We start from the raw sequence: 121,896 nt of genomic DNA, 5'->3' as shown, positions 1-121,896 counted from the left end.
GTTTTATACTAAGTGTGGACGACTTATAATCGTTGTGGGTTTAATTAGTACTGGACCCAGGAAGCTCCTGGACTCTCCCACAGACGCATGCAGGAGAAACTTGCAGACCTTTGTATAGCCTTAATTTCTGCTGACACAAACTAAACAAGCAGCAATTAAACTTAAGTTGTAAGTTTAATGCTGCGCAAACCTATAGAGATGAAGATGCAGTACGAAGTAATGCCAAACTAAATATTACTTTATGCATCTGTTTCCTACCATGAGTTTTTACAGACATTACAGAAATGGAAAAGAAGGAGAATGATTATACTTATAAAGAAGTGCTGTAGTGATCAAAACCACTGGGTATGAGGGGCCACAGGCCTCCTAATAATTATAATTAATAACCATATAACCTCCACAATAATACATTTTGATAATCAATATTTGGTAATAAAATGTGATGAAAACATTAGTTTTACTGAAATAATAAATGCTACTGTAAATAATCTTTACTTGTAGCATTTATTTACAGTATAACAGTATTACTGATATTGATAAAAGCATTTTGACTCAAATATTTTTGTTGCTCCCTTCTTCTAAAAACACAGGAGCTCTTTGTGTTTAGTACATACTTTAACCTGTTATTGTATAAAAACCATGCTAACATTCAGCGTTCAGTAGCCACACAACTGTGTAGACTTTTGACTAAAGCAACTACCAAATTCTGCTATGGGGATTTAGTAGTGCATTAGCTAACCATGATTCAGATGATTTTTTTTTAGCTGTGCTAGATTAAACATAGACATTTAAAGCTTGTAAAAGTCATTCCATATCTTTTATCTGAAGCTTGTAACACACATATATATTTGAGCTTGAATGTATTTCATAGAATGTCAGTTTTACAGTGACTCTTTCAGTCAAAAAGTACTGACATAGAGCTGCCGCCTCTGTTTTCCATTCCTAACAACTAACTTGCAAACCTGCTTAGACTATCCACACTCAGTGATGTATCTCGAAACTCCAGAAGTGACTTTGCTCCTAATGAAATTATAAATCAAAGCCTGATTGGTTGGTTCCTCTGTCACTTTCTGATTATGTTGGTAGTTAATCTAACATGTAAGGCCTTCAGTCCAGCCCCTAACCAATGGGAGAGCTTGCTTGGTTGTATCTACCTGATACCACAGAGAGAACCATCCTGATTGGACAAATTTCTGTTGGGTGTTTAATGCTTTAGTTACCAACCAAAGGTTTACAATGAAATATATAAGTATGAGTTTACAAGTACAATGATTATATTAAACAAAAATAAAACAGACATGTATGTTATTATGAGTGGAAAGTTCCACAACCTTTTAATAAAAGTGATATATATATATATATATATATATATATATATATATATATATATATATATATATATATATATATATGTTAGTATTTGTTTTTGTTTTTCTCCAATTTTCTCCCCAATTTAGTCATCTCCAATTCCACCCACTAGTCAGGACTCCCCAAACACACGATACCACCAGCGCTAGGAGGCCAAAGGTTAGCACAGGCTTCCTCCGAGTCTTATGAAGCTTCACCACATCTTTTTGAACTGCCGCTCACGCAACTTCATTGGACAGCTGAACACGCTTGGAGGAGAACGCTAACCGCCAGGTCTGTTACGTCAGCTAACAGACGCCTGCGCTGACTAGCATCACGCTGAGTGATGAGGGGGAGACTGGGAGCCATCTGATCCACCCAGAGAGCGAGGCCAATTGTGCTGTCTTGGACTCCCAGCCACGGATGGCTGCAAATAAAAGTGATATTTAGATATAATAGAAATAAACAAGCTCTTATGCAGTTCTGAGTGGTAAAAACTTTTAAAATCTTTTAATTATTTATGCATAATTTTACTATCAAATCCAGTTAAAATGATTGACCATAGTGAGTTATGTGTTGCATACACATTTTATTCACTAGCAGCTCATCTGCAGCAAAATTTTGACACATTTCTGTGCAGCACTCTAAGAATATCAAACAGAAATTCGGTCATTTAGCCAGTTAGTGTCCCAGATACACTTATGAGTATGTGATGCGTACAGTGAAGAAGCCCAGCAGACGACACAGGCTCTTTATATTCACAGATAAAGGCAGAGGATCAGACAGTATGTGCTGGATAACTGAATCTGTGTCAGAGAGATGTGTCTGTATGTGTTATATCCAGTGATTCATTGCTGATAGTGGGCTTTGTGGTGACTCATCATGTGTTATTTTTACCCATAGTAACATTATTTCAGTTTTTATCTTTGTTTGCCAGCAGCGGCGCAGAGCCCTGTATTATTATATATAAATGTATTCATTATCTTTGTCCCTGTTACACACACATCTCTTTACTATACGAAACAGAGAGAGATACAGTATGTATGCTTATCTAGCAGTTAAGGGGCTTCCAGTCTGATGCACCTGACTGATCCATTAAAAAGGGAGAGACTGCTGGAGCTGATTAGTACTGTAGTACTGAAAGAGACATTGGCTCACTCACCATTCACTCCTGGACATTTCTCAGCGTTCTAGTTAATAACCCAAGGTGATCATTTAAGAGCTCACTAACTCAAACTGTGGACTCATCAGCACATTCATCACTGCAGTGCTTTAATACGCATTCACTGCACCAACACTGCCCCCTTCTGGAGCAGAAGAGCACTCACAGCAGAGCTGTGCTCTTTAGTGGCTGCCCATAGAGTGCTTATGAACTGGATATTCATTTATTACAGAAGAGTGTTTTTTGTCTGCTTTCTGTACTTTTTAATTCTTCTTTCTTTCTTTCTTTCTTTCTTTCTTTATACAATCCCATTTCCAAAAATGTAAATAAAAACAAAATAGTACAACATACAACAAGACAACATACCAAATGTTGAAATTTTATTGTTTTTTGCCCATTTTGAATTTAATGCCGACAACACGTTCCAAAAAAGTTGGGATGGGGCAACAAAAGGCTGGTAAAGTTGTGTAATGCTAAAAAAAACACCTGGTGGTTGATATGCAACAGGTCAGTAACATGACTGGGCATAAAAAGCATCTTAGAGAGGCAGAGTCTTTCAGAAGTAAGGATGAGGAGGGGTTCACCACTCTGTGAAAGACTACACCATTAAATAGCGCAACAATTCAAGAGTATTGTTTCTCAACATAAAATAGCAAAGGACTTTTGTTTTTCATCACCTACAGTATATAATACCTCTCTGTATGTAAGGGACAAAGCCAAAAAACAGTTTTTGCTGGCCGTGATCTTTGGGCCCTCAGACGACACTGCATTATAAACAGACATGATTCTGAGCTCATTTAAAATGGACTGAGGTGAAGTGGAAAAGTGTCCTGTGGTCCGACGAATCAACATTTGAAATTCTTTTTGGAAATCATGGACACTGTGTCCTCCGGGCTAAAGACCACTCAGCTTGTTATCAGTGCACAGTTCAAAAGCCAGTATTCATGATGGTATAGGGGGGCATTAGTGCACATGGCATGGGTGACGTGCACATCTGTGAAGGCACCATTAATGCTGAATGTTATATACATGTTTTGGCAAAATATGCTGCCTTCCAGATGACGTCTTTTTCAGGGAAGGCCTTGATTATTTCAGCAAGACGATGTAAAACCACATTCTGCATGTATTACAGCAGCATTGCTCCGTATTAAAAGAGTCTGGGTGCTAAACTGACCTGCCTGCAGCCCAGACCTGTCACCACTGAAAACATTTGGCACAATTTTAAATGAAAATATGACAAATGAGCCCTGAACTATTGAGCAGCTGAAATCCTGTATCAAACAAGAATGAGAAAACATTTCACTTTCTAAACTACAGCAGTGTCTCCTCAGTTCCCAAACGCTTACAGAGTGTTGTTAAAGAAGAGGTGATGAAACACAGTGGTAAACAGGTCCCCGTCCAAACTTTTTTGGAATGTGTTGTTGGCATCAAATTCAAAATGGGCATATATTTAAAAAAAATACAATTTCTCAGTTTCAACACTGGATATGTTGTCTTTGTACTATTTTCTTTTTAAAATATGGTTTGCATGATTTGCATATCATTGCATTCTATTTTTATTTACATTCTGCACAGCGTCCCAACTTTTTTGGAAATGGGATTGAATTTCTTCTTTTTTTTCTTCTCTTTTTGGTAAATTAAGTTAGTCTGCTTCACAGTCATTTTGGGTTTGTTTGTTATTGTTTTTGTTTGTTATTGTTATTATTTGTTATTGTTTGCGCTTGCATGCTGGACAATATATATTCATGTATCTCTGAAATTTGCTGTGTGTTCTTTGAGAGTGTGTTCTTTGAAAGGCACATACCACCCCCATTGTGCAAGGCCTGAGGTGAGACTAGGTCTTAAACTTTTCAGAACTCTGTTTAGCCCTGACAGACTGTGTCTGGACAGACTGAAACACAAACAAAATGTAAAGGTAGGTTAAATTTAGTGCTGAAGACTGTCACCATGCTAAAAGTGATCTTATGAGTGGTATGTTGTTAGTGAAAGTTCCAGTTTTGATGGTCCTACCTACATCTAAGTGAGCCCACAGTCAGGTAGGATGAACACTGTTTGTTTCATTTGCTCTACTGATAATAGGAAGATCTGTAGTGTTTGTATGTGGTCCTAATGACTGCACACCTTTACTTCTTTCATGATGCTTCATAGATATTCTATGCTGATTTGTTATTATTTAATGATTCAAATACAACAAATTATTCTATCAGTAATTACCAATTAACTATGTACTCTGTTTGTAACCACTTTTATGTAACTAATCACTCTATTATCACTCTATCTAAATACCTTATATGTAACTGCTAGAATTCAACAAATAACTATAAAACCACACACAACAGGTGGCAATTGTGGGCTGGACAACCAGCCTTAGCGAACCAGCCTTGTGACTGGAAGGTAACCGGTTCAATCTCCTGAGCCGACAGTACGTGACAAGTGCCCTTGAGTAAGGCACCTAACCCCCAACTGCTCCCCGGGAGACATGGATAGGGCTGCCCACCATTCCGGGCAAGTGCCCCCTAGTGTATGTGTTCACTAGTGTGTATGTGGTGTTTCACTGCACAGATGGGGATGGGGAGCAAAATGTGGAGGTGAAATTTCCCCCCGTTGTGGGACTAATAAGGGTCACTTAAATTTAACACATTCTCCATCAATCTGAAAAATCATTATACCACACAGAGCATATAAATGGTTCTTTGAGTGTTTATGGTTCTAAACAGAACCACTGTCTTCACTAAAGAACCCTTGAAGAATCATCTTTTTAAGAGTGTAGCACTACATTTGCCTACCTATGTAACATGATGTAAACTTTACAGCACCTAATAGGACAAAAAAGATAAAAGCATCACACAAATGTCCTAAATGTCAATGTGAAAGGAGGAAATTTGGTGTGACTCAAAGAATTTTGACAAACTGTACTTTTTAGGACAACAAACATTCTTCTGTGAGCTCAACTAAATATTTGCCAGTTAATGTAATAATTTATAGAATTTGAGAAAAATCACTGCTTTCAGCTTTTTATTATGTTTTGTCACACATGCAATTAATGCAAGGAAAAAAATCTAGAAATGTTTTAAATGTTGGTTTCACACTCCCTGCTTCAAACATACTTTGTACTGTGTTTATTATTGCTGGGTAATTGGTTGTAAACTCACCATGGACTTCTATTAAACTATTTGCTCTGCTCTTTAAATGGCAAACTCCTCCCAGAAAGAGGTGGACCTCAGTAACAATGACCTGCAGGATTCAGGAGTGGAGCTACTTTCTGCTGGACTGAAGAATTTACTCTGTAAACTGAAGATACTCAGGTAAACTATTTATGAATTCATTTCTGATTGGAAAGAGTTAAAAGTTAAAAGACATAATAAATTGTATAACAGAGATACTAACAATGAGATACCAAGATATTAACACAGGGCCTCATTCACCAACTGTTTAAGAAGAAATTTACTCTTAAAACCCACTTACACAGTTTTTACAAAGATTCTATCATTCACCAATGTTTTCTTGTTTGAGATTTTTCATTCAGGTGCCTGAGACAGTCACGTTCAGGCACCTGATTTAAGGTGGAATGGAAAAATTCGAACAAGAAGCTGGTGAATAGGTTTGAAAGACATGAAAAGAGATGAGGAGGTTGCTGTTTCTGCATGACAGGTGGGTAGCATTAACTTATTTTTGCTGTTTCACAGAACCAACAGATCAGTATTGTTTTGTCCTGTTTGCTAATGTTTGTGATAGATAATTCCAACTCTCTAGCTTCGCAGCAGTAATTGCTAACCCAATGCCTAGCTAACGTTAGTTACATTATTTGCTCGCTCTAATGTTATATCATGGTATTTATTCGTACAACATTTGTGAAGAGTCTCATGGCCATGAAGATCTAAAAAAAAGCTATTTTTCTAGCCCAGTGTCATTTGCCTTGGAACACTGAAGAGAGACTTTTTTTTTTGTTTAGTTTAGTTTTGTTTAGCTGTTTAGTTAAAATGTCAACAATTGTTCTCCAGAATCACTTACTATGCCTTTAACTGTATTATATGTGTATTATATATAAAAATAATTCTGTATGATGATACGTATGATTACAGCATGTATGCACAATAAGTTATTTCCCATGAAAATAACTTAAAGCAGTGCAATTTCATTCTGGATAAAATAATAAAATTTGTGAAACAGTAACACAGTGACCTCACAGCATAATTCGCAATGCGTCTTCTCACATACGTATGTGATACTGAGAGTTTAATCAGGGTCATTCTTCACAGCTCATGTCTCTGTCTAGTCATTGGGTTTGCTGTCATTGTTCTCCCAACAATATGCCATTCAGAAAATGCTGCTAATTTATGGCTGGTTTTAAAAGGCAGAAGAAAATTCACTGACACTAGCTGCTCAAACTTAAATAAAGCAGAATATGTATTCAGCCACATGTCCAAAAAACTCCCCTGTGTGATCTTCCCATGTTTTGTAAGTTCTCTCTCAAATGCATATGTATGAGGGAGAGAAGAACGCTTTGTAATGCAAATTGTTCATAAATAGCACATTTAGGCTTAAGTGCTTGTTCTGTGCAGAGTCTTTGAGCAGAGCAAGCCAGACTTGTGCCTGTAACTGGTGCAAAATGCTCTGTACATCTGACCTGCATATTTCCATTTTGTACTGCAATGCAGCTGTCACTTTCTCTATGTAAATACCATCTGTCTCTCTTTTTCCTTCCTTTCAGCAGATTATCTGGTTGTATAGTTACAGATGAAAGCTGCTCTTCTCTGGCATCTCTGAAATCAAACCCTCCCACCTGAGAGAACAGGATCTGACCTATAATGACCCAGGAGAGTCTGGAGTGAAGCTGCTGTCTGATCGATTAGTGGGTCCATACTGCACACTGGGGAAACTACAGTGAGTTATTGACTTATAGACTCTATACACACACGTTCCAATCCAGGACTGGTTTGTGTGTCTGTGTGTGTGTGTGTGTGTGTGTGTGTGTGTGTGTGTGTCATGCTCATAATGTCATCTTCCCCATGTTTATTTCTGATTAGACTCACTGGCACATTTTAATATTATGCTGTAATATGTTTGTAATGTTTTACTGTAGATATGTTTGGCTTTATGGTGAATTGTTGTTATTCTATGTGGTAAAGTTTTCCTTTAGGTTTTTTAATGACAACTTTTAATTGACAGTGAGGTAAACACAGTAAAGGAAGTCTGTACAATTATTGGTCCAATGGCAAAGCAGATTCACTTTACTTTTATCTTATGCTTTGAAGGCTAGCTCAATTTTATTCTATTGTTTTATTTATTTACTTATTTTAAAGAACAAAATAAGATACATTCCAGTCTAGAGTTGCATGATATGGACATAAAATGTCATGTTGAATAAAGTTGTCAATATGACAATATGAGAAGTGATTGTGATTATGGTTAATATGGCATACAAGTGCAGAATATGCCTTAATGTGAGTGCACAAAATGACCAGGTTGTGCCTGAAATTAACATTTGCTTTGCTAAAACTGCAGCTTTTCATGCAAACGACATGCAGCCCCGCCCACTAAGGCTGAAAAGATGCAGTTAAATGTGATGAAGTTTGAGACAAAAGAGAAGCTTAAATTACAGTTATGAAGAGATAGTGGTCTAATTAAATACAGTTATTTCCCACCAAATCTACTTCTATTCCATCAATTATATGCATATTTTGCACACAGTCTTCACACATACATCTGGTGGCTGTCTCACAAATTTTGTGTGATCGTGCAATCAGTGACCTGAGAGACTTTCTTTTGCTATAGTTTTGTATAATCCATTATAGTTTGAGTTCAACTGCATTTTTCTAGCTAATAAATAAAGGTTAGATCTGGGGTGATACTGTATTTACTAGTCACAAATACAGTTTTTCTTTTGTTTTGCTCATTTTTATATTGCCGTTTGTTTTAGTAGAGCTTGTGAGATCTGCACCACCAATTGGAGTTCCAGAGAAAGATCTATGTCCAAAATAGAATTCATAAGATTTGATTAAATATGTGATGAATATATATATATATATATATATATATATATATATATATATATATATATATATGGAGAGAGAGAGAGACTGAGAGAGATAGATAGATAGAAAACCTTGTATCTCCATTTTTTCGTTTTTCCGTTTTTGACATAATTTAAAAATGCCCATTGCCCTTTACATTGTGTGTGAATAGAAAAAGAAAATTTAAAAAAATAAAAATTTCTTGCTCAGACATGAAAAACAGATTTAATTAATGAAGTCAGTGTGCCAGTTTATTAACATTAAGGTATTTTTTAAATAATTTGACAAAAATAAAAATGTCTCAGGTTGTGCCCAGCATTCTGTGAGTCACAAGCTGCTTCTTTGTTCTGTTCCCAATCAAAACAAATGTCACATTTATGACCTGCGGGGAAAAAATCTTGGTCTATCACTTTAGTGAAATGAGCACCTGATCCCGACAGAAAAAAAGTCACACAAACCTGCCACAAGCTGTTCAAATTTGATCAAGCTTTAGTAAATCAAGTGAAATTTGTAATCAGCCATATCTCCACCTCTTTTACACCACCATCCGATGTTTTGCGCAGCTCTCCCTCAAATGTATGTGCATGAGGGAGACAAGGGCCTTCTGCTTGTGTTTAGGCTCATGCAGCAGTTTCGTACGTAACACACTGGCATAATGTGTCGAAACCACGTCTGAAACTAATGCAAAAAGGCTTAGTACATTAGGCCCTGTGTCTCTGACTGGGTGCGCAGCAAATACAGACTCTTTGACTTTTTTGCTGTGTAATATAACCTCTCTTTTAAGCAAATACCCAAAACTACAACATTACTAAAGCCAGTACTCTGCGATGTGAAAAAAAGCTACCCATGACACGACTTCATGCTGATTTTTGTGCCTTACAACCCTGTAGTCAGTATTCTCTGAAAAATGTTTTACATATAGGCATAAAAAATCAAAGAAATATATATGCTCTGCATGCAGGAGACCTTGCTGATAGACCACTGTTCCAATATTAGACATGAGGATTAGACCTAAATGCTACTAATTATGTCATTTGTGCACTGTACATAAATAATTTAATTTGCCCTTAATGATGTGTCCTAGAAAAGTCATATCATTATGATGATGAAAAAATATATATGCATGTGTGTTTGTCAATATATATAATATAGGAGCACTTTGTAGTTCTACAGTTACAGACTGTAGTCCATCTGTTTCTCTGAATACTTTGTCGCCCTGTTCTTCAGTGGTCAGGACCCCCACAGGACCCTCACAGAGCAGGTGCTATTTGGGTGGTGGATCATTCTCAGCACTGCAGTAACACTGACGTGGTGGTGGTGTGTTAGTGTGTGTTGCACTGGTCTGAGTGGATCAGACATAGCAGTGCTGCTGGAGTTTTTAAACACCTCAGTGTTGCTGCTGTACTGAGAAGCAAAAACATCCAGCCGACAGCGTCCTGTGGGCAGCGTCCTGTGACCACTGATGAAGGACCAGAGGATGACCAAAACAAACTGTGCAGCAGCAGATGAGCTATCGTCTCTGACTTTACATCTACAAGGTGGACTGACAAGGTAGGAGTGTCTAATAGAGTGGACAGTGAATGGACACAGTGTTTTTTAGAAACTTCAGCAGCACTGCTGTGTCTGATCCACTCGTACCAGCACAACACATCCTAACACACCACCACCACATCAGTGTCACCTGATAGCTCCACCCAAATAGTACCTGCTCTGTGAGGGTCCATGGGGGTCCTGACCACTGAAGAACAGGGTAAAAGGGGGCTAACAAAGTATCAGAGAAACAGATGGACTACAGTCTGTAACTGTAGAACTACAAAGTGCACCTATATAGTAAGTGGAGCTGATAAAATGGACAATGAGTGTAGAAACGAGGAGATAGACTTGATAAACTGGCTGGTCAGTATACATACACTCACCGAGCACCTCATTAGGAACGCTACACCAATACTGGGTAGTGCCTCCCAAAACATCTCTCAAAACAGCTTAAATTATCCATGGCATGGATTTCACAAGATGTTGGAGACATTCCTTTGATGCTGTTGGCACCAAATTCTGACCCTACCATCTGTGTGCCACAGCAGACAGTGAGATCCATCAGACCATACTATGTTTTTACAGTCTTCAGTTGTCCAGTGTTGGTGAGCCTCTGCGCACTACAGGGTCAGCTTTCTGTTCTCGGCTGACAGAAGTGGAACCTGACGTGGTCTTCTGCTGTTGTAACCCATCCGCCTCAGTTGTGCATTCTGAGATGCTTTTCTGCTCAGCACAATCGTACAGAGTGGTTATCTCAAGTCAAGTCAAGTGGCTTTTATTGTCATTTCATCTATGTACAAGTACACAGTGTAGTGAAATTATGTTCCTGCAGGACCAACACGGTGCAACAAGGAACAAAATAAGACAGTACAGACAAAGTGCAAACGTGCAGACGTGAGTGTGCAAACATTAAACTAGAAACAATACAATAAATACGCTAAATAAAACAGACATTAGACACAGTAAACAGACAGGACAGTGCAGCGCCGACACAGCACTCATTTCTGAGCATGAGGTCATGAGGATAAGGTGCAGAGATATTTAACATGCTATGATCTCTGAGTTTACGCAGTCAGATTATAACATACATGAGCACATCCGCTACTGAGGTAGAAATACACAGTACTTCAGTAGAATACAGTATTAGCAGCAGATGTTCCACATAGTGCAAGTAGAGCATAAAACAGAGGTGTGTGAGTGTAAAGTATGTGTGTAAGGGGGTTTTCAGTTCAGTCCATGTGAGTTACTGTAGCCTTTTTGTCATACTACAGTCAAAATCACTGAGATCGCATATCATACCACCACACTTACCAATTACCATTCAGAAAAATCAAATTCAGTCTGCTGAATTGAATATTATTCACTCGGTTCCATTTGCATGTATCTGAATGTGAGACAGAAATGCAGAGACTGCAGAAATGCTTAGGGGAAAACAGTTTTCCATTGAATGAATATATAAATTGTGTGTTTCTTATTTAGGGCGGAGCATGGAGGGGAGATCAGGATGGAACCAGGACACACACCATTACCCAGACTTCCATTCATTTCCTGGAGACCAAACCTTAACCAGAACTATTAATAGCCTAACCCTAACCTTAACCTTACCCTCACCTTAAAATTGAAAGATTTACGTTGTGGGGACCAGCTTGTGGTCTATCTATAGGTATATCTCTCTCTGTCTGGAGGGAACAGGAAAGTAGAGTTTGTAGGTGAGAGGCAGACACATCCAGATCATCCACAGAGATTTGACGCCTCATTCACTGAGCCCCTCCATGCAGGGTTTAGGCTTTCGGTTTAGGGCTCATTCGGTGTGTGGGGTTTGTATGAGGTGGAATAAATTCTGTGCAATGTTTGAGCTTTGGTCCAATAACCGCTGAGTATGTGTGTGTGAGTATAAGATCCTACAGGGAAAAATGAGCCTTTACCTCCTTACCCTGTGTGCACACTGCCAGCATCAAAAATACTAAGAACAGCTGGAATCATTGGTTTTGTACTGCTTTACACATCACTGTTCCTTTAAAAATTATTTGCAAGGCCACATTGCCAGTAAACTTACTGCCTGTCGATGTTTGACGCAAAACATTGCCAGCAGAGTGCACACAGGGTGAGCCAACAATAGTAACAGGTTACTAGTGATGTGGCTACCATGCTACCAATGGTACAGAGCTAATATTAGTAGGTGCCACATTTATTTACGCTATGGCTGTCTGGTAAAAGTCACATTCAAGGCCATTCCCTGCCTGGGTATTGACTTCTCCTATAGCTAGCTTGACAGGTGTCACATATTTGAAATCACTATGTATATAAACTTAAAAGGACTGATGAGTGCAACCACCAAAGAGTGCAATAGGAAAAAAGTAAAGACATTAATTAAGTCCTCTAAAAGCTCTCAGAGCTTAGTAACTTTTGTGTTAGCCGGGATAATAATTTCTGCCACCATATAATCATGAACATTTTGGACAAGGGAGTTTCTTCTCGCTAACTCAGTAGCTCTAATGACAACTAATGAAGAATGACATTTCTGTTCAATATATACAAGTTAAATTGACGAATCACAACAAAGACCAAACACAAACAGTCTGGGATTTCTTCCCTAAAACTTTCTACTTGCATTTCATATCCAATTCCAACATGTTTACTCAAAGAAATGTTACCATTACCTTGTATCTCCATTTGTGTGTTTTTTTTCTTACATAATTTGTAAAGAAATATGTGAAGATCTAACAGTGAATGGATCAAAAGAAATAGTCCAAAATGTATTTTTTTCACATTAACATCCATTATAGGTTAACCCTCTGGGGTCTGAGGGCATTTTCTCAGTTTGTGCATAGTTCCTAAATTCTTCTTTGTAGGCTCTTTATATAACATGATACTCATATCAAATTGCTCCGTTATCTTCATCGCTAGTTTCCAAATTGGACTGAATGAAGAATGAAGGGTTTCCGGCGTGATGGTCAGTCCTTAGTGATTTCCTGAGTGTCCATTGGTCAGTTTCACACAGAATGTAGACGGACTCACCAATCCACCAGTTCCACACGGTGAGAGGCAGATGACGTGTATCTCAGCCCCTCTTCATAGGCTCATAACTCCGGATGTGAGTCTCGTATGATCTCGTGATAAGATGGAATGGAAAGGGCGACTCTACAGATTCAGGAAGTGTTTGAACTGGATTTCTGAGCTGGATCATCACAAAGATACAGACACAGATACAGAGACATTGAATTTCATGTGCGGGTGAGCTCATGGACCCCAGAAGGTTAAATTGATGAATGACAATAAAGACCACTTGACTTGACACAAACAGATTGCCATTTTGTCCTTAAAACCTTCTCCTTGCATACTAGATCCAATTCCAATAAGTTTACTCAATGAAATGTTGCCAGAAATAATTGCTGCTGCTGAAACAAAACCTCAAATTTCAATTTTTTTTTTGTTTTTTTTTAAGTAATTTGTAAACACAGCTGCCCTTTATATTGTGTGAAAATATCACAGTTAATGCACCAAAAAAATGGTCCAAAAAATCTTTTTACATCAGCTTCCATTATCAGTGAAGGAACTCGAAAAGTTTTAAATTAGCAGTAACTAAACTTTTGATCAAGAATCCTAAGCTTGATCCCTGTGAGCTATCAAATTATGGACCTGTCTCAAATCATCATCTGCACGTATGAAAGCAAAATATGGTGTCCCAAAAGTTGTTTTTACTTTGACCTCTGCTCTACTGGTATAGGAAAAAACAGCAGCTAGAAAATTTCAAAGATCTTCAGAGCCTTTTTTGGAGGGGGATTACATATAGTAGCAGAAAATGAAGAGAAGGTGTTCACAATCAGTTATTGATTGCTGTGTCTGTCTTGATCACACCCCACTTGCTACAAGTGTCCTTCTCAACGTCTAGGGTCTCATAAAACTTCACAGGGAATTCAGAGTGAAGTCACGCATGCATACAAAAATAGGGAAATGATGTACACAAAAATAAATAGGTTTATAAAAATTTGACTAGACACACCTGCAAGCTGTTTCCTCTTTATGAACCCCACTTATCTTGAAAAAGTGCCCACATGAATTCTGCCTACAATAATCAATAAATGGCAGGTGTGAATAATGTCATGAATCCATGTGGTGTGTGTCTCATTGTTTGTATCATGACAAAGTGGAAAGCAAAAAGAGTATCAAAACCAATGTTAAATGCCCATGACTTCAACCCCTCAGATGGCACTGCATTGAAAACCAACATGCTTCGGTAATAATTATAAACACATGGGTTTGGGAAACGTCTGTCAGTAAACACCATCTGTAGTTGCATCCACAAATGCAGGTTAAGACTGTACTCTGCACAGTGGAAGTCATATATCATCAACCTCCAGAAACGCTGCCGACTTCTCTGGGCTCAAGCTGATCTGAAATGGACTGATGCTCAGTGGAAACATGTATTGTGGTCTGACGAGTCAACCTTTCAGATTGTTTATGGAAATTATGGATGCTGTGTTCTCCAGCCCAAAGAACAAAAGGACCATCCAGATTGTTACAATCCTAAAGTTCTAAATCCAACATCTATCATGGTACTAAATTTCACTGTATTGAATGATGGTACAAAATATAAACACAGCATGTTACAAAGACAGAAAATAAATGGTAAGAATCCAGTAAAACCACAGTAACAGTCGCTGTTTTTACAGCCCAGATTTAGTTTAGTTTATTGATAATAAACAGGCACATACTGTATAAGACTCATCCTCAACTATTTTACCTAAAGTAATTACACAGTCCTGTTGAGTTTGTACCACATACTTACCTGTTTGGCATTTCAGTGTAATTTAGCTAGATTGTCTTGGAACCTACTATCATGTTACTCAAAAATAATTAACTAGTACTTTGAAGCTTATAACACATACTTACCTGGTTAATACCTAAAACTCAAGGGTAACTCCACCAATGCTTTTCAAAATTCCTGCTTAATTAAATGGTTAAGATGTAATCAGAGTCATTCAGAGTGGTTCAGAGTGGTTTGGTGTGAAACGCTCTGCTCTAGAGAAACTTGCCGAGTCAGAACTGTTCACAGTGGTCGTGATAGGAACCAGACGTCCACCTCTAAAAGCTCCCTTACAGAAAGTTCTACATGAAATGGTTATGAATTCACTGCCTGATGACTGAGACACTGTTTTATGGTAGTTGGAGTAAGAAAGCACAAAAATAAATGCTCAAAAGATGTTTTAATATTTAATTAAGTTGTTGAAATACTTTAATGAATTCACTGTTTCACTGTGTTCAAACAAAAAAAGCAATTTTTGTGTTCATCAAAAAGTAACTCTGTAGTATTTCAAAACGATTAATATTTAATGTTGTTTAGTATTATTACAGGGATTGTGCAAGCATTAGAAATTCCTGCAGGTATAGTCCAGATACACCTGCAGGAATTTCTAAATCTTGCAGTTCCTGCAGGATACCTTCATGATGGTTTAAATTCCTACAGGAATTTTTTGTAAGGATGGGCGCTGTGAGGCAAAATAGTCCCCAAAGAAAACTTATCATTTCAGATTTTCCACTATTTTCCATCATCAACATTCCATATAAACTCAGAAGACTCGTGTAGGTTCACTGGTGGTTCTGGATAGTAAATAAAATGTCTATATTTGTGTTGTAGTCATGGCAACCCCTGGTTCCTATCACCACCACTGTAAAGCTTTGCATCTTAAATAGTGAATATTCCACGGATTTTTTTCAAAATCCCTCCATAACTCAGTGTGTAAGATGTAATCAGAGTGATTCAGAGTGGTTTGGTGTGAAATGGTTCAGATGTCTTTACAGTGGTGCTGATAGGAACTAGGGGTCGCCATGACTACAACACAAATATAGACATTTTATTTACTATCCAGAACCACCAGTGAACCTATACGAGTCTTCTGAGTTTATATAGAATGTTGATGATGGAAAATAGTGGAAAACCTTCTTTGGGGACTATTTTGCCTTAGAACACCCTGCATGTCTCCCTCCACCATGAATGGATTGAAATAAATGTATTAAAATGCGTTTCAGACCTCAGGCAGTGAATTCACAAGGAGCTTTTAGAGGCGTTAAACTCCTCAGACGAGCAGTTTTATTGATAAACGCCGCTGAAACTGTGTTATTGTATTCGGGACAAACCGCGATGGCGGGAAAGATTCCTATTGGCCCCGCACGAGGCCCCGCCTCGCGCTCCTTGCCCTTTCACCACGCGCAGTGGATTTTCCCGCGAAGACTGGTCAGTCTGCAGAGCTGCTCTGATCCGCGCTCGGATGGAGACTCTCCGCGCTTAATTACAGCCGAAAAAAGCTTTATTTCTCAGAGTCATGGCGAAACAAAGCTCCATCTTCAACTTCTTCACCAAGTCTCCGCCTCCCGTCGCCAAGGCCAAGTCTAATCCGTCTCCGGCCGAGGCAGATTTGCCGTCTTCGGTCTCCAAATCCAACACGTCCCCGAAGGAGGAGGCTAAACACGCAGCCCAGAACAACGGCAAAAAGACTGCCACTAAACCCGACAAGACCTCGGCTAAAGCGGGCCATGCCAGGCTGTTCGGGGAAAAGGCCGTGGCTCCTAAACAGAGGTACCGTTACTCTCAGGGCTGAAGGCTTGTTTACAGCCGAGTTGGCCGAACAGCCCGAGTGTAGCTCCCCTACGCTAAGCTAACTGTTGTGAGTGAGTTAGGCAGCTAGTTTTGTTTTGATTCGAGTGTCTGTATAACTTCCTACCTCCCGCCCATATTTAGCCGCTTAGCTCTGTGTTTGTTTAATACGCTTGAAAAGTCGAAGCTAAAGTCCGTTTCTCATTCGCCAGCTTAATGTTGCGAATTTTCCCGTTCCACCTTAAATAGTGCTGCAGTTAGAATGTAATTTTCCCGTTCCACCTTAAATAGTGCTGCAGTTAGAATGTAATTTTCCCGTTCCACCTTAAATAGTGCTGCAGTTAGAATGTAGGTGTATTTAAGGTGGAACGGGAAAATTGGCACCAATAAGCTGGCGAATGAGAAACGGACTTCAGCTTCGACTTAAAGTGAGCCGAAGTGTTAAAAATGCACAAACATTAAGGCTGCGTCCAAAAACATATATAAATATACAAATACATACAAATGTACCAGCTATACGTTATGTACTGTACTTATACATACACATCTAACGGTGGTTCACTAATGTTGACATAATGTACTGTGGTATTCTGTGGTTTTGGACGGAGATCTTAGAAGTTCTCGCCATTTTGTGAGTTGTCCTGGCGGGAGTTGAGCACATGGAAGGGGAGGGATGCTGTGGATCGTCTTACACTGGGACTTTTATTATGTACGCGACCCATTTAGAGGCTCTGCATGACTCTTAGGCTGGCCTAGATGTGAAAGTGAAGGTTTAGGTTGTGGGGATGACCCTGAGGAAAGACTGTTTGTATATAAGACACCTTGTGCTGTGTTTATTTATAACAATATAAGAATTTTCTCATTATTTTCTAATGGGATGAAAAAAGATATTTGATTGGTTAAAGCACCCTTGATACCTACTGACTTAATGTTACTAAAACTACATTTCCCAGCAGTCCACAGTCTAGACTGTCTCATACAATCGCTTGTGGTGGGGGAAAAAATAAAATAATATCCAGAATTTGAGTCTGCCCCCTACTGAAACCCCTGCTGTCTTTTGGAGCATATTTAATCTTCTAAGTTAATATTTAAGCTGTAATACTTTGTAAACTTTCCGAACATGTTTAGTGATTTGAAAAATCACAACAAACACACAAAAGATGCACAGACACAAATTTGAGCCATTTTTTTGTGAATGCTTCAAAAATCCAATAATGGGCTCTAATGCTAATTATAGTGTGTGTGTGTGTGTGTGTGTATACACACATACACTCTACTATAATCAGTGAGCCCATATTTTCAATTGTGTTCATTGTAAAAAACCTGGTCAACTCATCAGGTCATTTTTAGCATCTTTATGAGCTGCATCAGGTATTTTGTGGAAGAGAATTGAGGAGACAAATTGACAGCAGGGTGTTATAGCATGAGTTTATAGCATTTAGATATTATATCTATACCCTGTAAATGCTATAGCCTAAATTCATGCTACAGTTTAAAACTTTTCAGTTTAAATATGGGATTGTGCAATGTTGTGTTATAGACTCACTAATATCAGATAAAAACATAATATTTAATAAGAACGGAGTGGTGTTGCCTGAAAAAGTGCTCACAGTCAGTGTCTCTATCTTCTTTCAGCTCTTCATTCCCTTTTCATGCCGGTGATCTGGTGTGGGCGAAGCTAGAAGGACACCCGTGGTGGCCCTGTATGGTCGTGCCCCATCCCCTGAACGGACAGCAGATGAGGGGCAAAGGTCGAGATCAGAGAACGCATGTACATTTCTTCGATGAGCCGCCAACAAGAGGCTGGGTGAGGACACAGTACATTCGGGAATACAAAGGTGAGCTGAGTTATTTCAGGTTCCATGTTTGAGACTAAAGTACAGTTTTACAGTCTTAACATGTGCTTTTTGGGTGTAACTCGCAGGTTCAGACAGCGCTGATGCCAAAACAGGTGGTATGTTCTTCAGCGGCAAACCTGTGATCCGCAGAGCGATGGAACTGGCTGACCAGGTGCTGCAGGACAGTGCTGAGCAGAGACTGAAGATGCCGGTCTGCAAGGACGCCTCAGATGAGGAAGAGGAGAATGAGGAAGAGATGGAGGTAAGGAGCAATGGATAAAGATAAACTGGGAGCTGATGACAGAAAATGAGTTATTGAGCAAATTTGAACTGTTCCATTGATGGCTGAATGGTTATTTGTAATGTAATTTTATGCATCTTTAAAGCTTGTTAGGTTAAGTGGTGACATATTACTGCTATTCCAGCAGAGCAGTCACATGCTTCAGTGAGCATATTAACGCAAAAATCCCTGATAAAGAATATGAGATTCTGATATGCAGCGTTTTTTCTTCTTTTTACCCCTACCGCTTGTTTTCAAGTGTTACTCTAACCCCTTGGTACTGAGTTATAAGGGGTAGTGGTTAAAATCTTGCCCTACGAAATGGGACCCTCAAAATTAAAACAACTCCATTAACAGCTACCAGCGCTGCTCTGTAGGCGACCCTGCCAGTCTGCAGTGACAGCAGAGGTGGGTAAAGTTCAGCTCCTCACTGCTGGGCTTTGGTTACATTTAGGGCATCATATGACTTCAAAGAGGGGGGCAATTATTTATTATCACCCACCCCTAATTCTTCAGTTCCAATTCACCAGCTTCTTGTTTGAGTTTTCCCGTTCCACCTTAAATGGTGCAGCAGTTACATTCTGGTGCTTCAGGCGTCAGAACTGCTGGACTATTTAAGGTGGAACGGGGAAGTTAGCTAGCTAGCTACCAAGACATTAGCATGCTATTAGGGATTTTTTTTTTTTTTTATGCTGGTTATGAAGAAAAAGACCATAATACACTGAAACGACATTAAGATAAAACAGTGGTTATCGTAATTTTTTACAGAAAATTCTCACATTTGTGTGTTTCTTTGGTCTCTTGTTCTCCACCTTGCCGGTTTTTCTTTTTTTCTCATATCGCTCTGTTTGGAGTCTCTGAAAAACCTCAGTTTGGAGGGTCATGTAGCCCCAACACTTCGCCCTACCCCTCTATCTCAACAAGAATCAGGACACACTACCCCTAGACGTGAACATGCAAAACAGAGAGCTAAGGGCTAAGTAGTAGGGGCAAAAGGATCATTGATCCACCATTGATCCACCACCCAAATAGTACCTGCTCTGTGAAGGTCCATGGGGGTCCTGACCACTGAAGAACAGGGTAAAAGGGGGCTAACAAAGTATGCAGAGAAACAGATGGACTACAGACTGTAACTGTAGAACTACAAAGTGCACCTATATAGTAAGTGGAGCTGATAAAATGGACAATGAGTGTAGAAACAAGGAGGTGGTAATAACGTTATGCCTGATCGGTGCATAATCTGTAGGTTGTTTAATCGATGCATCAGTCAGTTTTAACGATTCATGTATAGACATTGGTTACAGGTTAATGTGCTTTATTAAATGTTTAACAAGAACTACAATCCATGGAAAGGATAGTCAGCCTTCAAGTTTCTGACTAAGAATACAGCTCTTGTTTACATGCTGTCAGGAGTAAAATCATCAGAACCGACCATGAATACGCAAACATACTTACAGCGTTGGCGTTTTTGGCAAATTGTAGCAGCCCTACAGCCGAATGTTACTGTCTATCAAATCAATCTTCTGTCATAGTTTTATATTGCGCAGGTTTGCCTTTTATTTTGTTTTGTGTGAAACATTACGTTTACTATAGGTTGAAAAGTCAACATTGTCAGATGAAGAGATGTCAGAAGAAGAGCCTGAGAAGGTGAAGCCAAGCAGACGTTCATCACGTACCACAGCAGAGAACAGCCAGAAGCCTAAACGCCGGCGCATTGTGGTGGCGTCTGACAGTGATGGCTCGGATGAGGAGTTCAAGCCTGATCAGGCAGGAGGCAGCAGTGACGAGGAGGATGAAGATGGCGTCAGCAGTGGAGTAGAGGAGGAGGAAGAAGATAGCACACCTGAATCTGAACCAGACAGCCCTGTGAAACCTGTGAAACCTGCAAAACGGAAACGCGTGTCAGAGAAGCCTGCCAAAGCAAAGAACAACAAACCTGCACCCTCGGAGATCCCCAAAAAAGCTCCCGCGAGCCTTCCGTCTGTTGTAGCCGACACAAAGTCACGCCTGTCTGCATTCTCTGCTCCAGACAGCTTTGAGAGTCAGGGAAGTGGTGGGGCAGGAGGCGGGGAAGGGCATGGAGTGTGGGACCATGAAAAACTGGACTGGTTGCAGGATGGCAAGAGGAAGGATGCTCGGAGGAGGCGTCAGTCTGATGAGGACTACGATCCCACCACCCTATATGTGCCAGAGGACTTTCTTAACAGGGCTACGCCTGGCATGCGCCGTTGGTGGCAGCTTAAGTCAGAGATGTTTGATGCTGTTCTTTTCTATAAGGTGGGCAAATTCTATGAGCTCTACCACATGGATGCTGTGATCGGCGTCAACGAGTTGGGGCTTACCTTCATGAAAGGCACTTGGGCGCATTCCGGATTCCCTGAGATAGGCTTTAGCCGTTTCTCTGATGTGCTTGTGCAAAAAGGTTACAAGGTGGCCCGCGTGGAACAGACTGAGACCCCTGAAATGATGGAAGCGAGATGTAAGACGATGGCGCGTCCCACCAAATTTGACAAAGTTGTTCGTCGAGAGGTTTGCAGAGTGATTACGAGGGGCACGCAGACGTACAGCGTGCTTGATGGTGCCCCTTCTGAGGCCCAAAGCAAGTACCTGCTGTCTGTGAAAGAGAAAAATGAGGAGGAAAGTGCAGGCCATGGCCACATCTATGGGGTCTGCTTCATTGACACCTCGGTGGGTCGCTTTTATGTTGGTCAGTTCCAAGATGACCGCCACTGTTCCCGTCTACGTACTCTGGTCGCACATTACGCCCCAGCCCAGGTGCTGTTTGAGAAAGGCAACTTGTCAGCTGAGACACGGAAGATCTTCAAGGCTGCTGTGTCCTCAGTTATGCAGGAGGGTCTCAATGCTGGTTCACAATTCTGGGATGCTCAAAAGACCTTGAAGACTTTGGCAGAAGAAGACTACTTCAAAGAAAGCCAGGAAACAGGTGGCAACGTAGGGGAATCGGCTCTTCCGAGTGCTCTAAAAACAATGACTTCTGAGAGCGACTCACTGGGTCTCACTCCTAAAGAGGGTTATGAACTTGCTCTGTCCGCGCTGGGCGGTTGCATATTCTATCTTAAAAAGTGTCTGGTGGACCAGGAGCTCCTTTCCATGGCCAATTTTGAAGAGTACATTCCAGTGGACGTAGAAATGGAGCAGTCGGAGAGTGCGTCAAGTTTCTTCGCCCAGACTCGCCAACGCATGGTTCTGGATGGAGTGACTCTTACCAACCTTGAGATCCTTCAGAATGGTTCTACTGGAGGCCTGGAAGGTACTCTGCTTGAGCGCTTGGATACCTGCTGTACTCCATTTGGCAAAAGGCTTCTAAAACAATGGGTCTGTGCCCCTCTCTGTAATCCCACTTCCATTAATGATAGATTAAACGCCCTTGAAGACCTAATGGGTGCTCCAGCGCAAGCCACTGAATCTACAGAACTCCTGAAGAAGCTTCCAGATCTTGAAAGGCTCCTCAGCAAGATCCACAGCATGGGTACTCCTTTGAAAGGTCAAGACCATCCAGACAGCAGAGCCGTTCTGTATGAGGAGATCGTCTATAGCAAACGCAAGATTGCTGACTTTCTTTCTGCGCTAGAGGGGTTCAAGGCCATGCGGGAAATAGTGTCCCTCATGGAGTCAGTTTCAGACGGATTTCAGTCTGAACTGCTGAAGCAGGTGGTGGTTTTGAAGACAAAGAGTGAGAACGGGCTGTTTCCTGACCTGACACCGGAGCTGAATCGCTGGGACACTGCTTTTGACCATCAAAAAGCTCGTACCACAGGAGTGATCACGCCCAAGGCGGGCTTTGACCCAGAGTACGATCAAGCCCTGAGTGGAATCAAGGACTGCGAGAGAGGTTTGCAAGACTACTTGGATCGACAGAAGAAAAGACTCGGCTGCAAAACTCTCTCCTACTGGGGAACTGGAAGAAATCGCTATCAGATGGAAGTTCCAGACAGTGTTTCTGAGAGGAACATTCCAGAGGAGTATGAGGTGAGGTCCACAAAGAAGGGCTGGAAGAGATACTCAACAAAAGAGATTGAGCGTTTGTTCTCAGAGATGCAGAGCTGGGAGGAAAAGAGGGATGCAGCGTTGAAAGACTGCATGAGGAGGCTGTTCTACAACTTCGATAAAAACTACAGAGACTGGCAGACTGCCGTGGAGTGCATGGCTGTGCTTGGTAAGAAAGTTATTAGGCTTCGTTCACCAATATCTTCGTGAGTTTATTCTTAAATGTGTTCTCGAGAAAAGTCCTAAGAAAAAGTCTCTGTCAGATTCATGACGCGTTCTTAAAGTGTAGAACTGTTCTCACCTTAGTGCTCTTGAGTGTGTGTAGATTCTGTTCTCACCTAAGAACAAATCCCACATAAGAGAACATTAGTGAGTCAGAATCTTTGTGAAAACTATAAGTGGGTTGTAAGAAAAAATTTCTTCCTAAGAACGGTTGGTGAATGAGGGCCATTGTTATTATAGTTATTTAGTCACGTGATTATAGATCCAATCAACTTTTTAATCCAATTTTGCCAATCTTAAGAGCAGACCTCGTTACGAGACAGTATAGCTGTGACGTGATGACCAGCTAATTTAGAACTGGACTTATGGCCTGTTGATGCCTATTACATGCTGACTGAGATGACCTCGCATCCTTTTGTAAATCTGAAATGAATGAACTAACATGGATGATGCATTTGGTTCATTCAGTATATCTCTTAAAATTCTTAAGGTATTAATTTGGTCAAACTCTTTATACCAGTGAGCCACAAATCAGCTCAGATAACGTTAGACCATGTAGCTGAATGGCTGAGTCTGGGATGTTTCTTTAATCCCTAAACTTCTGCTGTGTAGTTACAGTCTGAGCTAACGTTAGTTTGGTTTTTCTCAAGGGACGTTAGAGAGAGATGTAGAAGTCTCTTGGGTTTCATATGGACAACAGCTTGCCTGGTTCCATCTGCTACAAATAGCGTAAAAGACTTAATATTTACCAAATTTTAAACTGTCATAGATATAAGCAAAAGTCCACCACTGAAACGTGAAGAAATTTGTATGCGATCAATATTTAGCACCTTTTGTTTATGTGGCAGCTTGTGCGTACGCTTATATGCATTTACCTATGCGTCACTCAGTTATGAGTGAAGTGAAGGGATGTTTCAGAATAACAAGCCACTGTTGACGTACAAAAATAGATCAAAAATAGTTTAATTGGAAAAAACCTGAATGCGCCACGCTGTGAATGTTATGGCTCCTAACATACTCCTAAAATTAGTAAATCTAATTGTTTGCTGAATAATTTGTTTTGTAAGAATTTAGTTTATATGTATGGGTTAGTGGTAAAGCTATTCTTGACTCAAGAACCAAGAACCTTCCAGGTACTTATGGTAGTAATTGTTTGTCTATATTGTTGCAGATGTGTTGCTGAGCTTGTCCCGGTACAGTCAGAGTGGGGATGGGCCGATGGCAAGACCGGAGATAGTTCTCCCGAGTAGTAGCCCTCAGTCTTCACCTTTTCTGGACCTCAGAGGGTCCCGGCACCCTTGCGTCACCAAGACGTTCTTTGGTGACGACTTCATCCCCAATGACATCTTTATTGGTTGTCCTGGCACTGAGGAAGAGGAGAGTGAAGATGGCCAGAAAGCACAGGCCTCATGTGTGCTTGTTACTGGGCCAAACATGGGAGGCAAATCTACACTAATGAGACAGGTGGGTACCAGCTGTGTCTTCATCTAAACAACACTGAGGAGCAGACAGTTTTCATGACGAGTGTAGTCGCGGTTCGTTTGTGTAGACTGTGTTACATATTCAGAGCAAAATGCACAGAGTGCCTTCACCAGTTGTTTTCACCTAGGAAGGATGTGGGTTTGGCTCATCTGTATGTAAATATAACTTTCAAAGCTTGTTTGTTTGTTTTTGGTTTTTTTTTCAGAACCCCAAGTTCCAAAACACCTGCAGTTCAGTTCTGTATTCTTCAGCTCGTTGATATACACATGCAGTTGCATGCAAAAGTTTGAACACCCCTCATCAAATGATGTTTTGTTGATTTTCTAAGTGAAACAAGTTAAATCCTCTACAGAGAAAACACTTCTGTGCGTTTTAGTGCACAATTGTTTACTAAATTCATTATATTGGAAGAAACATAAAATGCAGCTTGTGCAATTCTGTAAAATTTTAAATGCAGCAAATGAATAGAAATTGTTACATAATTAAGTTTCTCTATAAAGAATGTGTTAAATTGTTTTCACTTAGAAAATCAAAGCAATTTCACAAGGGCTGTTCAGACTTTTGCAGGCGACTACATGTGTATATAACATTCAGATATATGTATGTTTATATACAGATGCATGGTGTGATTGCAGCCCACTGTTTTTTTCCATGACGTGACTGTACAGCTCTGTGTGTGTGTTTTGACCGCAGTGTGGCCTGGTGGTGATCTTGGCTCAGCTAGGCTGTTATGTACCTGCTGAAAGCCTGCAGCTCACTCCTGTGGACAGAGTCTTTACTCGTCTTGGTGCCTCAGATCGCATCATGTCCGGTGAGTCTCCTCAGTGGGATAGAAGAGCTACTGCTGTCAGGTTTTTGCATTTACTTTACCATTGAAGAGAGTTAATTTCCTGGAGATGACTGTAGATCAGGGGAATCTTCCTGTCCTGTCTTAATTATTAGGTTAGGATGTAGTCTGGTGTGTGTGTGTGTGTATATATAATATATATATGTATGTATGTATGTATATGTATGTGTGTGTGTGTGTGTGTGTGTATATATATATATATGTATATATATATATATATATATATATATATATATATATATGTATATGTGTGTGTGTGTAATGTATTTGTATACATATAAACATACCATTTATTAAGCAACTGATGACAAACAGCTGCAAACATGCAATCGAAATAACGTAAACAAATTTTTGTCATGCTTGGCTGGACAGCTACGTTTGTGAAAATGAACACAACCGAATCCAGTTTATGCTGTAATGTTGTGGAGGTTAATCATTTATTATTTATTTGTTTGTTTGGAGGTTATCATTCTGTTTTCAGTAGAGCATCGCTCTTAAAAAAAATGTTTAATGTTTCTTTAGTAAAGAAAAGGGTTCTGTGTAGTGCCCAAAAGGGTTCTTCTGTTGTTACAAGCTTAACATTGTAACAATAGAAGAATCCTTTGTGGTGCTATATAGAAACATTTTCAAAAAGGTTCTATATAGAACCATCTACATCACATTCTCCATCAACCTGAAAAGCCATTTCATGATGCAGAGAACCCTTTAATCATGCAGAGAGTTCTTTGAGTGTTCATGGATCTATATAGAACCATTTTCTTAGAAGAGTAGAACTGATTTCCTTTAGATTTTGTCATTTGAAAACATTCTGCCCTTTGGTTTTTTTTTCCCTTCTTGTGAAAAGCTTTTCTCCTCTTATATGTACTTTAGGTGAGAGCACGTTCTTTGTGGAGCTCAGCGAGACGGCCAGTATCCTCCTTCATGGGACCAACCACTCACTCGTCCTCCTGGATGAACTGGGTAACGTTCACATTGTGACCTCTAACGTTATACTGCAATATTTAGATTACAAGAGGAATTAATTTCTCTTCAGATAGTCTCATTCACTCCAAAAGAAGGAGAGAAAAAGATCTGAGCATCACTTCATGACTTTGGCTCCAGGCAGGGGTACGGCCACCTACGACGGCACAGCCATAGCTAGTGCAGTGGTGAAGGAGCTGTCAGAGAGGATCCGCTGCCGGACCCTGTTCTCCACGCACTACCACTCACTGGTGGAGGACCACGCCCAGGACTCGGCTGTCAAACTCGGCCATATGGTGAGTTATTCATCGTCTGACAGTATTTCAGCGCTCAAGACTGCGACTAAAATGGTTGCATTTGTGACCACAATTATTAATTTGCATGTGATAAAATAAACTCGCCAGTGGCGCCAGGCAGCAACTTCGGATTATTATTATTTCCATGGGTAATTTTCTTTTGTTTTGTTTTGTTTTGTTTTTATGCTTTTTAAAAAATTTTTCATCTTAAAACGTAACTGATAGGCGGACACATTCATGTGACGCTATAGCCTCTCAAAAATCGCCTGCATGCTTCATGCTTTCAACCAGAGTGGCAAAATGTGACGAAGCAGATGAGCCGAGCTGGGCTTTTTGCAGTGAACGTCGGCGTGTAGAAAATGGCGAAGTGAAAAATATCAGATTTTTTCACACAAACTACGTCTCTGTCAGGCCTTTTGAGGTCATCTGCTCAACCCCGGTGTGACTCAGGACCAGTAAACCAGTGAAAGATGCACCCGTAGCACTTCATGCAGACGTACAACCAGAGAAAGATTTCAGAACTTCTTGGCTTTAGGAATTTGCATGTCTCAGATATGATAACATAAAGCAGACTATAATGCAAATTCTGTTCGAAAGCAGGCAAAGACACAGCTGGAAAAACGGATTTCTTAACAGGAACGAGTCATTTCAAAAACGAGACTGTGAAAAAAACATGGCGAGAATCGGATGCATAAAAATGCACGCAATGTCATTATCGCAAAGAGCTCCAACGGAAACTCCCTCAGCCCGCGCCGCGTCTCATACGTGCGAAAAATTCAAAGAGCTTAAAATTAATTCAACACAACCTACATGAAAGCACCTGAAGAACTACCCCTCACCAAAGTGACCTCCTAAATCTTGTGAATGGGAAAAAAAACAGACGTCTGTCTGTTTCAGGCACAGTGGAAGGCAGAGATGCTTTAATCACAGAACCGGCCTGAGGTGTGTGGACAAGCTTTATTTTTTGTGTATAATTATTGTTTGGCACTGAAAAAAAGCTGTTGGTGCCTGATTTTTTTTTCTCCTTTTACTTAAGCTGTCTTTTTCTGGAGCCCTGTATTTATGTAGATGAGGGGCAGAAATTAAGAAAAACACGTGAGGTTCTCCAGGTTAACTAAGAAAACTCTTTCACCTTTTGCCCTGCAACTATTATTATAGTCCTCTGATGATGTCATGACTCTGTGTTCATCATCATCCCCGTATCAGGAACTCCTTTAAAGATTTTCTTTTTTAGAAAAGTAAAGAAACGTGCTGTGTATTAAATGAACAATACCTGCTACTGAAATAGAGAGGTGGAGATGCAGCGATAAGGGTGGGAGTTACATAATAATAATAATAATAATAATAATAACAACAAATTTGGCCTTAACTTACATAAAGACTTCTGTTAATGACACTTAAAGTATTCATTTTGTTATATTTTTAAAAAAATGCTACTGCATCTGCCGCAGAGCCATAGATCTATCTCCCCTATAAATGTTTCAGGCCGAAACAAGTGTTGAAGATTATGATATATATACATATGAAGTTTAAATATTTTAACACACGTTGAGGTGGAAAAAGAACAGCGTATTCAAAGCATTCATGATATTACTTGTTCATTTCCGGTGTCAGTGTGTGAGAGCACTTAAGGGGCAATGAATATCAAACTGTAAATATAAACAGATATCTAAGTCTAGTTGGTCTGTGTTTACACTTGACCTCAGAGGAAATACTGAATAAGTGGGTGTCTGCAAACTGCCTAGACTAAAAATTATTTCCAGAGGTGATTCTCCACTGACACAGAAACGTAGGCCAGTATTCGGTTTAATCCATGTCCAGGAGACACACACCTAGTTTATATGCAAAGCTCCTAGTGTGTCTATGTATAAAAAACACTCTATAACTGAATGAATGAAAGAAACAAACGGTCAGGCATGCTGAGCAGTTTATCTTGGGTCTCTGATTTTCCTGAGAGACACTTTACTGAGAAGACAAAAACACAGTAGGATTTGGATCACCTGGCTGGTTGAAACCCCTTTTAAGATTGCGTTTTAATGTGACCTGCTCAGGCCTGCATGGTGGAGAACGAGTGCGAGGACCCCAGCCAGGAGACCATCACCTTCCTCTACAAGTTCATCAGTGGAGCTTGTCCCAAGAGCTATGGCTTCAACGCCGCCCGCCTGGCCAGTATCCCAGAGGACGTCATCCAGTCCGGTCATCGCAAAGCCCGCGAGTTTGAGAGGAGCACCGTGGCCCTGCGGATCTTCAGGTAGGGAAAATTTTTTTACACTCATAATGAAATGAAAAGTTGGGTTCTGCTATTGTTACGATGTCAAACCTGTCTACAGTAGAGGAACCCATTTTGCTGCTGTATAGAACCATGTACAGCACATTCTCCATCAGTCTGAAGAACCATTTCACCATGCAAAGAACCCTTTACACTTGCAAAAAGATTGTGTTCATGGTTCTCTATAGAATCATTGTCTTTACTAAAGAACCCTTGAAGAACCATCTTTTTTTTTAAGAGTGTTATAGAAGTTACTTATTTTATTTACATTCGTTTGGCTCAAGTCGACAAATGAGTCAGACTCGCATTATGCTTGTTACAGTACAAAGTGACTGAACAAAAAATGGTGATCAGGCAGTTGGGTAATTGTGAAAGGCCTAGGCGTAGTCACCCACTACCAGTGCCTCCCCTTCAGGTACGCACGTTACAGGTTCTGCAATTAGCACTTCTAACACTGCTTGTCTCAAACATGAGCTCATGCAATACTAATCCGGTGTGCATGTCAGAATTCTCTGTTGCTGGTTGTGTATTTAAACAGCAGGGGGTGCTACTGAGTGATCGTATCAGTGCAACACTGATAAATACTGTTGGTGTATTACAGATGTGTAAAATCCCAGCCTGACATTTTCTTCCAGTTCAAGCTCGTGGTAACAAAGTAAAGCTCCGTATCTGCAGGTTCAGGTGTTCAGTTTAGCAGTACCAGTACCAGTACCATAATCTTGACTCTCAGCACTTCATCTCTCTGGATTTGACATCGTCGCTGTTTGTCGTGTTGTGAGTGACGCAAAAGACACTTTGAAATCTGATTTGAGCTTCCAGAGCGTCCAGACTGAGACACATTTCAAACCAGCTCCAAATGTGGTTTAAATCTGTCTCTTTTTGCTGTTCAGACTATCAGTATAAATCTGGATACGATCTAGCTATGACGAATCAGATTTGGGCTGGCAGTTTGGACATCTGAAATCTGATCCATCTAATCATGAACTTCTGAGGAAGGTGATTAGCTGGAGCAGGTGTGACAGATTGTTGTTGAAACTAGACACTGCAGGAAGGGAGCTCTCCACGACCGGGGTTGGAGACCACTGCTCTAAAGTATGTGTCACGGGTCATTGCCTCATTAAATACACCTGATTCAGCTCATCAGCTAATTAGCAAGGCCATGAACTGAATCCAGAGCGTTAGATGAGGGTAGATGATCTCCACAGCACTTTGGCCCAGAAGGTCCCCTGTTTGACTTTCTAAAGTGTCCACATATCTTTTCATGGTCATTCTGGTCTATTTTGTTTGATCTATCAGAGCATTCATTATTATTTTTTTCTCTCTCTAGGAAACTCTGTTCCTTTGCCGAGGATCCCGCAGCTACCAGCATACAGTTTGCTAAGCTGGTTCAGACGCTCGGCAACCTGTAAGAGAAATGAGTTACTCTCCCCATGAGTTCTGTTCTACTGCAACACATTTTCACTGCTGACATGATCTAATAAAGTTTATTTTTAAAAATGAACACTTTTCCTCTTTGACTAGGAAATTAAACCTTTGATTAATTACTACCATCTACGTAATGGTTATTGAGTACTCCACAATATATTAAGTCTAGATGTCATGGAACATGCATACAATTCAGGCTGTATAAGAACCCACAGTCACCAAATACAGTTGGATGAGAAAGCCAAAAAGAAAAGAACAGCTGTATAGATACTTCTGAGCTTCGACACAGCAAGAAGCCGCTTTACATTTTCTCCAGCAACGTTCTCATTCCCTTTCGCCCGGGACGCTCAGAGAGAAGGCGACACGCAGTGATTTCACGAGACTGCTACTCTAGACGTTCCTCCAGCGGCTACTGGACGAGGAAACGTCAACAGCTCTAAGCGGAAGAAGGTCAATCTCAGGACTAGCCAGAGGAGGATCCTACAGACTTTTAAAAGAATTTAAAAAAAAAAACAAAAGAGGGGTAAAATTTTAAACATTCTAAGATCTACAAAGCATACAAACATCACTCCAGTCTCGTGAAAACACTCGCTCTAGCATTTAAACCAATTTTTTTACCATTTAAAATAAGACATTGCTGGAGAATAGTTAGTGTTTTTCATTTCTCTCTTTTCCTGATAAATCTCTTTCACAGAAAGAACATACATCCTGCAACATGAGTACAATTACAGTAAGTCTAAAAGGTATAACAACCCCTGAAATTAATATTTAATAAAATAAAATAAGAACACATTCAAGTACATTTAAGATTTTTGCTTGAAAATACAAAACTATGAGAAACATGAGAAAGGATTCAAATCAAATACCAATATTGTGTTTAAAAAAAAAAAAAAAATAAAATAAAAACTGCTGAAGTGCTGGGTAACTTATCCCCCATACATACACAATAGCGTGGCAATGGTTTCCTGGAGACAGGCGCTTAGGAAATAGTGAGAGCTTCCAGACGCTTTTCTGTCTTTTTCTCTCTTATGGCTCAAAGTTTTTTCTCCCTCCAGAGTCTGCGGCCACTTTTCCTCCTGTAGAGGGCGCCGTCTGTCTCAGGCCATTCGCAGGTTCTCTGCTGCGCCGTCCCAGCACCTGAAAGCGTTATTACCGTCCGTCTCTTTTCAACCGGTTGCATGAAAAGAAAGCAGGGGAAGCGCTATATCCACAGCAGAATGTTCTCTTTTTCTTTTAAATACAAAAGTCCTCATAACTTGCATTATGAAAGCTGAATTTTCTCCCATTTTTAAAGTGTTTGCTTTCATTTTTTCTTAAGTTGAAATTGAATTATTTCTAGAGTAATATCAGCACTGCACCGAGGCTGTAGAGTCTGTGGAGGTCGGCGAGACGTGCTCTGCCTCAGTTGTGCTGCAGCGTGTTGGACTCTATAGGAGGGGCGGAGTCGTACAGCGTGTCCGTGTCGTGCGTCGGCTCGCCGGCTAGCGTGCAGGGGTTCGACAACGTCCCGGCGCCGCAGTCGCAGAAAAACCTGCAGAGTAAAGAGACGGAAAATGGTAGCTTTAGAGGTCTGCGCTGACCGTCTGGATCTGCTAGAGAGAGTTTAAAGCTCTGCTGCTGGTTTTTAAAGCTCTAAATGACCTTAAAGCTCCTGACCGTCTGTTTATGATCTCAGATCTGCAGATTCTGACCTTCTGAACTCCTTCAGTAAAACACAGAAAACGTGGAGAGACTCTTTCAGTTATTCTGCTTCTAAACTGTGGAGCTCAGTTCAGCTTTTATTAGCCAGTCGAGCTCAGAGCTCACTTTTAATAAACATCTGAAAACACAGCTCTAACTTACAATAAAATTTCATAATTTGATCTGACATTGCTTTATGATTTTAATTTTAGTACTTGATTTCTTCTATTACTGTTAAGCTTCACCTGTCTATAATGCACTTTGTGCTGCCATCAATATAAAAACTGCTCTATAAATAAAGTTGTATTATTATTATTATTATTATTATTATTAAGTCACTTTGGAGCATTTCTATTGATCCAATCATTATGAAATCTTCATACAATGTAAAAAAATAGCTGCTGCACTCAAATGATGCAGAAAAACAGACTGAAGAAAAATGGAGATGCATATTTTTCTTTAGACAGCAATAAAATCCTAATGTAAGAAATTAGGATGCAAACTGATCAGCTCCCCTCTAGCTCGCCAGAACGCTTCCCAGTTTTAAACCGTGAAAAAGCACTTCAGGTCTCATCCTGGCTAGTTTTGGAAGTTTCAAACACAACAAATTAAATTCTCACCTTTTTCCTCCTATTTGTGCTTTGTTACAGAAATATCTACATTTCCTACATAGTTTTTGTCAAATTTTAAAATCTTTACCGTCTCGCATGCCTACTTGTCAAATCAAATGCATTAACCGGCTTAGCTTTAAGCAGGTGGTGCAGCGTGACTTGGGTTTAAAGAGGAGTCTGTGATTAATCGTTCAACATCAGAGACACGACGCATCCAAACATCAATTATAAACAGATTATTCTGGTTTAGCTGCGCTTGAAGCCGTTAAAAAATACCTGATGCAGACACTCTAACGTGGCCGATTTAATGCACCGAGATATTAAAAAGTGCCCCTTGTATGAAGCGTGGAACGCAGTACTGATAGGTGGAACCAGGCATGAATGTGTGTATGAAGTACACAGCCTGAAACCTTATTAAATCCTACGCAAGAACCCGGTTCTGTTTAAACAGAAGGGCTGACGACTACATTTGTGATTAAATGAACAAAAGTTGATGAAAGGACTGGAATATACATTGAGCTTGTGAAAGTTCCATATTCTAACGTTCTGAGGTTCTATTTACAGTCATTACTGGCCCAAGTTCAACAAACACGAGTAGGTTAGCGTTAGCTTTAGCTCAGTAGCTCTCCAAAGCTGTCTTTAGTCGCGTGGTCGTCTGTCTGTTGGTTTGCAGACGTTTGCTTCTGATGAGATGCATCGTTTGTTTTGTTTTTTTTGCTGTGCTTCAGTTTTTAACTGTCTGCGTTCAGACTGCAGGCAAATCGGATTTCCTTCTGAAATCAGATCTTTTGAGTCGACTGTACACTGTTTTTTGTAAGTGATCAGATCTGAGTTGTGTCCAGACATCACCAGTCTATGGCGATTGCATGGGTTGCCGTGGTAACGACGTAGGCATCAGTAACTACGTAGCTATGCTGGTGATGCGTATTTCAAACGCGGATGCGGGAGAGATGTAGAAGCATCATCTCGCCCTCCAAACTCTTTAGAAAAGAGACTCTGAAATCCGATTTGAGCGTCCAGAGCATCCAGACTGAGACGCATCTGTAAAAATTTGACTGGAGTCGCATTTCAAACCACCTCCAAATGTGGTTTGGATCCGATTTGCCAAAAATCAGATTTGGACTGGCAGTCTGAACTCACCAACCTTCCTCCTGAAGATCGTCAGTTCTGATCTGCTTCTAACAGGCTCCCACCACACTCAACCAACACCTGATTCAGCCATTCAAGGACTTCACAAGTTGTTCATTAGCTGAGGCAGCTGTGGCAGATTATGGTTGGAACTAGTCTTAGCAGGAACACAGACCTCTAGGACCAGGGTCAGTGGTTCCCAGCCTGGCCCCCCACAGACGGTCCACATTTTTGCTTCAACCCAACTTGCCTCAACCCAACTTGCCTCAAAAAGGGATGAAGGTTAAATGTGGGCCATCTGGGGGTCCTGAGGACTGGGTTGGTGACCACTGACCGAGAGCAACCCTCCTCCTGGACATCTACCTTGCTGCAGAGTTTAGTTCCAACACTAATACATCAGATCCAGCCAATCAAGAACTTGTGACGAAGTTAATGAGCTGGAGCAGGTGCGGCAGATTGTAGTTGGAACTAAACTCAGGAGGAAGGTGGAGCTCCATGAGCAGGACTAGAGACCACTGATCTAGAGGAACCACTTGCCTGTTGCGCCCTCGTGTGTACATTTCAAAAACACTGCTCATTATAAATGAAATAAGAGTAAATTTGTGTTTTTTTTAAAACTGATAACTTTAGTAATGGTTAAACATTTACATCCCTGGTCAGAACAGACATGAAATGGCAGTAAAGTAGTTCTAACACGGCGCACAGCAGAAGATACTGACCTATCGTGTCTAATAAACTCTACGTCGTGTCCTTGATGACACTTCTTGATGCAGTTCACACAGATTGCGTTGCGGTCTGTGGTGTTACAGGTGTGACATCTGCACAGAGAGGAGAAAAGGCCATGAAATTAGTTTGACTTTATAATCAGAAGCACATCAGAAACAGCAGGCGAGGTGAGGAGGCGGATTACCTGTAAAAATCGTGCATTGGATAACTGGTGTAACTGGAAATCTTGTACAGGCACTGACCTCGGCTCACGGCCTTCTCAATGGCATCCTGATTGTTCATTATTTTGTTGTCTGCAGAGAGGATTTAAAGACGGATCAGTATTTCAAATTATTCACACTGCCAACAACCAGGAGCCGCATTACAGAGACATCCTGACTGAAATACGTTTATTCACCATGACGACTTCAGTACAGACTGAGTTTAGTTCAGTAGCTGTTCCAGAATAACAGCTCCTGACTTCATAATCTCATCATGAACTCCAGATAAGAAAACAGCATCACACAAACATCCTAACTAGACTAAACCTCCTAAATCCTGTCCTAACTTTAGGATGAACCCCAACAGGGTCCTGAAGGGAATGTGGTGAGATATTTTTCTAACTCCATGGCTAAATAAATACACATTATACATACATACTTACATACATACATACATACATATACATACATGCATATATATCTCAGCCACAGCAGACGTGTTCCCTCCCACCCCCCTCATTACCTGTATGCGCAAATGTCAATGAAAACCTGCCAAATAAAATATTACAGCGATGGAGCTGAACATGTGGCCATTTATCAGGAGAAATAATGTTAGCGATGCTGGCTGAAGTCTTGCATTATGTGCGCACTCCTATTCTTAATCTTGATTTCTTCTTAATTTAATCTTAATCTGTATTCATTTTTTTATTTCAAGAGTAGCTCTCTAACATTCTTCTGATTGCTTGTAGTTCAGGTTTTCCTTACTTGCTAAGACGCTACAAGATGAAATAACTACTAAATTAGGATTTGCTTCTGTGATTTGAATTTGAGAAAACATTCTGATTTTTCCCAATTTTCTCCATAATTTAGTCATATCCAATTCCAACTACTAGTTAGGACCCCCCCAATCACACGGTACCACCAGCGCTAGGAGGGCAAAGCACCACTGCATCTTTTCAAACTGCAGCTAACGGAACATCATTGGACAGCTGAACACGCCTGGAGGAGAACACTAACTGCTGGTTCCGTTACATTAGCTAACAGACGCCTGCTCTGGCTAACGTCACGCTGAGTGATATGGGGGGAGACAGGGGGCCGTCCTGCCCACCCAGAGAGATCGAGGACAACTGTGCTCTGTCGGACTCCGGGCCACGGCTCTCATCTAACTCTCAGCTCGACTTTAGTTAAATTGAAGTTTCTGTGACGCGGCTGCTGGTCGGCTCATCGGGGAGGTTCTCAATCTTACCTTTCATCGTTACGTTGACTCCAGACGCAAGAAACAGCCCACCGAAGCGGTTGTTAAAAATCTGATTGCCCTCTAAGGTGGCAGTTGCGTGGTTTGTGATCTCGATACCTGTTAGACACACAGGAGTGATCAGTCAGAGCTGTGTTTACTCTGAGCTCATACACAGTTAAAATAACGAGTCCTACACACACCTGCAGCAAAGCCGTCGAATATCCTGTTCTTCCGCAGCACAGGGTGGCTGTTCGTACTGATGAGGACTCCAGCCTGAGCGTTCCTGAAGATGTCGTTCTCCTCCAGCAGCCCTGAGGAGTCAAAGACATCAGTCAGTAAAGCCACCGCATTACAGGCTTACCTGAACAACAGTCGCAATCTGGTGATACCATAATGCGACTGCACGTGGGGAAGCGCTCGTCAGCCAAAAACATTATCCGAGTAACTTAAATATTCTTAATTATGGCTTCAAAAGAACAAGTTAAAGGGCCCATATCCTACATTTTTCATTCTCATTCATTTTCTCTCTTGGGAACAAATTTACAGCACTTTTATGTTTTATGTACCAAAAACATTCATCATTCATGTCTACATGATCACTTTCAAACCTCTCTTTAATTCTCAGAATAAAACAGGCTGTTTTTGCTACTGCACCTTTAACACCGATATATGTAAATGAGCTCTGTTCTGATTGGTTGTGCTTCAGTTCAGACAGGCCGGGCCGAAACACTCCTTATAATATCAGCGAGAATGAGCGGAGCCAAACTGCTGTCGGCCGAACACGTGGATATCTGTAAATCAGTTCATGTATGTGTGGGCTGGAGAGCAAAAAGTTAGTTGAAACTTTAGCAGCGTTTATGTACTACATTGAACTCTTGAAATAATCAAATTAAAATAAATTTAAAATTATATATTTTTTAAAAAATTAGTAGTATTAACTTTTACAAGACATGAGCCCTTTAAAGATTTCTCCCCTATATTCAAGGATGAAATGTTTAATATCAAATCTGAAGTTATTTTAATTACTTGTCCTTAACTAGTACTCGTTCTGGCTGTATGTAAGAGTGGAGAGTTAAATATTTCAGCTCATCTTCGTCTAAGAGATGCCACCTATGATATTAACCGTTTATTAAGCTAGTGAGACACAGAAACGACACTACAGCGAGTTCACTAAAGAGCTCCAACCTCGTCCTCCGTTAAATATGCAGATCCCTCCGTCTCTCCCATCGTGGATTTTATTCCTGCGGAGTGTCGGGTTGCTGTCCGTCTTGATCCAAACTCCCGCCATGGCGTTGTCGAAGATCTCGTTGTCTTCTATGAAGCCCAAACCTGACAACACGTTAAGACGCACAATCACATCAACTGATAATTTCCTTTGTTCTCACTGATGCTGAAATGAATGACAACCAAAAGGCTTCATCTGTTTACCTGTCTATGTATTTATCCGCCACTTACTACAGAAACAGGCTTAGCACTCATTTAGCTCAGTATTCAATCAGAGGGCTTGTGAGAGGTTCTTTACCAGAGTTGTAAACAAGGATTCCACCGTTCTGCCCACCCCAGATCTTGTTCCGTCTGATTTTTGGGTTGCTTCCGGTCCTGCAGAGTGAAATGATCAAAGGCCACAAACAATATAAATATTCAAAAGCATATCAGCCTGAAAGAAGCTGAGCCAACACTGTTATCATGTGGGGTATATAATCATTAGGGGCAGGAAAAAAAAAGTCACTACAGTATAATATTGCACTATTTTGACACACATCAAATTCTTATTGTTTAATTTTTATTATTTTAGTATGTATTAAGGCCACTGCTAGACTAACAGATCACACAACTCTATCTTAATCCACTAGATGGCACCATTTCAGTCTGGTGAAACTACTCAAACTGTTTTTTGGGCTTTTTTCAATGGTTTGCAGGCACATGCAACGCTGCAATCACAAAACTGAGCGTATCAAATGTTTAAATCTGGGAAAAAAATCCAAAATATCATTTTAGATTCCCACTCCTAATAATCAATCACGCTGTCCGTGAGAACTGACCTGATCTGAACTCCAGAGTACATGTGGTTGTAGATGTCGTTGTCCTCCAGCACGCCATGTCCATTATCATAAAAATAAACACCAACCTGCGAACAAAATGAGGACGCAGACATTAAGATGAAGTGACCCTTATTAGTCCCACAACAGGGAAATTCCACCTCCGCATTTTGACCCATCTGTGCAGTGAAACACCCAATACACTAGTGAACACACACACTAGGGGGCAGCACACTTGTCTGGAGCGGTAGGCAGCCCTATCCACAGCGCCCGTGGAGCAGTTGGGGGTTAGGTTCCTTGTTTAAGGGCACTTCAGTCACGTACTGTCGGCTGAGGGGATCAAACAGGCGACCTTCAGGTCACAAGGCTGGTTCCCTGACCTCCAGCCCACGACTGCCCCATGACATGATGTTCCAGACATGATGCTGGGGCCCCGTGGCGATAATGTAGACATAAAGAGATACAGATATACATGTGCTAATGACATAAATGCCATTTTGACTACAAACTGCTGAAAACTACACACTTACAAAGATGTCCCTTCAAGGGTTCTTTGGTTCTGTATAGAAACATGAACACTCATAGAACTCTTTGCATGTTTAAAGGGTTCTTCGCATTATAAAAATGTTCTTCAGTTTGATGGAGAATGTGCTGTAGATGATGCTATATGGAACCTGTATTAAAAAGGGTTCTATAGGGCACCAGAAAGGGTTCTTCTATTGTAACAAGCTTGACATCTTAACAATAGAAGAACCCTTTTTGGTGCTATGTAGAACCATTTCCAAAAAGGTTCTATACAAAACCATCTACAACACATTCATCAACAATCTGAAGAACTCTTTGTGATGCAAAGAACCCTTTTACCATGCAAATGATTCTTATGAGTGTTCATGGTTCTCTATAGAACCATTTTCTTTACTAAAGAACCCTTGAAGAACCATCTTTAAGTGTGTACACAAGCTTTACTACTGCCACCTGCTGTTTAAAGTGGTAATTCAGAAAAAGAATAATTAAATATCAGGTTCCAGATTTCTCTGGATGCCCCAAAGCCACTGTATGGACGTATTAAATTCCATCAGCAGCCCCTGATTTAACATGAAGTATTGATTAGATAAAGTATCTGGTGATGATTAGAATTAAGTAACCTTCCTCGAGGAGGGCAGGAAATGACAATAAACACACCGACACATAAAATCACTGCTACTTGTATCACTATTGTTTGTGTTTACTGTAATATCAGTGTTTTTCACTGCCCAGTTAAATAGGTTTTTGAATTTAATTTTAAACTGAATCATTTCTGGAATACTGATTTCTAAACTGGGTCATGGCAGTAAAGTAAAATCTATTTTTGTGCTTTTTCTTAGACAGATTAACTGATTTTGAGAGGAAAGCTGGAGGTTTGTATTAGTCCTGCTGTTGGCTATGCATTTCTTCCTTTAAGGCAGTGCAGTGTTTATTTGATTAGTATGAGCAAAATACCTTTAGATGACCATCTTCAATTAAAAATGACTCTTAAAATAAAAACTTAATATCGTATTACAGACTTGATGTTTTGGACTTTGTGTTTATGCCCACCGCTCTTCTTAAACAGGTCTAAATGAGATGTACTGCTGTAGGTGTGGAGGTAAGGTAGCTGTACCTGCTTGCCGCTGTGGATTCTGTTCCGGCGCAGGACTGGCGTGCTGCCTGTGGTCACCCAAACTCCGGCCAGCGTGTTGCTGTAGACTTCGTTCTCCTCGATCACGCCCTGGCCTTTCTCATGCTGCCATACAGACACAAATACAGGGGCTTCAGATGAAGGAGGTCTACACAGACCTATACTCTGCTACCTGACCAGGTCTGATTTTCAATGTCTGACACTGAACTTGGTTTTTACGAGCGAATAACGTATTTTGAACGACTCAGAAATAAAGGAGCTGCTGGACGATCGTGTTGATACACCACATCCTGTTTAACAAGATCTTAATGGCCGATATGAACACTGCGTTCCTGCTGAGTGAAGAAAATGGTGCTATATAGAACCATGAACACTCAAACAACCCTTTTCATGATTAAATGGTTCTTTGCATGGTGAAATGGTTCTTCAGACTGATGGAAAATGTGCTATAGATGATTCTATATAGATCCTTTTTGAAATGGTTCTACATAGCACCAAAAAGCGTTCAAGAATCACGTTTTTTGCATGAGTGAAGTGATGGTACAGCAGTTAAATCTGTTCTCAGTAGATTAGTTTGATAATTCCATTAATTTCTTAATTGTTCTGCTCTGAATCTCCTGCTGAATGAATCCACGAAGGCAGGTTTAACGGACTATCACTCTATATCAGCCGAGTCAGTTTTTAATGAATTACAACCAAGCTACAGAAAAACAAGACAAACAAACAAAAAACAAAAGATTTACAGGGTGGATCATTAAAGGATAAACTGTACAAAGGTAACGCCCTAATGAAGCCGGCAGTCTGACACCTGCACTAATGTAACACTGATGATCTACACCGATCAGACATAACATTCTGACCACCTCCTTGTTTCTATGCTCATTGTCCATTTTATCAGCTCCACTTACTATATAGGTGCACTTTGTAGTTCTACAGTTACAGACTGTAGTCCATCTGTTTCTCTGATACTTTGTTAGCCCCCTTTTACCCTGTTCTTCAGTGGTCCGGACCCCCATGGACCCTCACAGAGCAGGTACTATTTGGGTGGTGGATCATTCTCAGCACTGCATTAACACTGACGTGGTGGTGATGTGTTAGTGTGTGCTGTGCTGGTCTGAGTGGATCAGACACAGCAGTGCTGCTGGAGTTTTTAAACACCTCAGTGTCACTGCTGGACTGAGAATAGTCCACCAACCAAAAATATCCAGCCAACAGCGTCCTGTGGGCAGCGTCCTGTGACCACTGATGAAGGACTAGAGGATGACCAACACAAACTGTGCAGCAGCAGATGAGCTATCGTCTCTGACTTTACATCTACAAGGTGGACCGACAAGGTAGGAGTGTCTAATAGAGTGGACAGTGAGTGGACACAGTGTTTAAAAACTCCAGCAGCACTGCTGTGTCTGATCCACTCAGACCAGCACAGCACACACTAACACATCACCACCACGTCAGTGTTAATGCAGTGCTGAGAATGATCCACCACCCAAATAGTACCTGCTCTGTGAGGGTCCATGGGGGTCCGGACCACTGAAGAACAGGGTAAAAGGGGGCTAACAAAGTATCAGAGAAACAGATGGACTACAGTCTGTAACTGTAGAACTACAAAGTGACCCTATATAGTAAGTGGAGCTGATAAAATGGACAGTGAGTGTAGAAACAAGGAGGTGGTCAGAATGTTACGCCTGATCGGTTTGTATTCCGGGACTAAAAAAGATTTGTTTTCAGATACAATCAACTACAAAACATTTTTTGATTGACTGTCAACCCTTTTCACTCACCACATAAATGCCCCCGTGCTGTCCATCATGGATTTTGTTGTGCCGGACAATCGGGCAGCTGTTGGTCCGGATCTGAATTCCGGCCAAGGCGTTACCATAGATATCGTTTCCTTCTATGAGACCTCGACCATCACCAAATATGTAAACACCACCTTGGTTGCCATTGAAGATTGCGTTACCCCTGCAAACAGACAAGAAAGGCTATAATTATAGATCCACAAAGCAACGAAGATCAAAACCATGTGCCTGAATGGCTGCCTGACAGGAGCTGTTCTACTCAACCAGTGAATACATATAAAAGCCCAGAGCTGCATCAGCAACTCAAGATCTAACTAGGAACATAGACAAAAAAATCTGTGACCGATCCAGATGTTAAAGGGCCTAAAAATACCAATAACTGGTTTTATAACCATATTTGCATATGCAAAAAACACCACAGGTCAAACAACGTTTTGTTGACTTCTTTAAGTGAAAATGAGCCAAAACATCTTAAAACCTTGAAAAGAACTTAAATATGGCAAAGCTAAAATTTGAAAAGCTAAAATTTGAGAAAGTTTTATAATTTAAAAACAGCCAAAGGAAATCGGTAGGTTTTCATGTTGGACGAGTAACGGAGCTGCCACAGCTAACGGGTAACACTGGACGCTGATGGAGACTCGCCATTTTTCCTCTGCAAGGCCACTTTTTTTATCCTAATCTAAGTTTTTAATTTGATTATTATAAACTATCCTAATTTAATTTTCTCTTTAAAATATATTGTTTTAATCATGTTTTAATTATGTTTTTAATGTTTTTTCTATTCGCATTTACTTTTTTTTAAAACAAGTTTGACTATTTTCTCATTTGTAAAGCACTTTGAATGACAGCAGTGTTTGAAGGTGCTCTATAAATAAACTTGCCTTCTACACGGTCTTTTCTCCTCAGTGGGCGACGCACCAACAGGTTAGTTTGTCAGAAATATATTTCACTGACAAATATATTTCTCAATTACGAGCAAAACTAAATGCTAAAAATAAAACTTGAGCCTGTACAGCATATTGTTCCTCTTTCTGGGATAAATCGCAACAAATACCCAAACAGTAATTTCTGTCTTCCAGTACCGGAACCATGAACAGTTAAGAGAACTGGAGCACCTGTAAACATCCCTAATGTCAACACAGTTTACTGACAGAGGTGATCAACCCAGGACACACATGATGGTTAGAAGAAGCACTGATGATTTACCCTTTAATACCCCACATTCCACACATAGGTTAGACACTACACCCTTAAAAAAAATGGTTCTTGAAGGGTTCTTTAGTAGAGAAAAGGGTCCTACACAGAACCATGAACACTCAAATGATTCTTTGCATCGTGAAATGGTTCTTCAGACAGATGGAGAATGTGCTGTAAATGGTTTTATATAGAATCTTTTTGAAAAAGGTTCTATATAGCACCAAAAACCCTTTTATAGAACCATATGCAGTAGATTCTCCATCAATCTGAAGAACAATGTCACGATGCAAAGAACCCTTTAATCATGCAAAAGCTTCTTTGAGTGTCCATGGTTCTATTCAGAACCAATTTGTTCACTACAAGACCCTTGAAGAACCATGTTTAAGAGTGTATGTGAGGGTCCTTATTCACTAATCGTTCTTATGAAGAAATTCCTTCTTAAACCCACTTACGCAGTTCTGACGACGACTCTGACTCACCAGTGTTCTCTTATGTGGGATTTGTTCTCAGGTAAGAACAGAATCTACACACACTCAAGAGCACAAAGGTGAGAACGGTTCTGCGCTTTAAGAACACGTCATGAATCTGACGTAGACTTTTTCTTAGGACCTTTCTCAAGTCACAGTTAAGAACGGACTGAAGGCTCACCTAATTGTGGGGTCACTGTTTGAGGTAATCCACACGCCGGCGAAGTTGTTTGCATAGATCTTGTTCTCAATGAACTGCCCTCTGCCCTTTTCATGCACATAGATGCCCCCCGTCTGGCCATGGTGGATCTCGCAGCGCACCACTGTCGGGTTTGCGTACGCCTTCACCTCGAAGCCTGCTATCCGGTTCCTATGGATGTTGCAGCTTTCGAAGTAGCCCTGTAGGGGCAAGCAGAGAGTAGCATACAGCAAAAACACAGCAGAGGAACTTCACATTTCTCCTAAAATAACTCCTAAACCTTCAGGCTCACGGTTAAGGACACCGGCATGGTTGGGGTGGGGGAGGGGAAGAATCATCATAAATTTACATGTTTTAAAAGGAGGCGTATTCTGAGCTCCGGTTTAATCCCCTTATGTAATCTGAGCAGTGACGGCCCTCCTGCATTCAATGGATTAGAGCTGAAAACGCCAACGTTTCACTTCTCAGCATGACGCAGTAACTTCCCCGAGTTATTCTGCTCGGGCTGCAGGTTCAGAAAGGGATCACGCTGTGGTTACGCAGAATGTCGTAGTTACCATGCCGTGGTCGAAGGTGAAGACTCCCACATCTCTGCCATGGTGGATGTGATTTCGTCTGATTATGGGGTTTCCATGATTCTTCACCCAGATCCCAGCTAGAGCATTATTGGAGATCTCATTGTCCTCATAAATGCCCTAGAAGAGGAGAAAATAAGAGTGAGTTAATGAAAGCCAGCAATGCCATTCTCCAGGAACTGTCCCAATACACTGTTTTTTAGTTTTAGGTCTGATAAACATTATATCCACAATTTCTATCCCATCTATGCTGGTGGGAATAAACCATGTAAGGCTCCTCAGAACAAAACAGATAAATATAAATAAGGTTTACAAGCTTTTATATAAAAGTTTCACTGCACATTCAAAAACAAGAGCTGACCCAAACAGGAACCAATGCCACTTACGGTTCTAGTTTCCCATTTGCTTGAGGGAGGACTGGAAGCGCCATAATAATCCTGACTAATAATTTGTATTTTTGGTCAATTTTGTGCTGTGGATTAGCATTTCAGTCAAAGATGACAGATGAATTCAAGCATTATTAAAAACTATTCGAATAATACCTCTCCCCAAAAATTGAGCGCATATATGGAAATATACCTTCCTGTGTAGCAAGGCTGATCAATATTTTATATACACACACACACACACACACGTCATGATACATTTACAATACATTATGCTTTTCTGAACATATGGTGTATTTCGTACTTCTAGAAACTGATCAAATGCATGTTTGCTTATAAAGAGAGCAAAATTGCACCAGTTTAACTGGATTTAGTGAGAAATACTGAATACCAATCACTCAGCATTGTCAGCACTGCAGTAACACTGACGTGGTGGTGGTGTGTTAGTGTGTGTTGCGCTGGTCTGAGTGGATCAGACACAGCAGTGCTGCTGGAGTTTTTAGACACCTCAGTGTCTCTGCTGGACTGAGAATAGTCCACCAACCAAAAATATCCAGACAACAGCGTCCTGTGGGCAACGTCCTGTGACCACTGATGAAGGACTAGAGGATGACCAACACAAACTGTGCAGCAGCAGATGAGCTATCGTCTCTGACTTTACATCTACAAGGTGGACCGACAAGGTACATCAGCACTGCTGTGTCTGATCCACTCGTACCAGCACAACACACACTAACACACCACCACCATGTCAGTGTTACTGTATATGTGTAGATCTCCAGCAGGAGGCTGGTGACCACTGATCTAAGGTCTTTAAGATACAGACAGACTTCATCATCTGTGGGCTGAATCGATGGATATTTGTAAACATGCTGGTTCTTGTGACAACACAGAAACAATGGGCTGTGTTTGCAGCTTAGTTTCCATATATGGACTGGATGTACTGGAGAGTGAATGGTACGTTTTGGAGCTTTTAACACAGACGACATCATGATTTATTACAAGAAATTTCAATGATATGGGATCTTTAAAACAAGTGAAAATGTCCTGATTCATATCATAACTACTCACAAAATCATAACCTGAAGAGTGACACTCAGTGCTTTCTAAGACAAGTAATCTTCTCACAGTAATAAATAAGGTCCACTTCTTTAATAAGAGATCATTTAAATTGCCAAGATCTCTTTTTTGTGATGTAGACTGGAGATACCATGTTACCTGTGCGTGGTCAGTGATGTAGAGGCCTACGTTCTCACAGTCGCTGATGTTACAGTTTTTGATGGTGGGACACGCCCCCTGACCGCTCACGCATACTGCCGAACCCACTGCAGAACCAGAGAACAGAGTTAGTGCCAAATGCATCAAGATCCAAAAAACAGATGCATTAAAACACTGGAATCCAGAGATGTAGGTCTTTGTGTTGACCTGTGCATGTGCTGCGGATGATGCAGTGGTCGATGATGGGGCTGCAGTTGACCGTGATCTCTAGACAGTGGTGTGCGTTATGATGCTGAGCTGATTTATCATCAGGGTTGAACTGCAAGGAAAGAAAACCACAGTCAGGTCATTCAACATGAAAAGCCTCTCATTTCTTTCACTTTATGGTTCTTAATTCTCGCAGTATTTAATTCAAGGCAGCTCAAATGAAGGGAATCATACCTTTATTGTCATATAGCCGACATAAGCGTCTTCTGACCCCTCCATGAACACGAACGTTGAATCTCTAGTGTTCTCGATGATTACTTTGTCTGCTACTTTCCCTGGTGCTGGGAGAATTACTCAGATTAGAACGGGTTACAATGTCAATCATTCCCCAGAGGGTAAACATACAGTCATATGCATTAGTTTGTGCACTGCTGGTCAAATTACATGTTTTAAGTGAAAAGTTCTCTTCAGAGAACAAAGGTATGCACATTTTAAAGCTGCACTCTATGTTTTGGGGATTTGGAGCCCTCTCTGGTGGAAATGTGTAATTGCATGGTGCATGCAGAAGAACATTTTGTAAGGTGGGTTGGCTTCGGACCCCGTCCACGAGCGGATGAACTTAATGACTGAAAGAGAATTCTAAGAGAACTCAGTCTAAACTTGGTGAAGGAGCGTCTCTGAGGATGTGAGTGCATTATCTACTATAGTCATCATATCTTCATCAGTATGATGCTGATTTTGAGATCATTTGAGGCTGAAACACAGAGCCAGACCTTCTAACGTCTGTGTGTGACGTTAATATGTAAAGATGTATGACGTGGTGTGAAAAGCTCAACACCTCTGAGTTTTAAATGATGATTTCAGGTTTTACAGGGCGACTCACAGCAGTGCACGCTCATCATAATTTAGACTGTTTATTTTCTCCTCATTCAGTAATGATGCTTCTTTCAGTTTTAACAACAAATCTTACACAGCGCAGCTTTAATGCAAAATTACTGTTTAAGTGCTGAATTTAACAGGGAGGAAAAAGGTGCAAAATTTAGGGCACATTTTATGTTTCATTTTCTTTCAGCAGAGAAAGACAATTAGAACTGGCATATAATTTTGTTCCCTGTGCTAAAGGTAAATTTGAACACTTTTCAAACTGTCTGCAAAATTCAATCAATGAGATGTAAACAGTCATTCAGAATGGTCTGGTGTGAAATGGTTGATTCTAGAGACTCAGATTTCATTATAGTGGTGGTAACAGGAACCAGGGGTTGCGATATTTACCATGTGAATACAGCTGTTTTATTTGCTATTTATGTTCCAAAATGACCTGTAAACGTCCACATTAATTTTTAGATGTAATTGTAATTAGACGTAATTGTAATTGGGTCCTTGTAATGCCTTGTATGGATCTCTCGGTCATTTATATACTTTCAATAATACACTTTAGGCCAAAGCCTTCTCACAATTATTATAAAACAGTGTCTCAGTCATCAGGCAGTGAATTCATAACCATTTCATGTAGGAACTTTCTGTGAGGGAGCTTTTAGAGGTGGACGTCTGGTTCCTATCACCACCACTGTGAACAGTTCTGACTCGGTAAGTTTGTCTAGAACGGAGCGTTTCACACCAAACCACTCTGAATGACTAACATCTTAAGGATTTAACTATGCAGAAGCTTTGAAAAATGGGAGGAATTCTACTTTAACACAATGTCTATTTCCATGCAAAGATTTTTGCCAATCCGATTGAAAACATTTTGATTACAGATGAAGACTGAAGTGTTTATATTCTCATTCTGCTCAACATTCTGATGGAAACTCTCCGTTTACATGCTCACTACAAATAATCAGATCCAAAATGACGCGCATTCGTAGAGAACCGCTTAGTGTAGACGTTACCATGACAACCAGCATCACGTGTGTCCAGTCAGAGTGAGATGAGCAGCAGTGAGCAGTGCTTGTGTTTTTAATTGCTTTAAAATGATGTCAGACTCAGGAAAACGTCCTTCACATGTCCTTATTAAAGAAGGCCGAGAGGAAGACGTCGTGTTCTGAGACACATAAGCTGGACGTCCGTCCCACCGCCGTCTTTTAAAGACCAGAGCATAAACTTCGTCTCCTCTGCAGACCAGTTTCTGCTCCGCCATGTTGAATGGTATAAACTTTCACTATGACGCGACGAACATGATCAGAACGGACATAAACTTTCCGATAGGGAATGTAATCAGATACAGGCGTTTACACGGATATTATTCTTCTATTTAACAGATTATTTACAGGATTACCCACCTCGATCAATCAGGCAGAAACTGTATTCCGAATGGCCTCAATCGGACTAGACCATTCTGACTGAGGTGTTTACATGGACGTAATCTATTCTGATTGAGCTATTAGTCGGATTATTAACGGATTATTAGGCTGCATGTAAACGTGGCTAACGTGTAATTTGACCACGGGTAGCCAAACATTCGTACACATCTGTGTGTCAACACATACATACCTGCACCAATCATCGTGATCGGCGACTCTATGTAGATCCACTCGTCTGTGTAGATGCCTGAGTGGACAAATATCAGCCCATCAAAGTGAGCCTCCTGGACTCCTCCTAAGGCGTCCTCAATGGTGTCGTAATACTTAGGAAGGAGGAGAGAAGAAGAAGAGGTGGGTTAAACATCCAAGCAATCAAAAATATAAACAGACCTCAGAGGGTAAGATGACTCAGAGTCTTCACAAATGAATTCTGGAGCTTACCAGCATGTTCTCTCTCCCTTTGTATCTGGCAGGGTTACTGTAAAAGTGTTCTGCAAAGCCTGGCTTCACATGCGCTCCCTTATACTGAAAGACATGCAAATCACACTTCAGTTAGCTCCCGTCTTACAAGGAGACGCTGGCAGACACAGAGGAAACCCTGACCTGACCTGAATAACCAACTACAACTCGTTTAAAAGGCACTCGTGAAGACTCACTGTGTCTTTTAAAGACATCAGAGCCGTATTACAGAAACATCCTGTCTTTAGTCCTAAATTAAGATCCGACAGATCAAGATAAGATTTTTAATTTAGATCTTAAATTTAGGACGCATATCTTCCAGGATCTTTAGTTAGGAAATCTTAAAATACATGATCGAAGTCAATATGTCTGTTACCTAGCAACTGGCAATATGCGCACAGCAGAAGCGTAAACAAGTATTCAAAAGTAATGTTAAAAATGTTACATAGTTAGCCAGACAGCTGCTGTTACTGATGTAAAAAAGGTCAAACTAAATTAAAGGGTGATAAACTGTAAGTTGTGAATACTGTGAGAGCGCCCCCTGCTGTTTATCAGAGCGTCACCGCTCCCCAGTTTCAGTCTCCATTTCCCAAACGCTTTAGCCGAGCGCGCTAACGTTACTCCTCCTAATAAACAGTATATAATATATATATATATATATTAAAAACAAAAAAACACAAAACAGCAAAAAACAAAAAGCATATGTTTCTCCCTGTTCTCCTCTACATTATGTGATTTACCAAATTCTCAAACTAAATGCAAAACAAAGCAAAACAGGTTCCTCACATTCAGGACTCTCTTGGGGAAAACAGAGACAAATAAAAAAAAAAAAAGCAAAGTCCAATCTGATAAGTGTGACTACCAGCTGCTGAAAGCTCTCCTTCCAGGGGTTGGGCTGCTCATACTCCTCTGGGTTGATCTGGTAGAACTTCCCTGACTCAGGGTGCATCATGGGACGGGTGTACTCAAAAACCTCCATGTAGAGTCTTTTCCTGTTGAACAAACATTTTAAAAAAGGGACATTTTTATTGAGCTAACAATTTTATCAATTATCCACCAAATTTATGTGGCTGTACACAATTTAAAACCCTTTTTGCATGCTGCCAAATACATGTGGGGTCCTGGATTAATTTCCCTTTTTAGAGACGTTTCTCAGACTTTGTTTCCGTCTGGATCGGCCACATCAGTGTTTTTCTCCCTCCTCCCCTGAGAAAATCACAGGCTGAATCACCTTCTGCTATCCATCCCACTCAGCTTTGCTCTGATCATTTTAGTCATTGTTTATTCTCTGCTTGTCGGCGCTCTTCCATTCACATTTCCGCTCATGTAATTGTATATGGTTCATTAAAAAATGTTTACACTTGTGTTAAACATGGTCAGATTAGTTTCTGACCAACTCCGAATGTGGTGTGAGTGATATGATCGTAGACAGATCAAAATGCGTCCTGGGTGTGTTTACATCAGGCATTCAAGTGAAATCCGAATGAGTTGATCACCAAAAATGCATGTTAATGTAAAGTGTAAACAGGCCAATAAGGCAAAAAAATGGATTTGTGCCTCTTCAGCCTGGCAATGTGAACGCAGCCTTTCAGCCTCACGAAATTGTCTTAAAAAAAGAGTTTTTTTTTTTTCTTAACTTTGTTCTTAAGAAAAGTTGGGAGAAACTGTTGTTCTTCAAATAACTTCTTAAGAATTATTTTCTTTTTTTTAACTATTTTCTTAATAATTCAGAGAACAAGTGCAATTTTGAAAATATGTTCTAAGCATTTTCTAAGTGTTAATATTGAAGCAGAGAGCTGATCAATGATTGATCATGGTGACAAAGCTTGTTCTGCTGGTTAGTTTGTTCATGATGCATGTAGTTCATTCATATGACGTTATTGATTAGGACGTGCGCCTGAGGGTGCCATGAGGGTTGTTTCAGGACTTAGCCTCACATTAATGACAGATCTGAATCACTTACTCATGACTTGGTCATTAACTCGATTTAAAATGATGGAATCTGAGCGAAAAATCGGAACTGAGCAGGTTTTTGGAATGATTCTCGTGAGCCATGCTGCTACATTCAGAACCACAGAGCAGGAAACCCGTCTCACCACAGGATGGGATCATTGGCCAGTTCACTGAAGCGTTTGCACACACAGGCGGCTCGACACAGATCCTGCTCCAGCAGGTACGAGAAAATCTTCAGCACTACCTCATCTGGGAGCTTCACCTGCAGGTACTGCTCTGCTGGAGCAGCTGAAGGAGAAAAACAGAGTGGTTTTCTTATCAGATCCTAACAGGCTGCATTCATCATCCTCTGCTTTTATTATGCACACTGAAAGAACGAGGCCTCTGTCAACACTGAGGCGGCGTTTCCTTTACCTGGCAGGTCCTGCGATTTCCCTGACACTCTAGCACGCTTGGCCCGATGACCAAAGTTTTCCGTTGTTGACGTGGAAGCCCCCTACCAGAGCAAAACACCAAAAAACAGTGCAACAGTGTGAGATACTGTGGACTTTTCAGTGGCCATCTCATCAAACGGACTTATCCTAGATTCTTCTCACGTTCTACGACCCTGCATGTTTATTCTCTTCACTTACTACATTCATTTTATGTTTCTAAAATAGAGTTCTCATTATCCCTCATATTACACAGGCTTCTTTTTGTTACTGTGCCTTTAACAATGACATATGTAAATGAGATGTGTTCTCATTGGCTGCCTCATTCAAAAAGCAGTGCTGGCTGAAACTCCTTATAACAGGGGCGCACAACTCCAGTCCTGGAGGGCCAGTGTCCAGCACAGTCTGGTGATTTACCTGCTTTAACACACCTGATTACACTTATCTGTTGATGGCCAGGTTAAGTGGGTGTGTTTGAGTAGGGGAAACCTCCAAACTGTGCTCAACAGCGGCCCTCCAAGACCGGAGTTGCGCACCCCTGCCTTACAATTTCAGTAAGAATGGGCGGAGCTAAACAGAAGTAGGCTGAACGTAAACGTTTTTTTTTGTGACAGTTAAGTTTCCATATTTATGGACTGTGTGGACTGGAGAGTGAACAGTAACAGTGTTTACTTACTACATCAAAGTCTTTTACAATTTTATGCCAAAAACAGTGAAGTTGTTTTTCCATAATATGAGCCTTTTAATGAGCACATCACAGAACCATCAGTCGATGAAGTCAAGACAAAGTGAGCAGATATTCTCCAAGCAAATAAAACCAACATGATCTGACAATGAAAACTGAACAGTAAGGATAAACACACCTTGTCAGTTTTCTACTCGAACACTAATAATGCAAATACTTGCCTCCATATTTGTCTTTGCTGGACAGGCGGTTCTCTTGGGCAAAAGGGACTTTCTACGAAGTTGGTATGGACTGTTCTGAGCTCCTGGACCAGATTCTTCAGCGACCATGTCTGCAGCCACCTCCTCATCTGGGGGAAAATAAGAAAGGTCATTTATAGCATTTATAGACTTCATTACAAGCAACAACTCAGCGTGCACTGGTCTCAACTGGAACCAGTTCTAAAGTGGAATCGCACGCATCCCAAGTTATAAATTGCTTATTTCAGTGTGGAAAACTTAAAAGGCCCAAAGCACGGCTTCATTTCACAAAGAAAGATGACACCAGTGCTGCTTTGCGGTGTCTGTAAAATGATCATTTCAAGTAAGAGTGGAAACACTAGGAATATGCCGAAATCCGAAATTCCAGGAATGTTGTATATTTGACACACAGAGCGCCACTGCTTCCCAACCGAGCATGCTGGTACCGAGGGTGAATGTCCTGTTATAATACAGGGTGATTCAAACAGATTAATCCGATTTTAAAATGATTTATTTCTCTTGTAAATCATTACAGAACAATCTGTCTCATCACTCAAACCACTTCAGGAGGTGGACTGAGACACATTTGAGCCACGTTATAGCAGCGTAAACACATCCGTCTCTCCAAGACACATTCAACACCCAAAGCCCCTCCCAATACAACTGAAACGCCTCCCGGTAAAATATTACACCTTCAGTCAAGTCTTGCAGATACACTCAGAATTTAGGTGATGTCTGTTCATAAAATAACACAGTAACAACAGCGCATTTTCATTTTTGGTCCACTTTCCATTCCATTCACTCAAAAAAGAAGCAGCATCTGATGAAAAGAACACTGTGCCAACTGTTTGTGTGGAAGCGTCACAGGAAACACTGCACAGGTAGATGGAAAAATGAACTCCACTAAATTCCGGAAGCAAATGTGACAGTCAATCAAGAAACTAAGGCTGAAAAGAGGCTGGCTTTCAGAACAGGACCATGACCCGAAACATCATGGAACCACCATGAGCTACTTTCAGCAACGCAAGCTGAAGCTTCTGGAACGGCCAGATCTGTGGACAGATCTTAAACATGGCTTAGTTTCCAAAAAGCATTAATGTTAAGGTCATCTTAACTGGTAGAGAGAGCGTTCAGTGTGATGCTCGCTCACCCATTTAAGAATAATCTCTGTTAAGATGCTTTCAGCAAATCCAGCCCAGAACTAGAAGCGTTCTGGAGGGAAGAGTGGGGGAAATTAAATCTGAACAGAAAGACTCCTAGCTGGCTACTGAAAGTGTTTGCAAGCTGTAATAAGGGCCAAAGTGGGAGTACTAAGCACGCAAGGAAGTTACTGCACATGCTACAATTATTGTTAGTTATTTTTTCCCCCATTTTTTTTCAGTTAATCAAATATTTACTCACTGAGCGCTTCACTAAGTCCACCTCCCCATATCTACACTCATTGTCCACTTTATCAGCTCCACTGACCATAGTTTCACTTTGTAGTTCTACAGTTACAGACTGTAGTCCATCTGTTTCTCTGATACTTTGTTAGCCCCCTTTTACCCTGTTCTTCAGTGGTCAGGACCCCCATGGACCCTCACAGAGCAGGTACTATTTGGGTGGTGGGTCATTCTCAGCACTGTAGTAACACTGACGTGGTGGTGGTGTGTTAGTGTGTGTTGCGCTGGTGCGAGTGGATCAGACACAGCAGTGCTGCTGGAGTGCTCTTATATGGTAAGTGGAGCTGATGAAATGGACAATGAGTGTAGAAACGGACATCAACTTTTATTTTTTACTTGGAAAACTTAAAGGGTGTCCTTTAAATGGAATTTAATCAGTTTAAAATGAACAGAACTACAACTACACACAAACATAAATGTATATATTTCCATGCACAAAGAGGTCATTTGTCCAGGGCTGCCTTAATGTTTGCACATAACTCTACCATATTCAATATACCTTTAAAAATAATTATGTGCGATAATTTTACTCCAGCCCCACACGCATTTGACGACACTACATATACTTTACAGCACCAGTAGCTTTGAAGGGTCCAGGGAAAACACCGTAGTGGACACTCAACTCAAAAACATTTACAGAGGGGTAAAAGTGCTCCAAAGACTTCTGGCTGACATGTCAAACCCATCCTGGATAGTGTGTTAATAAAGTGCCAGGAGGTGCCCTATTTAGCCTGCAAACAACTTTAAATAAAACACTGGAGCGCCGCAACAGAAGACGCTGACCTAGATTAAGATATACGTACTAACGCCGTTCCGTGCGGCACTAACAGATGCGTAAAGAAGCAGCTGACCTGCCCTTGATCCCCTCAGCAGCTGCAGTGAACGGAGCAGGTGATGAGCCTCACGGGACCTGCGGGAATGGAGGTTCAGAGGCCAGTCGCGACACTCGTCCACCCTTCAGGACCCCTGGAGAATCAGCCACGCGGCATCGCTTTGACAACAGCCATGTTACCAGACACCCGACTTGAGGCAGCCTGAACACATGCTGATCTCCTCCTACTACAAACCTCTGAGGGCAAATGGGAGCTCCACAAACAGTGAAGCCCCAAAGCAAGCTAAAATTTTAGTCAGGGGGAGACTGACCGGTGCCCCCGGCCACAACGATTAACATTCGGGCCAGTAAAAACGCAGAGCCGGTGGTCCGAGAGCCCTCCTGCCTTCAGGGTTTGTTTATTTTTCTCTACAAACCCCCACAATTATTACATAATCACCTAATCATAATCACCTGACATGGTCGCAATTATTTAAGCTGGCCGCAGTCATCTTCCACAGTCGTTAAGATTTCACAATCACTCGTAAAAAAAGACGGTTCCTTAACAAAGGGAACCACGAGTTCTATACAGAACAATTTCATGCTTAAAATGGTTCTTTGCACGGCAAAATGGTTCTTCAGATTGATGGAGAAAGTGCTGTATACGGTTTTCCTTTTGAAAATGGTTCCCCAAAAAGGGTTCTTATACTGTTATAATGTCAAGAACCCATTTTGTTGCTATATAGAACCATAAAATAGCTCTATGTAGAAGTCAAGTTCTAAACTGAACCATTCCCGTTACTAAAGAACCCTTTAAGAACCATCTTAAGTGTGATCACGTTGTGCTGCAACAAACAAAATAAATAAAACGCATTCATCAAAAGAAAGCAGCGCATGCACTCACGGAGAGATGATGAGAAAACGAGGCTGAATGTGTTTTTTTGCGTATATTTGCACAACTATTGTTGAAGAACGTGTAGCTCTGCTCAACTCTACGCATGATCGTGTGTAACTGTAGATGTATGTGAGTGGAGACTGACGGTACAGCCAGTGTAAGTCATTATGTAAACAGAGCTAACGAGTAAGGTGGCTAAGCAGCCAGTTTGGCCACTTTAGGCTTCTATTCTAATAGCTGCAAACCGTGAACAAGAAAAGTCCACTAAACCCTAAACCTCAATTATATATGACAATTAACCGTTCATGTTCATGACATCACTCCCCCGAGATAATCACACTCGCAAATACTCACAATTAATGACAAGCCAACTACAACCCCGTTCACACCTGGTCACTTTATGAGTATCAGGATTATCTTTATAAGGCCGAGACAAACACAAGTGTAAACTCACCCGTTTAAAACAGACACAAATCTCATCACTCAAACCACGTCAGGAGGTGGACTGAGACGCATTTGAGCCACATATTACAGCAGCGTAAACACATCCGTCTCTCCAAGACACATTCAACACCCGAAATGCCTCCCGGCGCAACCGAAACCCCCCTTCCGGCACAGCCAAAATGCCTCCCAGTGCAGCCAAAACGCCTCCTGGCACAACCCAAACCCCTCCCCATACAGTGAGTCACTGGTCTCGTGACCCGTGTCTGTGAGGAGGTTAATCAGGGTGGACGCTCCTGGCCGAGGACTAAACTAAATGCTTAACATCAACACAGACAGACATGACTGTACAAAACACACTGCAGACGAAGAGGCTGAACGGATAAACAGCTGCTAATTGGTCGCCGCATAACGAGCTGATTTGCATATTCCGTCCCACAGCAATCAGATTTCAGTCCGACTAACTGGAGACGCATTAGACTACCAAGTGTAAATACATGAGGCTAAAATCCTATCAGGGTACGATCCAGATACTGGACACAGGAAGTGACCAGGTGTAAACGGGGTCAACTTTTCACCCTGTTCACAACTGTCTGGATGGACACAGAACTAATTTCATTAAATCAGAATTAACTGAAACTCACCAACTGTAATGCTGTAGTCCAGCGCGACAGCTAACAGGACGATAACTGAACAGCGTTCTGGAACTCCACACATCTGCCTGAAGGCCAGTGTGACGGCTGGGTTTGAAATCTGGTTTTACTGCCAGCATCCAAACCGACCTGGATAGTGATGGTGATCACACTCTTAAAAAGATGGTTCTTAGAGGGATCATTAGTAAAGGCAACTGTTCTATTTAGAACCAAGAGTTCGACACAGAACCATTTCATGCCTGTATGGTTCTCTGAATGGTGAAACGGTTCTTTAGACTAATGGAGAATGTGCTGTATGTGGTTCATATTCTCCCAAAAAAGGATCCCCTCTTAGAAATCAGAGATCAAGATAATCCAGAATCCCAAAAGGGTTCTACTGGGGCTGGGCGATATGACAATATCTATCATTATTGTGATAAATGATGTCACAGTTCAATACTATATTCTGTTCTGAAAATGTCGTGTTTATCATCAGAACTTGTAGACAAATTAGTCCTGTTTAACTGGGTTTAGTGAGAAATACTGAATAAAAAAAAATTATTAGATTCTGATATTATTAAATGCACACTCTTAAAAAAGACGGTTCTTTAGTAAAGAAAATGGCTCTACATAGAACTATAAATACTCAAAGGGTTCTTTACATCGTGAAAGGGTTCTCCGCATTGTGAAAGGGTCCTTCGCACCGTGGAAGCGTCCTTCAGATTGATGGAGAACGTGCTGTAGATGGTTTGATATGGAACCTTTTTTAAAAGGGTTCTATACAGCACCAAAAACGGTTCTGCTATTGTGACAATAAGCTTGTGACAATAGAAGACCTCTGTGGTTCTATACAGAATCATTTCATTACTAAAGAACCCTTAAAGAACCTTTTTTTTTTTTAATGTAGGCTCTTTTTTCTCTGATCAAATGTCTGATATTGCGTATTGTTAAGTTATTGAAGTATCATGTTATATTTTTGCCCAACCCTACGTTCTTCTATTATCACAGGTGTTCAATGTTCTATACAGAACCACTTCCTTTCCTAAAGAACCCTTGATGAGCTCTCTTTTAGAGTACAGTCTACCCCGTATGCCTCCTACACAGCCTGAATCCCTCACACCGCCTATTCTTATGCCTTTTACTACAGACGAGCTGTTCATTCCGCTGTTAACTGGAGGAGGATTTGATTAGCGAGCGGCGAGTTTACCTTCAAAGGAGTGGGCGTCCATTCTGCTCACGATCCTCAGCGACTGGGCGCCGGCCGCAGCTGGGAGAGCCGGCGTGCGCAGCCCTGTTGCTCTGGCAGCACGGTGGCTCTCCAGGGCTACTCGGTACAGTAACCACTACAAACACACGGTGTCTGATCAACTACCGCAACACAACAGCATCTCCATGTGCCTGTTAAACACAGGAGCCGCTGAAGAAGAGCACACGGACACCACGGACACCACGGACTCAAAACAATACCGCTTCAAGTTACTGCTACTGCTGTGATCCAGAAATTACGATGAAATCGTTTGACTCTTGCTTCAGCGTTCCACAAAACACTCGGATAATGAAAACTAGTGACGCACTAGGGACCAATTCTGGCACATAATCGCAGTATCGGTGGGGAAACTGACACCAAGCAATCCCTGACAGTAGATAGAACTTAACAACAGGTCGCGCTGTGGGACGACAAGCAGCAGTAAAAACACTCAGGGCAGAATCTGTAACGGCAGTTTTGGGTGGTAAGAAGACGCTGACGGAGTCGCTTACCTGAACGGCTGAGCTGCTTTCAGTATCACTCGTCTGCCGCTGTGAGGACACTTACAGTCTTAGTTCATGTTACTGAGAGCCAAAGGAACTGCTGGACTCTTTAGCCTCGATTTAGTCTTTAGCATAGCAGCCCGCTAGCCGGACCTGTGTGTCCACTAGCCCCACCTAGGGGTGGGATAAAAAAAAATCGATTCTTAGATGCATCGCAATACGGATGTGGACGATTCTGAATCGATTCACAAATACAAAAAATTTCTCAATTTTAATTGATATCGTAACGTTGACGGAACGCAAAAGGCGGAACTTGGAAGTGTGGAAGCGCAGCGCCCGGACAGTCTGTGACGGCACATAACAAAAAACACATATAGACGAGAGAGAAATCCAACCGGCACCCTCTGCATTCAAAGCTAGCTCAGGGGTCGGAAACCCAAAATGTTAAGAAGAGCCATTTTGTCAATTCAAGAAAAATCAAACCACCATGGAAGTCAACATTTCATGTCTATTTTACCATCTTGGCTGTAAATATGTCTCAGTATGTGCAAATTTACTAGTACAGACTAAAAAAATCTAACCTAAAACACAGACTTACAGCCGCTTTTCTTGCATCTCCAGCAGGAAACTTTCCCTCAAAAGTAGAACAGTTTCTTGTAAAATGGATCTCAACATTCGACTTTTACAAGGCTAAAGTCGCTTCTCATTCGCCAGCTTCTTGTTCTAATTTTCCCGTTCCCGTTTATCTGTGTACTGTTCAGTTTTTCACTGTTTAGCACAAGAAAAGAAATGGCTCCCAAGTGCCACAACTACCTAAGTGTTGGCCCTGTCATCAGGAGATCATGAGTTCTATCCCTGGTGATGCTACAGCTGTCTGTGGCCGGGAGTCCAAGAGAGCGGGGAAAATATTGGGGGGAGGGGGGGGTGTCTATTAATAATTATATAACAGTAAATATTAAATATATACAGTAAATAAACGAAAAAGTTTTATTTAGCATCTGATAAATATAACTCAGCAAGTAAATGCCATCTAGCCAAACTGAGTGAGTTTTATTTGTGATGTGAAACATAGATTTTACTAAAATATTTAAAAAATGTAATTGTATAAATATCAGGACTTCTAGGTGAGTTAGTCTGGATAGAGTTGGTATCGGTATCAGCCAGTACTTAAGGATCAGGTATCGGAAGGGAAAAAGTGGTATCGGTGGACATCTGACAAAAACTCCTTTAAAACCATCAGTTACAACAGGACTGGAAGGTCAGACCATCTCCGAACATTACCACCGTTTACTGTATTACACCAGTGACGCCACGATTCTCTGACTGCCTCTACGTTGACGCCGCCTCTGTGCATCTCATCCTGCGTCACTGCAAAACTGAAAACAATCACACTGTAATTTGTTTACACGGTTATCAAATGATAGGCGGATGCACGATTTTCAATCAGTCATTCAATAAACGTCAAACCGTCAATCGAACAACAGCGGCAGTGCTGCTAGGAGAGATAAGCTGGTCAAAGGGAAACTCCACTGATTTTTCTAAATTTCTGCATAACTCAGTGTGTGAGATGTAATCGAGTGATTCAGAGTGGTTTGGTGTGAAATGGTTCAGATGTCTTTACAGTGGTGGTGATAGGAACCAGGGGTCGCCATGACTACAACACAAATATAGACATTTTATTTACTATCCAGAACCACCAGTGAACCTACACGAGTCTTCTGAGTTCATATGGAATGTTGATGATGGAAAATAGTGGAAAATCTGAAATAATAAGTTTTCTTTGGGGACTATTTTACCTCACATACTTCTACACCTATGAATGAACATGTTTCAGGCCTCAAAACTATCATAAAACAGTGTCTCAGTCATCAGGCAGTGAATTCATAACCATTTCATGTAGTAACTTTCTGTGAGGGAGCTTTCAGAGGTGGACGTCTGGTTCCTATCACCACCACTGTGAACAGTTCTGACTCGGTAAGTTTCTCTAGAACAGAGCGTTTCACACCAAACCACTCTGAACCACTCTGTTTATATCTTAACCACTTAATTATGCAGGAATTTTGAACATTCGGTGGAATTCCCCTTTAAACATTAGCTTAGCTAGTTCTGCTCACCACAAAACAGGTTCAATTCTGGCACCGACACCAGTTCAGATGCTAAAGCCACCAGAGAGTGCTCAACATGAACCATCACACCCAAAAGCACATGAGCTGAAAGAGCGACTGTAGTGGCAGTAAGTCTGTAACTGGTGTGAGCAGCTGAGTAGCCACACAGCTAAACTGCCTTATAAATATTAGGTGATTATTAGTTTACAGCACCATAAAGCATCCACACTCAGAGAGCGCCATCTACAGCAGATCACTCAGTTACCTCACACGAGAGCGCGTTTCTGCCTGTTAGCATTATTCAGCTTATAAAGGAAAATTATACCCTCGTTCACAAAGACCGAGCTGCTAAAAACCTGATGAATGTTTACAGACACGCCCACGTAGGACTGAAAGATTCATCGTCTTTATACCGAAATCGCAATTTAAATCGCAAGAGCTGCAATTTTTTAAATTATAGCCCACACTAAAAAAAATCCAGGTCTTCAGGTTTCTTAAAAAAAGATGGTTCTTTAGTAAAGACAATCATTCTACACCGGTCAGGCATAACATTCTGACCACCTCCTTGTTTCTACACTCATTGTCCATTTTATCAGCTCCACTTACTATATAGGTGCACTTTGTAGTTCTACAGTTACAGACTGTAGTCCATCTGTTTCTCTGATACTTTGTTACCCTGCTCTTCAGTGGTCAGGACCCCCATGGACCCCCACAGAGCAGGTACTATTTAGGTGGTGGATCATTCTCAGCACTGCAGTAACACTGACGTGGTGGTAGTGTGTTAGTGTGTGTTGTGCTGGTCTGAGTGGATCAGACACAGCAGTGCTGCTGGAGTTTTTAAACACCTCAGTGTCACTGCTGGACTGAGAATAGTCCACCAACCAAAAATATCCAGACAACAGCGTCCTGTGGGCAGCGTCCTGTGACCACTGATGAAGGACTAGAGGATGACCAACACAAACTGTGCAGCAGCAGATGAGCTATCGTCTCTGACTTTACATCTACAAGGTGGACCGATAAGGTAGGAGTGTCTAATAGAGTGGACAGTGAGTGGACACAGTGTTAAAAAACCAGAACATCCACCTAAGCACTGAGACTCGAGTCAGTGACGCACACACAGAGGAGGGATGAGGCAAAACACAGCCGTCAGACAAGAAAGTGAGTCAGAGGGAGGTTATTTCACATGGCGTGATCTAAAAAGAGAAAGCTCTACAGATACATTTTTCTGCAGTTGTAGCCATTACAAATAAAGAAGGGTGCTTTAATTTAGCGGCGTTGCTTCCGATTCACGTTCCCCTTCACAACTCGGACCCTCGGTGCTGCACTCACTGAACAGAAGTCAACAGTAAGCAGCACTGGAACCTCGGAAAGCGAAACGGTTCAGGAAACGTTAACGTTAAACGGCCATTGTTACCGACTGTGTCAGCCTTTCTCTGACTTTTTTCCGCTTTCCGTAGTTCCAGCCTTGCTTGCTGTTGATTTCTGTTCAGTGAATGCGGCGCCCAAGCGTTCGCTTTATAAAGGGGAGCGTGAATTTGAGGGGGAACTGAATTGGATGTAACACATGGTAAGTGCCATGAACAGCTTGCAGAACGTAAGGATTTAGGGCCGCTGCAGCAAACCCTGGCTGACCGGTGATGCAGTCTGCGACCTTGATGTCAAACTGATAAAACATAGTGTTCACAGAAATCCACTTTAATCATTCGGAATTCAGGGCATCTACGTAATCAGGACTCTGGTTACATATGCTAGCTCTAAAAACACAGCGGCCCAGCCTACCCGGTTCCCCTCACAGCCCCACCTCCAAACCCGTACATCACTGCAGGGCCCCTCCCACTTTTGAGCATTTTTCAAAGCTGAGCCAGGGGTGGAGTCAGCTGAACATAGTGGGGTGGAGTTACTCTTTAAGGAAAATAACAAAAAGCACAAAGGGATGAAGCTGCTGACCATTCTGCAAACCTGCACACGGAAAAGTGACGCAGGGAACTGCGCAGTCAGTTCACGGTTCAGATGGAATTCTTGTGTGAAAGCAAACCAGCGATAATGAGCCCCTCCCCCAAACAAGCCCCTCCCCCAAACGGCCCAGAATCAGTCCTGGCTGAGGAATCAATTATTCGGGACAAGTGTGAGAACACCCTAACTCTAAAGCCCATACACTATAACACACTAATGTGAGGCAGGCTGTTACAGTGTACGGGCCATACACTCTATAACAACATTCAGCCATGACAACAATTCCACTGAAACAAACGACAGAAAACCAGCGACTCCTACGTTCCAGCGACTCTCGCGTTCAACCACAGCGCACAGTCGTTTTTCACTTTCACAGCACAGAGCGCTGGATAAACCTGTCACTGCTTCACTGTTCGTCTCCTTGTGAAACTAACCAAAGCAAAAAGGTGGTTTACTGTGAAAATCTCAGAAACCACTTCAAAACTAACTAAAAGTGCCACACACATCAAAAAGATGGTTCTCCAGAGGTTCTTGTAAAGGGAATGGCTCTATTTAGAACCATCTGCATGCTTAAATGGTTCTTTACATGATGAAAACATTCAGACTGATGTGGTTGTGTCAGGGATGGGCAATGTGTCGATATTTTATCATTATCGTGATAAATTATGTCACAATACGCTCTTCTGTTCATATCGTGGATATTGTCAGCACTTAAAAGGCACCGACATGTTTAATTACAAAGTGAGCATAATTTGGACTGTTTAACTGGATTTACTGCAGTGCAGTTTGTAAAACACTGAATTCAAACTACTAATTGTAGGTTTATTATTTTTGTTATAATTATTAGAACGTTTGTGTCGCTACACAGATTCTATTTTGCCTGATCCAATTTAATAAATCTCAAAAACTAAATACTGTGACGCATATCGTATATCGTGAAAATGTCTTGAAGCATCGTGAGTTCTACAGAGGTTCTACACAGAACCATATTCAACACATTCTCCATAAATCTGAAGAACGATTTTACCATGCAAAGATCCATTTAAGCATGCACATGGTTCTATACCGGACCTATGGTTCCCTTTACTAAAGATTCCTCAGAGAACTCTTACTTTTTTAAGAGTGTATGTTACAAACCACAGCCGTTTGGAATAAACCTTTAACTGTTAGTCACTAAAACTAACCTAAAAGGTGGTTTACCACACTCTTAAAAAAACGGTTCCTCACAGGATTTTAGTAAAGGTAATGGTTCTATTTAGAACCATAAGTTATAAAATAGAATAATCTGTACACACAAATATTTCTTTGCATGATGGAGTTATTCATCATATCGACGGAGAATGTGTTGTGCATGTAAAGAACCATTTAAGCATGCAGATAGTTCTTTGAGTGTTTATGGCTCCATATAGAAACACTCCCTTTACTAGAACCCTTGAAGAACCATCTAAGAGTGTATGTTACAAACCACAGCAGTTTGGAATAAACCTTTAACTGTTAGTCACTAAAACTAACCTAAAAGGTGATTTACCACACTCTTAAAAAAGGGTTCCTCACAGGATTCTAGTAAAGGCAACGGTTCTATCTAGGACCATAAGTTATTTACGTTTATTTATATATATATATATATACACATATATATATACATATACATATATATATATACACACACATACACACACACACATACATACATTATATATATATATATATATATATATATATATATATATATATATATATATAAACAGACCATTTACATACACAAATATTTCTTTGCATGATGGAGTTATTCGTCATATTGACGGAGAATGTGTTGTATTTGGTTCTATATAGCACCTTCTGCTATTGTTATGATGTCAAGCTTGTATACAACAGCAGAACCCTTTTTGGTGCTATAGAGTACCGTTCTCAAAAAGGTTCCATGAAGAAATGTACACAGCACATCATCCATCTACCTGAAAATCATTTAAGCATGCAAATAGTTCTTCGAATGTTTATTGCTCTAAACATTCCCTTTACTAGAACCCTTGAAGAACCATCTTTTCTAAGAATGTATGTTACAAACCACAGCAGTTTGGAATAAACCACTGTTAGTCACGAACACTAACGAAACTAAACAAAGCAGAGTGTCTCAAGTTAGCCAGCTCAGCTGTCCAGCTGACTTTACGCCACATTAAGCTGCCCAGCTATAACATCACTGTGATGTTTTCCAGGCGGACATTAAACCTGTACAGCGCACTGCACTCATCAGAATACCTCCATAAAATGTGCCACTGGTCATCTAAATGCTTTGTATTCAAAACTAGCTCAACTTGGTTAAGTCTGTGCAGCTGCAGTTCAGTCAAATTAAAGGGGAACTCCACCGATTTCTCAAAATTCCTGCATAATTGAGTGGTTGTGATGTAAACAGAGTCGTTCAGAGTGGTTTGGTGTGAAACGCTCCGTTCTAGAGAATCTTAACGAGTCAGAACTGTTCACAGTGGTGGTGATAGGAACCAGACGTCCACCTCTAAAAGCTCCCTCACAGAAAGTTCCTACATGAAATGGTTATGAATTCACTGCCTGATGACTGAGACACTGTTTTATGATAGTTTTGAGAACTTAAACTCCATTCATGGTGGAGGGATACATGCAGGGCGCTGTGAGGCAAAATAGTCCCCAAAGAAAACTTATTATTTCAGATTTTCCACTGTTTTCCATCATCAACATTCCATATAAACTCAGAAGACTCGTGTAGGTTCACTGGTGGTTCTGGATAGTAAATAAAATGTCTATATTTGTGTTGAAGACATGGCGACCCCTGGTTCCTATCACCACCAGTGTAAAGAGATCTGAGTCCCCACAAATCAACCGCTCAACACCAAACCACTCTGAATGACCCCAATCGCTGAACTACGGAGGAAATCTGAAAAATGGGTGGAATGCCCCTTCAACGTTAGCTAATTCCGTGCAGCTGCAGTTCAGCTAAGCTAGCACAGCAGGCTAGCCAGCCAGAAGGCGCACGAAAGCGAAAGATATCGTGTTTTGGGACACATATCTGCCATCGTAGCCATTCTAAACCAAAAAACACTTCATTAAGATTTCAAATACACACAGAAACACCTCGTCACGGGTGTTTAGGGGGGTCAGGGTTAAAACAAACCGGGCTAAACAAAGCGCGGCCTGCGCTACTGCGGGCCGAACTGAGGCCTCGGTGTTTCCTAGTTTCCTCGGCGCCGCAACAAACGCTCGCCTTGTCATCTCTAATCTCCCAGTCGGCGCTGCTAACCGAAGAGCAGCGCGTCCGCTGGGACCACCAGTGTCGTCTGGAAGCACAAATAAACCGTACACCCACCTCTTTCGGCCCTTTCCTGGTTGTTTCTGTCCGGCTGTACCGGGCGCGGCCTCGACACTCGCCTCGGTCTCCGGTTCGCAGCTCTGACGGAGTTCATTTGGGGTGTTTGTTGTTGTTGTTGTTGTTGTTTTTGTTCAAAAGATCGCAGGAACCCGTCCTTATCTCTCACAGCCAGGCGGAACACAGAAGCCCAGAGCTCATTGCACTGCCGAGGACCCTTCTCTCCACCCGAAGACGCTGATTTGTAGTGTTTTTTCTCTCCGTTTCCAGCCCGGCCGCTCCGGCTGCCTCTGCCTCCGTTTTCGGTTCTCTGGAGCAGGAGGAGCCATTTACTCACAGGAACAAACGCGGAGGGGCGGGGTCACACCCAGGCTCTCCGCCAATCAGAGCCGGGCCTGCCTGCTCAACGGGAATGACGTTCTCCTGTATGGCAGCGTTCCTGTACACTATACTGCCAAAGGTATTCAGTCACCCATCCAAATCACTGAATTCAGGTGTTCCAATCACTTCCATGGCCACAGGTATATAAAACCGAGCACCTAGGCCTGCAGACTGCTTCTACAGACATTAGTGAAAGAATGGGTCGCTCTCAGGAGCTCAGTGAACTCCAGCGTGGTGCCGTGATAGGATGCAACCTGTGCAACAAGTCCAGTCGTGAAATTTCCTCACTACTAAATATTCCACAGTCAACTGTCAGTGGTATTATAACAAAGTGGAAGCGATTGGGAACGACAGCAACTCAGCCACGAAGTGGTCAGCCATGTAAAATGACAGAGCGGGGTCAGCGGATGCTGAGGCGCATAGTGCGCAGAGGTCGCCAACTTTCTGCAGAGCCAATCACTACAGACCTCCAAACTTCATGTGGCCTTCAGATCAGCTCAAGAACAGCATAGAGAGCTTCATGGAATGGGTTTCCATGGCCGAGCAGCTGCATCCAAGCCTTACATCACAAAGCACAATGCAAAGCGTCGAATGCAGTGGTGTAAAGCGCCGCCACTGGACTCTAGAGCAGTGGAGACATGTTCTCTGGAGTGACCAATCACGCTTCTCCATCTGCCGATCCGATGGACGAGTCTGGGTTTGGCGGTTGCCAGGAGACGGTACTTGTCTGACTGCATTGTGCCGAGTGTAAAGTTTGGTGGGGGGGGATGATGGTGTGGGGTTGTTTTTCAGGAGATGTGCTCGGCCTCTTAGTTCCAGTGAAAGGAGCTCTTAATGCTTCAGCACCAAGAGATTTTGGACAATTTCATGCTCCCAACTCTGTGGGAACAGTTTGGGGACGGCCCCTTCCTGTTCCAACATGACTGCGCACCAGTGCACAAAGCAGCTCCATAAAGACATGGATGAGCGAGTTTGGTGTGGAAGAACTTGACTGGCCTGCACAGAGTCCTGACCTCAACCCGATAGAACACCTTTGGGATGAACTAGAGCGGAGACTGTGAGCCAGGCCTACTCGTCCAACATCAGTGTCTGACCTCACAAATGGGCTTCTGGAAGAATGGTCAAAAATTCCCATAAACACTCCTAAACCTTGTGGAAAGCCTTCCCAGAAGAGTGGAAGCTGTTATAGCTGCAAAGGGTGGGCCGACATCATATTAAACCCTATGGATTAAGAATGGGATGTCACTCAAGTTCATATGCATGTGAAGGCAGACGAGCCAATACTTTTGGCAATATAGTGTATTTACCTTGTGTTTGGGGTACACTGCAAAAAAGGGTATATGGGCAAGAAAAAATATCTTAAATAATTTAATAATTTAACTTAAATTCTAATCTATAATATTTCTCATGTTGAGATTGCTGTAAGCTTATTCTAGTTTCAAGTTTATTTGTCGTTTGTACAACATGTCAGGACATTCATGCATTGAAATGCTTGTGGCGAGGCTCAGATAGTCACTCTACAGAAAGTAAACATAGTAAAAATAAAAATACAAGAAAATACTGAAACTGAAACATATTAAATATACACAAAATATAGAGACAAGCAAAATTATCTGCCAACCCAGCTAGAAAAACCAACATAGACCAGCATGCCTAATCACCGGCAAGACCAGTGTGTGTTTTGGATGCCGCTGATCAACCAGTATGCCCATGCTTGGTGAAGAGTTCAACCAGCATCAAACCAGCATAAACCAGTATAAACCAGCTGAGACCAGCATGGACGTCATGCTGGTCTGTGCTTTTTTTTCAGTAGGGAATACAGTGAGATTTTTTTCTTAATAAAATTATTTAAAATACATGGGGCCTCTGAAAGGTGTTCAGGTGGTGTATTTCTTTAAGATAAAAATCTGGTGCACATCAGATATTATCAGGTGTGCACCATATACTATGTGGTGACCACCAGATACCATCAGGTGAGCTTATTTAACGTATAAATGTTAAGTTATAAATAATCTAAGTTTATTTAACTTATTTCTAGACACTGTCTACTTATTTTTACGGAGTCTCTGAAATGAGGTGATGTATTAAATATGGTGAGCATTAGATACTATCAGGTGAGCCCCAGACAGTTTGTGGTTAGCACCAGATAGTATGCGGTGTGCACCACATACTTTATTGAAACATGGCAGTATGTATAAAAATGTGCCAACAAGTTGAGGTGTATTTACCTTGTGCTCACCTGATAGCATCTGGTGCTCACCTGATGGTGCTCATTCCACAGTGTCTGATGCTCACCTGATAGTATCTGGCGTTCACCTAATGGTGCTCGCCACATAGTATTTGGAGCAATCCTGATAGCATATGGTGCTCATTTGATCTAGTGTCACTGCATAGTATCTGATGCTGACCTGATAGTGTCACCTTATAGTATCTGATGCTCACCTGATGGCATCTGGTGATGATGGTATCTGATGGTATCTCACTATATTCCCTACTGAAAAAACAGCACAGACCAGCATGAAGTCCATGCTGGTCTAAGATGGTCTATACTGGTTTATGCTGGTCTGATGCTGGTATAACTCTTCACCAAGCATGGGCGTACTGGTTGATCAGCGGCATCCAAAACACAACATACACTGGTTTTGCTGGTGGTTAGGCATGCTGGTCTACGTTGGTTGTTCTAGCTGGGTTGGCAGATAATTTTGCTTGGAAGCTCTCCACCAATCACAGAGCCGTGCCTGCTCAAGGGGAATGCCCTTCTCCTGTACAGTAGTGTTCATGTATTTACCTTGGGTTTGGGATACACTCCAAAAAACAGTACATTGGCAGGTGAAATTATCATATATATGTATATATACACACATATATACACATACATATATATATGTATATATATATATATATATATATATATATATATATGTATACATACACACACACACACACACACATATATATATATATATATATATATATATATATATATATATACATATATATATATATCATGTCTTATATTGAGATTGCTATAAGCTTTTTCAAAGATCATTTAACTCATTTCTAGACATTGTTTACTTTTTTACCCCTTAAACAGCCAGGGCGCCCCTGCAGGCCCAAAGTTTTATTACACACTTCAATAATCTAAGAATAGCTCAGCCAGTTTCCACTGAAGTCCCTGTAGTTACTGAATAATAAGCCTTAGTATGTAATATGACTGGGATTATAATTTGTAATTATATGTAATTAATTCAGGCCAGAAAAAATCTATCTAACTGTGTTGGCAGATGATTGTGTTTATTTTAAGAAGCATGTGTGGAACCAGCAACATTATCTGCCAATACAGTGAGATCATTGTAATCAAATTAGAGACTCCATTTCTGGAAAAGTTGGGAAGCAATAAAAACAAGAATCTGTGATGTGTTAACTCTCTTGAACCTTTATTTACAGACAACAGTACAAAAAATTACTTTCAAAGTTTTGGCTGACCAATTTGATTGTATTTAGTAAATTTCAACAAATTTTGATTTTGATGCAACATACTCAAAAAACGTTTGGACAGGGCAAAATAAGAGTGAAAAGTGTAAGCAATATTCAAGTTATTACATCATTTTAAAACATTCCACAATAAGCAGGTCAACTGATAACAGGTTAGGGTATAATGATTGGGTATAAAGGAGCATCGACCAAAGGCTCAGTCTTTGCAAGTCTTCGTTCACCACTTTGTGCCAAACTTCGTGTGAAACAGTTCAAAAAGAACATTTCTCAGATTCAGTGATTGCAAAGGATTTAGGTCTTTCACCATCTACTGTACATGATATTGTGAAAAGATTCAGGGAATCTGGAGAAATCTCATTTTGTGTTGAGCAATGCCGGAAACCAGTGCTAAGTGTGTGCAACCTTCGAGCCCTCAGACGGCACTGCATGAGAAACTGTCATGCTGCTGTGTTAAATATAGCCAGATGGGCTCAGGAGTTATTCGGAAAACCGCTGTCACTTAACTGTCTGCCGCTGCATCAAGAAATGCAACTTGATACTTTATTACGTAAGGAAAGAGCCTACACCAATTCTATGCAGAAACGCTGCTGAGTTCTCTGGGCCCGAGCTCATCTCTAATGTCCAAAAGACAGTGAAAATGTGTGTTGTGGTCAGACGAGTCCATGTTTCAGCTTGTTTTTTGGGTAAAAACAGATGTCAAGCTCTCCATGCCAAAGACAAAAGGGAGCATCCAGACTTTTATCAGCAAAAGGTGCAAAAGCCAACATCTGTCATGGTGCTGGGGGCATCAGTGCCCTCTGCATGGGTGTACCATTGATACGAAGGCATACATTGGGATATTAGAGAGACGTATGCTGCCAACCGGATGACACCTTTTCTCAGCAAGTCCATGGTTATTTCAACAAGACAATGTCAGGCCTCGTTCTGCAGTGCTGCAACAGCGTAGCTTCATAGACACAGAGTGCGTGAGCTTGACTGGCCTGCCTGCTGTCCAGATCTGTCTCCTATTGAAAACAGCCAAGGACGTCTACAGACTGCTGAGCAGCTAAAGTCTCGTATCAAGCAAGAATGGGCAAAAATTCCACTTGCAGAACTGCAACAAATAGTGTCCTCAGTTATTAAACAATTAAAAAGTGTAATTAAAAGGGAAAGTGATGTAACACGGTGGAAAACATCCCTCTGTCACAACTTTTTTTGAGTGTGTTGAAAGCATCAATTCTACATTTGTTTAATTTTACAAAATACAATTAAGATGGTCAGTGATTACTTTGGAAATATTTTCATTGTAAAGGTTCAAGAAAGTTAACAAATCACAGGTTCTTGTTTTTATTGCATTTTACCAAATGTCCCAACTTTTCCAGGAATGAAGTTTGTACTTTAAAGGGCCACATCCTACAATTTTCTTTTGTTTCCCTGAGGTCCTTTCCTCCGGTTTAGGTTTCTGTACCAAAACAGGCATAATTCATCTTTACATGACCATTTTATAACCTCTAGTTGTCACAGGCTGTTTTTATCACTGTCTCTTTAGACAGATAGATAGATCACTTTATTAATCCCAGAGGGAAAGTCTTCTATTACAGCAGCACAACGTACAGTAATGAGCAAAACAGGAGCAAAAGTATTGCCATACACTATTTACAGATGCATAAATAGAAGAAGTGAAGATAATAAAATATACTAAAACAACGATAAAAATACAATGTGCAGTACAAAAATGAGTAGTAAAATTGTAAAACGTACTATACAGTCGAGAATGCTGTGGTGCAGGTTCCCCCCAGTGAATAAACCAAGTGACTATGCACTGTAAACAATAACCTTGTTAACAGTTGTGCAATATGCAATATGTATAGATGTATAACCAAATTGGCAGTGCATAGTAATATGAGTAGAGAGATGTAATGTAATGTCCAGTTGGTGCCCAGTGAGCCCGTCCTGTCAGTGGCTCAGTATACAATGAGGTCCCGGCACAATGATGAGGTGACATAAGTAAATGGGCTCTGTTCTGATTGGCTGCCCTGTATTGTGCATCATTTAGAAAGCAGTCCGAGCTGAAACACTCCTTATAACTTCAGCGTGAGTGGGTGGGGCTAAACTGCTAAACTGCTATAGGCTGAAGAGAAGGATATGTGCAAATCTACTGATTTTCGTGGCATTTAAAACAGGCTGGTTTTGCAGCTTAGTTTCCATAATTGGAGGAGTGACCGGCACGTTTTTCAACTTTAATACATACTACATCAAACATTTGTAGTTAAAAAAGTGCTGAAAATGTAGTTTACCATGATGTGGGCCCTTTAAATTCATCAATGTATAATGCCATAAGCTGTGGCTCTACTTTAGATAAAGCTATTTCTAGTGCAAAGCGCTCAGAGAAGTCAAGAGCTAAACTGAATCCCATGACTTTACAGGCCCACCTTCATTAATACAGCAGAATTTGTAAGTTCTAGTATTTTTTCCCTTAATACTCTTCTTACTAGAGAAAACAGTCCATCCTCTCGAACCCGAACAGAACGCAGCAGCACAGATCCTCACAGCACCAACACAGAGAGCTCATATCCCCCCGTTACACACTGCACTGACCGCCTGGGTCTGTTAGAGAGAGTTTAAAGCTCTGCTGCTGGTTTTTAAAGCTCTTAAAGACCTTAAAGCTCCTGAACGTCTGTTTATGATCTCAGATCTGCAGATTCTGACCTTCTGAACACCTTCAGTAAAACACAGAAAACGTGGAGAGACTCTTTCAGTTATTCTGCTTCTAAACTGTGGAGCTCAGTTCAGCTTTTATTAGACAGTCGAGCTCAGAGCTCACTTTTAATAAACATCTGAAAACGCAGCTCTTTAACTCAGAGCTTCATTAAACTCTACGACTCTTTAACTCAGAGCTTCATTAAACTCTATGGCTCTTTGGGTTTATCTCTTTAATCTGATCTGAGTTATTGACTCATATGATTTTAATTTAAAACTCATAGTTTCTTCTATTACTGTTAAACTTTATCACCTGTCTGTGAAGCCCTGAGCTGCCACAAGCTTGAAAAGTGCTATACAAATAAAGAACATATGATTATGTTAATACATATATATTTTTAGCAAGACGCCACACTGCCCTCGTGTGGCTCAGCCTGAAAACTTAAACTCTCAGCTGAGAAGGCTGCCAGGAATAGAGCGATTACATCACACTCATCACACTCCACTACATCAGATATCATTTAGTTAAACCTGTGGGTTTTAAAAAAAGGGGAATTCCACTGATTTTCCAAAATTTCTTCATAATTAAATGCTCAAGAATGTCGTTCAGAGTGGTTTGGTGTGAAACGCTCTGTTTCAGAGAAACCTACCATGTCAGAATTGTTCACAGTGGTGGTGATAGGAACCAGACGTCCACCTCTAAAAGCTCCCTCACAGAAAGTTCCTACATGAAATGGTTATGAATACAGTAGTTTTATGTCTTAAAACAAACTTTAAATCCACCCAGGGTGTAGTAAGGCAATATAGAACCCAAAGAATAGTACAACGCCATTTCCAAAAAAGTTGGGACGCTGTGCAAAATGTAAATAAAAGCAAAATGCAATGATGTGCAAATCATTTAAACCCTATATTTCATTGAAAATAGTGCAAACACAACATACCAATGTTGTGTTCGCACTATTTTCAACACAAATGTTGAAACTGAGAAATTCTATTCAGACTCTCAGCCTAAATCTTATTTTTGTCATATCCAGATTGATTATTGATAGTCTGGACAGCTAAAAACACATGAAACCTGATTTTTGCAAATCAGATCTAAACCACATTTGGAGGTGGTTTGAAATGCGACTCCAGTCAGATTTTGACAGATGCATCTCAGTCTGGACGCTCTGGACACTCAAATCGGATTTCAAAGTATCTTTTGAGTCACTCATGAAATATGTAATAAAAAGCAAATAAAAAGTAAATAAAAAGGAGAAGATAAGAAAAAGGTAATAGACTCATTCATAAGAAAAATAAAAAAAATCTTTACAAGTAAAGTTATTCAATAAATAATAAAACAAAAAAGCAGTAAAAGAACTAGTCAAATAAAACAGTTGCAGGCTGACTGGAGGCGTTGTGCTTTCCTTCCCTGCATACCTACAGTGTTATTAGCATTGTCTTAAGGTGGGATGTGTGTCTTAAGGTGGAACTGGATCAGCAAAATGGAGCTCATGTGCTGATCTACTGATTAAATGATCAAAATGCAGGTCACTGCTCTGCATGTCTGTAGAACTGTTTAAATATCTCTATATAGATGTAATCAGATGAAGATGTAATGAATTTTAGAATAATTTATATGCATTATAACACATTTAAATAGCACAGATCATTCCAGCCTGTGTATATGGAATATTCCATAAGAAGGTTGTAATAGAGAACTTCAAAATGATTTTCAGCTGAGACTTCAGTCACACACACAGCTACTCTTTCATAAAGCCTGACAATAATTCAGTATGAATGCATCATTATCAATACATAAATAAGGGGAATTCCACTGATCTTTTAAAATTCCCCCGTAACTCAGTGTGTGAGGTGTAAACAGAGTGATTCAGAGTGGTTTGGTGTGAAATGGTCCAGATGTCTTTACAGTGGTGGTGATAGGAACCAGGGGTCGCCATGACTACAACACAAATATAGACATTTTATTTACTATCCAGAACCACCAGTGAACCTACACGAGTCTTCTGAGTTTATATGGAATGTTGATGATGGAAAATAGTGGAAAACCTGAAATAATAAGTTTTCTTTGGGGACTATTTTGTCTCACAACACCCTGCATATTATGTATCCCTCCACCATGAATGGAGTTTAAGGCCAACATCTTCTCAAAATTATCATAAATCAGTGTCTCAGTCATCAGGCAGTGAATTCATAACCATTTCATGTAGGAACTTTCTGTGAGGGAGCTTTTAGAGGTGGATATCTGGGACAATTCTGACTCTGTAAGTTTCTCTAGAACAGAGCATTTCACACCAAACCACTCTAAACCTCTCTGTTAACCAGTTTATTATGTAGAAATTTTTAAAAATCAGTATTGGTAATGAAATTCCCCTCATAACAATCTTAAAGACATGATCCATCATAAGAAAGAATAAGGGAAGTTATCATCACATGGAATATTTAATTTTATGCATCAGTAGCTTTGCAGCTCTGTTCCTGTACTTGAACAAAAAGCATGAAATAATCTCCTGTTTTAATGTTGAGACAGAATCAATAATGTTAACAGAATTTAATTGTTTTAAACATGTGTAATAATACTCCAAAGTATACAGATATAAAAGCGGGTTATATTAAAAATTCATTGCTGGCAGAGAAGAACGGTCAGTTTTAAAAGAGTTTAGCTCTGAGAGCTGATTAGCAATGTTCTTCTACTTTGTGTTAGTTAAAAAAATAATAGATTGTTCCAGTTTGATCTACGTTAAATAAATAGTAGAAGAAAATGAGCTACTCACACTTTGTTTCACCAGTAGAGGTCACTGTAGATCACGTCATATGAAAACATCTCTGTTCAGTTAATACATTAGGAATTTTGGATGTGGTACAGAACCTTCAGCTACCTGTAGCATTGTAATGAATTATACAACAGTTAGTTCCGGCCATGCGAGCTGATTGGTTGAGAGGCGTTCTAATTGTGCTGTTGTTTCACCATAACATCACAGGTTTCTCACAAACACTGTATCACTCCACCTAGATGCTGTTGCTAAGCAACGACTTTGCCAGCTGTAGGAGACGCTCAAGACATTTGAACATTTTCACTTCTTACTTTGCCACAAACAGAAAACGGACACTTTTAAGATCACATTTGACCGACAGCCGATTTGGTCAGACTCTGAAGATGAGGCGACACTAAATTCCCAAACTGTCATCAACACTGAGCAGCTTTTCAGTCGGCAGCTGAGACAGAAGAACAGCTGAACAACCTGGAATCAGCCAGAAATGAACCCAATACCATTCGCCAAACGTGTAGTCTGATCTTCAGAGTCTGACCAAATCAGACTGAGCCATAAAACTGCCACAATATCAAGTTTAGCTCAGTTTTGTCAGTTTTGCCAGATCAGTATTAATGTTGTTTTGTTCCAGCCAGTCTGTAAAGCATCTTACAGCCCATTTAGTTTGGCGAATGGTGTTGGGTTCATTTCTGGCTGATTCCAGGTTGTTTAGCTGTTCTTCTGTCACAGCTGCCGACTGAAAAGCTGCTCAGTGGTGATGACAGTTTGGGAATTTAGTGTAAGGAGCTGGAGAACGAACTGCCGGCTGTGCAGCGAGTGGGCGGAGCTCGTTACTCTGACGTAGCAACAAGCTGCTCGTTAAGGAACTATAATTTGGTGAAGGAACTGCGAACATTAAAACATATTAAACGCCGCGTTCACGGCCCAGTTTATTAATTTATTACTGTATTTATTTAACTGTTGTATAAAGCAGTAGAACACTCGAGGAGTGTGTTATCGCCAATAACATCACGGCTGTGATGATGATGTTATTTCGCGATAGCACACTCCTCGCGTGTTCTACTGCTTAACTAACAAATGATAAAGATGAAACTTTCAAAACTTTACAAGGTTTCCTTGTCTTTTTTTAAAGGGCTCATATCATAGAAAAGCAATTTTTCCCTGCTTTTTGTAATGAAAAAGTTTCAAAGTTCAAAATTTTATTTATTTGTCACATACAGAGTCAAACACGGCACAGCTAGCAGTGAAATGCTTGGATAACTGCTCGCTCACGTGAAGCAATAAGGTAGTAAGGTAATTAAACAGATTGTGATATAACATGTAAACTCTCACATTTTGAAAACTGTTCATAGCTGCCAAAACAGCCCATTTGGAATTGACTGTTTTTGTGATGTCACAAAACACAATATCCACCTATTCAGCTTACAGCAGTTTAGCCCCACCCCTTCACGCTGAAGTTATGAGGAGTGTTTCGGCCTACACTGCTTTCTGAACAAGGCACAAAATAGGACAGCCAATCAGAACAGAGCTCATTAACATGTATCAGTCTTAAAGGCACAGTGACAAAAACCTCCTGTTTAATTAAAGGGATGAAGAGGTTGTAAAATGTAATGTTTTGGGGACAAAAGAGCTCACAAATGTCATAAGTGGACTTCAGGGGGGAAAAAACAAATACAAAAAAAGGAGAATATGGGCCCTTTAATGCTCCATTGTGCACCTCCTGTTTCATCCACAAGGTGGTGCTGCCTCATCAGCTTTAGTTCCCACACCCAGTACAGTAAGCGCCTTCAGTTCTCCTTTAATGTGTAGACAGTAAACCTCCACAGGTCACCTGATCACCTGTGCTCATTCATAAATACTGAAAGTGGAACGTCGTTCTCTGTTTATTCCTGCTGATTATGAATCACTCAGAACCAGAACCCTAAAGTTATTAATAATAGATCGATGTAAACACACACTCTTAAAAAGGAACTGGTTCTTCAAGGGTTCTTTAGTAAAAACAATGGTTCTATTTAGAACCATGAGTTCTGTATAGAACCATTTGATTAACTGGTTCTTTGCATTGGTTCTTCAGATTGATGGAGAATGTGTTTTATATGGTTCTATACAGCACCAAAAAGGGTTCTTCTATTGTATACAAGCTTGACATTGTAACAATAGCAGAACCTTTTTCAGTGCTATAAAGAAGCATATACAGCACGTTCTCCATCAATCTGAAGAACCTTTTCACCACGCAGAGAACCATTTAAGCATGCAGATGACTCTATATAGAACTCACGGGTTTAAAGAGAACCATTTCTTTACTAAAGAACCCTTGAAGAACCCTCTTTTTTAAAGAGTGCTCTAAAGATCAGAGCTGAAGGTGCCGTGAGTGTCTGCGTGTCGGTGTGAGGTGCAGTGTGCGGAGTGAGAGGGGCGTGGTGCGGTCAGCAGGCCTATCAGTGAAGTGCAGATGGGTTTGGCAGAGTCAGGAAACTGTCTGTGTGTGTGTGTGTGTGTGTGTGTGTGTGTGTGAAGCAGGATGTGGCAGTGAGTTCAGTAGAAGTGCTGAACAACAACTGCACTGAGCTGCAGGCTGGCAGAGTGACGGAACTGAAAGTGTGAGTTTCTCAATAGACTGAATCAGAGTGATCGTTTTAAAGGGCCCGTATCCTCCACTGCACTCAGACTGAGCCAACATGTCTAACAGTCCTCCTGTTGGCATTACTGTAAGCTTATCCTGAGATTCCTTAACTTATCTCTGGGCATTTTAACTGTTTCATTAAGTACAACTATCTCACTACACTGGCAGATAATGCTGCTAGTTTCAAGCACAATTATCTGACAACATAGTGAGATCATTTCTATATTACTTATTTCTTGAAATTGCATTACTGTACACCCACACACTCCACCCACCCAAACATACATATATATATATATATATATATACGTATACATACATATATATATATGTATGTGTAGATATGTATATATCTACAACCCCGTTTACAGAAAAGTTGGGATGCTGTGCAAAATGTAAATAAAAACAAAATACCATGATGTGCAAATCGTCTAAACCCTATATTTCATTGAAAACAGTACAAAGAAAACATATCAGAAGTTGAAACTGAGAAATTTTATTATTTTTGGAAAAATATTTGCCCATTTTGTAATTGATGCCAACAACACGTTCCAAAAAAGTTGGGACGGGGCAACAAAAGGCTGGTAAAGTTGTGTGATACTAAAAAAACACCTGGTGGTTGATTGGCAGCAGGTCAATAACATGATTGGGTATGAAAGAGCATCTCAGAGAGGCGGAGTCTTTCAGAAGTAAAGATGAGGAGGGGTTCACCACTCTGTGAAAGACTGCACCATCAAATAGTGCAACAATTCAAGAATGATGTTTCTCAACATAAAACAACAAAGAACTTCTGCTTTTCATCATCTACGGTACAAAATAACATTAAAAGACTCAGAGAATCTGGAGAAATCTCTGTATGTAAGGGACGAGGCCAAAAACCAGTATTTGCTGGCCATGATCTTTGGGCCCTCAGACAGCACTGCATTAAAAACAGACATGATTCTGTAGTGGAAATCACTGCATGGGCTCAGAAACACTTCTGAAAAATACCGTCTCAAGTTCAAAAGCCAGTATTCATGATGGTATAGGGGGCATTAGTGCACATGGCATGGGTGACGTGCTCATCTGTGAAGGCACCATTAATGCTGAACAATATATACATGTTTTGGCAACATATGCTGCCATCCAGACGACGTCTTTTTCAGGGAAGGCCTTGATTATTTCAGGAAGACGATGTCAAACCACATTCTGCATGTATTACAAAAGCATGGCTCATACAGTAAACACATAGACACTGAGCTGCTAAAAAGACAGTGATTTTGTGATGTCACAAAGGCCAGCACATTTAACAACATCTATCCACCCAGTCAGCCTACAGCAGTTCAGCTCCGCCCATACACGCAGAAGTTATAAGCTCAGACTGTTTATTTTTGAAGTCACAGCCAATCAGATCAGAGCTTGTTTACACAGAGCTTCAAGGCGCAGTAACTAAAACAGCCTGTTTAATTCAATGAGGTTGGAAAATGGTCATGCAAAAAATAAAATAATGATGAAAAAATAAAAAATATAAAAAATAAAATGCAATGTTGCAAAAAAAGAACACAACTGTCATATCTCAAATATAATGAAAATGTAGGATATGGGCCCTTTAAGAGCCTTTTAGTCAGCGTTGGGTCATTCGCCCTCACTCCACACTGAGAACGTTACCGGTGGAATTTTTCATCCCTGATCGCCGCCCTCTTCCCCACACCACTGTCGCCATGGTGTGATCTAGGCCGCTGCCATGACAACAGTATCATGTAAAACTCACACGGCCTGCTGATGCTATCTATCTGCCCAGCGTAGCCTACATAAACTAATACTGACACCATTAGCGGCTGCGCTCTCTCTCAGTGAGCGCTCCTGCTCGCTGCTCCGGCGCTCGCATTAGCGCTCCTGATGTGCAGCGGGTCTCAGGGAGGAACGTGCGTTCACCAGCATAGAGTTTCATCTCACGGTCAGTCTAAAAGGGCCGTCCTCTCCCTCTATAGCTCTCATTACATTAAAGGGCCCATAACGTGGGAAATTCCTCGCCTGAGACAAAAGAGTTTGAGTTTGCAGGATGTAAACATTGATAAAGCTCCTTCCGTTCCTTCCCTACAGGCCATGTATGGAAACTAAGCTGCCCGTGTTGAATTGTGATGTCACAAAAACAACATGTTTACATCCATCCACACACCTGGCCAATAGTGGTTTTAGCCCCGCCCACTCACACTGAAGTTATAAGGAGTGTTTCAGCTCTGAGTGCTTCTTCAGTGAGGTATAATATACTTTAGCCAATCAGAACAGAGCTCATTTACATAGATCAGCCTTAAAGGCACAGTAACAGAAAAAAAGAGAGGTAGAAATGAATTAGACTGTTTTTGGTACACAAATGTTACAAGTGGACCTAAAAAATGTATAAAATGCAGACTAAAAATGTACAATATGGGCCCTATAAGTCTGTTTCACTTAACCTGGAGAACCTCGATGGCTGGATTTGGTACAAAGGAAGAGAGCGAGTCTTGACTGGTTGCACAATATTGTTCTGCACTGTAAAAAATGATCAGTATATCTAATATTTCTCATTCAGATCATTGTAAGAATATTATATGATTGTTCAACCTGTTTCTACATACTTAAAAAACTTGAAAGTGTCTTGTTTCATTGATCGTTTACTTAGTTTCGAGAAATAATGCAAATAATTTTGCTGATTTCAAGAAATTAAAACATGTGAAATGATCTGCCAATGAAATAAGACACTTTCATGTGACAAAATTACTTAAAACAAGTTAAAAATAAGTTAAAAGAAATAAGTTTAAAAATCGTATAATATTCTTACAACAGACTCATAAGGAGAACTAGGAGATATACTGACTACATTTAAGACGTTTTCACTCGCTACACAGTTAAAATAGAAGGTTCTTCAAGGGTTCTTTAGTAAAGAAAATGGTTCTACACTGCAAAAAATGATATCTTAACAAAAGAAATCATCTTAAATCCAGTCTAAATATCTAATATTTCTCATGTTGAGATGGTTGTATGAACATTATAAGATTATAAAACTTAGCAGATCATTTTGCTGGTTTTAACCATATTTTTTATATCAGCATATCGGCAAACTTATCTGCCTGTATAGTGAGATCATTTTACTTGATAAAATCACTCAAAATAAGTAAAAATATCTGGAAATAGGTTAAATAATCTAATTATAAGTTTACAACAGTCTTAAAATGATAAATACGAGATGTATCGATTAGATTTAAGACAAGTTTACTTGCCAATAAACCATTTTTTGCTGTGTTTGTAGAACCATGAACACTCAACAAACCCTTTGCATGCATAAATGGTTCTTTGCATCATGAAATCGTTCTTTAGATTGAAGAAGAATGTGCCGTGGTTTTCTATATAGAACCTTAGTGAAAAGGGTTCTATATAGCACCAAAAAGGGTTCTTTTATTGTAACAAGCTTGACGTTGTAACGATAGAAGAAACCTTTTTGGTGCTATACAGAACCCTTTTCAAAAAGGGTTCTGATCTATCAATCAGAACCCTTTAATCATGCAAAGGGTTTTTGAGTGTTCATGGTTCTATATAGAATAATTTTACTAACGAACCATCTTTTTCAAGAGTATATGATTTTTTGCAGTGTGCTTGTCTAAACGACGTCATCATGAGGTTCTCTGAGGTTCCTCTGGTGTGGATGGGCAACTAAAAACGCTCCAGTGTGCCCTGTGTCTTCTGCTCTTTGTTCTAGCAGCATGGAGAACCGTTCTTGTGTCAGAACAAGTCTAATAAGCTGGGCTTTCAGCTACATGTGAACCAACTTGCTGATGAATCTGGTATCCAAGGGCAACTGTTGGGCTGGTTGAAGTGGAGAGCCTGCAGGCTGGCGGAGCGTTCGCGGTCTCGTCGCTCAGCTGTTTCGGTTCTGCGTGAGTGTTTACTGTAGAACAGGAAGTCAGTCGCAAGCAGCTCTGTTCACATATCACACACACTCTGAATGTGGTCGTCATTAGAGAACAGCAGACGGAGGAAGAGGTGGGTTCTTCACTTCTGAGCACAAATAAAAGACACTGGAGATCCAATCAGCAGAACCGGACACGGGGCTGGATCTCCATCTCCCTGTTCTCTCTGCTCACTCAGTCCGACTCAATCAGTATCGCATCCAGAACAGAAGCTCAGGCACAGGCAGCAGCTCTTTCTCTGTTTCTGGCAGCAGCGCGTCAAAATATTGACTTACTATCTCAAATTAGTGGCTTATTTCAGTTAAAAATTAGATCTCAGATTAATCAAAATAATCACTTAACATATCAGAATAATCACTTATCGAGTCAAAGTAATGACTTTCCATGCACTACATCAAAATAACGACTTATTATCTCAAAATATTGAGTTTGTATCTTGAATAATAACCTATTTTCTCAAAAATATCGACTGTTTCTCAAAATAATACCTTACTATATCAAAATATTTCTCTACAGAATGACTTGTTTTCTCAAAAAATGACTTCCTATGTCAGAATAATGACTTAGTGTCTTAAAATATTGAGTTAGTATCTTGAAATATTGACTTTTTCTCAAAATTCTGACTTTGTTTCTTAAATAACATCTTACTCTCTCAAAATATTGAGTTAGTATCTTGGAATACTTTGTTTCTCAACACACTATGTCAAAATAATGACTTACTGTCATAAAAGTTTTCTATGTCAGAAAAATGACTTAGAATGTCAAAGTACTGATTTATCATGTCAAAATAATGACTTCTTGCACTATATCAAAATAATGCCTTACTGTCTCACAAAATTGAGTTATGAGTATCTATAAATACAACTTATTTTCCCAAAATATTCATTCGAGACTTATTCTTTCACAATATTGACTTACTATGTCAAAATAATGACTTATTATCTCAAATTTGTTACAATAGTAACAAATTATCCTGAAATAATTATTTAATTTCCTGAAATTTAATAACATTATTTCAACAACATTGAGATACTAAGTGAACCTTCTCAGAAAATGAGTCGTTACTCAGAGACCACATCCTGAAAGGACTGGGTTTCAGGAACCACTGTGTTCATTAGACTTTGACCAGCACAAACAGCTAAAGCTGGCGTGACTGTTTCTCAGGTTCAGTTCCAGCCTTCAGTCTCTCATCCGTCTCTGCTCTCAGTACATCAGCAAGATGTTCTCCTGTTCCATCTCCAGAACACACACCCCACTCCACTTCATGTTCCTCACAGCATCAGAGAAAAGGCAGATGGCTCATTACAATAAACAGGACAGTGAAAGGGAGAGTGAGGGGCCACACTGGCCCACCATAAGGACCACCGCCACCCCCAAAAACTATGGAAGTGGGAGGCCGTTGCTAGGAGAAGAAGAAAACAGCTCTACGGCCACACAAAGACGCTCCCTCCCCTCCGCCGCCGTCCACCGCGCGCAGCTTGACCGCCCCCTCGCTGCTGGGCTGGAGGCCCGCGCCGGCCACTGCAGCTCGGAGGGGACAGATGGCCGGCGGGCCGCACCGGCCCTCGCAGCTGGGCGTGGTGGGATCCAGCCCTGCAGGAGCTGGCAGTGGACAGCCTACACCGTCCCTGCCCCGCCCATAGGAGAGAGAGGAGCAGGCCGGCCCGCTCGCCCGCCCGCCGCCCAGGCCTCAGCCACGCGCTAAGAATAGAACAGCACTTGTTGACTGTGATCTGCGTTTCGGCGCTCGTGTTCTGCCGCGTTCGCCTCGTTTGGTCACGGCTTTCGTCACAGCTTCTGTCTCAGCATATGTTTACTTATGGCAGAGTCGCTGACTCGCCTTCTGTGTTACAGAAGAATTACATGTATAATAACTATATGTGTAATATATGTATAATAATAATAATTAGTAAGAATTAATTATTAATTAATTACAAATAATAATAACGCTAATGATTAATAATAATAATGATTCTTATTAGTGTTCTTCTTCTTCTTCGTCTTATTATTATTATTATTGATCGTCATTGTTACTACTATTATTGTTGTTGCTGTTGTTTTTTTTCTTGATGCTATTATTTTTATGAATATCATCGTTATTCTGTTTGTTGCTCTTATCATTATTGTTGTTGTTAATATTTTTTAATTGTTACTACTGTTATTTTTGTCATTGCTGCTGTGTTTTTGTGCACACTGTTATTTTTATAATTATAAATATTATTATTGTTGTTCTTATCACTGTTATTGTTACTATTATTATTGTATTTTTTGTTATTTTTGTCGTTGTTACTACTATTATTAATGCTATAATTGCTGTTGAGTTTTGTTGATACTACTATTTTTACAGATGTCATCATTACTATTATTGTTATTGTTGTTATTGTTGTTGTTATTACAGTTTTTGTTGATACTGAATACATGAATGTCATGAAAAAATAACCAAAATGAAAGTTCAAAACTGAACTGAGTTTAAACTATAACCATTTCACTGTAACCCAATGTCAATACTCCTCCTCTTATGTCATGTAAGTGTTCTTTCTGAGGGCTGTTACGTCCCAGGAGGACTTTAAACAGCCTGCAGGAGGGCAGAACTGGGCTCTACGTCACTGTCCTGTCCACACAGCATCAGAGACCCTGAGCATCTGAGGATGAGGAACACATGTGCTGCCCCAGAGGAGCTTCCACTGAGGGGGAGATGGAAGAGGAGCAGCACCTCAGCCTGTGGGGACCTGATGTGTTGGGCTACATAATAGATTGGTTCATTGTAGAGACTCAGATGTCTTTACAGTGGTGGTGATAGGAACCAGGGGTCGCCATGACTACAACACAAATATAGACATTTTGCTATCCAGAACCACCAGTGAACCTACACGAGTCTTCTGAGTTTATATGGAATGTTGATGATGGAAAATAGTGGAAAATCTGAAATAATACGTTTTCTTTGGGGGACTATTTTGCCTCACAGCGCCCTGCATATTATGTATCCCTCCACTGCGACTGGATTTCAAGGCCAAAATCTTTTCAAAACTCTATCCCACTTCTGACACCAGTGTAGCATTGGCAGAAGAAGAAACACAAGCTGCGAGAAGTGATCCTTATTGAACAACAGGCAGAAATAGCCACAGGCTTCACCCTGACGGTGACCAACCCCCAACACAAAAACCACACCCCCAACACAGAACAACACAAGTAACATATACACATAACTACAACAATAAAGACACAAATAGTGCCTTTGCGTGTGGCCATCTGCCTAACCACGCCTCCAGAGTCTCTCTGTGCCAGCGCCAGCCAGTAGCAGGACACTACGATATGTTAATATCCGTTACAAGCTTAGCGCTAACATCCTACGAGAACCCCATGGGACGCTGGGTTTTGTTTTTTTAACATTTATGGCCCGAACTGAAGGCCCAGCTCTGACAGGCACAGCGGTTCATCAGTAAAAAGATTAGCATGGGCAGGAGGCTGCAGGAGAGCCTAATGTGCAAATGATGATGGGAAGGAAGAGTGGCTAAATGGAAGGAAGGAGAAAAATAAGCTCCCAGAGAAAGAGAGGAAGGAGATACATTACAGGAGAAAACAAGGCCAGGAACAAAAGGAACGGGAGAAGAGAACGCGAGGCCACAAGGGCAGAGGCAGGAGGAGAGTGCTGAGCGGAGGGTGAGGGAGAGGCAGCCCCGTTTCTCCGCCTCACCACCTCCCCACGGCGCGTGGTTGCGTAGGAACACAGGGTCCAGTCTGCCTGGCAGACACATACTGCTCGCTTCATTAGCCACTGCTCAGTGAGGCGGTCAGAGAGGCAGCACGCGCACACTTTCATCCCAGCTACTCTTATACAGAGACCACTGAGCCCTCGGGCACGGGGTCCCACTCTCACAGGCCAAACGCACACACACACTCACACACACACACACACACACACACACACACACACACACACACTCACACACACACACTCACACACACACACACACACACACTCACACACACACACACACACACACACTCACACACTCACACACACACACACACTCACACACACACACACACACACACTCACACACACACACACACACACACACACACACACACACACTCAAACACACTCACACACACACACACACACACACACACACACACTCAGATATACAGAGACCACTGAGCCCTCGGGCACGGGGTCCCACTCTCACAGGCCAAACGCACACACACACACACACACACACACACACACACACACACACTCACACACACTCACACACACACACACACACACACACACTCACACACTCACACACACACTCAGATATACAGAGACCACTGAGCCCTCGGGCACAGGGTCCCACTCTCACAGGCCAAACGCACACACACACTCACACACACACACACACACACACTCACACACACACACACACACACACACACACACACACACACACACACACACTCACACACACTCACACACACACTCAGATATACAGAGACCACTGAGCCCTCGGGCACAGGGTCCCACTCTCACAGGCCGAACACACACACACACACTCACACACACACACACACACACACACACACACACACACACTCACACACACACACACTCAGATATACAGGGCCTTGCAAAAGTATTCAACCCCCTTAAAGTCTTCACATTCATCTGGATAAAAAATGACCCACAAATTTACAAAATCCAGAATTTTTATTGAAATTCAATCAGTCAGTGTCATCATTTGTCAGCAGATCTTTAAAAAAAATAAAACTTGAAAAATGCTGCTTATGTAAGAATTCAACCCCTTCAGACTAGTACACTCTTAAAAAAGATGGTTCTTCAAAGGTTCTTTAGTAATCCATTGAATTATGAACACTCAAAGAACCATTTGCATGAGTAAATGATTTTTTGCGTGGTGAAATGGCTCTTCAGATTGATGCAGAATGTGTTGTAAATGGTTCTATATAGCACCAAAGAAGGTTCTGCTACTCTTACAATGTCAAGCTTGTGTACATCCACAGAACCCTATTTTGCTGTCCCCTCCACCACCCCTGTTCCTCGGTCCTGCATCAGTCCAACTACAGCTATGAGGGGGACCGGCCTTCTAGCTACAGGCAGAAGCTGCTCAGAACTCCAGCCCAAGTTCTCAGAGCCATCACCCCAATCAGTCTTCCCTCATACTACCACCACCATGCTGAAGGCTTCCAGATGGCACAAACTTCCAGGTGGCAGCAGGTAGAACAGAAAGTGGCTGGGTGTGTGTGTGTGTGTGTGGTTTAAGGTGATACTGCTGGTTTTCCTCATCTCTTACTGTAAATGTGCTGCTAAAAGGTAAAGTCTCCCCCAAACTTTAGTTCTTTAGCAGAGTGAAGCAGGTTGTCTTGAAGTCCTTCCCTGTATTTTGTACCATCCATCCTCCAGTTTTGATGAAATTTCATCATCATCATCACTTTTATTTATATAGCGTCTTGCTCAGGGACGCTTTACAATCAAAGAACATGAACACATTAAACAGAAAAGGACATTACAGGTATAACATTCAAGTACAGAGGGAACAATGATAGCACAGTGAAAACAAGTCTTTAAGAGAGATTTAAATGAAGAACGAGATCCTGAATAGACTTGAGGAGAGTATTTCATTATTTGTGAGTTACCACACTGAATGTTTGACCACCCATAGAGGTCAATTTCAACCTTGGAACATGAAGAAGGTGTCCAGATGTCCAGTCCCTGCTGAGGCAAGGCATCCCCAGTGTGATGCTGCCACCACCTTCACAGAGTCCCCTTCTCGCTCGGATGCTGAGTTTTGAGGGACATCCTCATCTAAGCAATGCCGGGGTGGTTATGGTTCAGCTTCCATTAAATTACAGCTGATCCAGCAGTGCTCACTGGGATAACTAAACACTCAGTTAGTGTTTTGTGGCCTTTTCTTGAATCCCTAATTTCCTGTGAATGACCTTTCATCTTCATTTTCACAGTTTTCCTTCAGATTCACAGTCTGATCAATGGTAACTGAATGAAGGGGGACTTTTATTCAGTAAAGATGAACTTCTTTAATGGTTTGCAGGTCGAGGCTGACTGTAAGCCAGTTGTGTCCTGGTTAGGTCAATGTCAGACAACTCATAAAAAAGAATTAATGAGCAAATGAATTAAAAAAATAATAAATAATGATTATATTGAAAGTTAAAGGGTAGTTATGTTGGGCTGAAACCGCCAAAAACACTGTTTTCTAACCGCTGCAGTTTTGGTGTGAGGAATGTTTTAAGCTATTTATCCAAAAATGCAAATAGGAACTTTAACTGTGTTTAAAATAGTTTGCATACATATTTGTAAATGTAATATCAATACCACAACCTTCAAATATTCAAATGTATCTTCTTTTGTATGCACAAACATGCTCTACATATCCAACGTACACGCTCATGCTGGCCTTGTTCAGGCTATGAACGGCTCCATTAGAACAATAGCGTTAGCTGTAGCGCGTGCCGCGGCCCACGCCGGAGCCACTGGTGCCAGATGACCGTCTCAGACACAACATCATGATTGTCCCACAACACAAAAGTGCGTTTATGCCTAAGGCTGGGGGTGCGGGGGGGGGTGGTGCGGGGGTGAGGAGCCTGAACACCGCAGGCCAGTGTAAGTTAGCAGAACTCAAAATTATTAAAGGGCCCATATCCTACATATAAGTTTCCCTTATAACCTTAGTGTGGTTTTATTTACATGAAACATCACAAATTAAACTGCCTGTTTTTATTACTGTGCCTTTAAAACTGATATATTGTGATCTCCATTTTTGTCGTTTTTCTTTTTTTTTATGTAATTTGAAAAAGACAGTTGCCTTTTATGTTGTGCCAAAATTTCATGATGAAGGAACCAACAGAAATGGTCAAAAACTACTTGGAAAAATATTTCTCCATTTACTTCCACTGAAAGTTAAGAATGTTTTTCTTTCTCCTGTAAAGTTACGTTTTTGGAGATACGAGGTTTTGTTCCAACAGCAGTAATATGTAAATGAGCTATACAGCAGTTTGAACAGGTTTTTGCAGCTTAGTTTTCCTGTATGGACTATACGGACTGGGGAGTGAGTGGAACTTTAATAATGTTTACATACCATTATATACCACAACTCCAGAAAATGTGGGGAAACTTTTTACCACCTCCTCTCTGTCTGCAACTGATTTACTTGATTTTCACTATTATTGTCTTATTTTTATTATTTATTTATTTTTCCCACTTATTTGTTTATTTATTACTTTCATATTCTTATATTTGTTTTAATTATGATTATTTTATTATTATTTCAGTTGGTTATTTCATTTAAGTTTTCTTTTTTGATCTCCTCCTTTTGATTTATTTATCTTCTTTTGATTTTGTTAACTTTTACATTTTAGCTATGTTTTAATTATTTACTTTTTTATGTATTTATATTATTAATATTTCATTTTTATCCTTGAATTATACCTGAATTGAGCCATTTTTATTATTAAATTTGCTTTTATTATTTGATATGTTTTTACACATTATCAGTCTCTTTTTCCTCTAACAACTCAGCAACATTGTAAATAAGGGTCACCCTCACTGTTCTCTGAGGTTAAATAAACGTTGATTGATTGATTGATTGAAACTTGTGTTTCCATGATATGGACCCTTTAATGTAACCAAAAGTCACCAGTTTTCTTCACTCAATCCAATTAATGAGTTCTAACATTGGGGTTTACAGTGGGTCTTCCATCAACTCTACACCGATAGAGCAGAAGTAAAACACCAGTCAACCTTTTACAGTCAGGGAACACCAGACTGTAAAGCCTTTATGCCCTTAGTTTACAACCTCTCCTTTCAAACCCATGTATTTTTCACTTAATTGACTCCCAAAGGCGGTTCATTGGCTGCTATGAGACGGCCAACGAGGTTGTTACTGAAGATAAACAGAATTTACAGGGGTAATAAAGTGACTCGGGATCAATGGGCTGATTTGATTGGTGTTGCAAATAGCACATTGTGTTACAGGGCTGTTTGGGTCCCTTTTGTCCGGCAAGCTGGGCTTTTGTTCAAGAACAGCAGATGAGAGCGAAAAAGCCACTTCAGGAAAATCACCTTTCTGACCTTTAATGTGTGAATCTGTGTGAGCAGAACCTTCACTGCGCCCTGATCTGAAAATTAGAAATATGTATTTTTAATTATTTTTGAAAAACAGTAAATATATTTACTGTGATAAATATAATAACAATATGTAACTTGTAATTTCTATTACTTTGTAGATGTTGAATTAAAGGGGAATTTCACAATTTTCAAAAGTCCTTCATAATTAAGTAGTTAAGATGTAAACAGAGTGGTTCAGAGTGGTTTGGTGTGAAACGCTCTAGATAAACTTACTGAGTCAGAACTGTTCACAGTGGTGGTGATAGGAACCAGACGTCCACCTCTAAAAGCTCCCTCACAGAAAGTTCCTACATGAAATGGTTATGAATTCACTGCCTGATGACTGAGACACTGTTTTATGATACACTGTTTTAGAGAGCTTAAACTCCATTCATGGTGGAGGGATACATGCAGGGCGCTGTGAGGCAAAATAGTCCCCAAAGAAAACTTATTATTTCAGATTTTCCACTATTTTCCACCATCAACATTCCATATAAACTCAGAAGACTCGTGTAGGTTCACTGGTGGTTCTGGATAGTAAATAAAATGTCTATATCTGTGTTGTAGTCATGGCGACCCCTGGTTCCTATCACCACCACTGTAAAGACATCTGAACCATTTCACACCAAACCACTCTGAATCACTCTGAATCACTCTGTTTACGTCTCACACACTGAAAATAAACACTTGTAATTTGATCAGAGGCGCCCGAACTTTCACATGCAACTATATGTATCTGCTGTTTTAGAGCAAATACGAACGTGGCCCAAATCAGAATTGGAAATGTGTGTGTTTTGCTGCTTTTTGCCATTAAAACATAACTACACACATTTAAAACACTGGATCAGTTTTATCTGCAGTGTGAACGTCGCCTCTGACAGGTCAGCATCACTGCACGTAAAAGTGACATTAATACGTTAATGAACGTGACCGTTTTGGTCCCTGACGGCGCCTGAAGCAGCTCTGCCTGGTCAGACTGCAGCGTCTGGCTCTGCAGGTGGTCCTGCAGGCCTTTTTGTCACCTCCCCTCGACGGCAGCCCCTCGGCCCTCTGCTCCTGCACGAGTGTGTGCGGTTTGGAGCTGAATGAGCTGCTATCACAGCTGCACTGTCACGCATGCCTTCCTGCCCAGTCCAGCCAAAGCGCAGAGGTACAGAGAGAGCAGTGAGGTCAGGAGTGTAATGTTTAGACTTTCCCAGCATGCCTGCTTACCAACCCTGAGTGATGTGTTCATGTCATCTTTTCTCCTCCTTCCTTTATTAACTCTTACGGTAAGACCACCTTAAAATGGTTTGAATTTTGAACTTAAATTTATTAGTTTATTACTGGTTATAAATTATATCAGAAACACCTTAATAATCCTTAACCTTCTGGGGTCCACAGACTCGCCCGCACATCAAATTCAACTGTTTCTATTTTTGCAGTCTATTATCTTTGCGGTAATACAGGGCAGAAAGAGTGTTATGCAGCAAAGTTTGAATGAAAAACCTATAAATACACTGCAAAAATGATCTCTTAGCAAGTAAAAACATCTTAAACCTGGCCAATATTTTTAATATGTCTCATTATGAGATCATTGTCTAACAAAATAAAACAAAACAACCTAAAACAAAATGACCTAAAACAAGTAAAAATGTCTTGAAATGAGTAAAATCATCCTAAGAATAAACAATATTCTTACAACAATCTCACAATGAGAAATATTAAATATATTGACTAGATTTAAGATGTTTTCATTCGCTAAGATGTTATCTTTTGCAGTGTATAATAAAACACAACTTAATAAACACAACTTTAAAGCTGCTAACCAGACCTATCTGAGAACTGTGTGGCCGTGGCCTAATACTCTAATGAGCATACTTGATTGACATCCCTCAGTCTAACATTCCCAACTCAGAGAACAAGTGAACAGACGGACAAGCAGATAGATGAGCCAGGTGGGTAGCTTGGTGTTAGCTTTCGCTTGGTGGTTAGTTTCTCTCTCTAGGTTTCTCCAAACACAGAGAGACTGAACACAGTTTTGTTAAAGCTCTGTGGGCGGGACAAACCACATCAGCCTCGTGAATGGTTAGGACAATGTTTACATACACACTCCCTAAAGTTAGGAGCGCCCAGTTTACATCGGAAGAGGAGAATGTTGGTAAAACACATCGGCCATTTATTGGGCTTTAGAATGTTATTCACATGACAAACTTTGTACATGTATATCATGCAAGAGCAACAGATTCATGACGTGTTCTTAAACGCAGAACTGTTCTCACCTTTGTGTTCTTGAGTGTGTGTAGATTCGGTTCTTACCTGAGAATAAACCCCACAAAAGAGAACATCGGTGAGTCAGAGTCTTCGTCAGAACTGCGTAAGTGGGTTTAAGAAGAGAGTTCTTCTTATGGACGGTTGGTGAACGAGGCCCAATATCTCTAAACTCCACCAGGTCACAGAAGCAACAGATTCTTTAAAATGTGAAGACCTTTCCTGACTAAAGTGTGGATCAGTGGTCTCCAACCCCGGTCCTGGAGATCTAGCCTTCTGCAGAGCGTAGTTCCGACCACAATCTGCCACACCTGCTCCCGCTAATCAACCTCTTCCCAGGTCCCTGATTGGCTGGATCAGATGTATTAGAGTTCAGTAAGGGGAGGGGCAGCTTATTGGACACAGGTTGGAACTGAACACTGCAGGAAGGTAGACCTCCAGGACCAGAGTTAGAGACCACTGGAGTGGATATATGATTGATATATGCCAGGGGTGTCCAGTCTTATCCGCAAAGCGCTGGTGTGGCTGTGGGTTTTCACTCCAACAAAGCAGGAGCTCACAAGACCAGTCATTTAAAGACTGACCAATGGATTAAACAAGCAGAATCAGGTGAGCTCCTGCTTGTTTGGAATGAAAACCTGCCTCCTCACTGGCCCTTTGAACATAAGATTGGACACTCCTGATAACCAAGATGGCAGCGTGCACGGACACTGCGGCTTAATGTTCTCCTTTACGGTTCTTTTTATGTGCCTTTTTGTTTATGTGACTGTTAATAAATGTTACAATATTTAGCTTATACCTCTCGTTCTTCCCAGGTGTTGCTTGTTTTTTGTCGCATTGGAGGCACAGAGGCTGGACGCACGTGCGAGTGGCTTTTATTACAAAATCAAAACTTAGAGTCCAAAAACAGAATAATGAAGATCAAAAAAGAAACAAATCCATAAAGTAACGAAACCAGAAACCAGGAAACAAACAAAGAAGATGTGAGACAAAGACTGAACCAAACACGGGGTATAAATACACAAAGGGAAACAAGCAACACCTGGGAAGAACGAGAGGGCGGAGCTTCAGACAGATGAAGACAATTAAAAGGGGGCAGGACCAGGGAGGAGACCAAACCCAAATAACAACCAAAGCACACGGAAAAACGTAAACAAAAAGCACACGGCTTAAACAGGGAAGACAAAACCGGACAAGATGTTACAAAAACTAACGTGTGGAATTTATAGAGCTATAAAAGAGTGGAATTCCTTACTCTCACTGCTTAAAATCGAGGGTAAAATAATGTTTAAAAATTAATAAAAAGACACTGTTTAACAAATTTAAGCATCAGTTAGGTGGATCAGTCCTTCACAGTTGGAACAACACTATGGTGGAGTTTCATGGCGGGCAGGGATGTAGATACTCAGCCCAGTAGGGTCAATAGAAGCTAAGGTCTTTGTGAGATCTGCCAAATGAGCTTTTCTTTCAGTGAGATTTTTCAACCGTATTTCTGCTGTAATTTATATTTTAAATTGTTTCACTATGTTATTTTCCATTTTTCATGTGTGTCTGTTTTGTTTTCTCTCAGTTTCTTTTTGCCTTTCTTTTCTTTTTTACTCGTGTTTGTATGACTTGTTTTGTTGATTGTTATTGCACTACTTTCTAATGTATAGTGTGTCTATCGTGATAACGGCTAATGGGGATCCTAAAAGTAAACGGTAACACTTTACTGTAGTGTGCTGTTCATAAGGCTACATGACACCTACGTAAGGTTGTCATTACAACTGACATAACCCTACATAACTGATTATAAATGCTTGTTCCAATAAGCCTCATTCGCTATGGAGGTTACATTTGCCAATTTTGATCAAAGCCAGCTAAAGTAGCCTTTATGACAGATGATGCCTGTTCTAATAAGCACTTATAAACAGTTATGTAGGGTTATGTCAGTTGTAATGACAACCTTATGTAGGTGTCATGTAGCCTTATGAACAGCACCCTACAGTAAAGTGTTACCAAATAAACAATGAACAATAAAACAATAAACAAACTCTGTCTAATTTCTGTTCCAAAAAAATAAAGTTAAAATCAGCTTCCTGCGCAATCAGGCATGAAAAGGGCAGCTCTGCCAGCTGAGACCTTCTACAGTAACTCCAGAGCTTCGGTTTGCCTTGCTGTCGCTCCCTCACCTGCTCAGGTTCCATTCCACTGTATTAGCATCTGCTGAGAGAGTCGATGGCTTTATCTGCTCACTCATACGGAGCCTCACAGCCGCAGCAGTTCACAGTATTTAATCTGTGTAAATAGTTCAAATCAGTACAGAACTGCTGCCTAATTGTTAGACTGCTCTCTTCAAGCTCCCTGACCTCCGCTTGCAGAGCGTTTTATTGCCTCAGTGTTGGAGGACGGCTTTATCAACCGCCAGATAACACAGACAAGCGGGACCTGTTGACATTTTTCATAAAAGGCCCGCTCTCACAAAGGCCTGTCAAACACGGGGCTTCTGTAAGCAAACACACTCCAGCGTGACAGTGTTTAATAAGGCTCTCTCTGCAGGGATCGAGCGGCCGGGGCGCTGCACATCTGGAGGAGCCACTGTACGGTTGACGCTGGTGGCTGAAACGTAGGTGCTCCAGGCTACTTATTCAAAACGATGCCCTATATTTATCTGTTCTGCTGCTGTTTGGTGTTAAAGGTACCACAGTGTTCCAGAGGAGCTGTGTTTCATTCCTTTCTCAACACACAATATTTTGTTCCTATAACGAAGTAAAGTAACACAGTTACTGACTTAAAGGGGAACTCCACTGATATTTTAACTCTTCTGCATAATTAAGTGGTGAAGATGTAAACAGAGTGGTTTGGTGTGAAACGCTCCGTTCTAGATAAACTTACTGAGTCAGAACTGTTCACGGTGGTGGTGATAGGAACCAGGGGCCGTATTACAGAAACCTTTAGTCTTCATTGAAGATCTGACAGGTCAAGATAAGATTTTAAACAAATTTGTATTACAGAAGCAAATCTTACCTTAATTTAGGAATTTTGTCTTATCTTACTTATCTTATCTCCAGTTAGGAAATCTTAACGTACTCAATGAAAGTCGATAATCAGCTGTCATATCTGTTGCCTAGCAACCGATCATACACGCACAACTGAAACGTAAACACGTCATCAAAATAACGTTAAAAATGTTAAGCTGCTGTTACTGATGTAAAAAAGCTCAAAACAAAACTAACGTGTGATAAAGTGCAAGTTGTGAATACTGTGAGAGCGCCCCCTGTTGTTTATCAGAGCGTTGCCGCTCCCCAGTTTCAGTCTCCATTTCCCAAACGCTTTAGCTGAGCGCGCTAACGTTACTCCTCCTAATAAACAGACACATGTTCAGCTCCGTCTCCTCATTATTCACCACCATCACTGTAATATTTCATCATCAACATTAACACACGAAGGTGATCAGAGGGGCGGTGGAGATCGAGTCTGCAGCGTCTGAGATCTTTAAAACGCAGAGTTAGAAAAGAAAATCATCTCACAGTGAAAGCAGCGTTTTACAGTAGAGATAAATGGAGCTCATTATGCTGGTAGTGAACTATGCTGCTGACACAGCTGCCTAAAAACCATAGAAACGGACCTTAAACAGAAGTGAGGACCCTGTTGGGGTTCATCCTAAAGTTAGGACAGGATTTAGGAGGTTTAGTCTAGTTAGGATGTTTGTGTGATGCTGTTTTCTTATCTGGCGTCAAACCTCAATAAACAGCAGCACAGTGGTGTCCTGTCCAGTGAAATGATCTCAGATCTTGTCTATACATCTAATATTTCTCTTGTTGAGATTATTGTAAGCTTATTATAAGATTAACTTATTTCCAGAATTTTTTTACTGTACTGACTTAAGTGATTTTATTAAGTCAAATGATCTCACTGTATTGGCAGGTAATGTTGCTGGTTTCAAGCATATTTCTCACAACAAGGAAAGAGATCTGCCAATAAATTTAGATCATTTCACTTATTAAAATCACTTAATGCAAGTAAATAATGTCTAGAAATAAGCTAAACAATCTTCTAATGCCATGTTTTGCAGTGCGTTTGCCTTTCTCTGTGTAAATTTAGGCTGTGTGATCCTGTCTGGCTTTTTCTTTAATTTAAGGTATAGAGTGGTGCTGTGATGCACTGAGAAACTGACCAGCTCTCAGAGTCGATGTAACAATCTATAAATAAGCTATAATAAACACATAGTCTTGAGTGATTTACAGCTTAGGTGTTTACAGTCTGTAAGTAATTGGAAGTGTACAGTTTGCTGAGGTAAACCAGGTCTGCTGTGCAAATTATAGTAAGTGTAAATGTATTATAATGTATATTTATGCACTGAAAAAAATCTCTTAGCAAGCGAAAACATCTTAAATCTACCCAACATATCTGATATTTCTCATTATGAGATCGTGGTAAGGATGTTGTAAGATTATTCAACTTACTTCTAGACGTTTTTACTTCTTCTAAGCAATCGTATCTGGTGAAAGTGTCTTTTTCATTGCAGATCATTTTACTTGTTCCGAGAAACAATGATGAAGATTATTTCTTAAAATAAGCAAAATTATGTTTGAAGCAAAATTATGTTTGAAACAAAGTGATCTACCAATGAAATAAACACTTTCATAAGACAAAATGACCTCAAACAAGTGAAAATGTATGTAATGTGACAGAACCAGCGGTTAAAATGAGAAATGAGGCTTTATTAGTTAAGGGTTTGGCAAAACTCGTAGCCGGTAAACAGGCAGTGGTCAGATCCAAAAAAGACACGACACAGAAAATGACCAACATAACAAAAACAAGGTCAGGCAACTGAGATCCAAAAAGGGGAGAGGCAAAAAGGCAGGAGGTCCAAAACTACAGTCAGACAGACAAGCCAAAGCTTAGTACTCAGTTGATTCAGAACGGTGATTGGTGGATTGTGGAGGTTCCACTGTCACGTGGTCTCCCAAAGAGTTCTGGGAAATGAAGTCTTTGATAACGTCAGAGCCGGAGGGATACATGAGTAAAATTATCTTATATTGTTCTTACAACAGCCTCATAATGAGATAATATTGACTAGACTTAACCCTCTATTCCACGATGTTGCCACAGGGCAACAAACCCATTTTCCTCACTTTACAATAACATTATGCATATTTAACAACATTGACAGGGTCAACAATAAAGGGAACTGTTTGAGTAAGTCAATAAAAAGCATGTGGTCATACTTTCTCTTAGTGGACACGTTTAAATCTTTTTTTTAGTCACAAGCCAGGTCACCACCACTTCAGGGAACACAGATCTTTATCATTTCTTCCCAATGTCGCACAATGTTGCCTCAAGGCAACATACACCAAAAGGACCCCTGCACATGTTATTATTTAAAAACATTTTTTAATTTAAAAATCAGGTCCACGTTAAAGAAAAGTGAACACACTTTTTTTAAATGCTATTATAAAGCAGGCGGTAGAGGGTTAAGATGTTTTAACTTGCTAAGAATTTGTAAGTGTAAGTTTTATGCTACACCAGAGTTGAATTACATCTTGATGCGCCAGATAAAATTACCAGTGACACGTCATGTAGCAATAAAAGAATCATTAAAAAAATACAACTACAATGGAATGAAGTACAATTATGATCCCTAACTGAAGGTGCTGAAGATGTGCCCTTGAGGGTTCCACCCCAGCGACGGTTCTGCACCTTTTTTTTGGGCCGTGTACTGAAGAACGTGGTCTTGTGTCACTTGGTGACAGAAAGAACAGATGGCCAACAGGAGCGTTTCGGCGTAGCTGCGCTTGCCCTTGGGCGAATGCAAACAGTTCTTGTTTACCCGGTCTGACTGCCTCGACACCTTTATCTATGGAAATGCTCCTAAACCGTCAGCAGCCGAGCTCTGCTGCACTGCAGCTCTGACACCGCTTTCCTCGTCGAACCTCAGCTGTGCTGAAGGGGGGAGACCTAAACAAAGAAACGCTCCCAGAAACTCTGCAAACCCATACAAAGATAACCGACAAGCTCACAAATCTAACCGGCCTGACTGGCCTCTGCAGATGCACGCATGTTTGTCCAGGAAGGAGTCGTTGCTAGTCTGGACTGTGAGTGTGAGATGATGGAATTAAGCTCATGGGTTCTGCTTTAATGTGATATTGAGGACTGCGGGGATGGCTTGGCAGACTGGAGTACATTAAATAGCCACCTTAATTCAATCAGTCTCCTCCAGCCCGATACAGGAGTCACGGTTTGAGGCAATCAGTCTGCACGCTTGTGTTTTTATATAAAGAGAGGGATAAAGTAATAAGGAGCACTTTACTTAAGGCAAGGCAAGTTTATTTACATAGCACCTTTCAAACACTGCTGTCATTCAAAGTGCTTTACAAAAGAGAAGATTCAGAGTCAGAGTTGGTTAAAAAAAGCAAAGTAAGTGCAAATAGAAAAATATAATTAAAACATGATTAAAACAATAAGATCATTAAATTTAAATAGATTGGAATTTAGGATAGTTAAATAATCAAAATAAAAACTAGTTAGATTAGAATTTTAAAAAAGTGCCGTTACAGAGAAAAAAGGGCCTAAAAATGCTAATAGTGTTTACTGATACTGTTACTTAAAGGGGAACTCCACTGCTTTTTCAAAATTCCCCTCATAACTCAGTGTGTGAGATGTAAACAGAGTAACTCAGAGTGGTTTGGTGTGAAATGGTTCAGATGTCTTTACAGTGGTGGTGATGGGAACCAGGGGTCGCCATGACTACAACACAGATATAGATATTTTATTTACTATCCAGAACCACCAGTGAACCTACACGAGTCTTCTGAGTTTATATGGAATGTTGATGATGGAAAATAGTGGAAAATCTGAAATAATAAGTTTTCTTTGGGGACTATTTTGCCTCACAGCGCCCTGCATGTATCCCTCCACCATGAATGGAGTTTAAGTTCTCTAAACTATCATAAAACAGTGTCTCAGTCATCAGGCAGTGAATTCATAACCATTTCATGTAGTAACTTTCTGTGAGGGAGCTTTTAGAGGTGGACATCTGGTTCCTATCACCACCACTGTGAACAGCTTTAAACTTGTTTTTTCTAGAACTTTCTAGTCAACACCGTATGCCTTTCTGATGAAAATCTCAGTAATGCTCTCAGCTCACCTCTCGGTTTATGCTGTCAGCATTTAAAGCAAACCTGATGTTGCACACTTAGCAGAGGAAAGTTGAGGTTTGTTATTGTGGTATTCCTATAAACTGTCTCAATACTCCTGCCTGTGACTGTTTACTGTATACACCGCAAAGGATGTAATGCAAACTTACTATAAGATTATTGTCTCCTATTTCTAGACACGTTTTTACTTGTTTTAAGATAATTTCTCTTTCCATGATACCATTTTTTAACGTGTGTATCTCCAAAGCACTACATGATATCTTCATAGCAGCCGCTATTGCTGTTTATACAATACACACAGAAAGTCAGATATAGATAAGAAGTTTCACTGGATGCACTTCAAGCGGGTGTGTTATAGGATCTGATAGTTTGACTTGTCTTTAAAAAATGAAAAGCCTCAACTACACAATGCAAAAAAAGATTTCTTGGCAAGAGAAATGATCTTAAATCTAGTAAATCGCTGTTGTCGGAAGAAAACCTCATATCTCCCAAATGACAACTTTAAAGGAGAAGGAAAAAACCTACTTTACTTTTAATGTAAGTCAATGGAACCAGACGTTTTTCCAAGTCAGTTTGGGTCATTTCTTTTAGTCCAATCTTCATGAAATTTACATACAATGTGAAGGCAAACAGGCATTTTCAAATTATGTAAAAAACTGAAAAATGTCAGAAACGGAGATACGAGGTTTTCTTCAGACAGCAGCGACATGTATCTTATATTTCTCAGTTGAGACTGTTGTAGGTTTAATATTAGATTATTTAACTTATTTTTAGACATTATTTACTTGTTTTATGTGATTTTCTAAAGTGAAATGATCTCACGGTCATGGCAGATTTCTTACAACAAACAAAATTATCTGCTGGTACATTGAGATCATTTCACTTAATAAAGTCACTTAAAACAAGTAAAAAGTCTAAAAATGAGTTAAATAATCTTGTAAATAATAAGCTTCTCTCAATCTCAACAATAGAAATATTAGACATATTGATTACAAAGACAATGGTTCTATGTAGAACCATGAACACTCACAGAACCACTTTCATACTCAAATAATTCTTTGCATCATGAAATGATTCTTCAGATGGATGGAGAACGTGTTGCGTATGGTTCTATATAGCACCTTTTTGAAAAGGGTTCTATATAGCATCAAAAATGGTTCTTCTAATGTTGCTAGACTCAAAAAAGATGGTTCTTCAAGGGTTCTTTAGTAAAGAAAATGGCTATATAGAGCCATGAGCACTGAAAAAAACATTTGCATGATTACAGGGTTCTTTGCATCATAAACTTGTTCTTCAGATTGATGGACAATGTGTTGTTTATGGTTCTATATACAACTTTTTTGAAAAGGGTTCTATATAGCACCAAAAAGCGTTCAGCTATTGTTATGATATGAGCTTGTAATGAAAGCAGAACTCTTTTTGGTGCTATATAGAACATTCCCCATCAATATGAAGAACCATTTCACCATTTAAGCATGCAAATGCTCTCAAGTTCTATATAGAACTATTTTCTTTAGTAAAGAACCCTTGAAAAAACGTCTTTTTAGGGGTGTATGACAAGCTTGATGCTACATAGAACCTTATACAACATATTCTCCTCCAATCTGAAGAACCATTTCACCAGATAAAGAACCATTTAATCACGCAGATGGCTCTGTGAGTGTCCATGTTTCTATAGACAACCATTGCCTTTACTAGAGAACCCTTAAAGAACCATCTTTAAGAGTGTAGACTGAGGATAATTTGACCTGCCGAGACACCAAAAGTCGACTTGTTGGTAAACGACACATCACTGCTGTTTACTGCTCGCATTGTTTGGTCTGTCTAAGCGGCTTCATTTCAAAGTTCTTGTTTTTTCTAGAACTGAAAGAACAAAAGGGTGCTTAAGTGCTTCTGCGTACCTGTGGGGTGCCGGTGGGCGAGATAGCTGGATGTGTAAGGCAGAGCGTGAGTGCTCGGCTCTAAACAGCCTGATTCATTTTGTGCATGAGAGGCTCTCAGTGGGGCAGCGTCAGAGGCAGCTAGCCTGCACCGATTTATTCACCATTAAAGCAGCACGACAGCTGATCACAACACCAGCACACACTCACACACACTCACACTCACACACACTCACACTCACACACACACTCACACACACACACACACTGACCACTGCCTGACCACACTGGCCCTGATAAACCTCCTCAGAGGGATCCATCTTACTACTCACTCACTTCTCTCCAATACGTCTCCACAATTCACTCGCCTCATTCTGTCTTTGGTCATTAAATCACACCATGGTTTTTTCCTTTGTTAACCCTCAATCGCGCGGTGTTGCCCAATGGCAACAATTACTTTATCTTTTAATTAACAACAAATATACAGTACAGGAGACAGACAAATAAGTTTACATTTACATTTACATCATTTAGCAGACGCTCTTATCCAGAGCGACTTACAAAAAGTGCTTTGTCTATCCAGAGAAAGAATCTTCGCTAGCTACCGATAGGTTAGAGAGAAAGTCAGTCCTAAGCTCAGATACTGCTAGAATCAGAAAGTCATTGACACCTAGTGAAAAAGGGACAGAGTTAAACACAGAACAGTGCAATATGATAAAATACATAAGTGCTGTACAATACATTACAATCAATACTTAATTTAGTGCTCATTTAAGTGCTGAATAAACAGGTGTGTCTTCAGTCTGCGTTTGAAGACAGCGAGAGACTCTGTTGTACGGACAGCCAGTGGGAGTTCGTTCCACCACCTGGGTGCCAGCACAGAGAACAGTCTAGTTGCTTGCCTTCCGCGCGCCTTGAAGGAATGGCGGGTCAAGCCGAGCTGTACTCGAAGCTCGAAGGGCTCGTGGTGCAGTTCGAGATTTGACCATTGCCATCAAGTAGGGAGGGGCTGGTCCATTTTTGGCCTTGTAGGCAAGCATAAGGGTTTTAAATCTGATGCGTGCAGCTACAGGAAGCCAGTGAAGGGAGCGCAGCAGTGGGGTGACGTGGCTGAACTTTGGGAGATTGAAGATGAGTCTTGCTGCTGCATTCTGGATGAGTTGCAGAGGCCTGATGGCCTGCATCGGAAGACCAGCCAAGAGCGAGTTGCAGTAGTCAAGCCTTGAGATGACAAAAGACTGCACTAGCACCTGAGTGGCCTCTCTCGAGAGAAAGGGTCGGATCCTCCGGATGTTGAACAGCAGAAATCTGCATGACCGAGTTATGTTCACAATGTGAGTCGAGAACGATAACTGGCCATCCAAAACCACACCAAGACTTCTTGCCTCTGCTGACGGGACAATCAGAGAGTTCTCGAATGAGATGGCAAGATCTTGATGAGGACCTGTAGTTGCAGGGATGAATAGTAGCTCAGTCTTGCTAGGATTGAGCTTCAGGTGGTGAGCTGCCATCCATGAAGAGATGTCAGACAGACATGCCGAGATCCGACTGGAAACCTGTGTGTCCGAGGGTGAGAAAGAAAGCATTAGTTGAGTGTCATCAGCATAACAGTGATAAGAGAAGCCATGAGATGATATTACATTGCCAAGAGAGCTAGTGTAAAGAGAAAAGAGAAGAGGACCTAGCACCGAGCCTTGTGGGACACCAGTGGAGAGCCTGCATGGAGAGGATATGGACCCTCTCCATGTTACCTGATAAGAGCGATCCTCCAGATAGGACTTGAACCACTTCCACGCAGAGCCAGTGATTCCAAGGTTGGTGAGGACATCCAGAGGATTGTGTGGTTGACCGTGTCAAAAGCTGCTGAGAGGTCAAGAAGAATCAGGACAGATGACAAGTTAAAACAAGACAAGCCACAAAAAAAAAAACCAACAACAGACAGACAGTACATAAGGCAAACAAATAAAGCGAGACGAGCCAAACAAAAAGAGGTATAATACTACTACTACTACTAATAATAATAATAATTAAAACTTTATCTCAATTTTACTACATTTTACTAAAAAGCAGTAATATAAAATCTGTGTTTTCCTGTTTAATTGTGGAAAAAGGGTCTTTTACTTTTAAAGCACAAATAATTTATGACATAAAGCTTTCCTTGCAGAGCTGTTTTCCTTCTTCTCGTATATGTTTGCTGTGACTTACAGTGCTGTGCAAAAGTCATTTATTTCATTTCCAGTCAAAATGGAAAGTACATTAAGCGCAAGGAGATAATCTCCTCAGGAAATTAGATTGAGATGCATAAGAAGAAAAAATTAGTGAGTTTCTGTAACTGGAGTTCAAAAACTGATTAAAAGCTACAGAGAAAATGTGGCTCCTAACAACCACCTGGAAGAGCTGGTCGATCCCAAAACTGCCCCCATCAGATAAACAGCACTTAAAGCTTTCATCTCTGAGAGAGAGGAGAAAATCAAGCTGATCAGATCTGAAAACATCCACAGGTGTTTCTGTCCATCCTTCCACTGTGAGAAGACGACTCAGCGCTGTGGGTCTGAAAGGATGTGTAGCTGATCAAGAAGAACCTCACTGAGAAAAGGAGACGGACACACCAAACAAAGAAGCTGAACGATGGACTGACCACCCCAGAGTCCAGACCTCAACACCACTGAATGTGTTTGATTACTTTAGAAAATGATCAACCAGCTTCTAAGACTGAACTTTGGAGGCGTGTCTGCAGATTCTTTGAGGAGCTGAAAGTGAGACTCTTGTAAAGAATGGAAGCTGGAATAAAGGTGAAGAGTGTCTCACTGACTCACACAGCTGAGAGTAGAGTGAGCTGTTAAAGATTCTGTGTGATTTTCTGTTAAAATAACTTTCCTTCTTTTTTCTTGACACTGAAAATTGAATAACTTGTACTGAATGGTCATTTTGACTGTACATTATGGTCACTGCTTTGTAAACCCAGCTAAAAATTGTTTGTTTTAAAACAATCTGAGAATATTTCACACATGTTCTATTAATGTTTTTATTTTTGTTCCCAGACTGTTCTTCTGGGATCGTTTTATAAAAACATCATCATGTAACATGATCTGTGGCCCTGACAACATCCTCAAAACATCCTCTAAATGTTGCAGTTAAAGCGTTCTGTCTTAGTTAACAAGTAACTTTATAGGAACATTATTTAAAAAGATAAACATCCTTAAAACGTTCTTTGAACATTAGATTAAAAGATTTAATTTATCTTTAAACATTAGTAGAACTTGTAGGTAACCTTAGCCAAAGATATGGGAAAGTTCCCTGCTAGCTGGGAATGGTGGTGATATGGGATGTATCGACACAGATATTGGTATTGGATATGGTGCTCGTTCACTCGTACTCATAAAAATGCACCGAAAACAACAGTCCGACCAGCTGTGACGTAAACCGAGTGTAGCTGCTGCGCTAATAACAGACACAGTGAAGGAGGATCTGCTCACACAGAGAAGAGTTACTGACTCCGTCACAGTCAGACACAAAGCCGTCGCTCGCTATAAACATTGCGCCATGACAGATTCCCACCAGGATACACTGAGAGATTATAGCCTGTTTATAAACACACCATCACAACCGCTTCACCAGCACACAACACACAGGCCAACAAAACGGGGGAGAAAAAGTCGACATTTCTTACCAAAGTCAGTATATGAGACTTTACTCTGTTTGACTGTGTAGAATATCGAGATATAAACATTAATACGGTGATTTTTCTGTAAATCAGGCTGTAGAGACCGAACTGTCCTACCGTGAACATCAGCACCTGCTTTAGCTTCAGTGCTCAGTGTTAGCAGCGCTGCTCAGCGTCTCAGCGTGTTGCTCAGTACTCGGTTGTTCTGAGTGAATCAGCTTTATTGATAACGGTCTGTAGTCAGAGCGTCTGTAGAGGCTGCGTTTCCCGTAGCAGGTCAGTCAGACGGAGCGTTTCGTACAGTGTGAGTTTATAAATCGTAGCTTTGTCTGAACACAATGGTCTATTAAACGGACAGTGAGAGTCACCAAAGAACAAGATCTCTAACATCACACAGTGTCTGTCTGGCTTTAGAGGACATTCAGCTACAGCTGTCGCTGTGCTGCTGCTGAAAGAGACAGATGAGGATCAAAACTATGAAAGCTACTTTACTCACAGCTGTACAGAAGAGCTTTTCTGAGCCGCTGTTCTCCACTGCAGCGCTGCTCAGAGATCACTGATGTAGCAGAGCTAGATAACGACCTTCATTTACAATCAAATACATTACACTCATTTACACTGACAGCTACTTCACTCTGAGTAGGTATTCAGTGTGGTGTCAGGGCACCAGTTGTTACCATAATATCAATTGCAGTGTAAGTAAAAAAGATGAAACAACATTCTGGTTACGACTTCAGGAGCTCATAGATGTAGATGGGCTGAGGATGTCTAGCGAATCCACACCATTTCCTTTAGAAATGAACGTGTTAGTGTGGTGATCGGCAGGGCCTACTCTCCCTCCGCCGTCTTTTCCGTCCTAAATCAGATTAGCTGAGGGGTCGGCTCAGAGACAAATAGCTCCGTCTTTCGAACGCATCCTCAATCAGCTCTGTTGCCAAGGTGATCGCTGTATCTCTCGTCCTCCTCCCTCAACTGCTGGCACTGCAACTTCATCGCTCTGGGGAACAGAGCCGGGCTGGTGGGGGGGTTCACGCTGCTGCCGGCTTCTATGAATAGCCCAGAGAGCACAGGAATGATGCCAGGGCGCGCTGAGCGAACATGACATAAATGAATGTGTGCCATGCATTCGAGGATTTTCTGACACTAATGATAAATCATAACAAAGCACACCTTCAGTCCATTCAGTGACTGCAACCCATTCTTCAGCTTTAAAGGGAAGATTTCTTTGGCTATGGGCCACAGTAGCTCATCTGTAATGCTGAATCATTTTTTACAGCTTGTTCTTGTCAATGTGTTCTTGTCAAGCACATGTCTGGACTGCGAACTACTGAGCACATAATACTAGATTTTCTTAAAGGGGAACTCCACCTCTTTCCCAAAATGTGCTGGTTAAGATGTGAACAAAGTCATTCAGAGTGAAAAGTGATGCTGTGAGGGCGCTGTGAGGCAAAATAGTCCCCAAAGAAAACTTATTATTTCAGATTTTCCACTGTTTTCCATCATCAACATTCCATATAAACTCAGAAGACTCGTGTAGGTTCACTGGTGGTTCTGGATAGTAAATAAAATGTCTATATTTGTGTTGTAGTCATGGCGACCCCTGGTTCCTATCACCACCACTGTAAAGACATCTGAACCATTTCACACCAAACCGCTCTGAATCACTGTGATTACATCTCACACACTCAATTATTAGAATTTTCAAAACATCAGTGGAATTCCCCTTCAAAAGACAAAAGGACTCTATTAGGTAGCGCACTGAGTTGCTTCACTAGAAATTGATGATCTTTGGGAGCGCGGTTTACTCCCCTGAGCCAAGTGTTTCAACTCTCAGAGTCGTTGGCCAAGACTCGAACCCTGACTCCCGAAGAATCAACTATCAACTGGTTAAAAAATATATTTTTTTCACACATAATTAATTAATTAATTAATTAATATCAGTTTAATCAATATTTAGTGTAATCAAGTTTTTCATGCATGACAGATCATGTTTACATATAAAAATAAGTATACATATATATATATATGTGTGTGTGTGTGTGTGTATATATATATATATATATATATATTTAATATTACTAATAATAATAATTCACTAATTTTTCATTAAAAAAAATTGTCTTTTTTTTTTTCTTTTCTGTACATTGGTAAAAACTAGACATTCAGCATAGTTCCTTTATTTATTCATACATTTTTGACATATGCTCTGTCATTATGTTGATTAATACAAACAAAAAATGTTCTGGGTCACACTGAGCCTTTCAATTAAAATCACAATAAATGAGCCAAAAAGTCCAGCATAAAAGATTTCATCCTCCAAAAATGATTCAAAACATTGTTCCTTCATGGTATTTCATTTTGGTGCAGCACCTTCAGAGTTTGTTGATGCTAACTTCTTATCGTAGGACGTAACACAGTGATGGGGAGTCAATTCCAAAAGAATCGATTCTTCGACTCCAACATGTCTGGGAGTCGGAGTCGACTCTTGGCCAATGACTCTAAGATGTTTTTATTGCAACTTGCCTGAGGGACATTGGGCCTCGTTCACCAACCATTCATATAGAAAGAAATTCCTTCTTAAACCCACTTAGCAGTTCTGACGACGACTCTGACTCACCGATGTTTTCTTAAGTGGGGTTTGTTCTCAGGTAAGAACAGAATCTACACACACTCAAGAACACAAAGGTGAGAACAGTTCTGCGCTTTACGAACACGTCATGAATCTGACGCAAACTTTCTCTTAGGATCTTTCTCAAGAACACACTTAAGAACAAACCTAAGAAGATGTTGGAGAGTGAAGCCCACTGTATGGAGCCCCTGAGGTGACATGGTGATTATTTTTTAATAAGCTGTGCCACTAATTAATTAATTAATTGAGGCCACAAGTTAATACTGTGGTGCTTCACTCTGCTCAGGTGTTTTTTCATGGATACGTCCACCACACCGAGAAAGACAGCATGGAGATCTGGAGAACACAGTCCTGCTTTTCTTTAATGTGTTAAAAAGCCCACAGATCTAATAGAAGCGCATCAGTTACATACTTTTTCACATTCACTGCAGGTTTAGCGTTTTTCACTCGTGTAAAAGGTTAAAGGTCGTGTTATATGTCACATCTGGTGGATCATCTATAATCCTGAGTTTACTTGGTGAAAATACAACTTTGCTGGCTGTTTGAGTTCAATTTACACCTAGGAAAACTGGTATTTCCCAGTTTCCAACACCACTCAAACGCCACATAAGTCTGTCATAACTTCATACCTCATAGCCTCAATATATTCATTTGTGGCCTCAGTATTGTAATTTGTGGCCTCAATATATTATTTAGTGGCCTCAGTATAATAGATTGTGGCCTCAATATAGTATTTAGTGGCCTCCATATAGTATTTAGTGGCCTCATCATGTTAATGTGTGGCCTCATTATAGTATTTAGTGGCCTCAATATAATAATTGGTTGCCTCATTATAATAATTGGTTGCCTCATTATAATAATTGGTTGCCTTATTGTAGTATTTTGTGGCATCCATATAGTATTTAGTGGCCTCAGTATATTAATTTGTGGCCTCATTATAGTATTTAGTGGCCTCATTATGTTAATATGTGGCCTCATTATAGTATTTAGTGGCCTCTACATAGTATTTAGTGGCCTCAATATAATAATTTGTTGCCTCATTGTAGTATTTTGTGGTATCCATATAGTATTTAGTGGCCTCAGTATATTAATTTGTGGCCTCATTATAGTATTTAGTAGCTGCAATATAGTATTTAGTGGCCTCTATATAGTTTTTAGTGGTCACAGTATATTAATTTGTGGCCTCAATATAATATTTAGTGGCCTCAGTATAACAATTAGTAGCCTCATTGTAGTATTTAGTGGCATCCATATAGTATTTAGTGGCCTCAGTATATTAATTTGTGGCCTCATTATAGTATTTAGTGGCCACAATATAGTATTTAGTGGCCTCAGTATAGTAAATTGTGGCCACAACATAGTATTTAGAGGCCTCAGGTTATTCATCTGTGGCCACCATATTAAAAAATAATCACCATGCCGCTTTAAGGGCTCCGTATCGGTGAGTGTGTAATGCAGTAAAGAGTCTGAGTTTGTTTAATTACCCGCTTTAAACAATGTCAGAGCTGCTCTTCAGCCACTGTGACCACAAACTCTGTTTACAGAAGGGTTTCTGAGCGTCCTGCACCACAACTCTTCCCTTCCTTCATGATTAGGGTTGCGATAAACAAAAATCAGAAATGGTACATGGAACAAAAACGAAAACCGAATACAATATTTTTCACAGACCGTTGTGAAAAAGAGGATGAGTTGACTTAATCGATTCCACTGGCAGAGTAGAGAAACCCAGAGTTGCACATCACTAAATAAACTCACAACTAAATGAAGCCTGGTGACGCCGGTTAAGTTGCCTTAATCTTCTTTTTAAACAGCACTTCATCGATGGGAAGCCAACAGTTCAGCACCCACAGAAAAGACAGCCTAATCCACAGCGACAGGCCTTGTTTCTCCACACTGTGAGGTCTGTAACTCATACTGATAGTAAATGTGTGGTATGGTTTATAAATTGTACACATTTTCCCACATATTCATTCATTTAGTAATTGAAAATGATGATGTAAAGTCTGTTCTAAAGTCCTTCATTCTAGATAAACTTACTGAGTCAGAACTGTTCACGTCCACCTCTAAAAGCTCCCTCACAGAAAGTTCCTACATGAAATGGTTATGAATTCACTGCCTGATGACTGAGATGCTGTTTTATGATAGTTTTAGGAAGATATTTGGTCTGAAACGCAACAAATCGATGCATATGTTTTGCAAACACATTCAGTGAAACACGTGGAGAGACTCTTTCAGTTATTATATATGTACAACCATGAGCACTCACAGATCCATTTGCATGCTTAAAGGGTTCTTTGCATGGTGAAGTTGTTCTTCAGACTGATGGAGAATGTGCTGTATATGGTTTTATATAGCACCAAAAAGACTCATGCATTGACTTTCTAACAATAGCAGAACCCTTTTGGGTGCTATATAAAACCATATACAGCACATTCTCCATCAGTCTGAAGAACAACTTCACCATGCAAAGAACCCTTTAAGCATGCAAATGGATCTTTGAGTGTCTTTACTAAAGAACCCTTGAAGAGCCACCTTTTTTAAGAGGGTGTTACTGTTAAGCTCCTGGGCTTTTAGAGGAAGATTCTGCCAAATTTCCAAAAATGTTTTCATAATTTGGTGGTTAAGATGTAATCAGAGTGGTTCAGAGTGGTTTGGTGTGAAATGCTTTGTTCTAGATAAACTTACCGAGTTCAGAATTGTTCACAGTGGTGGTGATAGGAACCAGACGTCCACCTCTAAAAGCTCCCTCACAGAAAGTTCCTACATGAAATGGTTATGAATTCACTGCCTGATGACTAAGACCATTTTCGGTGGAGGAATACATAAGACGCAGGGCGCTGTGAGGCAAAATAGTCCCCAAAAAAAACTTATTATTTCAGATTTTCCACTATTTTCCATCATCAACATTCCATATAAACTCAGAAGACTCGTGTAGGTTCACTGGTGGTTCTGGATAGTAAATAAATTGTCTACATTTGTGTTGTAGTCATGGCGACCCCTGGTTCCTATCACCACCACTGTAAAGACACCTGAACCATTTCACTCCGAACCACTCTGAATCTCTCTGTTTACACTTCACACACTCAATTATGAGGGGAATTTTGAAAAATTAGTGGAATTCCCCTTCTACAACACTAACTATGTGGTACTTAGCAGAGCTCAGATTTCTGAACCACACACTGGAGACACTTGTGCTCTTTTTAAGAAGCTCTTTTATTGGCGATGCTGTAGAAAACTGGCCTAAACGCAGCGTTAATTGAACAATGTAAGCTCAGACAGTTCAGTGACGGTGAGTCGGCACTCGCAGACACACGATACAGGTGCATTCTTCTCATTAGCAAGACGAGAGATAAAGGAAGGAATGGCAGGAATGTGCTCGCTTAATAGCAGCGCTTGTTCCACTGAAGAAACCAGTGACGTAAATAAATAACCGAAGTCAAAAGGAGAGGAGAGTCTTTCACCTGTTGAACCTTAACTCGGACATGAAAGCTCATAAAAGTACGGCAGCTTTATTCTGAAGGGTTTAGAGCCTGTAGAATAGTAGAACTTACTAGCCAGAACCAACAAACAACATAAGCAGAGAGAAGTAAAGCCTGGAGAGACTGAGAAGAAATCCTGTCAGTCCGGTCCAGCAGCCAGATAAGAGTCATGTTTCAGCAGGAGAGACAGTAACAATGACTAAAGTTCAGAGGGCTCTGAATAAGTGAGGGTTCAATAACCGCTGATTTGCACCTGATCTCACAACCTCGCGTTAACCTGTCATTCCACCAATCACAGAACCCAGTTCTTTGTCCTGTTGTTGAAAACAGTTCCTTCTGAGTTCTCTTATTGGGCCATTTGTGTTCCACTGCAATTACATTTACAAATATGTACACTCTTAAAAAAGATGATTCTTCAAGGGTTCTTTAGGAAAGAAAACAGTCCTGAATAGAACCATGAATGCTCAAAGAACCATTTGCATGCTTAAATGGTTCTCTGCATGGTGAAATCGTTCTTCGGATTGACTAGAAAGGGTTCTTCTATTGTCACAATGTCAAGCTTGTATACAATAGAAGAACCTTTTTTGATGCTATATAGAACCATTTTCAAAAAGATTCCATATAGAACCATATACAACACATTCTTTATCAATCTGAAGAGCCATGTTGAAATGGTTCTATGAAATGTTGAGAATGTGTTGTATATGGTTCTATACAGCACCAAATGGAGCGTTTCTATTGTTATATCAACAAGCATGTTTACAATAGAAGAACCCATTTTTTGGTGCTATATAGAACCCTTTTCAGAACCATTTCACCATGCAAATGTTTCTTTGAGTGTTCATGGTTCTATGTAAAACCATTGTCTTTACTAAAGAACCCATGAAGAACCATCTTTTTAAGAGTGAGGAACAGAGAGGAATCCTGACACAAAACAATGTCTAATTTTTTTAAGATTGCGATCGTGGAACCACCCTGTTAGCTCCTGCTGGAGTTCAGAGCAGTGTGGTGTGTTGGGTGAGGGTTCTTCTGGAGCTGCAGTGGCTTCACCCAGCTGTGAGAACAGCAGCACTACGGTGTGATGTCACTAATGTGTCAGGCAGCCGATGAGATCAGCACTTTATGAAAAAAAGTCCTCAGAGTGGTGAGAAAACCATGTTTACTGGTTACTTTTAGAGGGGGATTCTGCCAAATTTCCAACAATTTTTGCATAATTTAGTGGTTAAGATGTAATCAGAGTGGTTCAGAGTGGTTTGGTATGAAACACTCCGTTCTAGATGAACTTACTGAGTCAGAGCTGTTCACAGTGGTGGTGATAGGAACCAGACGTCCACCTCTAAAAGCTCCCTCACAGAAAGTTACTACATGAAATGGTTATGAATTCACTGCCTGATGACTGAGACACTGTTTTATGATAGTTTAGAGAACTTAAACTCCATTCATGGTGGAGGGATACATGCAGGGCGCTGTGAGGCAAAATAGTCCCCAAAGAAAACTTATTATTTCAGATTTTCCACTATTTTCCATCATCAACATTCCATATAAACTCAGAAGACTCGTGTAGGTTCACTGGTGGTTCTGGATAGTAAATAAAATGTCTATATTTGTGTTGTAGTCATGGCGACCCCTGGTTCCTATCACCACCACTGTAAAGGGGCTGGGTTTCTAAACAATTAATGATTTGGAAAAACTGGTGGAATCGACCTTTAAAGTAAGAGCAGTATCTCGGTTAGCCAGATAAGCCCAAAGCTCAAGACTGGAAAGCCCTCAGCCCTTCTCATGTTGCTATTAGACAGGCATGTTGCTATTGGTGCTTAAAGGGGAGTTCCACCAATTTTTCAAAATTCAAATTCAGTTGTAGAGATTCAAAGTGGTTTAATGTGAGACTCTGATTCCTTTACAGCAGCGATGATAGGAACCAGTTGATATGTTAATAATAAAAAAAAATATACCTTAAAACAATTTCTCAAAACTACCATAAAACAGTGTCTCAGTCATCAGGCAGTGAATTCATAACCATTTCATGTAGGAACTTTCTGTGAGGGAGCTTTTAGAGGTGGACATCTGGTTGCTATCACAATCACTGACTTTCTCTAGAGTGACGAATTTGACATGAAAACACTCTTGGTGGAATTCTCCTTCAAGTTAAATGTGCCAGAAAATTACCTTCACACATGGCCTTTGTACACACAGATCTATGTAACTGCATATCTACATTAGCGTATTTATGCCTGCAGCAAAACATTTGTACATGTTGTGAATTCATCACTGTGTTAAAGCTTTTCAGTTTTATTTAAAACCTAAAATTATACTTTTTTATTTTTCTTGTTCATTTTTTGTCTTTTCTTTGTCCTACAAATAAATTCAGTCTGATATATGAATGTAGAGCTTTAAAGGAGAATTCCACCTATTTTTCAAAATTTCTGTGTAATTCAGTCACTGAGGTGTAAACAGAGTGATTCAGAGTGGTTTGGTGTGAAATGGTTTATTGTAGAGACTCTGTCTCCAGCCCAAATCAGAGAACATTATCAAAATATGAAAACAGAGCCACGTTTCGGCTCAGATGTCTCAGAGCAGTGGGTGAAAGAAGGTTAATATTCATTTTACTGATATTTCTTTTGATATAACTGAGTGTGTGAGGTGTAAACAGAGAGATTCAGAGTGGTTTGGTGTGAAATGGTTCAGATGTCTTTACAGCGGTGGTGATAGGAACCAGGGGTCGCCATGACTACAACACAAATATAGACATTTTATTTACTATCCAGAACCACCAGTGAACCTACACGAGTCTTCTGAGTTTATATGGAATGTTGATGATGGAAAATAGTGGAAAATCTGAAATAATAAGTTTTCTTTGGGGACTACTTTGCACCATTAATGTGTTTTGTACCATTTAATGTAGGAACTTTCGGTGAGGGAGCTTTTAGAGGTGGACGTCTGGTTCCTATCACCACCACTGTGAATAAGAGCGTTTCACACCAAACCACTCTGAATGACTTTGTTTACATCTTAACCATTTAATTATGCAGAAATTTTGAAAATGTGGTGGAATCGTCCATAATATTTAAGAATAAGGGGAGCAGCCATCACAGAGGATATCTACTGTTATGTATCAGTAACTTTGCAGCTCTGTTTCGTTTCTGTACTTGAAGAAAAACAAACAAATGGAACGGAAAGCAATGCAAATGAAGAAGAGCAGCTCGGTCCTCCTATTGTGGAACACGTGTGCGGAGAGGAAGCAGCTCTGCGGCAGTTGCCAGGGGGACGTCGAAGGGGAGGAGCTACGATTGGCTGAAGTGGGCCTGTTGCCACGGCAACGGCGAAGGGGGTTCGGTAGCGTTGCTGCGCGGCGTGAGCCGAGCGCTGCCGATTACTGACGGAGCGGCCGCACATCTACAGGCGGACAGCGGGAGCTAACTGCACCGGGAAAGAGGACCGGCTTTCATGAATGTGAGTAGCCGAAGAGGCGCTGGGTTATCTTGGACTACGTTCTAGCAACACGGGCTAACGCTGTGGCGAAATCTTGGGCGGGTAAGATATCTTTTTTTTCTCGAATTTTCCGTTCCACCTTAAATGGTGCAGCAGTTACGTTCTGGCGCCAAAGCCGTCAGAATGTAACTGCTGCACCATTTAAGGTGGAACGGAACAGTTCGAAGAGGAAGCCAACTTCAGCTTCGTGTAACGTCAGTTTTCTGAGGTAAACTAGTTGTTTTTGTCGTCGAATGTAACTTCTGGGGTGGAGAAGGTTACGTAGCTGATAGATAAAGCCAGAAAATCGGACAATAATCTCCCCTTTTCTCCCGAAAACAAACTTCTTTTGTGACTGAGGCCACAAACGGAGCCACGTTAGCTGCTGAGTGTGTGTGTTTTCCGTTCACTCTGGCTGTTCAGAAGGGTGCGTGGTTTTAAAGTGATAAAACCGAGGGTATGTTTTGAGAAAACGGGTTAAAATTCCACCACAGAGCTCCAAACAGCTCAAAACATCTTTCTCAGTTCTGTCACAACAGCCTTAGGGTTAGTTTCTCGTCAGAAACGCTGTCCTGTCGCGTATTGCGAGCCTGGTTACTCATTTTCAGCTGATTTTGTCGCTAAAAAGGCTTTAAAATGAGCTTCCTATGACAGCGAACGTACATCTGGTTCGCCTGCCCTCTGTGTGAAAATGTAGGGCAGCTGTGACGTAACAAAGCTCAGGCGAATAGACCCTTAAACACGGCGGTTAGACCAAAAAAAGGCCGAGGTTTATTTACTGACCTCTCCGAAACCTACAGACTTAATTTACAGTTACCAGATGAGTCATTTCACCTACACAGCAAGGAAATTCCGCACACGCTTCCTCTCAGTTTCTGGCTGATGTAAACACGGCTGGTTTAGATTAAAGGGCCAATATAGCGGAAAAATGAATTCTGTTTTGTGAAGTAAAAGACGTAGGGTGCGAAGAGGCGCCACCTATCGGCCTCCTCAACGCGAAAGGTCTTTAATCTGAGCTAGCTGTAAATAAAGGAAAGCCCTTAACTCACCCAAATGAGTGTTTTTCAGTACACTCTTAAAAAATATGGTTTTTCAAGGGTTTTTAATAAAGAAAACGGTTCAGTATAAAAGCATTAACACTATGCATGATTAATGTTCTTTGCATCCTGAAAGGATTCTTCAGATTAGTGGAGAATGTGCTGCAGAATCTTTTTGAGAAGGGTTCTTAATAGCACCCAAAAGGGTTCTTCGTTCTTCTGTTGATACAAGCTTGATATAGTAACAACAGAAGAACCATTTTGGGTGCTATATAAAACCATCCGCAGCACATTGTCCATCAATCTGAAGAACCGTTTTATGATGCAGAGAACACTTAAATCATGCATAGAGTTCTTTTGAGGGTTCATGGTTCTATATAGAACCATTTTCTTTACTAGGGAACCCCTGGAGAACCATCATGTTTAGGAGTGTAGATTAATGCCCAAGAGTCGTTTGGCTTTCAAAGAAAATATTTTCTTCAGTAATTAAGTTTTTGTTTGCTTTGAGGCTGATATCAGTCACCGTCTGTCACTTCGGTCTTTCTGTAGCTCATCTTGCAGCATTAAAGGTGCAGTGTGTAAAATTTAGGGGGGTCTATTGGCAGAAATGGAGTATAGTAAACAAAACCATGTGTTCATTAGTGTATAATCACCTGTATCTACGAATCGTTGTGTGCTCGTTATCTTAGAACGAGCCCTTCATATCTACACACGGAGCGGCTCCTCTTTAACAGAGGCCACCATGTTTCTACACTGAAGCGGCAGCTTGAATTTGGTGGCGCTGTAGTTCCGGTTGGAAGGCGTAGAAAAAAGAACGATCAGTCGTTGCTGCCGGTGCTGGATAATATTTTTTGTGTTGTGAGAAGTTTGAGAACCCAAATTTTGAGAAATGGAGGATCAAACTTATTATTTAGCACAAGATAAAGTGGGGGAGGGTGAATCCTCACCAACAAAGAAGCAGAAACATGAAGGAGCAAAAAGAAACTGGGACAGGCGATGGCAGAAAACCCGACGGCCACCGTAGGTTCTACTACACGCTTGGAAAGGGAGGGGTGAGGGAGGGGGATTTGTTTGGTTGTAATCTGCAGCCTCACCACTGCAGATGGCACCTAACCATGTCCTCTGTGGTCACCCTTACTTTGTATACGTAATTCTAGTTACCATGGCAGCAAACTTTTCCCCTCTGATCACAGAAGGCTAACCGGTGAGACTTCTGTAGAAGTGGAAACAGCGTCGTGTGTTCCTGCAGTTTCGTACACGCAGAATCACAACACTGTTAGCGGTGTTTAAATACTGTTTTCAGACATGATTTTTTGCAAGAACAAGGTTGAAATGCCCTCTTAAGGCAGGAACTTTTGAATTTTGAATTTCCTCACTGCGATTGGCTAAGAGAGAGAGGAAATACACACTACGCAGACGTGGCTGAAACTGGGGGACGGTCGAAATTTGGAGGAAGCGCTGTAAAACTGTGGAAGTTACAAATGTAAATGCATGCAGACTAATTCACTGTCTTTGTGACATCACAAAAAGCAGCACATTTCCAAATATTCACCCATTCCTTAAGGTGTGTTTCAGCCTGCATTGCTTTTCTGAAGGAGCCGGCCAGTGAGAGCAGAGCTCATTTACATACATGTCTTAAAGGCACAGTAACAAAGCATGTTTAATTTTTTTTTTCTTTTCAAAATGGAAAAATAAGGAATTATGAGTGTTTTAAGTGTAGGAGCCACTTTAAGTGTTACGCTGATCAGAGGTTTCCTCTACTCTGGTTCCAAACAGGTGAAATGTGTAACACCGATGTAAATTAAGTGCTTTACTCAGGAATCATGTTGGTGTAATATTTCATTCATGTGGAGCCAGTTTACACATTTGAATCAAGTAAATTTAAAGCCTTTTTTCCAGTGTATTTTTGATCATTTTGTGTAGAATGTCGAGTGATGCTTGTCCACTTTTCCCCCATTCATTCATAGCTTGACCTTATTGACATGCAGCAATCTGCTACCCATTTTAAGCCAGCAAGCTGCCTATTGATTGAACAACTGTTACCACTATTCCCCATTGTACTGAAATTATGCTAGTGGCAAGACAGTTGTCCTTAAACGGCCCGTATCCTACATTTCTCTTCTAATTTATTATTTTATTTAATCCCTGATGTCGACATATGATGTGAGGCTTTATGTGAGACTGTAATTGTCCACTTCTGCATGATCATTTTCCAGCCTCTCTTTATTATTGTGCCTTTAAGAGGGGTATATGCAAATGAGCTGTGTTCTGATTGGCTGCCTTGTGTTGTGCTTCATTCAAAAAGCAGCCCAGTTTAAAACGCTCATAACTTTGCGCTGATGGAGGGAGCCAAGCTGCTGTAAGTTGGACAAATGTGATGTGTCAGTTTTTGTGATGTTACAAAAGCACACACAGTACAGTCTGTATGTGTGGACCTGGGCTGGGGGAGTGAAGGGTGTGTTTTGAAACTTTTAAAAGTTTATATCTGCTAAATCAAATTTACATTTAAAAAATAAAAGTGAAATTCACTTTTCCACAGTGATTTTCGTGCTGCTCTTCCAACCGGAGCTGCAGCGCCAACAAATTCAAGCTGCCGCTTCAGCGCAAAAATGGAAAAAAAACTGTGAACTGATTGATCTTCTGAACTTATCAAGCATTTTAATGACCCCTTAGTCACAAGCCTGAACAAGAGGTTAATGTTTGACATCGGCAGTAAGTTACGTGAAGCTGTGGGCTGTTATAAGATATGATTAGGATGCCGCTGATGATGTTATATTTACAAATATGCATGTAAAATAAAGATAAAATATTTGAAACACAAGTAAAGCGTTCTTCACATGTGCACGTTTGAGATTAATAACCCTAAAGCTGCACTGTGTAAGTTTCTGGGATTTGGAGACCTCTCTGGTGGAAATGTGTAACTGCAGAACGTGCGGAAGAACATGTGTAGCGTGGGTTGTGCTTCAGCCCCGTTCACCGTGTGGATGGATCTGATGATTGAAAGAGAAACTTGGTAAAGGACGCGTCTTCTGAGCTGCTTCTTTCAGTTTTAACACAGAAACCTTACATAGTGCAGCTTTAAAACATTAAAGAAACCGATCTGCAGCATTTAAGCAGTATTAAAATATAATCACATACTTTATAAATCAGATTATAAAACAGACAGTTCCGCTCCTAAAATATGATCATCTGAGCCGTGTTCAAAGCCGTTAAAATCCACGATATACCACTCCTATGACCGCATCACCGTAACTGAGCTCTGTATCACTGCGCCACGGCACGAAAGACCCTTCTGCTGTTAATGGGTTAATCTTTGACTCTCATGCTAAACGCACTGAGCGCCGAGTGAACTGATGAAGTAAGAACCCGTTTTTGTTTAAACTGAGGGGCTGGAGACTTATACTCTTATCTAGAACCAGGCTGGTCAGCTAGCTAACATGCTAAACGATAGCAAACATGCTAAACAACTCCATCATTAATATCACAGGCTTGAATTAAAGCACTTACGATGTGATTAAGTGTGAAACGGCAGAATAAAAGACTAAAAAATGTCGCTTGAATGGATTATGCTCTTCAAATGTTCATGTTTCGGTCAGTCGTACCGTCAAACCCAGGCTGAATCCCAAACGGCTCCGTACTCCCTAAACAGTGTTCTAGCTATGAAAGTCGAGAAGTTCTAGCCTCTACAGTCAAACAGTGCATCATGTATCGAGTGTGGGTGAGTCTGAATCCCAAATTTCTCAGCTGTATTTTGCTCTGTTGGGCTGCAGGATCCAGTATTTAAACTCCTGTAGTGCACTATGTAGGGAGCAGGGCGCCGTTTGAGATTCAGCCCCAGAGTGAGAAGAGGCGCCGCTGGATTGGTGCTAAATAAGACTCACGGTGGTGATTTGGTGACCAAAAAGTGCTTATAAAGCAAAATATTTTTGTATTAAACAGTGCTGTTATCATATGTTCATTATTATACGACCAAAACATGATAAAATCATGAAATGACCGCAGTGCACAGAGATGGGCGACCGAATGTTCTCCTCATTCAGTGGTCCATGGTTGCTTAGCAATGATACCAACTCTAAAGGAACTACATTTCTTTGCGGAATACTTGTTTATGGTGATTATTATTATTATTAATAACTTACACTACTTTTCAGAAAATAATTTATTTTATCATATCCTTATAAGTAATTAGTAACAAAGGGAAGAAACTGACATAAAGGTTGATGGTAAAAGTAAAAGAAATAAAACAACAACACTCAATAAGGTAGCAAGGCCTGAATAAATAATAAATTAAATTAAATAAATTAAATAAAATAATGAAAGCTGCGCTGTGTGATATTCTTCGTTTTCCAAGAAAGCAAATAGTTCATTTAAAGACTTTATTGTAAGTAAATCATTAGAGCATCTTTAAGGTACGTGCTGCCAGCATGTATGTTAGTTAACCACGTTTTGTGTATTTTCTAATCTTATAGTAAAAACCTCAACGCGCTCACTGAAGACACTGTCTGCAAAGAAAGAAACCCTGTGAAGAAACAAGGGATGTTGTTCCTGAGATGGATTTTTAATTTTATTTTAATTTTTAAAACTTAATTCTAGGAATTACTTTTTAAGCGATTAACTGTCATCCTGATTGTGGAATCACCTGGAAGTTCCTGGATAAGGGATGAGCTCCCACTAGAGCTGGGCAGTATGACGACATTTGTCGTTATTCTGATAAATTACATCACTGTAAGCCTTTCTGAGTGTATCGTGGATATCGTCCGCACTAAAAAGTCACTTACCAGATGCATGTTTGATCAAAACGAGAGCAGAATCAGTCCTGTTTAATTGGATTTGGTGCAGTACAGTGTGTAAATTGTTGAACTGGATTCATAGTTTTTGAAAGTATTTTTAAAATGTGCCTGTTTTAATGTATCAGATGTCAGAAATAAATATCACGACACATCGTGTATCATTAAAAACATCCTGAAGTATTGCGATATTGCATTTCTCCTTATCGCCCACCTCTCGCTTTAACAAGTGGTGGGTGATATGGCAAAAATATTATATTGCGATACTTCAAGAGATTTTCACAATGCGCAATACGCACCACGATAGTATTTCTGAAATTAAAGAAGTTGAACAGACCAAATAAACCCTGTAGCGCTACATATAAAAATACTGTAATAATAATAACAATAATAATAATAATAATAATAATAGTAATAATAGTAATAATAAGCCGACAACTAAAGCGTTTTTTTATTCAATGTTTCATCCAAACATCTAGCACATCAACTTATTTATTTCAAGGTTATTCATAAAGCATAACTCACACCATATTGAAGATTTAAAATAAATCTCCAAACTACCAGTTACTGTCATTTATACAACAGCTGATTGGTTGAGAGGCGTTCTAATGGTGCTGTTATTTTGCCATAACATCACAGTTTTTCACAAACACTGTATCACTCCGCTGAGACGCTGTTGCTAAGCAACGACTTTGACAGCTGTAGGAGACGCTCAAGACATTTGAATGATTTTACTTCTTACTTTGCCACAAACAGAAAACGGACACTTTTAAGATCACATTTGACCGACAGCCAATTTGGTCAGACTCTGTAGATGAGACGACACTAAATTCCCAAACTGTCATCATTGTCATGTGTTGGGTTCATTTCTGGCTGATTCCAGGTTGTTTAGCTGTTCTTCTGTCTCAGCTGCCGACTGAAAAGCTGCTCAGTGGTGATGACAGTTTGGGAATTTAGTGTGAGGAGCTGGAGAACGAACTGCCGGCTGAGCAGCGAGTGGGCGGAGCTCGTTACTCTGACGTAGCAACAAGCTGCTCGTTAAGGAACTATAATTTGGTGAAGGAACTGCGAACATTAAAACATATTAAACGCCGCGTTCACGGCCCAGTTTATTAATCTATTACTGTATTTATTTAACTGTTGTATTAAAGCAGTAGAACACTCGAGGAGTGTGTTATCGCCAATAACATCACGGCTGTGATGATCTACGGCGACCAAATCACAGTGATGTTATTTTGTAATAACACACTCCCTCTGTGTTCTACTGATTAAATATGCACTAACACTGCCCGGTACATTTCACATCTGTTCTGAATGTCCCTTGGTTGAAAAAGTCTGGAAATATGTAAACTCAGTCTTGTCTGATTTACTGGAAATTGAATATAATTATGACCCATGATGAATGACAGCTCTAATATGGGGTTAAAGGTCATACAGAGTGAACTGTTGTTTTCTGGATTTACTGCTCCTAAAAAGGCAGTCCTACAAAACTGGATCACACCTGGACTTCACCTGGAATCATTCTGGGCTGCTAATTTACTCAACATAGCAAAACTTGAATGTACAGCTGCGCGGCTTAACCACGCTAAGCCCATGACTGCTGAAACATGGCAAACTTTTGTGTTACGTTTTTTGGATTTCAATGCACTGAATATGGACACGTCCTCCTTTTGTCTTGTTGTCTTTGATGTTGTACCTGTGATCATTCTTGCTGTCTTTATGTCTCTTTGTTTTTGTCTGTTGCTCTCCATCCCCTTGTTGTTTGTTGTTTTGTGAAACAATAAAAATTCTCGATCACAAAAAAATAAATTATCACAATACTAAAAAATCGCCGTATCGCCCACCTCTAGCTCCAGCTGGCCCTTACTGCCGTGTGTTTCGTAGGAGGCTGTGTGTTGTTGTGTCGATGTTTTAGATCTTGAAGCGATCTTAACGTTTTAAATGTGCTTCTTAGTTCTGCTTTTGTGCGGCGGCGCAGGCGGAGGGTTCGTTCAGCAGATGTTGTTTACTGACAGCCGAGTCCCAGATAAACAGCAAACAGAAACTAAGAAAAGACAAAGGAGGAGCGGTCGGCCTGGAGCGGTCGGCCTGGAGCGGTCGGTTTACTGCTGGATGTTGGGGCTTTTAGCAGTCGCGGTGAATCTGGTTACTTTTATAGGGGGGATATTGTGTCGAGAGTGTCTGAAACGGGGCTCTGAGCAGTTCAGCCTGTTGTATCTCCGCTCTGAACGAAAGCAGAAGTGTTTTTTATAGTAAATGACCTACATGTAAAGTTGACTTGAGTGTGAGTTTCCTGTAATGCTGGTCATGTGGAATCACTGACTTCATGATCGAGATTAGAAGCTTAGCGTCTCTAACAGGGCTGAGATATTTAACGTTACTGTATTGAAATTCAATTTAAGACTGCAGTTTTTTAACATTATAGTCTGCATTATCAACAACATTGTCTTAACCCTCTATTGCATGATGTTGCCTGAGGGCAACAAACCCATTTTCAGCACTTAACAGCAACATGATAAATATTTATCAGCAA

General features: G+C 40.7%; 3 protein-coding genes across 4 annotated transcripts in view; 2 read left to right on the top strand and 1 right to left on the bottom strand.

The window, feature by feature from the left end:
- Positions 1 to 16,260: 16,260 nt before the first annotated feature.
- Positions 16,261 to 30,354, top strand: msh6 (mutS homolog 6 (E. coli)). The gene is made up of 10 exons (XM_036573615.1): positions 16,261 to 16,633; positions 18,287 to 18,489; positions 18,576 to 18,751; positions 20,363 to 22,946; positions 24,171 to 24,463; positions 25,175 to 25,292; positions 26,199 to 26,288; positions 26,430 to 26,584; positions 28,636 to 28,835; positions 30,181 to 30,354. Exons 1-10 carry the CDS (start codon positions 16,380 to 16,382, stop codon positions 30,260 to 30,262), a joined length of 4,155 nt encoding a protein of 1,384 aa, XP_036429508.1. The 5' UTR covers positions 16,261 to 16,379; the 3' UTR covers positions 30,263 to 30,354.
- A 64-nt stretch (positions 30,355 to 30,418) lies between these two features.
- Positions 30,419 to 65,347, bottom strand: fbxo11a (F-box protein 11a). The gene is made up of 22 exons (XM_036573616.1): positions 65,034 to 65,347; positions 51,654 to 51,781; positions 50,731 to 50,812; positions 50,460 to 50,604; positions 49,226 to 49,355; positions 48,346 to 48,429; positions 48,095 to 48,227; positions 45,839 to 45,945; positions 45,605 to 45,716; positions 45,398 to 45,504; positions 43,776 to 43,913; positions 43,201 to 43,418; positions 41,338 to 41,518; positions 39,539 to 39,661; positions 37,903 to 37,988; positions 37,383 to 37,459; positions 37,046 to 37,189; positions 36,061 to 36,171; positions 35,870 to 35,977; positions 34,608 to 34,716; positions 34,417 to 34,515; positions 30,419 to 31,809 (listed from the first exon to the last, which is right to left on the bottom strand). The coding sequence occupies exons 1-22, from the start codon at positions 65,128 to 65,130 to the stop codon at positions 31,680 to 31,682; spliced, it is 2,649 nt and encodes an 882-aa protein (XP_036429509.1). The 5' UTR covers positions 65,131 to 65,347; the 3' UTR covers positions 30,419 to 31,679.
- A 48,053-nt stretch (positions 65,348 to 113,400) lies between these two features.
- Positions 113,401 to 121,896, top strand: part of foxn2a (forkhead box N2a) — a 65,739-nt gene continuing 57,243 nt past the window's right edge. Inside the window, exon 1 of one of the 2 annotated variants that reach the window (XM_036573614.1) lies at positions 113,401 to 113,521. The gene's annotated coding sequence lies outside the window, so the exon portion shown is untranslated. Of the gene's footprint in view, positions 113,603 to 121,896 lie in introns of both variants that reach the window. The other variant, XM_036573613.1, reaches the window with a different exon arrangement.

This window comes from Colossoma macropomum, unplaced genomic scaffold (assembly GCF_904425465.1).
Source record: "Colossoma macropomum unplaced genomic scaffold, Colossoma_macropomum, whole genome shotgun sequence".
Classification (NCBI taxonomy): domain Eukaryota; kingdom Metazoa; phylum Chordata; class Actinopteri; order Characiformes; family Serrasalmidae; genus Colossoma; species Colossoma macropomum.
The sequence above is the reverse complement of the archived record's forward strand: the minus strand, read 5'-3'. Positions and strand labels throughout refer to the sequence as shown.

Bases quoted from the DNA above. Each gene is read 5' to 3' on its own strand.
- fbxo11a (XM_036573616.1), bottom strand. From the start codon at position 65,130: ATGAACTCCGTCAGAGCTGCGAACCGGAGACCGAGGCGAGTGTCGAGG. The intron at 49,356-50,459 runs GTGAGACGGGTT...TTTGTTCAACAG, and splicing joins GCCAATGATCCCATCCTGTG to GAAAAGACTCTACATGGAGG. The intron at 34,516-34,607 runs GTAATCCGCCTC...CTCTCTGTGCAG, and splicing joins CCAATGCACGATTTTTACAG to ATGTCACACCTGTAACACCA.
- msh6 (XM_036573615.1), top strand. From the start codon at position 16,380: ATGGCGAAACAAAGCTCCATCTTCAACTTCTTCACCAAGTCTCCGCCT. The intron at 24,464-25,174 runs GTGGGTACCAGC...TTTTGACCGCAG, and splicing joins AATCTACACTAATGAGACAG to TGTGGCCTGGTGGTGATCTT. The intron at 26,585-28,635 runs GTGAGTTATTCA...TGACCTGCTCAG, and splicing joins CTGTCAAACTCGGCCATATG to GCCTGCATGGTGGAGAACGA.